This window comes from Hyperoodon ampullatus (assembly GCF_949752795.1).
Source record: "Hyperoodon ampullatus genome assembly, chromosome: 2".
NCBI classification, from domain to species: Eukaryota; Metazoa; Chordata; class Mammalia; order Artiodactyla; family Ziphiidae; genus Hyperoodon; species Hyperoodon ampullatus.
The window spans coordinates 170,843,302-170,987,480 of NC_136915.1; the positions used below are offsets into that span (position 1 = coordinate 170,843,302).

The window sequence follows — 144,179 nt, forward strand, 5'->3', positions numbered from 1 at the left end:
TAGCATCTCTGACTGCTTACTTTATGCCAATCACTAGGCTCTGTGTTATAGGATGATGATTATCACCCTGTCTCCTGAGTCAGAATCTGCCTTTTGTAAAATCATCCCAGGGAATTCTGATGGTTTATCAGCTTTGCGAACCACTGATATAGATACAGAAGGATAAGGCATTCACCGTTCCTGTTCTCGAATAGCTTATAATCTAGTTGGGGACCCAACAGACACCAATACAAAGTGATAGAGAGTAATCAACATCAGTATGTTATTTGAAGAGTGTGGTAGGAATTCATAAAATGGAAAAGTCAATTTGGCCCAGAATCAAGGAGATAGAACTCTGATTGGACTTTAGAGAGTGGACAGTCTGAGTTGATCAAATAATATCAGTCAAGAAGCAAAGACAGAGATCATATGTTGAGGAGACTAAAGACATCATAGAGATCTCACGTGAGGTGCTAAATTACAATTTATTGAATCTGTTGAGACAAATCATAGAAGCTTGGAGGCATGTAGATTCAGGGGACCCGGGATAAGTCATAAGGATGCTTCAGACAAGATAATTTTCAGATTCTCTATAAATAGCAAAATCATATCTTAAGGCCACGTGAAACAGCCAGATCCTCCGAGATACATAAAGGGCCCTGGAGGCAGGAAAAATATAATCACAGTAATCAACACGTGCTGTGTGCTTTCCAACTGCTAGGAATTATATACTTCACAGTGTTCTTTTATCCTCCCAACCACCCTATCAGAAAAAACTATTATTATCATCCCTGTTTTGCAGGTGTCAAACTTGAGATCCAGAGAGGTTGTGTAACTTATTCAAGAGAACACAGCTAGTAAAGTGGGATTGAAATCTGGTCTGATTCTCTCAGTGAAGCTCTTTAAGCCCTCTCCTCTGTCACTGCCTTAGGTGGCCACAGGCCCTTATCAAGACAGAACTGTGCCACAGAGAAAGACAGATATCATATATTGCTTATATGTGGAACCTTAAAAAATGATACAAATGACCTTACTTACAAAACAAAAATAGACTCACAGACATAGAAAACAAACTTGTGGTTACCAAAGAGGAAGGAGGAGCAATAAGTTAGGAGTTTGGGATTAAACTATACACACTACTGTATATAAAATAGGTAAGCAACAAGGACCTATTGTATAGCACAGGGAACTCTACTCAATCTTTTATAATAACCTATAGTGGAAAATAATCTAAAAATTATATGTTTATATATTTTATATATATATATATATATGAATCACTTTGCTGTATACCTGAAACTAACACAACACTGAATCAACTATATTTCAATATACATATATATTTTTTAAAAGACAGAACTGTGCATGGGTAGAAGTCAGTAAAGTGGGCCAGGCCAGCAGGCCCCATTCACGTGACCATCCCCTTGCTTCCTCACCACCTGCAAATACAATATTTCTGTGCCCAGTAACAGGGCATAGGGCCCTCTTCCTCACATCAGAAGGAGAGCAGTGTGGTGAAGGGATTTGGGTCCCACTGCCCTGGGAATTGCAGAGCGCCTGGTAAGTGTGAACTCTGCCCCAGGCAGTGTTTATGGTGGCGGGGTCTGATGAGGGGCTACTGAGCAGATGGAAGCTGGGAGGACAGTGTTGCCCCGTCTCACGAATCCCTGAGCACTGCCCTGCCTGCTAGAGCCGCTGATTGCTGCCCTTTCTCCACCGGTAGTAAAACAGTCACTAACCTGGTTGCTCTCCCTAATACCTGGAGCAGTGACCTAGTCAACCCCAGCCTGGAAAGGCCCCAGGAGGTGGGGACAGCACGGGCTGCAGCTGCCGCGACGCCTGGGGGAGCTGAAGAGGAGGAGGACACTGCCACCCGCAGCCTCGCGGCGCTCACTGCAGTCCCGACAGCGGCCAAGCCCGGCCGAGCCGGGCGCAATCGGCTGAGGCAGAGGCAGGAAAGGAACCATGTTCCCAGCTTGCCCTTGCCTCTGGGTCCTCGTGGTCCTGGGCTCCAGCTGGGCAGGCTGGGGGAGCCCAGGGGCTGAAGCAGCGCGGCTAAGGCAGTTCTACGTGGCTGCTCAGAGCATCAGCTGGAACTATCGCCCCGAGTCCACATACCTTAGGTAAGGCAGGCATGGCGACCGGTGGGCTTCTTTAGGGAGGACAATCTATTTCTTTTAGAAAGCATTCCCTTTGCAATTCCATTACTTTTTAAATTTTTTTTAAACTTCACGTAGGTAAATACAATTAATAGTAGAGTATAATGAATAAAATAAGCTTGGTGGATGCTCATTTTGCCTCCAATAATACAAGTTTATCATTCTGAGGATATAGAAAATATTGTTTGACTGGCTAGATGCTATTTCAAGTTTGCTGTTAATACAGTTTTGTTAGTATGATTGATTGTTGATTTAATATATTGATTGATTCAAAAGCACCAGGTACCTACCTCTTCACTCCTGTTCCAGATTTTTAGTAGTCTAGTATATTATTAAACTTCTAGTTACATATTATTTATTCCATGTCCACATAACTTCATCTTCTAAAACTAAAGGTGTACACTGTGTACTTTATTATAAGCAGGTTATTCGATAAAACTGCCATAATTTTGTTGTTTTCTTATAAATGACTTTCAAAACATCCTCAGTTCATAAAAATGCAACATTATTGTTTTTTACCTTTTTTCTGCTTCGTGTGACTTCATTTTTCTCTCATTCTTAATCACTCCCTGGGATATGGTCTACTCTGGCTATTTTGATAGAGTCACTATTAAAAGGCATATGTGACTTAGAGGGGGGTTAAATAATAAAACTGTATTTGAGTTGCAAACTATTTTCCCTAATTGAAAGGTTAAAAATAAGACTTCACAGAAATTAAACGAGTCATAGGTTCTACTCAATATTTCCAGTTAGTTATGTTTTTATTTCTTTTAATGGTAAACCTCTTAGTGTGACTTGTTTTTTTTTTTTAACTTAACATCACAGTTTAAGCGATTGTGAAAGATGTTCCTCTTTTACAGTTTCGAAACCAAAGCAATCCGCCAAGAAAATATTGTAATGTTTTAAGCCTTTTAGTGTATAACTTTACCCTTTCAAAACCTTTTCTTTGTAATTGGGTTATTTTGGAGGACATTGCATCTTGGTCTTGTAATAATAAGAAGTCCCTCTTTTTTTATATATAAAAAAAGAGGGACTTCTTATTTAAATATTGTACATTTAAATACATTTAAAGTATTGTATTTCAAGGTGATAACCTAGGTCACACCCACACCCTTAGAGAACTGCTGCTATCTAAAACCCCAAAGGAAGTAGCAGTCTTTCCAACATTAATTGTCCTGCTCTTGGGTAGAACACTAACTTTGTTGCTGGCTTTCCTGTGTCACACTGTGCTTATGCTTTGGAGTTTGTTCTTTCTTCTGTAATTAACAACAAGAATAACAAGCAGAATTTTGGAGGCAGAATCACATAGGGCAAAACCCTGATTCATATGGTGAATTCACATAGGAAGCCATGATTGGTCATCTTATCCTCTCTGTGGCTGAATTTCCAGAATTCTGGGAAGAGTTGTTCCTCTGGTATCAATTACTGAGTCAAAACCATACAGTGATAATCCAGACCAACTGTCCATATTTTTGAAGCTCAAATCATGTCATTTCTTTCTAGTACTTTTATGTGAAAAATCTAACCTTGTATGTGGCTACTTAAACTAAGAACTTGTTCTAAATTGTCCTACACCTAGAGCTAATGATACTCACTATAAAGAAATCAACATAGACAACTCCATCCTTTGCTAAAGTGTATTTTAGCACAAAGCAAAGATCTTTCCTTATTTCATGTAATATTGGCAGGACAGTGCCTTTTAGAGGTGAAATATATCTTTTATTCTTGCTCTGGGGCTGAAGTGAATGTTTTTGAAAATTTCCCTAAGGAAACATGTTCAATCACATGTATATAGTAACAGATATTGAAAAAAGTACATATGTATTTTTCCTCAAGTGTTCTAGCTTTATATGATTTTATTATGAATAAATCATCCTTAAATAGTCCTCATAAATGGAAAATTCATCATGAATATTTTTTGAATTCATGTCATCTTTAACTTTCAGACAAATTATTTTCCAATAGCAATTCAATTGTTCAAATTAAAATAAATATACCTCAGTATACACACGTAATATACACAGGGAAACATATTAGGAAACACACCTCTATTAAAATTACTCCACATAAAAGACTAATTTTTCTTAGTGAAAATTTTATACTGTCACCTATACTCCTGTATTTAAAGATCTAGGGTTAGGGACGGGAGCTACGTTTCAATTGTACATAAAACTAAACACACAAAATTACCACCACAGATAAATAAAAATGGACCTCCACATTAGGGACACAAACTAACATATAGAATCCTAGGGTTCTTGGGCTCTAAAAACTCTATGAGGTTGTTTAATTCATTTTCAACTTTCATGTTTTAACTTCTTACTTTTCCCCACACCCAAAGCACAAATACCCCTAGCAAATAGTTGTCTACTTTCTACCTGAATGCTCCCAGTGACTGAGAACCCACCACCTTCAATAGCTAGCCATTCCAAAAATACTTACTCATGCCTCCTTTAATTCTGCTTCCAAATATTAACACAGTTCTTGTATCTTACATTTTAAAATTATGAGAATGACTATAATTACAGATTTTTCTGCTCACCGGGAAAACCTGAAAGCTAAAATCCAATTTTCATTATATTTTTAAAATACTACTAGCTAACATGCATTGAATATTTACAATGTGCCAGCTCTAAACCTTTTGTAGGTATTAACTTACCTAAAACTTGTAACAGTTCTGTGAGGGAGATTTTACTATTAGTCCCAGCTCACAATTACAGAAACAGAGGCACAAATTGATTAAATAAACTTTTCAAGGTTATATAGTTAACAAGGAGTAGACACAGGATTCAAACCCAGACATTCTGAATCTACAACCAGTTCTCTTAGCTTCTGTGCTACATAGACATCATGGCAAATGTGATTAGTATCCCTCTCTGTTACGCCCTAATTATAGTGGGGCCACTCTCTGGATTAGGAAGCATAACAAAGCCAATATGGGCAACTGGTTTAGACATTGGTAAGAAATTTCCCCTAATTATCTTTCCTTGATCTTTGAGTTTAAGACAAGGATAGGGATCATGTGCCCATCTTTAGAGACACTGAAGAAAAAGATGGGAAAGTATCCCAGTACTCTCCCTGCTGCCCTCTCTCTGAATTTTTAACCATGAAAACAGTCATCCCTTGGTATCTGTGGATATGGAACCCTCAGATACAGAGGGATAACTGTACTAGTCTGTTTTGTATAAGGGACTTGAACATCTACAGATTTTGGCATCCAGGGTCATCCTGGAACCAACCTCCCACAGATACCAAGGGATGACTGTACAATGGTTTTTGAATCCTGGCTTTGCCATTATCACCTGATTCTCCTTGGGCAAGTTACTTAAACTTTCCAAGACTTAGTTTTTTCATTTGTTTGTTTCCTATATGAATCTCAGGGCCTTGACTCCATTAGCTATCTTCAGCTTCTCAGTGAGAAATAGAGTCCACCAAATCAATAGTTCTTTACAATGTTCCCCAGTCACATAAGACTGTATTTGATTGATGAGTTGAAAAACAGCTCACATATTTATTCATAAGGGATTTGGTCATGTCTTTAATCATTTAAAATCTAAGCCTAAAGTTTGGGTTCACACTATCATCTTGGGTTCTATTTTAGAAAATTGATTCTGAGTAACAGGATTGGTTAGGGCAGACTAAATTTGTGAAAGAATGGTTATCACAACAGAATATTCTTGAAGACACCAATAATTATTTTATTAACTTCGCTTATTGTTCATATTTATAAGACCTTGGGCTTCTGAACTGCAGTTAAAAATACTGTTATTTCTAGTAAAAGTCTGAGGACATGAGAGATATATTTTGTTGTAATGTGCGAAGTAGATGTCATGTAAGCCTTTCAAATTTATTTTATTTCCAGCTCGAATACTTTTGCAACCTCCTTTAAGAAAATTGTCTACAGAGAGTATGAAGCATATTTTCAGAAAGAAAAACCACAATCCAGAACTTCAGGTAAGCCTGAAATATATTTTTCAATTTTAAAGATAAAGCTCTATGGATAATTTGATATTGATATATATCTAAAGTATTCATTTAGCAATATTTTATAGAAATGTGTGTTTTTGTTATTTTGACTAGATAATTGGTAGAGCTCTTATTCATAGTATTGAGAATTGAGAAAAGCAAAGCATTAAGCCAAACTAGGGGCCCTTCTGAGCGTGGGGCCCTGTGCAATTTCTTGGGTCTCATGCCCATGAAGCCAGCTGTTTTTAACTGTGATTAAAAAAAAAGCTAAACAAAACTTCTAAGTGTTTGAATTTTTATTCACTCATCTAACAAACTATTATTGAACACCTGCTGTGAGTGCTCAATTGAACTAGGCACTATGGATGCCACAGTGGACAAGAGAGACACATCTCCTGCCTTCCTGGAGCTTATGGTCTAGTTTAATGAGCACAGATGAGCCTTAGCAAGTGATCATTTGCTGGGTCCCTAGACTCATTTAAAGGAACTGTATATGGCTGATTCTTTTGCATCTATCTTTCCCATCTCTTCTGTTTTATTTAGTGTGGTGTATATAACAGCTATAATTTTTAGAGAAAAATCTCCTCTTTTTTTCCTCATCTCTTTTTAATTAAGGAAAGTAGGCTGAATGGGTTTCTGGGATTGTAAATATGGTAACATAGTTCACAGAACTGATAAAAGCCATTAAGAGAGAGCTTCCTGCAGTTAGGTCCCCTAGTCAGTAATTCACTCATCCTTCCCCCCAACCAGGTGAAGACCTGTCATCTTCCCCAGACTCGTCCTTCTATCTCTTTTATTCATTCCATCTTGTTCTGCTTCCTCCTCGGATCTCCCTTTATCTTCAATCTTTCCTTAACTGGAGACTTCCCTTCCGTCAAAAATCCTCAACAATAAAACAGAACACAACTTATGTTCAAATTAACATCCCATCTCAAAAAAAAATCTCCCCTTGACTCTGTCTGCCTTTTCTCCCCGTTCCTTCACTACCAATTTCCTGTGTGATTGGTGCATTTCATTCTCTATCATATCAAATTACTCTCCAAAAAGGGGCCCCATGACCTCTTAGATGCCAGACCAATGGTTTCTTTCCAGTTACTTTCCCACTTGACATTACTAGGACATGTAATGCTCCCCCTTCTTGAAACTCTCTCTTTACCTGGTTTCCCTGGTGCCACTTCCCCTGCTAACGGAGATGGAATGGAAGTGAATGGAAGGTGAGGAAATGTAAGTAGGAGGAACTTACATAGATAACGCTTTCCTGAAACTTGGCTCCAAATGGGAGGAGAAATAGGGTAGTTCTGGGAGGGAATGAGGGGTTTAAGGATATTTTAAGAGTTTTATTTAAAAAAGAATGACAGTGACTTAAAATATCTAAGTGCTCAAGGGAAGAATCCAATAGAAAAGGAGAGGATAAAAACATCTGAGGGAGAATAACTGATGGAGCCAGACTCAGAAGAAACAGGAAGTGATGTGATTCAAAGCTGGGTTGGATCAGCCTGAGGTGGAAGAGATACTAACCTTCATGGGGGGCTGGGTGGGGAGCCTGGCAAGGGACCAGGTGAGTAACCTTTTATTAAGAAGGTTACTAATAAAATTAAGTTTGTCATTTTGGTCAGGAAATTAAAGGATCTCCTGTCCTCTACAGACTCTGTAGTCTATTCATTTTTATAGATCCAGCTTCAAGCTTAGTATGTACGGTAGATATTTAAGAACTATTTAATTAAATTAAGTTGTAAGTGGGTAAAGGGAAGACGAGCTGGGAAACATATTCATTAGGCCTGGGAAAAGAGGGATTGGGCAGAGATTCAGAGCTCTCCTTTTTGTGACTTTTGCCAAGTTCACTGAATTTGAATGTGCTGTGTCAGCCGTTGTGCTGAGTGCAGTAAGGGATAGAAGGACCAGTGCCAGGCTGCAGACTGCCTTTTAGGTCAGGCGTCCCCAACCCCCGGGCTACAGACTGGTACCAGTCTGTGGCCTGTTAGGAACCGGGCTGCACAGCAAGAGGTGAGCAGGGAGCCAGAGAAGCTTCATCTGTATTTACAGCCGCTCCCCATTGCTCACATTACCGCCTGAGCTCCGCCTCCTGTCAGATCATTAGATTCTCGTAGGACCCTACTGTGAACTGTGCATGCGAGGGATATAGGTTGCGCGCTCCTTATGAGAGTCTAATGCCTGATGATCTGAGGTGGAGCTGAGGCAGTGATGCTAGCGCTGGGGAGCGGCTGCAAATACAGATTATCATTAGCAGAGAGGTTTGACTGCACAGAGACCATAATAAATCAATTGCTTGCAGACTCATATCAAAACCCTATCAGTGAGTGGCAAGTGACAATTAAGCTGCATCTTACAGAGTAGACCGGACATAAGCAACACACTTCGGGTGTCACTGTCTCCCAACACCCCCAGATGGGACCATCTAGTTGCAGGAAAACAAGTGCAGGGCTCCCACTGACTCTGCATTATGGTGAGTTGTATAATTATTTCATTATATATTACAGTGTAATAATAATAGAAATAAAGTGCACAATAAATGTAATGTGCTTGAATCATCCCAAAACCATCCCCTGCCCTGGTCCGTGGAAAAACTGTCTTCGGACCCTGGTACCAAAATGGTTGGGGACTGCTGTTCAGGTGATACAGAGGCATCAAGCATTTTTTAAAATTAATTTTTATTGGAGTATGGTTGCTTTACAATGTTGTGTTAGCCTCCACTGCACAACTAGATGAATCAGACATATACATACAGATAGCCCCTCCCTTTTGGACTTCCCTCCCATTTAGGTTACCACAGTTTATTAGGTAGAGTTCCCTGTGCTCATTTTTGAAGAGGAGAAGACTGTGACCAAAATCCTTGGAGATGATTAATTTTGTAGGGATTTCCTGATTCAACCTCATAAGTTAGAAGTAGACCTTGATAGTTGATTTATGTTTAAGCCTGGTACACTTAACATATTACCTTTCTGTCAACCCCAGCGTATCTCATAACATATTTGTTTTATGTGAACTCTGAGGCATTTTAACATTCATTTTTGTGCAACCTCTTCCTGAACTCCCAAAGTTGCTTAATTATGAACCCTTGGAGCACAGGGGTGGTGTCTTATTCATCTCTGTAACCCTATAATAATTGATACTAGGAGGCAAACCTGATGTAAAGGAAAAGTCTCAGATTTTTAATAAGATCTGGTGTGAACACTGCCACTGACTATGTGGCCTTCCTCATTCCATTGCCTAGTTCTGTGTTCTCTGTACCTTATGCTTATTTCCTGCTCCACCCATCTGGTAGGTATGATTCTAGCCATGTGCCCCATTTCTGCAGCATGAGCCCAGAAGTTATTGTAATTACAGGTGGGGCTAAGGCTACAGGACTGGAGGTCTGATGAGACACCTGTCCAGTGAGGTTTGTGGACATGTGGACAGGTGGAGGGGCCAGGCTCATTTTCAGAAATCCTGTCTTGGGCTCTAAAATGGCTAGTTTTGAGTCTCTGTGTATTTTCCAGGAAGATTGTGAAATGTTTGTCCCCAAAGGAGTTTTATATTAACAGCAACAATGGGCTGCCCTGTATTCTGCAACACATTATTCACCTGAGAGCAGGGGATTGCATTAGCTGACCTCCTGCAGTCCTTTCCAACTCCAAAACTGCAAGAAATTGGGTACATGCTGTGCTAACTTACTGGGATCTCAAGATACGCCACTCCTTTCCCCAATTTGGCTTTGGGCACTGAGGAGAGGGTGGAAAAGGTCTTAGGCCATCTGGCTAATGGAGGAACTAAACAGCAGCTCAAACAACATTCAGCCATGTGTTTGCCTACATGCATGAAGGTATTTGGTTTGTATTTATAAAAACATCCCTTTGTTTTGCATTAATTCTGAAGAAGCAGATAGGGAGGCTAAATAAATATTCCAAAGAACTCATTGCAGTAAGAGGTTAAATAACTTAGAAGACTTATTCTGGGCATCTGGCATTTGCAGCCATGTGATGCCAACAAACAAATCAACTGAGCAAGGCAACCACGGCATCAAAATGCAGTGGACAATGTGACAGCAGTCAGCACCTGATTGGGCTCAGGGGCATTCTGGGAGGTGGGAGTAGCCAGTGGGTACTTCTGCTGGGAGCTAGGACTGAGGGTAGCAGCCAGAAGAGAGGGGTCAGCCAGTGAAGTCATACGTGGCCAGGAGTAAAAAATGGTGTGGACGTTGGGACTGTTCCAGGAAGGTGGGGGATCTGACCTGCCCTGCAGAAGGTACTAAAGAAAGCTTTGGTTCAAGAGTCCAGAGAACTGAGTTCTACACCCAGCAATGCCACCCAGTCACTCTCTGCACCAACTTCCCAGGCTTTGTAACCATCTCTATAATGAGGATTAAACTATGTGGCCTCCATGGTCCTGTGCAGAACTAACATAAACACACACAAACAAAAAGCTTCAGGCACAAAGTCAATATAAACTCTAGGACTGGAGTTCAGTGAAAGGAATAAGTGGGGGGAAAGATAGGAGTTGGGGAAAGATAGGACCTCTATCTCAGAGATCACATTTTATCAATGCTAATAGGAAATTAGTTTTCTATTCCTGCAACACATTACCACAAACTTAGGGGCATAAAACAACACAAATTTATTATCTTAGAGCTCTTGAGGCCAGAAGTCCAAAATGAGTTTCACTGGGTTAAAATCAAGGTGTTCATAGAGCTCTACTTCTTCTGGAGGCTCTAGGGGAGAATCGTTTCCTTGCCTCTTCCAGTTACTAGAAGCCACCTGCACTCATGGGCTCATGGCCCCTTCTGCCATCTTCAAAGCCAGCAGGTAGCATCTTCCAATTGCTAACTCAGATACTCCTGCATTCCTTTTATGAGAGATTTTATGATTACATTGGGCCCACCTGGATAATCCAGGAAACTGTTCCCATCTCAATGATCTTTAACTTAATCACATCCACAGAATCCATTTTGCCACATAAGGTAGCATATTCATGGGTCCCAGGGATTAGGACAGGGACATCTCTGGGAGGCCATTATCCTGCCTACCACACCCACCAAACAAAACCCTCCCTCAACATCCTCCATTTCAGAGAATGGCACCCTCATCCACCCAGCCCTCCAAGCCAGAACCTCATCAGCCATCCATGAAAACTTGATCTCCCTCATCCTCCACTCCATGTTGAACCCATCAAGTCCTGACAATTTGATTTCCTAAATAGCTCTCTAATACGTTCTCTCCTTATTATCTCCATTGCCCTAACTTTAAACTAAGTCAAGTCACCAACATCTCTCTCCTGGAGCATTCCATCTATTCTCTCAACATTCACTCTGGTTTCTCCCCAGATCACACTCCACAAATGCAGCCAGAGGTTTAAAAACCAATATGTGGTTCATGTCACATCCCTGCTTCCAGATACTCTTAGGTTAAAAAGCAAAAGTCTAAGAGGCCTACAAGGCCCTATGTGACTGGACCTCTGATCATGCCTTTGGCTTCACTTTCTGCCTATCTCTCTTACCTACTAAGCTCTACCTTCCCACGGCTGTCAGTTCTCTGAATAGGCCAAGTTTTCTGGCACCTCAGGGCCTTTGCACGTGCTAATCCCACTCCCTGGAATGCCCTTGTCTATCCCTTTGCCTCTTTGCCTTTGGACTTCAGCTAATGCTTCCTCAGGGAAGCATTTCCCAACCCCGATTCCCTCCCTGCCTCTAAGATTAGACTAGATGCCTCTGTCAAATGCTCTTAAAAGAATCCTATACTTTTCTTTCATAATATGAACCACAGTTTGTAGTTCAATATTTGTGTGATCATTTGTTAAAATCTGTCTTTCCTTCTATTTTCTAAGCTCTGTGAAGGCAGGGGGTACATCTATTTTACTCACCATTGCAATTCTAACACCTAGGATAATGTGAGCACTCAATATTTGTTGAATGAATAAATAACTACAAAGTGGGGGGCTGCAATACAAAGAGGTGGTTAAAAGCTCAGTATCTAGAATCACACAGATTTAAGTTTAAATCATGGCTCTGCCTCTAATTAGCTGTATAATATTGGGCAAGATATTTAAATTCTCTGAGGCTCAGTTTCCTCATCTATAAAATAAAGATCTTAATATCTACCTTAAAGATGTATTGGGAGGTTTAATGTAAGGACTTAGAGTGCTCAAATATATCAAGAGGGATGTTGATAATTATCGCCACTGCAAACAAATGCCAGCTGAACTCCATGACTACTGTAACTTCCCTTTCCTGCTCCTGTGATTCCTAATGGGCAGAAGCCAACCCCATGAGAGCTTATGGATGGCTTGGAAGTCAGAACAGTCAATTGTCTGAAAGAGGGCTTTTGGTGACAGGTTCTCAAGCCTTAGAGGACATCAGAATCACTCAGGAACACATACCTAAAATGCAGGTTCCCAAACCCCACCTCCAGAGACTCAGGTTCATTGAGGCTGAGATAGTATTTACTTGGGAGTCTGCCTTTTAGTTAGACCCTCACTGATTCTGATGCAGAGCATCCAAGAACTACACTTTGGGAAATTCTAATATACGATTCTTCAAAAATCTGACTCAAATATCAACTCTTCCCTTAACTCCGCAGACAGAATTGGTCCTTCATCCTCTCTGCTCCCGTAGCACTTGGCCCGTATCTCAGCAGTAGCTCCTACCGAATGTCTATCTCTAAACGAGCTTGTGATCTCCTTAAGGACAGGGACGGCGCCTTATTTATCCATGTGGCCCCAGAGCCTAGCACAGTGCCTGGGACGTAGTAAGTGAAACCTCACTCTTGATTTCTGCACCCTAACCTGCTCTCCCCGCTATGTCCCCATCAAAGTAACTGATAACATTATTTATCCAGTTGCTCAGATCAAAAACCTTGGTGTCATCCTTGACTTCTCTCTCTCAAGTGCCACATCCAACTCCTCAGCAAATTTGCTGGCTCTACTGTTGAAATGTCCAGAATCCAACCTCTTCTCCCCACTTCATTGCTACACATGCTGGCCCAATACACTCTTGTCTCTCATTTACACCACCTGTTCTGCTTCCACTCTTGTCACTACACAGAATGTTTTCTACACAGCAGCTAGGATGAACTTTTTAAAAATATTTATTTATTTATTTATTTGTTTATACAGCGGGTTCTTATTAGTTATCTATTTTATACATATTAGTGTATATATGTCAATCTCAATCTCCCAATTCATCACACACACACACACACACACCCCGCTTTCCCCCCTTGGTGTCCATACGTTTGTTCTCTACATCTGTGTCTCTATTTCTGCCCTGCAAACGGGTTCATCGGTACCGTTTTTCTAGATTCCACATATATGCGTTAATATATGATGTTTGTTTTTCTCTTTCTGACTTACTCTGTATGACAGTCTCTAGGTCCATCCATGTCTCTACAAATGACCCAATTTCATTCCTTTTTACGGCTGAGTAATATTCCACTGTATATATGTACCACATCTTCTTTATCCATTCATCTGTCGATGGACATTTAGGTTGTTTCCATGTCCTGGCTATTGTAAATAGTGCTGAACATTGGGGTGCATGTGTCTTTTTGAATTATGTTTTTCCCTGGGCATATGCCCAGTAGGTTGAACTTTTAAAACATATCAGACCATGTCTCTCTGTTGCACAAAGCTCCAGTGATTTCCCATTTCACTTAGAAGAAAATCCAGAGCCTTTACCATGGCCCATAGGGGGTGATCTGCCCCCTCCACCCCCAACTTTTCTCACTCTGGCCACACTGTTTGTCTGACTGTTCTTTGGATACATCAAGCTCCTGCCTCAGGGACTTTGAATTTGCCTCAGGACCAGAGAACAGTCTGATTTGCTCCCTGACTTCATTTAGGTCTCTGAGGTCTCCCCTTCAGAGAGATCTAAAGTAGCCAGTCACCCTTCCTACATTATAAGTGAAAATGAACATCTTTCTTGACCCAAGATTGTAGTCTCCCCTGGAATGACAATGGATCAGAATGGGGTGGACATGGTCAGAACGATTTCTTCTACTCTCTTAACTAGCTTTGGGCCCAAGCCAAGTGTTTCTACCTTCCCATCCTTATCTGCCTGCATGTAATATAGAGTTAATGAGCTGGCAAAGCCTTCTAGGTTGAAGATAAGCAGGTCAGCCTCAGGACTGAGAGGAATGACGGCAATCACCCGTGGGGTTTTCTGCATGTTGTTCTTGCTTAGCAGCTCTGTCTTGGTAATCCTGAACACAAACATATTTTAAATCCTTGTTTTCATAGGACTTCTTGGGCCTACTTTATATGCTGAAGTTGGAGACATCATGAAAGTTCACTTTAAGAATAAGGCAGACAAGCCCTTAAGCATCCATCCTCAAGGAATTAAGTACAGTAAATTCTCAGAAGGTAAGAGGAATTTAACATCCCTCTGACAAGGGAAATCTTACAACTCTTTACTACCTGTGTCAAACATTTTAAGCCATATTGTTGACCAAGTTAGAGAAATCTCCTTTCCTGCAACTGGTAATTATAAAAGTTGTTGCCTTTGTAGATTTCAAAGAGGAAAATGAAAAAGTTCTGGGGTCATCTGGACCTCAGTTTTTTGGTAGGTTCTTGTTTTTTAATAGTTGGATGGGCAAGTTACCTAATCTTTATGAACTCCAATATGTTCCTCTGCAAAATGAGAATAATAATACATATATTGCAAGATGGGTTAAGGCAGGGGTCTGCATACTTTTCTGTGAAGAGCCAGTAAATATTTTGGGCTATGTGAGCTGTGGAATCTCTGTTGCAACTACTCAACTCTACTCTTTAGTACAAAAGCAGCCATAGACGATATGTAAATGGATGCACATGGCTGTGTCCCAGTAAAACTTTATTTACAAAAACAGGCAGTTGACTGGATTTGGCTCATGAGACATAGTTAGAAATAGCAACATAGGACTAGCCTGGCACATAGATGGCACTTAATAAGTGATATTTGGTGGTGACAGTGGTAGTAGATGTAGTATTAAAATTTTGGACATAGTGAAGTACTTAAGAACATAAGCTTTGAAGGCAGACTTAAATTCAAATTCCAACTTTACAATTTCTGGTTCTATGACCTTAGCATCTCTGAGCCTCAGTTTTCTCGTCTATAAAATGAAAACGATTATACCCATTCCATAAGATTACTTTGAGGATCAAATGAGATCACTTAGGTAACAAACTAAACATGGTTCCTGGAACCTGGTAAGCCCTCAATAAATAATGACAATGATGATGATGATAACAGTGATGGTGAAGATCATGAAGATGGTGGTGATAAAAGTGACTACATCAGCCACAGGATGGTAAATACCCATGTTGATATTGTTCTGATTATTTCCATTATGTTGATGTTCAGACCACATTAAGCAGAGCAGAGTTTTGTTAAGAACTGATATAAGAAAATTATCCATATTGTAATAGATATTGGTATAATAACATTTAAAAATAAATTTTAACCCTTCATGATTCACAAATCTTCTTTTTCCCATGTGTTCCAGCCAATATACCTTTGAAGAGAAGAACTGAGTAGGAGAGTGGTTTACAATGTAGGTTCTGGAACTAGATGCCTGGTGCAAATCCTGGCTGAGACACTTATTAGCTAGGTGACTTTTGAAAAGTTACTTAACCTCTCTGTGCCTCATCTTTCTCATCTATAAAATGGGGATAGTAATTACACTTACTTCATATAGGTTTGTTGTCATGAAATATTAGAACAATGCGTGGCATATAATAAGCACTTGATAAATATTAGCTATGATGGTAAAGGTAATTCTTCAATCAAAATGTGTTCAAATTATAATGTTATATGTCAATTATATCTCAATTAAAAATTTTAAAATATGCTCAAATAATTTAATATTTATTTGACAATATAGGGATTAGAAACTGACTTTTATATTTATTGTTTCCTATGTAAATTGTTATCAAACTCATTCTGACAACATATAAATGACTGATTATAAGTCAATGAACTAACCTCCCCAGGACTATTAGTATTATCACTCAATATTTGGCTTGAGGAAAAACAATGAAGCATTAACTGTAATTTCAGGCATCTTAAAAAGGCACTTTGGCAAGACTCTGGGTGAGGTAGCATGCAATGGCATAGTGACATAGTGAAGAATCACCTACTTATAAGGATTCCAGATGACTGCATCAGGAATTCAGCAACACAATGCATGAGGGGAGAACCCTCAGAATGTCCCATGCAGGTTCTGTTTCAGGTGTGGGAGGAGGTAAGTGTTGTGGACTTTGTATTCCAGCTAAGCTGTCTGCACAGGGAATGAACCTTGCAACAGTATCCCCCTTCCTTTACTGTTTATTTGTCCCTACACTCCCCTATGGCCAGAATCACTTAGGAGCAATCGTTTAAAATGGTCCCACCACTTCCATTGGTCACTTGGTTATTGCCCCTGGTTTCATGAGTCTGAGAAAGGTAAGCACAGATTGATGGGGAAAGTCAAATGTTGTCTTAGAAATGAGATGCAAATCTAGTAAACAGCTAAAAAGTGTCCTTTGTGGTGAAAAATAAAAATAAAAAATAAGACAAGGCTTCTATTCATTTTATCACGCCCTCTCTGAGGATAAAACAAACATCTCCTCCTCGTTCATGTCTGACACTCACCCTCACCCATAGCCTCCTTCTATGGTTTGAACTATTTTTTCAGGAGTGGAAATAAATTAACTACATGCTGAGTCAGCTACAAGAGAATCCAGATTCCTTTATGTCAGAGGTAGATATTTGAGAGATGAATGGTGAGAGGTTGAAACAATATAAGTGGCTTGAGAGAGGACTCAATTCTTGCCTGTGTGGCTGCTTGATCTAATCAGTGAATGATCCAACCTAGACAGCAATCTTCCTTATCTGTGAATTAATCCTTGAGCCCCACTAAAGATTTGGAGACCTACTGTCATCAGCTAGAAGAAAAAGGTAGCCATGGAAGGAATGCTGGCTTTAGAGCCAGAATGACCTGGGTTTGAACCCTAAGTTTACCTAGAAAATTTCCTTTACCTCTAACTCTCAGTTTTATATCTATAAAATGGGGATAGCAATTCCTCCCATCTAAAGTTATTGCAAGGGTTGGTCATAATGTATGTTGAGGTTTTTGGCACATAGTTGCACACAATAAGCAGAGTGTTATTGCTGTGGTTCTTTCATGGCTGTTTATATTGCAGACATTAAATTTGGTTTCCAGAAGCTTAGATTGAATGAAGACCTTGGCTTTATATAGTGCTCGTCATTTTATTTCCACTCAAATGAAATAAAACTCCACGATGGAATTTAGAAGACAAAATGAACTAAAATTGCATAGAAAACTTCAGTTGTCCAGGAGGACATAATGAATGAGTTGTTCTGGATAAGAATGTTTTCCAGATAGTTTGAGGTTTCCTTCTTTAAGTGTAAGATACTTTCCTTTAATCACTTTGGATGCAAATCTCTCTAAATGTTATACTTTCCCAGACTTTTTTTTAAAACAGAAGAGTAAGGAGGAAAATTCAAATCCCTTTCTAAACCATTACTTCCACTCTACTTTGAGATTTTACAAAGATCCACAAATGTTAGAACTGTGTGCAGTCTAAGAGTAAAAACAAACTACATTACTGTCTCTGGTATTGTCTACAGGTAAAGACCCTGAGCTTTCATTCATGGATTGTGTAACATTTATTTTGGTTGTCCAGGAACCTTGTTGCTTTTTAAATACTTGGCTATGCTTTAGCTAGGAGATAATTGGAAATCTGAGTCCTGGCAAGGAAAGATGTTACTGTATTTAGTGTGGAAGTCTCATGATGGCCTTTCATCCATAAATTGGAAGCAACTGACATAAATGCCAAGTTGTAGTATGGTGTTTCCAAATTACTCCCAGTTACACCCCATCCCCAGGTGTACAGTGTTACGTAGGACAATGATGGGTAACCCTTTTGGCAGGATAGACAAATGTTCTGTTACAGAACATTCCTTTTAGAAATGTATTTAATAGGAATATGTTTTTAAACCAGTAAATAAAATATCTGCAGCTGTACTTAATCATTTTAAAACTTTTTATCACTAAAAGAATTTCAATTTGAGGCTAAAATTTCAGAAACTCTATAGCCAGTACATGCTGAACTGTTTGATTTGAGCAAATTCTATTGTCCAGTAAGATTTCTGAAGCTGTTTTGGTCCATTACCTTTAAAAGTTTGTTTCAGAGGTAATCTTAATATTATTCTTTGATTTATATTCTCACAATTTAAATGTGTGAGTTGCATTATGAGTACTATACAACAAAATGAGTTCTATAATATCCAGCTGTCTGCTGGTAAGCCAACTCTCCAAGTAATAAATAAATAAACAAGCAAGTAAATGAATAACTTTTCCACCAGAGATTGTTCTTTGCATCTAAGTGTTGCCAAATTCTCTATATGAAAAAATATTTTTTCAAAACATTCCAGTGCTTGACATCATGTAGTCAATTACATTTTTCACTTTGCATCTGGATATTTTGGGCTTATATAGATACTTCTTTGAGTATATGATAAATACCTGAAACAAATTGTAAGGGCTAATATAATAATTCTTGTAAATCTAAAAACTATGAACTCTCCTATGAAAGAGACTTGCACTCCCTATGCAATGAAACCAGGCTCTTTACAAAACATCAGCACTCTAATTTGCCCACCGCCTAAATTATAGCTTCTAAAAGAATGTTCTGAATCTTTAAATGCACACTGAACTGTTCACTAAATTTATTAAATGGAGAGGAAAGGAGCTGTCCAAAAAAATAAATAACAAGGGAGGATTTCATGAACAAGCACCCTAATGGATGACCAAAGTGGCTCTTTATGTAATTTTTCCAAAGCTTGTACGCACCATTTTACATTTGGAAAAAAAACACTCAGAGGCTCTTGGCAAATAATTAGTTCATCATGACAAGGGTAAACAAATCACAAAGCTGACTATGGACTAAGCAGGAAATGAACAGAATTGAAAAAATATGAAATAAAGGGCTGCCCTTGTATAAAGAATTTATTCTAGTGAGAAGCTAAACAAGGACTTTTTGTGCTCTAGCATAATAGTCTTTCCTGTCTATTTCTCATCTTTTTGGTTAAGAGTTTTAAACTTTTTGTTTTGATTACAAAGTCAAAATCAGATTTGCCAAAAATGTATTTCATAAATGCTTCCTCTAAATAGCTATTTATATTTCATACCTCATGTTATATAGGTTGCAAAATCAAATATACAACATGCCTGTTTTATTGTAGATGAAAGGTAAAAGAAAATACTTTGGAATGAAAAGAATTAAAGCATTGAAAAATTATCCCCAAATTGTCTCATTAGTAATCCTCACTCAGTATAATTACAGAATCTATCTCCATATGCAAATTTATTTGTTTCAATATGTTCACAATTAATCTTTTAGTAGTATAGTAAGAATTAAAATCATTCAATTATTTGAAATTTATCTTATGTGTTTTTATATATATTCCACTTATAATTCTCTTTTAAAATTTTTGAATTATATTTTATGTATTTTGTTATACAGCAGGTTCTTATTAGTCATCCATTTTATACACATCAGTGTGTACATGTCAATCCCAATCTCCCAATTCATCACACCACCACCACAACCCCCCTGCCGCTTTCCCTCCTTGGTGTTCATACGTATGTTCTCTACATCTGGTCTGAATTTCTGCACTGCTAACCGGTTCATCTGTACCATTTTTCTAGGTTCCACATATATGCATTAATATACGATATTTGTTTTTCTCTTTCTGACTTGCTTCACTCTGTAAGACAGTCTCTAGATCCATCCACGTCTCAACAAATGACCCAATTTCGTTTCTTTTTATGGCTGAGTAATATTCCATTATATGTATTTACCACATCTTCTTTATCCATTTGTCTGTTGATGGGCATTTAGGTTGCTTCCATGACATGGTTATTGTAAACAGTGCTGCAATGAACATTGGGGTGCGTGTGTCTTTTTTTTTTTTTAACTTTATTCTGTAAATTTATTTATTTATTTATTTATTTATGGGTCTTCGTTGGGTCTTCGTTGTTGTGCACAGGCTTTCTTAGTTGTGGTGAATGGGGGCTACTCTTCGCTGCAGTGCACGGGCTCCTCATTGCAGTGGCTTCTCTTGCTGTGGAGCACAGGCTCTAGGCACACGGGCTTCAGTAGTTGTGGCACGCAGGCTCAGTAGTTGTGGCACACAGGCTTAGTTGCTCCATGACATGTGGGATCTTCCCTGACCAGGGCTCAAACCCGTGTCCCCTGCATTGGCAGGCGGATTCTTAACCACTGCGCCACCAGGGAAGTCCTGCATGTCTCTGTTTTAACTATGGTTTTCTCTGGGTATATGCCCTGTAGTGGGATTGCTGGATCATATGGTAATTCTACTTTTAGTTTTTTAAGGAATCTCCATACTGTTCTCCACAGTGGCTGTATCAATTTACATTCCCACCAATAGTGTAAGAGGGTCCCCTTTTCTCCACACCCTCTCCAGCATTTGCTGTTTGTAGATTTTCTGATGATGCCCATTCTAACTGGTGTGAGATGATACCTCACTGGAGTTTTGATTTGCATTTCTCTAATAATTAGTGATATTGAGCAGCTTTTCATGTGCCTCTTGGCCATCTGTATGTCTTCTTTGGAGAAACATCTATTTAGGTCTTCTGCCCATTTTTGGATTGGGTTGTTTGTTTTTTTAATATTGAGCTGCATGAGCTGTTTATATATTTTGGAGATTAATTCTTTGTCTGTTGATTCGTTTGCAAATATTTTCTCACATTCTAAGGATTGTCTTTTCATATTGTTTATGGTTTCCTTTGCTGTGCAAAAGCTTTGAAGTTTCATTAGATACCATTTGTTAATTTATATTTCCATTACTCTAGGAGGTGGATCAAAAAAGATCTTGCTGTAATTTATGTCAAAGAGTGTTCTTCCTATGTTTTCCTCTAAGAGTTTTAGCATGTCCGATCTTACATTTAGGTCTCTAATACATTTTGAATTTATTTTTGTGTATGGTGCTAGGGAATGTTCTAATTTCATTCTTTTACATGTAGCTGTCCAGTTGTCCCAGCACCGCTTATTGAACAGACTGTCTTTTCTCCATTGTATATCCTTGCCTCCTTTGTCACAGATTAGTTGACCACAGGTGTGTGGGTTTATCTCTGGGCTTTCTATCTTGTTCCATTGATCTATGTTTCTGTTTTAGTGCCAGTAACATATTGTCTTGATTACTGTAGCTTTATAGTATAGTCTGATGTCAGGGAGTCTAATTCCTCTAGCTCCGTTTTTTCCCCTCAAGACTGCTTTGGCTATTCGGGGTCTTTTGTGTCTCCATACAAATTTTAAGATTTTTTTGTTGTAGTTCCATAAAAAATGCCATTGGTAATTTTATAGGGATTGCATTGAATCTGCAGATTGCTTTGGGTAATACAGTCATTTTCACAATATTGATTCTTCCAATCCAAGAACATGGTATATCGCTCCATCTGTTGGTATCATCTTTAATTTCTTTCATCAGTATATTATAGTTTTCTGCATACAGGTCTTTTGTCTCCCTAGGTAGGTATATTCCTAGGTATTTTATTCTTTTTGTTGCAATGGTAAATGGGAGTGTATCCTTAATTTCTCTTTCAGATTTTTCATCATTAGTGTACAGGAATGCAAGAGATTTCTGTGCATTAATTTTGTATCCTGCAACTTTACCAAATGCATTGATTAGCTCTAGTAGTTTTCTGGTGGCATCTTTAGGATCCTCTGTATATAGTATCATGTCATCTGCAAACAGTGACAGTTTTACTTCTTCTTTTCCAATGTGTAGTCCTTTTATTTCTTTTTCTTCTCTGATTTTCATAGCTAGGACTTCCAAAACTATGTTGAATAATAGTGGTGAGAGTGGACATTCTGGTCTTGTTCTTGATCTTAGAGTAAATACTTTCAGTTTTTCACCATTGAGTATGATGTTTGCTGTGGGTTTGTCGTACGTGTCATATTATGTTGATGTAGGTTTCCTCTATGCCCACTTTCCGGAGAGTTTTTATCATAAATGGGTGTTGAATTTTGTCAAAAGCCTTTTCTGCATCTATTGAGATGTTCCTATGATTTTTCTTCTTCAATTTGTCAATATGGTGTGTCACATTGATTGATTTGCATATATTGAAGAATCCTTGCATCCCTGGGATAAATCCCACTTGATCATGGTGTATGATCCTTTTAATGTGTTGTTGGATTCTGTTTGCTAGTATTTTGTTGAGGACTTTTGCATCTATATTCATCAGTGATATTGGTCTGTAATTTTCTTTTTTTGTAGTATCTTTGTCTGGTTTTGGTATCAGGGTGATGGTGGCCTCACAGAATGAGTTTTGGAGTGTTCCTTCCTCTGCAATTTTGTGGAAGAGTTTGAGAAGGATGGGTGTTAGCTCTCCTCTAAATGTTTGATTGAATTCACCTGTGAAGCCATCCAGTCCTGGACTTTTGTTTGTTGGAAGATTTTTAGTCACAGTTTCAAGTTCATTACTTGTGATTGGTCTGTTCATATTTTCTGTTTCCTCCTTGTTCAGTCTTGGAAGGTTACACCTTTCTAAGAATTTGTCCATTTCTTCCAGGTTGACCATTTTATTGGCATAGAGCTGCTTGTAGTAGTCTCTTAGGATGCTTTGTATTTCTGCAGTGTCTGTTGTAACTTCTCCTTTTTCATTTCTAATTTTATTGATTTGAATCCTCTCCCTCTTTTTCTTGATGAGTATGGCTAACGGTTTATCAATTTTGTTTATCTTCTCAAGGAACCAGCTTTTAGTTTTATTTATCTTTGCTATTGTTTTCTTTGTTTCTATTTCATCTATTTCTGCTCTGATCTTTATGATTTCTTTCCTTCTGCTAACTTTGGATTTTGTTTGTTCTTCTTTCTCTAGTTCCTTTAGGTGTAAGGTTAGATTGTTTATTTGAGATTTTTCTTGTTTCTTGAGGTAGGCTTGTATAGCTATAAACTTCCCTCTTAGAACTGCTTTGCTGCATCCCATAGGTTTTGGATCATCGTGTTTTCATTGTCATTTGTCTCTAGGTAGTTTTTGATTTCCTCTTTGATTTCCTCAGTGATCTCTTGGTTATTTAGTAATGTATTCTTTAGCCTCCATGTGTTTGCGTTTTTTATTTTTTTTCCCTGTAATTCATTTCTAATCTCATAGCGTTGTGGTCAAAAAAGATTCTTGATATGACTTCAACTTTCTTAAATTTACGGAGGCTTGATTTGTGACCCAAGATGTGATCTATCCTAGAGAATGTTTCATGTGCACTTGAGAAGAAAGTGTAATCTGCTGTTTTTGGATGGAATGTCCTATAAATATCAATTAAATCTATCTGGTCTATCGTGTCATTTAAAGCTTCTGTTCCCTTATTTATTTTCATTTTGGTTGATCTGTCCATTGGTTTAAGTGAGGTGTTAAAGTCCCCCACTATTATTGTGTTATTGTTGATTTCCTCTTTTATAGCTCTTAGCAGTTGCCTTATTTACTGAGGTGCTCCTATTTTGGGTACATATATATTTATAATTGTTATATCTTCTTCTTGGTTTGATCCCTTGATCATTGTGTAGTGTCTTTCCTTGTTTCTTTTTAACATTCTTTATTTTAAAGTCTATTTTATCTGATATGAGTATTGCTATGCCAGCTTTCTTTTGATTTCCATTTGCATGGAATATCTTCTTCCATCCCCTGACTTTCTGTCTGTATGTGTCCTTAGGACTGAAGTGGGTCTCTTGTAGACAGCATATATATGGGTCTTGTTTTTGTATCCATTCAGCAAGCCTGTGTCTTTTGGTTGGAGCATTTAATCCATTCATGTTAAGGTAATTATTGATATGTATATTCCTATTGCCATTTTCTTAATTGTTTTGGGTTTGTAGTTGTAGGTCCTTTTCTTCTCTTGTGTTTCCCACTTAGAGAAGTTCCTTTAGCATTTGTTGTAGAGCTGATTTGGTGGTGCTGAATTCTCTTTGCTTTTCCTTGTCTGTAAAGCTTTTGATTTTTCCATTGAATCTGAATGAGATCCTTGCCAGGTAGAGTAATATTGGTTGTAGGTTCTACCGTTTCATCACTTTAAGTATATCATGCCACTCCCTTCTGGCTTATAGAGTTTCTGCTGAGAAATCAGCTGTTAACCTTATGGGAGTTCCCTTGTATTTTTTTTTTTTTTTTTTTTTGCGGTACATGGGCCTCTCACTGTTGTGGCCTCTCCCGTTGTGGAGCACAGGCTCCGGACACGCAGCCCCAGTGGCCATGGCTCACGGGCCCAGCCACTCTGCGGCATGTGGGATCTTCCCGGACTGGGACATGAACCCGCCTCCCCTGCATCGGCAGGCAGACTCTCAACCACTGCACTGCCAGGGAAGCCCTCCCTTGTATTTTATTTGTCATTTTTCCCTTGCTGCTTTCAATAATTTTTCTTTGTCTTTAATTTTTGTCAATTTGATTACTATGTGTCTCGGCATGTTCCTCCTTGGGTTTATCCTGTATGGGACTTTCTGTGCTTCCTGGACTTGGGTGGCTATTTCCTTTCCCATGTTAGGGAAGTTTTCGACTATAATCTCTTCAAATATTTTATTGGGTCCTTTCTCTCTCTCTTATCCTTCTGGGACCACTATAATGTGAATGTTGTTGCATTTAATGTTGTCCCTGAAGTCTCTTAGGCTGTCTTCATTTCTTTTCATTCTTTTTTCTTTATTCTGGTCCACAGCAGTGAATTCCACCATTCTGTCTTCCAGGTCACTTATCTGTTCTTCTGCCTCAGTTATTCTGCTAATGATTCCTTCTAGTGTAGTTTTCATTTCAATTATTGTATTGTTCATCTCTGTTTGTTTGTTCTTTAATTCTTCTAGGTATTTGTTAAACATTTCTAGCATCTTCTCGGTCTTTGCCTCCATTCTTTTTCCAAGGTCCTGGATCATCTTCACTATCATTATTCTGAATTCTTTTTCTGGAAGGTTGCCTATCTCCACTTCAGTTGGTTGTTTTTCTGGGGTTTTATCTTGTTCCTTCATCTGGTACATAGCCCTCTGCCTTTTCATCTTGTCTATCTTTCTGTGAATGTGGTTTTTGGCTGCAGGATTGTAGTTCTTCTTGCTTCTGCTGTCTCTTTATCTTATGTTTAACTAACATGTGAATGTGAAATTCTCAGTAATTTACTCTGGTCAATGAGGTAGATATTAAAGACCACTATATGTTCAAATAAACCTGGATATGTAACATCATTTAAAATTAAATTTGATATTGTTGGATAATTGGTTACACTGCTGTATCTAGCATGTGTTAGAGCCTCTTACGTGATTCTTAGAAAATTATATTGGTTGCTGTCATTACAGTTGAACAATGTGTTCTGATTATGGCTTCTCCATTGAAGTGGCCCTAGAAGAAATCTAGAAGTGAAATCCATCACAACCAGTGCATCAGCATGTAATCTACTATTAACTGGTCTGTGAGCCCCTCAAGGTCTCAGGCTGTCTTCCTTACATTTGTGCCCTGGCACCTAGCCCAGAGCCTGGAACATAGATGATGATGATGACAATCATTACTGAACTAAACTGAGGGACTGAGGACCAGATTGGAAAGTAGAGACCATGTGTTATTTTCCACCTGCTCTGAAACGTATTAATTTTGCCAGTGATTGTGAGCAGTTACCTGATCTTACTACTAGTTCTTACCCCCTTTAGAATAGATTCAGTCTTTCTCACATGTATTAAGAGAAATTAAGAACACAAGATAAATCATATCAAAGTATGAAGTTCATTTCTTCATAAATGAAAGAGGTTATATTAATTTAAAAATGGCTTGGAAAGGAAATAGCCAAAATACTAAAGTATATTAGCACAGGTTGCCATAGCATTGGTTAGGTGCCAGACATTTTACCTATATTTTTCAGTCCTCAGAACCCATCAAAATGATAATATTGTTGCTAGAAAATGATTATATTATCTTAAGTTATGAATGAGAAAATTGAGGCTGAAAGGGAGGTTAAGAAATTTTCGCAAATTCACACAGTTAGCAAGTGGTACAACCAAGAAATTTCAATTCTTGCTCGCAAACTCATGTACTTTCTCCCACAGCCTAGCAGGAGAAAGTATCGTTAATCATATAATTTCACAAATATTTTAATTATAGTATCATCACAATTTTTAATTAAATATTTGTGAAATTATATGATATATATCAGAGGTCAGGGAATGAGTAAACTGACCTATAGGATATGTTTATCCAGAGAAAGAGGAAGAACTTCAAAAGTTCTCTCTCACCCTACAAAGAATATCACATTTTGTCCTTTTGAGAGCTTATGAATTCCATTTGCTACTATAGGAATTTCCTATAGTAGAATCACAGTTGGAACAGTGGAAGTATTATGTCCAGAAACATTGTTTTTTAACTTCATGAGATCACAAAGCATGAAGCATTGATAAGGGTCATCATGCTTGATTCAACATAGCTTTAGTCAACAACTTGCCATGAGAATTCCAGTCAACAAAAAAGGTTTAATCTGAGAGGGCAGATCTCCTTATCAGTCCTGTTTGTGCTTTGCTACCAAAGCTATTTTGCAACTTTCCAGAGATAATTCATTGTGTTTATTAGCAGAGACTCTTCCTCATAAACTCTTTTTTCTTTTTGACTTAGACTGGAATAATATTATTATTCACAGGAAGTTATTTCAGCTTTTAACATTTCTCAGCTCCTGATAATTTTAACACTCAAATCCTTTTTATCAATGGAGTGAAAGTTCAGCCTATTAAATATTGGTTATCAGTGTCAAAAGGATATCTTTTGTGGGGGAAAAAAAGATACAACAGAGTCCCGTGTTAAGCTTAAACTTAGATGCCTACAGAAGCCAGGAGGGTAATTCAATGAAAAATTTAGTCCAGTAGGGACTGGTGATCAGATAGCTAGTGTCCTATCTGAAGGGGGCAGCCAGAACTCAGATCCAGCCAAATTCTATGCAGGAATTTGATCCCGTGTCACCAGATCTCCAGGTTTTTATTTGTTTTTGTTGTTATTCTTTAAGAGAAACCAGCAACCAGATTCTTATATAATATCTCCATATTGTTAATGTTGGCATTTAATATGTTTTTAATACTATGCAATTCTAACAAACATACACATGAGTTTAGACTTTATGACCTTGCTTCTAGACCATAGGACCTTAAATCTTAAGAGTTCAATAAACATTCATTGAGCACCTTCTCCATGCTAGGTACTATGAAAGGCACCAGAGATACTAAGACAAATACAATCCAGCACCTGTCTTTGAGTCGCTCATATTCTAGTGACAGAAATGTGCATGGTACAAATGATTATTATCTAGTAGGAAGAAATAAAATTAATCATATAATCTCACACATATCAATACTTAATTATAAATTGTGGTGAGTGCTATAAAAGAAGAAAAAAATAGCACAGTCATAGATCGGGGAAGAAATAAGCCTACACTTGACATCTGAAGGATGAGCACACATTTATCCAAAGGAAGAAAAGGAGGAAGAACACTCTAGGCAGAGGGAATAATGTCTACAAAGACCCTGAGCTAGGATGTAACTTGGCATTTCTGGGAAACTAAAAGGAGACCCAAGTGTGAATGATACATAGTAAGCAAGGGGAAAAGTCACACATGTTGAGAATGGAGAGAGAGAAGTAGGGGTAGATCATAAATGGACCTGTGGTCAATGTTAAGGATTTTAAGAAATAAGAGGCCATTGTCAGGATTTTAAGCAGGAAAATGGCAAAGTAAGATATGGGGTTTTACGGGATCATTCTGTCTACAGGCTGGGAAATAGATTATGAAGGTCCTCTTATGCCAGAATCCCAGTGACCAGTTAACAGGCTAATTCTGGAGTCTAGGCTTGTCCTAGAGTGATGCCTATAGAGATACAGAGAGGAGTGCAAACTTGGAATATATTTTAGACATAGTAAATTGCTGTGCAGTACAAAATATGCATGACATAGAGATACAAATGGAGATGATAATGGTTAGATAGACTGGGCAAACTCATGAATAACTTCAGCTGCCATAGTAACAAACTTAGTCTTTATCCTGTGGGTAAGACAAAAGTTTGATGGAATGAGTTGACACAGTTGGATTTGTGTTGACCTAATAGTAACCTGATTCAGTCTCCTGTCTTCAGTAAAGACTTTATGGTCCATCCATAACTAGTCTTTTTTTTCCCCTATGCTCTAAGCTTAATCATCTACAATAAATTGGCAGCTTCTGAGGGTATTAAAGTCCATCTTTGTTTCCTATCTCTAAAGCAAATGAAATCATGACTACAATTTTACTTCAAGTTTGGTTGTATTCTCTTCCATACATAGAATGGTGTCCTATGGAGAACATGTCAGTGAATCTAGAGGTACCTATTCAAATCTTCTATCCTATGACTTCCATACTCAGAACCTCATGTGGTACAGCAATGCATGTTGCTGCAGTGCCTAAATGCCCCATTGCTGATGGATGCATATTCCTTGTTTCCCACTCCCATCTGGAGAGCCCAAATGTATGCTGATGCCATGCAAATTCACATGAGTGTTTCTGAGTGGAATAGATTTTCCTGATGATGTGCAATTAGACAAGGGTAGCTGACACTGCTACAGCATAAACTATTTCTTATAGAAATTCAGCATCTCAGAGTCTGGCTTTTGGACATGAGGGACCATATTTACCCTTTTGCTTAACAATTAGACAGGCAGACAAAATAACATTAAACAGTTTTCAGACATTGAAAAATAGACAATGCAAGAGAATGATCCATGAGGGAATAACAACAAATGAGGTGAGCCCTCTGCCTGGATAGAGTTTCCAGGGCACAGCACAATGAGGGTGAACCCAAACAGAGCCCAGCAATCTCCTTGAGTTGAAGAAATAGAGTTTAGACTCTGGGTAGGCCATAGTATCTGGAACCTGTGATTTGTAGGGCAGAGTCCTAGAGAGAATTGTACAGCCACAGAGAAAGAGCTCTTGCAAATCCAGTGAGAGGCCCTGTCAAGTCTTCAACTAAGTACTAATATGCACATGTATGTGAGGAAAGTATTAATGGTAAGGTAAATACCACCAAAAAGAAACAGACAGAACAATCCCTAGACCACACACAGGGTCAGGAATAGTATATGTTCCCACCATCAAAAGTGGAAAGACCTCCTAATAAATGGGTACTGGGTAGAATCACCAGAAGGAACAGAAGTTGGACAAAATTAGTCTAGACTATAGGCTGCTCAGGAGATAACAAAGCTTTAAAAATAAAACTTGAAAGTATAAAATTGATTCCAAGCATCTGAACTATGTGTCAGCATAAAATCCAATACTTATTACAAGAATGCAATAAAATCCCAAAACCAACATGTAAAACTCACAATGTTAATAAAAATTAATGTGTTCAAAAAATCAGGAGAATCATTACCCGTAATCAAGAAAAAAATCAATCCATAAAAACAGATCCAGAAAAAGAACATACACACACTACTATATATAAGATAGATTACCAACAAGGACCTACTGTATAGCACAGGGAATTCTACTCAATATTCTGGGATAACCTGTATGAGAAAAGAATCTAAAAAAGAATGAATATATGTATATGTATAACTGAATCACTCTGCTGCACACCTGAAACTAACACAACATTGTGAATCAACTATATTAAAATAAAATTTAAATTAAAAATAGAAATGATAGTACTAGCAAGCAAAGACATTAAGATAGTCCTTATACATATTCTCCATATGTTCTAGAAGGTAGAGAAGAGTGTGAGCATGATGAGGAGAGAGATGGAATGTTAAAAAAAAAACATAAATGGAACTTCTATAGATAAATACAATAGCTGAAATGGTAAGTACACTGGATGAGATTAACAGCACATTAGACACTGGAGAAGAAATATTGGAGAACATTAATACATAGCGATAGAAACTATCCAAAATAAAACATGCAAATACAATGACTGAACAAAATGAACAGAGCTTCAGTGAACTATGGGACAATATCAAGTGATCTGACATATGTGTATAGTTAACCCTTAAACAACGTGGGGACTGGGGCACCAACCCTCCACACAGTTGAAAATCCATGTGTAACTTTAGTCTGTCCTCTATATCTGTGGTTCTGCATCTGCAGATTCAAACGACCATGGATGGTGTAGTACATATTTGTTGAAAAAAACCACATATAAGTGTACCTGCACAGTTTAAACCATGTTGTTCAAGGGTAAACTGTAATTAGAATCCTAGAAAAGTAAGGGACAGAAAAAAATATTCAAAGAAATAGTGGCTAAAAACTTTCAAACTGTGATGAAAACTATAAACCTACAAAGTCAGGAGGCTTGACAAAACCAAGAAGAAGAAACGTGAATAAAAGCACACCAAGGCACATCATAATCAAATTGCTGAAAACAGTGATGAAGAGAAAATGTTAAAAACAGTCAGAGGAAATAAGTCACAGAGAGGGGGCTTCCCTGGTGGCACAGTGGTTAAGAATCCGCCTGCCAATGCAGGGGACACGGGTTCAAGCCCTGGTCCGGGAAGATCCCACATGCCGTGGAGCAGCCAAGCCCATGTGCCACAACAAGAGGTGCCACTGCAATGAGAAGCCCGTGCACCACAACGAAGAGTAGCCTCTGCTCATCGAAACTAGAGAAAGCCTGCGTGCAGCAATGAAGACCCAATGCAGCCAAAAAATAAATTTAATTAATTAATTAATTTAAAAATAAAGTCACAGAGGAAAAAAAATAGAATGATAGCAGATATCATTAGAAACAATGTGAGCCAGAAGATAGTTAGGGACATGTTTAAAGTACTGGGTGTGGGGGGATGGGAACAATCTGTCCACTTGACATTCTACACCAAGGAAAAATATCCTTTTAAAATGAAGGCAAAATAAAGACTGTTTTAGACATACAAAGCAGGAACAATTTCTCATTAGCAGGCCAGGAAAAATAAATGTTAAAAGAAGTACTTTAGGCAGAAAAAGACTATATCAGAGAGATATTTGGGGCCACAAGAAGGGATAAAAATTCCAGAAATGGTTAAGTATGGAGTAATTTTTTTCATTTTTAATCTCTGAAAAAGATAACTGATTATCTAAACTGGAAAGCAAAAAATAATGACAGTTTATTATGGGGTATATTATATATGTAGAAGTGAAATGGATGACAACCATAGCACAAAGGCTAGGAGAGGGAAGATGGAAATATACTATTGCAAGTTTCTTATAATATAAGTAAAATGGTATAAGATTCTTTGAAGGTAGACCATGATAAGCTAAAGTTGTATTTTGTAAGCTGAAGGTCATCACCAATAAAACAAAGCAAAGCTAATAAACCAATAGTGGAGATAAAAAGGAAACATAAAAAATACTCAATTAATCCAAAAGAAAGTAGGAAAGAAAAGAAAATAATGAATAAAAGCCAGATGGACAAATAGAAAACAATAGCAGAATGGTATAGATTTAAACCCAACCATATCAATAATTATATTAAAAGCAAATGGGAAGAACACGACAACTAAGAGATTTTAAGATTGAATAAAAAGCAACACCCAACTTTAAGCTGAACTCAAGGAATCCACTTTAAAGACAAAGATAAAAAGTAAAGGATTGAAGGTATACCATACTAACTATAATCAAACACAATCGATGTGTCATTCCATTTATATGACAATATAGGAAAGTAAAACATAGTGACAGAAAGTAAATCAGCGGTTGCATGTGTCCAGTAAATCAGTGGTTGCATGTGTAGGCAAAGGTATGGCTACAAATGGCACATGGAAACTTTTTGGAGTGATGGAAATCTTCTGTATCTCAATAGTGATGGTAGCTATAGAACTGTACTTATCTGTCAAAATTCAGCAAATATTGTACTTAAAATTGGTGAATTGTGTTGTTTGTAATTTATACCTTAATAAAGATGATGAAAGGAAGGGGGACCGAGTGAGAGAGAGAAAGAAGTGGGGAGGAATAAAGAGGAGAAGAAAAGGAACAGGGAGGAGGGAAGGGAAGAAAAGAAACTAACCATTTGTTTTCAAAAACGACAGTCACTTTAGTAAGAGTAGTTTCCACTGGCCCTTTACTCCATTATGTAAGACATTGTAGCTCTTTTCTCTGATCCTTATTTTCTACCCACATCTACAGTCTGATGGTGTTACCTTCCACCTCAAGAAATTTATTGACTGTTGTACTAAACAAAGATAACTGTATCCTAAAGAGAAATTCTGGCACCGGCGAGTGATGTGAAACTTTCACCTAATTAAATGAGGAATGCCTCAGAAGTAACTGTCCTTCCCACGTGCTATCTATGACAACGAACTCTGCCCTTCCTGACCTCACTTGCTCCATCTCTAGCCACATCTTCTCTTTGTTGTTGAAAGCCCCACCCAACCCTCTGCACTGCTTTTACTCTTCAGCATCACAGTTCCCTTCTTTCAATAAGGAAGACCATTTCTATATCCTCCCCCGTCTCTCACCAGTAGGGAAAGTTGAATGCACATGAAAGTGTTACTAGTGGGCCTTTGGCTACACAAAGGACCAAAGTAAGGCATGTAAACTTCAGACGGTAGATATATTTTATACAAGGACAATTAGATATTGCATATAGGATAGACTCTAAGACTCTGGGGAAAGAGTTGGGATAATCAGATGGTGGAGATGTGATGAACTGATAAAACAGGGCTAAGGGTGGCATCAGTTGGAAAGAAGACATGAAACACAGAGCAAAACCATATATAAACAGATTTGAGTGTACTTACAACCACTTAAACCCATGCTAACAGGCGATTAAGTATAAGATATCTTACCTACAGACTGGGAGAAAATATTTGCAAACGATGTGGCCAACAAGGACTTAATCTCCAAAATGGGCAAACAGCTCATACAACTCAATAACAGCAACAACAAGAACAAAAAAAACTAAACAACCCAATCAAAAAATGGACAGAAGACCTGAATAGACACTTCTATTCCAAAGAAGACATACAAGATGGTCAACAGGCACATGAAAAGATGCTCAACATTGCTAATTATTAGAGAAATGCAAATCAAAACTACAATGAGATATCACCTCACACCAGTCAGAATGGCATCATTTAAAAGCCTACAAATAACAAATGCTGGACAGGGTGTGGAGGAAAGGGAACCCTCCTACACTGTTGGTGGGAACATAAATTGGTGCAACCACTATGGAAACAGAATGGAGGTTCCTCAAAAAACTAAAAATAGAGTTGCCATATGATCCAGCAATCCCACTCCTGGGCATATATCTGGACAAAACTCTAATCTGGAAAGATACATATACCCCAATGTTCATACCAGCATTATTTACAATAGCCAAGACATGGAAGCAACCTAAATGTCCATTGACAGATGAATGGATAAAGAAGACGTGGTATATATATACAATGGAATACTACTCAGCCATAAAAAGAATGAAATAATGCCATTTGCAGCAACATGGATGGACCTAGAGATTATCATACTAAGTGAAGTAAGTCAGACAGAGAAAGACAAATATCGTATGATATAACTTATATGTGGAATATGAAATATGATACAAATGAACTTATTTACAAAACAGAAACAGAACACAGACATAGAAAGCAAACTTATGGTTACCAAAGGGGAAAGGGGAGGGGAGAGGGATAAATTAGGTCTTTGGGATTAGCAGATACAAACTGCTATATATAAAATAGATAAGCAACAAGCTCCTACTGTATAGCACAGGGAACTATATTCAATATCCTGTAATAAATGATAATGGAAAATAATATATAAAAGAAGATATCGATATAGCTATATAATTGAGTCACTTTGCTGTATATCAGAAACTAACACAACACTGTAAATCAACTGTACTTCAATAAAAAATTTAAAAATTTAAAAAAAATGTCTTGTCATACATCACAGAGAAGATATAACCCATCTTCATATTCTGAGATGATTTTCTGGTCAAAGGTGATTCATTTATCTGATTATATTTAAATAATAATTATTTAGATACTCTGGAAAATTAACTTGCTAAACTTTAAATAATGTACTAGTAACATTTCTTGTTCACTTTAGATCACCATGGATCAAAGCCTTTATAATTACATAGACATAGAAGTCGATATATGTGAATCTTTCCAAATAATGAAGGCTTTCTATAGAAAGGCATATATATCTTCATAGAGAACTTATGTTCCCCCAGACTTGAGAGTGATGAAAAAGTTGTTCTCAGAAACTATCCAGATGTTTTCACGGCTTTTACATCTCCAGGTGCTTCTTACCCTGACCACACATTCCCTGTGGAGAGGATGGATGATTCTGTAGCTCCGGGCCAAGAATATACCTATGAGTGGAATATCAGTGAGGACAGTGGGCCCACCCACGATGACCCTCCATGCCTCACATATATCTATTACTCCTATGAAAATCTGGTATACGACTTCAACTCTGGACTGATTGGACCTCTGCTTATTTGTAAGAAAGGTAAAAAAAAAAAATCAAAACAGCAAAGATGTTGGATTGGTAAAGATACTATAATGGAATGAGGCTTGGAAGTGTCTTCGTGTCTTTTCGTAAATCAAGCAGAGAAGGGTGCAGAAACCAGATCATCGTTTGACACTGATATTTGAGGATTTGCAGTCTTCCTGCAATCTTCAACCCCTCCTTCATCTCGGTCCTGGGAGTCTCTCCCAAGTAAATCTCTGTCTGAGAGTATGTTCTGCTGCCATGCCCATATGATCCGTAACATTTACCTCAAGGCCAAGTCTTTTTGAAAGTATACAGCAGTCCGTACTCTGCTGAGAGTACTTGGAAAGAACTTTGAGTAATATATCTGAGGTTTGGGTCGGTAATTTGGTCTATAAACACACAAAACTCCAGGTTCCTTTCTTGTAAACAAGCTGAACACTTTGAGTGGTAGGTTTCAAACACACTCAACTGACATTATAAGAAATTTCAATGGCTGGGCTTCTTAGGAGCAAGCTTGGACTTTTATTTTACCCCAAACAAATTCATCCCATCTTTCATTAAAACAAACAACCACAACAAACTGCACTGTGGGAGATAATGTGATGGATTCACCATCTGTCTATACATACACGCATACCATACCTACATACATTCCTAATTCATTTATTCACTATACAAATACATATTTTCATTGTCTGGTATAGAAGATACTGTGATGACACTGAAAAAATTTTAAAATTATAAAAGTCTCTTCTTTCATTTTATTATCAGGTGCATTTTTTACTCATGAGAGTGGATTAATCTTGACCCTCTCAACCAATTCTCTAGTGTCCCATTACATGTACTAGCAAGATAGCTATATTAAACTTGGAGTGTGATGCGTTTACCAAATGAGCTACGGTACCTATGCATTAACTTATTTTCTTTAATATAAATTTATTTATTTATTTATTTATTTATGGCTGTGTTGGGTCTTTGTTGCTATGCACAGGCTTTTTCTAGTTGGTGGCGAGTGGGGGCTACTCTTCATTGCGGTGTGCAGGCTCTAGAGTGCAGGCTCAGTAGTTGTGGTGCATGGGCTTAGTTGCTCCATGACATGTGGGATCTTCCCGGACCAGGGCTTGAACCCGTGTCCCCTGCATCAGCAGGTGGATTCTTAATCACTGCACCACCAGGGAAGTCCCTGCATTGACTTACTGACACTGGAAGAAATGGATACTTTTACTAAAGCCTTGACAGTCACCAAATGTTTTCTCTCTGTGCCAGATCAAAGTTACTTTTAAAGCTCCATTCCTCAAGGCTATCAGGTGCCAGAAAAAACAAGGTGGCACCAGGATTTTAATAAGCCTTCAATCATTATTACTTGATAGATGCTATTTTTATAAGAACACTTTACAGTTGACATCATTATGATTGGCTGCTTATCTTAAACTCTGTTATCTAGGAATAGCTAATGAGAGCCTTCTATCTGGGATGCTATTAAAAGTATGTCTTTTTTCACAGGCACCCTAACTGAGGATGGGATACAGAAGATGTTTGACAAGCAACATGTACTGATGTTTGCTGTGTTTGATGAAAGTAAAAGCTGGAACCAGACATCATCCCTAATGTACACAGTCAATGGCTATGTGAATGGGACAATGCCAGGTAACACGTGGGCTGTGTACTATTCAAAAATAGTTGAAGCATTGATCCCATTGTTTTCCTAAAGGCACTAGGGTAGTTGACCATACTCACTATTTTTTAACTCCTAATCTGAAAGGTAACGTAATCTAGTTCAGTGGTTCTCAAGATTTAATCTTTTTTTTTTTTCTTTTTTTTAACTAGCAAGCACAACAGACAAATTAGAAGCTACCTAAGAGAAGGAGTGTGCAGTCTTATTACATGTAGTGCTCTGAGCAGGTTTCACTTTGGCCTACATCTTCACTTTGGCCTACATCTCCAGGATATCAGCTTAGTCTCCTTCAGTGAGTTGTGTGGTCCCTGCTCCATGGTGACCATGTTTTCTTCCAGAGAGGAAGCCCTACAAAACAGAGTTCAAGGCCAGTCCTCAGCAGGAAGGGTCAGCAGGAAGAATGAAATGAAGACACTTATAGTGAAGATGAACAGGAGATTAGGAGAAATATCCAACATACAAAAATACTACTAGCATTTCAAAAGATGATGGATGAGTAATATTCAATGGCATATGATATGTTTTTCTCTTTTCATTTACATGTAGACTCTTGTGAAAAAGCAAAATCATAACAATTGTTAAGAGAAAAAAAAAATGATCCCCACCTAAACTACTTCTACTTCTCTCTGATAGAAATGACCTAGAACCAAAGATCCTGTGGGGGAAAAATGGGAAAAATGAAAATACTACTTTATTAAATAAACTACGCTTCAAAACACTAAGTTTCTCAGAGGCTGTTTTCTATATCTGAAAATCACAAATGGCTTCTCTTACTAAAAATAAAACTTGTCAAGAGTTGAGGTCTGGACATTGCTTTTAAATTGTATTCCATTTCATTTGATTCTATCTTCCCACCTGGGTCATTACAAATATACTAAGATGACCCTGGGTTTTGATTCAGAGTTTAAAAACTTAGTTAAATGAGTTAGCACATCTGAGTTCACACCTTGCTCACTTCTCTACCTTAGTGTGGCTTTTAGCAGTTAGTTGTCTCAACGTGCTTTCGTAAAAAAATGGGTTAATCATCTATCCTGGTGCAGAGGGTGTTTAAGAAGTTTTTTTACAGATAACATAGCATGTCTAGTACTACAGGCCTTAGAGGGAAGTGGTCAAAAGAGAAATTGTATCTGTGTCCTGGCAAAGTAAACCATCTGTCTAAATATAAGAAGGAGAAGCCAAAATAACCCATATGAAAAAATAAAACTTAATAACTCTATCAGGGCATAGAATTTATGAATTTATAGTTGAAAAAGACAGAGTAGCTGGGGTAGAAAGTAGCTGGTAGTAGAAACTGAGAAAAGTTAATGCTTGTAAAACGGCCTTATGGGGCAGTATAAATTGAATAAATAGGATAAATGCTAATACAGATGTATGAAATGCTCAACCCAATATAAGCATTGATTGGAGGCAGACAAATTCTTCCACCAAAGCCTCCTACCTTCCAGCTTCTTGTTCTCACCTGTGATATTAGGAATTGGTCTTGTTACAATGGTCTAAACAAGACAAGCCCTTAGCCCCTCTTTGGGTAAGGGACTGATTCATGGCCCCACGATCTAGTATCGAGTGATTATAGATCTGAAATTTAAAACCCAAGCCAAGGATAGAAGCCAGAGGTTGGAATCTCCCATAGAGCAAATCAGCATTTTCTGAGTCACTGTGGGAGCAAGAAGGAGCCAAACAGCTTTTGTACTCAGTTCTCATTACTCCATCCATGAAACGCTCCCAGTGACCCAGTATACTGAGGATTTATCCACTGCATTTTAAGGAGATCCTATAACCCACACATGACTCACTGCCTTGTCATTAAAACAATCAACCAGTGGGCAAAGAAACAGTATAAAATCCTTAAAGCATCTTCACATCTTCTTCCTGTTAGGATCAAGCCCTTTTAGGATTAGAGGCTTAGGCCCTTAAACTCAGCCCTGTTGGAGGTTCTGGCAACTCACTCGCTAAGTCCAGATTGGTACTAGAGTGACCAACTACTCAGGCCTGCCCAGGACTTTCTCAGTTCTAACACTGAAAATCCTGCCTCCTGGGAAACCCCTCAGTCCTCAGTAAACCTGGATGGTTGGTCACCTACTTTCTTCTCTCCTTGGCCTTAGCAATCCCTGTGTTTCTAAACTAATGTCCACCCTCTCTGGGCTCTATAGTACCACTTATTGCAATGAGTTGTGACTGCTTGTTTGCCCACCACTCGGATGTCTGCTTTTCTAGGGCAGGAATGAAAATGGGACTGTCTATACCCCCAGAACCTTGCACAATGCCTGATGCAAAGCAGGTGCTCAATACGTATCTGGTGAGTGAATTTCTTATCACAGGCTGCTGACTGCCTGTTTTGGCCCCCATCTCTCTCTCTCTCTCTCTCTCAGATATAACAGTTTGTGCCCATGACCACATCAGTTGGCATCTGATTGGAATGAGCTCTGGGCCAGAACTGTTCTCCATTCATTTCAACGGCCACGTCCTGGAGCACAACCATCATAAGATCTCAGCCATCACTCTCGTCAGTGCTACATCCACAACTGCAAACATGACCGTGAGCCTAGAGGGAAAGTGGATCATATCTTCGCTCATCCCAAAACATTTTCAAGGCAAGAAATTCTTTCAACAGTCTTGCTTACAAATGTAGGATCCTTTCGTCCTAGGCACTAAATCCATCATTTTCCTTTGCTCTTGCAAGCCAACCACACTCCAGACATACATTCCTTTGTCCTTGAGAACAGAATTTAGATACTTTGCTCTTAGACTTATAGCTCGTTAGTTGGGGATGGAGGAAGTAGAGAAATTGACAAAGATTTTTTAAAGTGATGCAAAAGCTGAAGAGGTCTCTACTTCCTTAAAAGGAGAAAGGAGGAAGGAAACAAAAACATACATAGAGATATTCTTTCTTGGGCTATTTAATATGCAGCTAAAGGAGAAGAACTAGGTGTTGGAACCCGTCAAACTTCTGTAAATTTATAGAAGCACCCAGTTACAGAAAGTGTAAAAGTTTTAACATGAAAATATTGTCTTTCATAACAAGATGAGCACAGAGCCTGGCCCAAAGAGGAACTCAGTGGATGTGTGTTGAATAGAAAAAACACTGTATCTAACAAGCTGAGGAGTGAGCTTTAAAGAACATCAGTGAATTCTAGTGGGGGAAAAAAATCAGCCTAGGTTGTTATATGGTATCAGGTAAACAAAATAACTGATGGTCTATTACACATTGTTGCTTTAAAACAGTTAGGAGGAGGGTTCCTGTAAATATAAGTAAATATCACTACAGGAAATCATTGTGTTACCAAAATAATGTGTATAAAAGCAAGAAATATAAAAAGGAGACACTTTATGGGATCATTTCATTTTTTGTTCACACTAAGCGGTCAAAATTATATTTGAAGTAATGAAATTGTCACAATATCCCTGGAAGATAGAGCCCCAAATACTAATGAAACAACAGCAAAACTAACATTATTGAGGTTAAGTGCTTTCTGTATTATCTTATTTAATTTTAAGAACAATTTCATATAGTACATACTAGTAATATCTTCATTTTACAAACAAAAGGAAGAGGTTATAGGAAATATGAGAAATCAACATGACCTAAGTCATAGGGTTTTAAGGATCTGGAAATTTCAAGAAATTTTCCTCCCCAGTAAGAAACAAAGGATAGCTTTCCAAGTTTTTCCCCTAACCCATCCTCTCTTTCCCTCGCTTTTTATTCTTGCTCCTTCTGCTGTGTATTAAAAGAACTTCAAGCCAAAATGTTCAAAAGTTGCCTGAGCATTACTTGCATTGTTATTATTGAAAACTTCCACAAATTTATTTAAAAGATGTATATTTTATCAGCCTTTATTTCTTCTCTCAAATTCTTTCATTGTCTTTATGTCCTAACTCAGCTGGGATGCAGGCTTACATAGATATTAAAAACTGTGCAAAGAAAACCAGGAATCCTAAGAAACTAACTCGAGACCAGAGGCGGCATGTTAAGAGATGGGAATACTTCATTGCTGCAGAGGAAGTCATTTGGGACTATGCACCTATAATACCAGCAAACATGGACAAGTGAGTTTGAGGGGTTCTTACTACTGTGCAGATTCAAGACATTTTCCATAGGGTCCTAGATGCATGGGGTGAAATGTCATGAGTTGACAGCTTTCAAGGTAATGCAATGTATTGGATTTCATTCAGGTTTTCTTTTCCAAAACAATCTGAAATTACTCCAAATTCATCAAGGGAACTCAGAAAAATAATAATAATAGTAGTAGTAACAACAGCAATAATAATAGCAGCTACCACTTCTTGAATGCTTCCTATTGCCAAGCACTGTGTTAAACCTTTCTAAGAGCTTTGCTTTAATGCCACAAGTTAGAAACAGCTTTTACTTATTTTGTAAATTAGGAAATGGGAGAGTGGGATTAAGAAAACTGGAAATTCAAATAGCTCTTAAACACTTGAAAAATACTCAAGCTCACTCACAGTAAGAGAAATATGTAAATTAAACTTCTCTCAAATACTATTTTTCACCTATCAGACTCACAAGTTTAGATGACATAATGTATTGGCAAGGCTGCGGGAAACAAGCTCTATCATGTATTGCTGGTGGAAAAGCAAATTGGAAAGTCCATTCTAGAGGATAATTTGGCAATGTGCATTAAAATTATAAATGCATATATTTTTTGATCCAGCAATCTCACTCTGGGAATTTACTATATAGATATACTTGTTTACAGGTGAAATGGTATGTGTACAGGATGTTCACTGTTGCACTGTTGTAGCAAAAGATTGGAAACAACCCATAATATCTATCAATAGGAAATTAATAAGTTATGGTACATCCATACAATGGAACACTATGCATCTGTTTTAAAGAGGATGCAAAAACTCTCTATATACTAATATAAAAAGTTCTCCAAGAGATATTTTTAAATTAAAAAGTCAAGGGAGCAAGAAGGTAGAATAGCAGATTCCCCCACTTGTATTCCCCCACAGCAACGATAATTTGGCAGCCATCCACAAACAGAAGTGCCGTTGTGAGAGCTTTGGGATCAAAGTAGGAACTTGCAAAATTCCAGTGGAAGTCAAGACCAAGGAGGACTGTTTTGAGAAGGCAAGTCCATGCTCAAATGGTTGGTTCACTAACTGTAATTCAGTTACAAACCTGGAAATAGCCTCCTCCCCTTATGGACTCAGCTACATCCCCACTTAACCTTGGTCCTGCCACCAGCACCATTTGATAAGGAACCCAGGAGGAGTCACGCCTGTCCATGACCCTGGAGGCTGACCTGCAGACCTCAGTTTGACAGTGGATCTTGAAGCAGCCCTGTAACTAATTCCATCCTTCTCCCAGCCATGATCCAGGAGTAGTCTTGCCTGCCCAGGAACCTGCTGGGAGTCACATCTACTCATGCCCCTGGTGGCTGGCCGGCAGACCTTGGTCCCACTACAGATCTCGAAATGGCCCTGTTACCTAGTTCCATACCTCAAAACTGTAGTTCAGGAGCAGTTCTGCCCACTCAGGTATCCACCCAGTGACCCACTGGGAGCCCTCCAAAGGGCCTGATGGGAGCCACACCCATCTACACACTTGATAACAGGCCTACCATTTGCAAACCCAATTGTGGACCTTGAAGTAGACTGTTATCCCAGTGCCAGCTCTACTGACCAAGAGCCTGAAGGCAGTTCCATTTTCCCAGGGACCAGACAGGGTCTATGCCCACCTGAGCCCCTGGTAAAAGGTCTTCCAACACAGATGCTGCTGCAGGCCCAGCAACAACCAAATGACCTGGTTCCAACCTCACTCAACGGTGATCCCAGAGGCAATTCCATCAGCCTGCAGACCTGACAAGAGGTTTTTACCTGCCAAAACCTGTCTGTAAAGATTGGAAGGGAGTGTTTGCACCTTCAAATGCACAAACACCAACACAAAGCTACACAAATCACAAAGAATCAGGCAATATGACACCACCAAAAGAAACTAATAAAGCTCCAGTAACCAGTGTGAAAGAAATAGAGATCTATAAATTGCCTGACAAAGAATTTAAAATAATCATCTTAAAGAAGCTCAGTGAGGTACAAGATAACACAGATAGGTAATCAAATGAAATCAGGAAAACAATAAATGAACAAAATAAGAAATTTAATAAAGAAAGAGAAACCATAAAAAAATAACCAAACAGAAATCCTAGAGCTGAAGAATGCAATAACAGAACTGCAAATATTCAATAGAGAGCTTCAATAGCAGACTTATCACTTTAGCTTTAAGGATACCTATAGATTAATGGATACATGTATATGTATGGCTGAGTCTATTTGCTGTGCACCTGAAGCTATTGCAATATTGTTAATCAGCTATACTCCAACATAAAATAAAAAGTTATAATAAAAAGTGAAGGGATAAAAAAGACAAGGTCACTATATAATGATAGAGGGGTCAATTAATCAAGATACTATAACAATTATAAATATATATGCACCCAAGAGTAGAGAACCTAAATATATGAAGCAAATATTAACAGACCTACAGGGAAACATAGACAGCAATACAATAATAGTAGGGGACTTTAATACCACACTTTAATCAATGGATAAATGATCCAGACATAAAATCAATATGGAAGCAGTGGAATTGAATAACACTGTAGAACAAGTGTACCTAACAGACATATAAAGAACATTACATACAAATAAAGAACATTCCATTGAACAACAGCAGAATACATATTCTTCTCAAGTGCACATGGAATGTTCTCTAGGATTCTTCATAACATATTAGTCCACAAAACAAGTTTTAACAATTTCAGAATATTAAAATAATATCAAGTATCTTTTCTCATCATAATGGTATGAAACTACAAATCAGTAACAGAAGAAAACTGAAAAAAATCACAAATATGTGGATTAAATAATAGTCTCCTGAACAACCAATGAATCAAAGAAGAAATCAAATAGGAAATCAAAATATATCTTGAGACAAATGAAAACAGAAATACAACATACTAAAATTTATAAAATATAGCAAAAGCAGTTGTAAGAGGGAAGTCTATAGTAATAAATGCCTACATTTAAAACAGAAGAAAGAGAGCCTCATGCACCAGAGAGCATACAGCAGAAGCAAAAAGAACTACAATCCTGCAGCCTGTGGAACAAAAACCACATTCACAGAAAGATAGACAAAATGAAAAGGCAGAGGACTATGTACCAGATGAAGGAACAAGATAAAAGCCTAGAAAAACAACCAAATGAAGTGGAGATAGGCAACCTTCCAGAAAAAGAGTTCAGAATAATGATAGTGAAGATGATCCAGGACCTCAGAAAAAGAATGGAGGCAAAGATCGAGAAGGTGCAAGAAATGTTTAACAAAGACCTAGAAGAATTAAAGAACATACACCTAGAAGAATTAAAGAACAAAGAAACAGAGATGAACAATACAATAACTGAAATGAAAAATACACCAGAGGAATCATTAGTAGAATAACTGAGGGAGAAGAACGGATAAGTGACCTGGAAGACAGAATGGTGGAATTCACTGCTGTGGAACAGAATAAAGAAAAAAGAATGAAAAGAAATGAAGATAGCCTAAGAGACCTCTGGGTCAACATTAAACATAACAACATTCGCATTATAGGGGTCCCAGAAGGAGAAGAGAGAGAGAAAGGACCCAAGAAAATATTTGAAGAGATTATAGTCGAAAACTTCCCTAACATGGGAAAGGAAATAGACACCTAAGTCCAGGAAGCGCAGAGAGTCCCATCAGGATAAACCCAAGGAGAAACATGCCGAGACACATAGTAATCAAATTGACAAATATTAAAGACAAAGAAAAATTATTGAAAGCAACAAGGGAAAAATGACAAATAAAATACAAGGGAACTCCCATAAGGTTAACAGCTGATTTCTCAGCAGAAACTCTACAAGCCAGAAGGAAGTGGCATAATATATTTAAAGTGATGAAAGGAAAGAACCTACAACCAAGATTACTCTACCCAGCAAGGATCTCATTCAGATTTGACGGAGAAATCAAAAGCTTTACAGACAAGGAAAAGCTAATAGAATTCAGCACCACCAAACCAGCTCTACAACAAATGCTAAAGGAACTTCTCTAAGTGGGAAACACAAGAAAACAAAAAGACTTACAAAAAAAAACCCAAAACAATTAAGAAAATGGTCATAGGAACATACATATCGATAATTACCTTAAATGTGAATGGATTAAATGCCGTAACCAAAAGACACAGGCTCACTGAATGAATACAAAAACAAGACCCATATATATGCTGTCTAAAAGAGACCCACTTCAGACCTAGGGACACATACAGACTGAACGTGAAGGGATGGAAAAAGATATTCCATGCAAATGGAAATCAAAAGAAACCTGGAGTAGCAATACTCACATCAGATAAAATAGACTTTAAAATAAAGAATGTTACAAGAGACAAGGAAGGATACTACATAATGATCATGGGATCAATCCAAGAAGAAGATATAACAATTATAAATACGTATTCAACCAACACAGGAATACTTCAATACATAAGGCAAATGCTAATAGCTATAAAAGAGGAAATTGACAGTAACACAATAATATTGGGGGACTTTAACACCTCACTTACACCAATGGACAGATCATCCAGACAGAAAATTAATAAGGAAACACGACCTTTAAATGGCACAACAGACCAGATAGATTTAATTGATATTTATAGGACATTCTATCCAAAAACAGCAAATTACACTTTCTTCTCAAGTGCACATGGAACATTGTCTAGGATAGATAGATCTTGGGTCACATCTTGGGTCACAAATCAAGCCCTGGTAAATTTAAGAAAACTGAAATCATATCAAGCATCTTTGCCGACCACAATGCTATGAGATTAGAAATAAATTACAGGGGAAAAAAAACATAAAAAACACAAACACATGGAGGCTAATCAAACGTTACTAAATAACCAAGAGATCACTGAAGAAATCAAAAAATACCTAGAGACAAATGACAATGAAAACATGATGATCCAAAACCTGTGGGATGCAGCAAAAGCAGTTCTAAGAGGGAAGTTTTTAGCAATACAGTCCTACCTCAAGAAACAAGTAAAATCTCAAATAAACAATCTAACCTTACACCGAAAGGAACTAGAGAAAAGAGGACAAACTAAACCCAAAGTTAGTAGAAGGAAAGAAATCATAAATATCTGAGCAGAAATAAATGAAACAGAAACAAAGAGAACAACAGCAAAGGTCAATAAAACTAGAAGCTGGTTCTTTGAGAAGATAAACAAAATTGATAAAGGTTTAGCCAGACCAATCAAGAAAAAGAAGGAGAGGACTCAAATCAATAAAATTAGAAGTAAAAAAGGAGAAGTTAAAAGGACACCACAGAAATAGAAAGCATCATATGAGACTACTACAAGCAGCTCTATGCCAATAAAATGGACAACCTGGAAGAAATGGACAAATTCTTAGAAAGGTATAACCTTCCAAGACTGAACCAGGAAAAAATAGAAAATATGAACAGACCAATCACAAATAATGAACTTGAAACTGTCATTAAAACTCTTCATCCAGAACCAGATGGCTTCACAGGTGAATCCTATGAAACATTTCGAGAGGAGCTAACACCCATCCTTCTCAAACTCTTCCAAAAAATGGCAGAGGAAGGAACACTCCCAAACTCATTCTGTGAGGCCGCCATCACCTTGATACCAAAACCAGACAAAGATTCTACAAAAAAAGAAAATTACAGACCAATATCACTGAAGAATATAGATGCAGAAATCCTCAACAAAATACCACCAAACAGAATCCAAGAACACATTAAAAGGATCATACACAATGATCAAGTGGGATTTATCCCAGGGATGCAAGGTTCTTCAATATATGCAAATCAATCAATATGATACACATATTAACAAATTGAAGAATAAAAACCATATGATCATCTCAATAGATGCAGAAAAAGCTTTTGACAAAATTCAACACCCATTTCTGATAAAAACTCTCCAGAAAGTGGGCATAAAGGGAACCTACCTCAACATAATAAAGGCCATATATGACAAACTCACAGCAAACATCATTCTCAATGGTGAAAAACTGAAAGCATTTCCTCTAAGATTAGGAAAAAGACAAGGATGTCCACTCTTGCCACTATTATTCAACATAGTTTTGGAAGTCCTAGACATGGCAATCAGAGAAGAAAAAGAAATAAAAGGAATACAAATTGGAAAAGAAGACGTAAAACTGTCACTGTTTGCAGATGACATCGTACTATACATAGATAATCCTAAAAAGGCCACCAGAAAACTACTAGAGCTAATCAATGAATTTAGTAAAGTTGCACAATACCAAAAAAATGCACAGAAATCTCTTGCATTCCTATACACTAACAATGAAAGATCAGAAAGAGAAATTGAGGAAATAATCCCATTCACCATTGAAACAAAAAGAATAAAATACCTAGGCATCTACCTACCTAAGGATGTAAAAGACCTGATGAAAGAAATCAAAGATGACACAAACTGATCGAGAGATATACCACGTTCATGGATTGGAAGAATCAGTATTGTAAAACTGACTATGCTACCCAAAGCAATCTACAGATTCAATGCAATCCCTATCAAATTACCAATGGCATTTTTTTTTTTTTTTACAGAACTAGAACAAAAAATCTTAAAATTTGTATGGAGACACAAAAGAGCCCGAATAGCCAAAGCAGTCTTGAGGGAAAAAAACAGAGCTGGAGGAATCACACTCCCTGACTTCAGACTATACTACAAAGCTACAGTAATCAAGACAATATGGTATTGGCCCAAAAACAGAAATATAGATCAATGGAACAGGATAGAAAGGCCAGAGATAAACCCGTGCACCTATAGTCAACCAATCTATGTCAAATGAGGCAAGGATACAGAACGGAGAAAAGACAGTCTCTTCAATAAGTGGTATTGGGAAAAATGCACAGCCCTTGTAAAAGAACGAAATTAGAACACTCCCTGACACCGTATACAAAAATACACTCAAAATGGATTAGAGACCTAAATGTAAGACCGGACACTATAAAACTCTTAGAAGAAAACATAAGAAGAACACTCTTTGACATAAATCACAGTAAGATCTTTTTTGACCCACCTCCTGGAGTAATGGAAATAAAAACAAAAATAAACAAATAGGGCCTAATGAAACTTAAAAGTTTTTGCACAGCAAAGGAAACTACAAACAAGACGAAAAGACAACACTCAGAATGGGAGAAAATATTTGCAAATTTTTCAAATATTTGAATCAATGGACAAAGCATTAATCTCCAAAATATATAAACACCTCATGCAGCTCAATATCAAAAAAACAAACAACCCAATCCAAAAATGGGCAGAAGACCTAAATAGACATTTCTTCAAAGAAGACATACAGATGGCAAAGAAGCACATGAAAAGCTGCTCAATATCACTAATTATGAGAGAAATGCAAATCAAAACTACAATGAGGTATCACTTCACACCAGTTAGAATGGGCATCATCAGAAAATCTACAAACAACAAATGCTGGAGAGGGTGTGGAGAAAAGGGAACCCTCTTGCACTGTTGGTGGGAATGTAAATTGATACAGCCACTATGGAGAATGGCATGGAGGTTCCTTAAAAAACTAAAAATAGAATTACCATAAGACCCAGCAATCCTACTATTGGGCATATACCCTGAGAAAACCATAATTCAACCAGACACCTGCACCCCAATGTTCATTGCAGCACTATTTACAATAACCAGGCCATGGAAGCAACCTAAATGCCCATCGACAGATGAATGGATAAAGATGTGGTACATATATACAATGGAGTATACTCAAGCCATAAAAAGGAATGAAATTGGGTAATTTGTAGAGACATGGATGGACCTAGACACTGTCATACAGAGTGAAGTAAGTCAGAAGGAGAAAAGCAAATATCGTATATTAATGCATATATGTGGAATCTAGAAAAATGGTACAGATGAACCGGTTTGCAAGGCAGAAATAGAGACACAGATGTAGAGAACAAACATATGGACACCACGGCAGGGAAGCAGTGGTGGGGTGGGGGGGGAGACTGGGATTTACATGTATACACTAATACATATAAAATAGATAAATAATAAGAACCTGCTCTATAAAAAATAAATAAAATAAAATTCAAAATAAAGAAATAAATGTAAAAAAGCACCTTGTATTTAGTTCACATTCAATAATTAATAAATTTTATTTTATAATCTGAAAAGACAAAAATAAAAACACTTAAAAAACAAGAAAGAAAGAAAGAAAGAGGGAGAAAGGGAGGGAGGGAGGGTGGGAGAGGGAGAAAGAAAGAGAAAGAAAGAAAGAAAGAAAGAAAGAGAGAGAAAGAAAGAAAGAGAGAGAGAAAGAAAGAACAGGAAGGGAGGGAGGGAGGGAGGAAGGAAGGAAGGAAGGAAGGGAGAAGGAAAGAAAGAAGAAAGGAAGAAAGAGAGAGAGAAAGAGAGAAAGAAAAAAAGGAAGGAAGAAAGAAAGAATCTTAACTTTATACCTCAAGTAACTAGCAAACTAAGCCCAAAGGTAGCCGAAAGAAGTAAATAAAAATTAGAGAAAAAATAAATGGTGTATAGAAAGACAATGGAAAAGATAAACATAACCAAGAGTTAGTCTTTTGAAATGATAAACAAAACTGACAAACCTTTAGTTAAGCAACGAAGAGAGAGGACTCAAATAAATAAGATTATAACTAAAAGAGGAGACATTACATCTGATACCACAGAAGTACAAAGGATCATAAGACACTACTATGAACAATTATATGCCAACAAATTGGATAAGTAGAAGAAAGGAAAAAGTTCCTAGAAACATATATCCTACCACGACTGAATCAAAAAGAAATAGAGGGCCTCCCTGGTGGCGCAGTGGTTGGGAGTCCGCCTGCCGATGCAGGGGATACGGGTTCGTGCCCCGGTCTGGGAGGATCCCATGTGCCGCGGAGCGGCTGGGCCCGTGAGCCATGGCTGCTGGGCCTGCGCATCCGGAGCCTGTGCTCCGCAGCGGGAGAGGCCGCGACAGTGAGAGGCCCGCGTACCACAAAAAAAAAAAAAAAAAAAAAAAAAAAAGAAATAGAAAATCTGAACAGATGAATAACAAGTAAGAAGATTGAATCAGTAATCCAAAACCTCCAAACATAGAAGCCCAGGACCAGATGACTTCACAGGTATATTGCACACTAATCCTCAAACTCTTCCCAAATATTAAAGAGTAGGGAACACTTCCAAACTTATTTTACAAGCCTAGCATTATTCTCATACCAAAGCTGGATAAGAACAATACAAGAAAAAAATTACAGGCCAATATCCCTAATGAACATAGATGTCAAAAACATTATCAAAAGATTAGTAAACTGAATTCAACAGCACATTAAAATTATCATAAATGATGATCGAGTGAGATTTATTCCTGTGATTCAAGGATGGTTCAACATATGCAAATCAATAAATAAGAAGTACCACATTAAAAATGAATAATAAAAATATCGTTATCTCAGTAGATGCAAAAAACAGGCATTTAACAAAATTCAACATCCTTTCATTATAAAAAACTCTCAACAAGTTAGGTATAGAATGAATGTGCTTCAACACAATAAAGGTCATATATGACAAACCCAAAGCTAACATAATACTCAGTGGTGAAAATCTGAGAGCTTTTCCTCTAAGATCAGGAACAAGACAAGGATGCCCATTCTTGTCACTTTTATTCAGCATAATACTGGAAATTCTAGCCAGAGCAATCAGGCAAGGAAAAAAAATAGGCATCCTAATCAGAAAGGAAGAAGTAAAATCGTCTCTATTTGCAGATAATGTGATATTATATATAGAAAAACACTTGAGACTCTACCAAAAATCTATTAGAATAAAGAAATTCAGTAGTTGCAGGATAGAAAATGAACATTATAAAAATCAGTTGAATTTATATACACTAACAATGAACAATCCAAACAGAAATTAAGAAAATACTTCCATTTACAATAGAATTTTTTTTTAAAGAATAAAATACTTAGGAAATTTAACCAAGGTGGTGAAAGATCTACACACTGAAAACTATAAGACAGCAATGAAAGAAACTGAAGAAGATACAATCAAATACAAAGATGTCCTGTGTTTATGGATTAGAAGAATTAACTTTGTTAAAATGCCCACATTACCCAAAGTGATCTACAGATTCAATGCAACCCCTATTAAATTCCAATGGCATTTTTCAAAGAAATAGAAAAAAAAGAAACAATTCTAAAATTCAGATGAAACCACAGAAGACCTTAAATATCCAAAGCAATCTTGAGCAAGAAGAGCAAAGCTTGAGGCATCACACTTCCTGATTTCAAACTATACTACAAAGCTATAGTAATCAAACAGTATAATAATGGCATAAAAACAGACACATATACCAAATAAACAGAAGTAAGCACCCAGAAATAAACCCACGCATATATGGTCAACTAATCTTTGACAAAGGCACTAAGAATACACAATGAGGAAAGGACAGTCTCTTCAATAAATGATGGTGGAAAAACTGGATATCCATATGCAAAAAAGTAAAATTAGACCCTTAACTTACAGCATAGACAAAAATTAACTCAAAATAAATTAAAAACTTAAATGTAATACCTGAAACCATAAAACATTGGTCTTGGCAATGATTTTTTTGGGTATGACACCAAAAGCATAAGTAACAAAAGGAAAAATAAACAAGTGGGGCTACATCAAGCTGAAAAACTTCTGCACAGCAAAAGAAACAATCAACAAAATAAAAATATAACCTACAGAATGGGAGAAAATATTTGCAAACCATATATCTGATAAGAGGTTAATATCCAAAATATAAAAGGAACTCATGTAACTCAATGGCAAAACAAACAAACAAACAAAAATAGCCTAATTAAAAAAATGGGCAAAGTATCTAAATTGACATCTTTGTAAAGAAAACGTACAGGGACTTCCCTGGTGGTGTAGTGGTTAAGAATCTGCCTGCCAATGAAGGAGACATGGGTTCGATCCCTGGTCCGGGAAGATCCCACATGCCATGGAGCAACTGAGCCCGTGCACCACAACTACTGAGCCTGCACATCTAGAGCCCGTGCTCTGCAACAAGAGAAGCCACTGAAATGAGAAGCCTGTGCACCGCAACGAAAGAGTAGCCCCCGCTTGCCACAACTAGGGAAAGCCCGCACACAGCAATGAAGACCCAATACAGCCAATAAATAAATAAATAAATTTAAAAAATTAAAATTGTCAACTGTGGTAAAATAAAAGAAAACATACAAATGGCCAATAGGCATATGAAAAGGTGTTCAGCATCACTAATCATGAGGGAAATGCAAATCATATCCATGATGAGATATCACCTCATACCTATGAGGATAACTAGGATGAAAAAGAGGTAACAACTGTTGATGAGGGTGTGGAGAAAATGGAATCCTTGTACACTGTTGGTGAGAATGTAAATTGGTGCAGCCTTTATGGAAAACAGTAAGGAGCTTCCTCAAAAAATTAAAAATAGAACTACCACTTCTGGGTATATATCTAAAGGAAATGAAGTCAGTATATCAAGGAGATATTTGCACTCCCATGTTCATTGCAGTTTATTCATGATAGCCTACATATGGAAACAACCTGAATGTCTATCAATGGATAAATGAATTTTTAGAAATATGGTTTATATATACAATGGAATATCATTCAGCCTTAAAAAAGAAGGAAACCCTGCCATTTGTAACAACATGGATAAACCTGCAGGACATTAGGCTAAGTGAACTATTCCAGACACAGAATTACAAATATTGCATGATCTCACTTATATGTGGAATCTGAAAAAGTCAAACTCATAGACGCAGGGAGTATAATGGTGGTTGCCAGGGGTTGGGAGGTGAGGGGAATGCAGAGACGTTGATCAAAGTATACAAACCTTCTGTTTCAAAATAAATAAGTTCTGGAGACCTGTTATAGTTAGTAACACTATAGTTAATAACACTGTATTGTACACTTGAAATTTGTTAAGACAGTATATCTTAAGTGTTCTCAAAATTTTTAAAAATTAGTAACTAGGTGAGGTGATGGAAGTGGTAATTAGCTTGACTGTGGTAGTCGCATATATTCATATATAAATTATTATGTTGTACACCTTAAATACATACATTTGTCAATTATACCTCAGTAAAGCTGGAAAAATGCAAAAAAACTTCAAGGTATAGTATGGAATATATAAATAGCTGCCTTTTTTTCAAGGAGTGAAAGGATAAGAATATTTATATTTGCAAGTCATATTTGCATAAAGATGCTATGGAATTATACACATGAAATTAATATAAGTGAATATTTAGAAAATGCAGGAAGGGTTAGGGAAGTGGGGTTGAGATAAGAATCCAGAACTCTCTAGCAGTAGTCAGTGATTTTTATTGTGTAAAATAAACACATAAAATGGATAAACTCTACCATGGAACTCTGCTTTTGCAAACTAAGGCTATAAAAAGGACCAAGGGGGAAAGTGGTTCATGTTGCTTCCCCCAAATCATTTATTGCAGTAGTTACAGAAGATGGGTGAAGGCAGTTGGTTTTCAGATGGCACCAGGATTGGGTAGATGGTAGAAGAGATAGCCCAACAGCACAGAACTTATGTTTAATAAAGACAGCAGAAGCTTCCTAGAGTGGGAATGTGCTTTTAGAGATTGAGAAATACCTGGAAAGCCAATAAGGATATCATAAGTTAAGTGATAAGAAATACTTAAGAAAAATTCATAGTGTATCTTATCCTTTCATCCAAGTAGACCTTTCAGAGATAGTGAAGGTCTACTCTAGAAACCATAGTGACAGGAAGATATAAGTAGCTGGTTCTAACCATGATTAAGACTTTATCAATGGTGGAGGAGACAGATCAGAGGTTTCACGTTTTCCAACTAGAGAGAAGGTATCAGGACTTTGCAAGCCACATTAAGGTTTGTTTGTTTTCCTTAAGGAAACTAGCATTTTAGCTAATTCAACAGCAGAACTTCTAAGCATAAGGGTTTCCCTATCATACTGGGGTCTCTACTTGAGAAAATGATTTAATCTTTTAAATTTTATTTCACTTTAAGAAAGTACAGATCTCTGCATTTGGATAATTTCTCAAACCAAATTGGAAAACATTATAAGAAGGTTGTCTACAAACAGTATCAAGATGCATCCTTCACCAAACGCCTGGAGAATCCCGATATCAAAGAAGATGGGATCTTGGGCCCTATTATCAGAGCCCAGGTCAGAGACACACTTAAAGTAAGTAACAGAAATATAGAACCATGGAAGAAATTAAATAGTGAAAACAAGATTATAAGTACTGGTTATTTTTTTAATGTGTCCATATAATTTTAAATTAAAATGCAGCTTTAATTTTTATTTAGTATTTGCACTTATTGTAGCCTATCTCATAATACAAACAATCTGAGACAGTTTATCAAATTATAAAGGAATAAAACAAGGAGCCAATGTAATTGGGGTGAAGGATAATATGGAGACAAACAAAATAAAGCCAAGGATAAGATAAGTATAATGAGACACATACCATATGCTCCTGTAATGTTGTCAACAAATTTTGTCCCAAGCTTTCTAGCAGCCAAAGTGAAAAGGGAACTAGGTCAGGGCAGGAGTCACAATAGTCATAAAAGAAGCACAGTTTCCCCTACTACTGAGACTTAAGAGGAATTTCTCCCATGGATCCTTAAAAAAGAGCACGCTGTGTGATGTAGTAGATGGAATCCTTGATAAATTCCTACTGGTACCTAAATTTATAAATTTATAAAATAAATTTATAAATTTAAAAATTACAAAGCTTTTTAAAATAATGTTTCTCATTATAGCTGAGAACATAACCCAACTGAATGAAAACAATTCATCAATGTGGTCTAGGTATGTAGTTCTCTGATGATTGGTCTCTGATGAAGGTAAATTTTGATATGTTTCAAGAACACTGAGTGTTCTTCAGACAGTTTTCCTTAAATGCTGTGTCACATCATCACCTTATCTTCTGATAAGAACTAGACAGCAGAGAATTGAAAGCTGCAATCTTTGGCAAGATTCTAGAATGCAGATAATCTGCAGATTAAGGATGATCCAGATGCTTTGGCAAGCAAGTAGAAGATAAGATTAAAATTCTCTTCTGAAGATTAAGCAGGCTAACTAGGACTCCTGTGTGCATAAAACTCCTCCCTTCACCTCTTCATGGGAATGAACCAAGAGGATATCAACAGACAAGGCCAATTCTGTTCATTTAAAAAATAACAAAAGGGCAGAAAGCAGCCTTTCTCTGTTCTCTTTCCCTTCCCTCATTTCTGATCCCTTTTAGGTACTCTTAGAAAGTGGAAATATGCCTCATTGGCAATTCAGGATCTGGCCATTTTCTGTGCCCCATCAAGAAGATGACTTGATGACAGGGTTCTGGGGGATGTGGCAGGCTCGAGAAGGTGATCATGGTTTAAGAGAAGAGAAGGAGCAGGTTCAAAGGCAGATGTGGTCCAAGCTGAAAGGAGAGGGGACAGGGGATGGCGACCAACTTGGAGAGAGTGATATACTGTGAGGAAAATGTCACTTCTAAGGTTAGACTTCTTTTCCATTTTCCACCTTACTATGTGAGTGGAACTCTCTCAGATGCGTCTGTCAGGTGATGGGGAGAGGTTGCCACTCAGATAAACAGCATTAGTTTGCATTGACATAAACACACACACACACACACACACACACACACACACACACACGCTATCCCACAAGTAAATATGCAAAGCTAGCATCCTCTGTTCTCATGATGGACCTTAAATCCTGAAATAATGAATTTGAGTTAATTTTGTAGATCATGTTCAAAAATATGGCCAGCCGCAGCTACAGCATTTACCCTCATGGTGTGACCTTCTCTCCTTATGAAGATGAAGTCAACTCTTCCTCCACCTCAGGTTTGAACCTTTCACTTCTACTGAATGAAACTATTGACTTCTGAGATGTTGCCATGTTCCTCCTTGCCCAGCAGTATAACTTATACAGTCAGGTAGTATACGTATAGGGGTATCCTCAAAGTCACAACCAAACACTGCTCACTTCAGGGATTTTTTTACCCTAATGATTACAAACTATGGTGTCCTTGGTTAGTGCCATAAGTGGCCTCTAGTGGACGAATATGTAATAGCTACATGCTATCCAGAGTTCTATCAAGTGGAACTTAATATAAAAATAATATTCCTGGGAGCCGGAGGAAGATGGCGGAAGAGTAAGACGCGGAGATCACCTTCCTCCCCACAGATACATCAGAAATTCATCTACACGTGGAACAACTCCAACAGAACACCTACTGAACGCTGACAGAAGACCTCAGACCCCCCAAAAGGCAAGAAACTCCCCACATACCTGGGTAGGTCAAAAGAAAAAAAGAATAAACAGAGACAATAGGATATGGACGGGACCTGCACCAGTGGGAGGGAGCCGTGAAGGAGGGAAGGTTTCTACACACTACAAGCCCCTTCGCGGGCGGAGACTGCAGGTGGCGGAGGGGGAAAGCTTCGGAGTAGCGGAGGAGAGCACAGCAACAGGGGTGAGGAGGGCAAAGCAGAGAGATTTTGGCACAGAGGATCGGTGCCCTCAGGCACACACCAGCCCGAGAGACTTGTCTGCTCGGCCGCCAGGGCGGGCGGGGCTGGGAGCTGAGGCTCGGGTATCGGCTTTCAGTCGGAGCGCAGGGAGAGGTCTGGGGCTGGCGGCAGGAAGAGAGCCTGAAGGGGTTAGTGCTAGCCCGGAGGGAGTCCGGGGAAAGGGTCTGGAGCTACCGGAGAGGCAAGAGACTTTTTTCCCTTTTGTTGCCTGGTGCGCGAGGAGAGGGCATTCCCCTCCCTCCCCTCTGCCTGAGTGAGCCAGAGCCCCCGAATCAGCGGCTCCTTTAAACCCGTCCTGTCTGAGCGAAGAACGGACGCCCTCCGGCGACCTACGCGCAGAGGCGGGGCCAGGTCCAAGGCTGAGACCCGGGAGCTGTGAGAGCAGAGACGGAAATCTCTCTGTGCAGCCTCCGAGGCAGCGGATTAAAGCTCCACGGTCCATTTGATGTGCCCTGCGTCTGTGGAGTGCATGAATGGACAGCGAATCATCCCAAATTGAGGAAGTGGACCTTGAGGACAAGATTTAAGACTTTCCCCCCTTTTTTTTCCCTCTTTTTACAACGAATTATCTCAAATTAAGGAGGTGGACTTAGCAAGATTTCAGACTTTTCGCCCTTTTCCTCTTTTTACAACGAATTATCCCAAATCGAGGAGGTGGACTTGGAGAGCAAGATTTTTGATTTTTCCCCCTGCTCTCTTTTTGTGAATGTGTAAGTGTAATCTTCTGTGTAAGATTCTCTCTGTATAGCTTTGCTTCCACCATATGTCCCAGGGTTCTTTCGGTCCGTGTTTTTTTTCAATAATTACTTTTTAATTTTAATAACGCTACTATATTTCATACTTTATTCTATTTTACTTTACCTGCTCTTTCTTTTTTTCCTCCCTTCCCTTCCTCCCTCCGCTCCTCCTTTCCTTCTTTCTTTTTCTTTCCTCCATCCCTCCCTCCCTCCCACCCTTCTTCTTTCCACTTTCTTTTTCTTTCCTTCCTCCCTCCCTCCCTCCCTCCTGTCTTTCTTTCTTTCTTTCCTTCCTCCCTCCCTCCCTCTCTTCTTCCATTCACTCTTCCTTTTGCTTTCATTCCTCCCTCCCTCCCTCCTTTCTTTCCTTTCTTTCCATCCTTCCTCCCTCCCTCCTTTCTTTCTTTCTTCCTTCCTTCCTTCCTTACTTCCCTTCTTCCTTTCTTTCAATCTCTCTTTCTTTCTTCTACTAATTATTTCTTTCTACTTTTTCTCACTGTTATTCTGAGCCGGGTGGATGAAAGGCTCTTGGTGCTGCAGCCAGGAGTTAGTGCTGTGCCTCTGAAGTGGGAGAGCCAACTTCAGGACACGGGTCCACAAGAGACCTCCCAGCTCCACATAATATCAAGCAGCGAAAATCTCCCAGGGATCTCCATCTCAACACCAGCACCCAGCTTCAGTCGACGACCAGCAAGCTACAGTGCTGGTCACCCTATGCCAAGCAACTAGCAAGGCAGGAACACAACCCCACCCATTAGCAGAGAGGATACCTAAAAACATAATAAGGCCACAGGCACCCCAAAACACACCACCAGACGTGGACCTGTCCACCAGAAAGACAAGATCGAGCTTCAACCACCAGAACACAGGCATTAGTCCCCCCCACCAGGAAGCCTACACAACCTACTGAAACAACCTTAGCCACAGGGGACAGACACCAAAAACAACGGGAACTACGAATCTGCAGCCTGCAAAAAGGAGACCCCAAACACAGTAACATAAGCAAAATGAGAAAGCAGAAAAACACACAGCAGGTGAAGGAGCAAGATAAAAACGTACCAGACCTAACAAATGAAGAGGTAATAGGCAGTCTACCTGAAAAAGAATTCAGAATAATGATAGTAAAGCTGATCCAAGATTCTATTTCCCAGATCCAAAATCTTGGAAATAGAATAGACAATATGCAAGAAACAGTTAACAAGGACCTAGAAGAACTAAAGATGAATCAAGCATCGATTAAAAACACAATAAATGAAATGAAAAATACTCTAGATGGGATCAATAGCAGAATAACTGAGGCAGAAGAACGGATAAGTGAGGTGGAAGATAAAATAGTGGAAATAACTGATGCAGAGAAAAATAAAGAAAAAAGAATGAAAAGAACAGAGGACAGTCTCAGAGACCTCTGGGACAACATTAAACGCACCAACATTCGAATTATAGGGGTTCCAGAAGAAGAAGAGAAAAAGAAAGGGACTGAGAAAATATTTGAAGAGATTATAGTTGAAAACTTCCCTAATATGGGAAAGGAAATAGTTAATCAAGTCCAGGAGGCACAGAGAGTCCCATACAGAATAAATCCAAGAAGAAATACGCCAAGACACATATTAATCAAACTGTCAAAAATTAAACACAAAGAAATCATATTAAAAGCAGCAAGGGAAAAACAACAAATAACACACAAGGGAATCCCCATCAGGTTAACAGCTGATCTCTCAGCAGAAACTCTACAAGCCAGAAGGGAGTGGCAGGACATAATTAAAGTGATGAAGGAGAGAAACCTGCAACCAAGATTACTCTACCCAGCAAGGATCTCATTCAGATTTGATGGAGAAATTAAAACCTTTACAGACAAGCAAAAGCTGAGAGAGTTCAGCACCACCAAACCAGCTTTACAACAAATGCTAAAGGAACTTCTCTAGGCAAGAAACACAACAGAAGGACTATACCTACAATAACGAACCCAAAGCCATTAAAGAAATGGGAATAGGAACATACATATCAATAATTACCTTAAATGTAAATGGACTAAATGCTCCCACCAAAAGACACAGAGTGGCTGAATGGATACAAAACCAAGACCCATATATATGCTGTCTACAAGAGACCCACTTCAGACCTAGAGACACATACAGATTGAAAGTAAGGGGATGGAAAAAGATATTCCATGCAAATGGAAATCAAAAGAAAGCTGGAGTAGCAATTCTTATATCAGACAAAATAGACTTTAAAATAAAGACTATTAGAAGAGACAAAGAAGGACACTACATAACGATAAAGGGATCGATCCAAGAAGAAGATATAACAATTGTAAATATTTATGCACCCAACATAGGAGCACCTCAATACATAAGGCAAATACTAACAGCCATAAAAGGGGAAATCGACAGTAACACAATCATAGTAGGGGACTTTAACACCCCACTTTCACCAATGGACAGATCATCCAAAATGAAAATAAATAAGGAAACACAAGCTTTAAATGATACATTAAACAAGATGGACTTAATTGATATTTATAGGACATTCCACCCAAAAACAACAGAATACACATTTTTCTCAAGTGCTCATGGAACATTCTCCAGGATAGATCATATCTTGGGTCACAAATCAAGCCTTGGTAAATTTAAGAAAATTGAAATTGTATCAAGTATCTTTTCCGACCACAATGCTATGAGACTAGACATCAATTACAGGAAAAGATCTGTAAAAAATACAAACACATGGAGGCTAAACAATACACTACTCAATAACGAAGTGATCACTGAAGAAATCAAAGAGGAAATTAAGAAATACTTAGAAACAAATGACAATGGAGACACGACGACCCAAAACCTATGGGACGCAGCAAAAGCAGTTCTAAGGGGGAAGTTTATAGCAATACAATCCCACCTTAAGAAACAGGAAACATTTCGAGTAAACAACCTGACCCTGCACCTAAAGCAATTAGAGAAAGAAGAACAAAAAACCCCCAAAGTTAGCAGAAGGAAAGAAATCATAAAGATCAGATCAGAAATAAATGAAAAAGAAATGAAGGAAACGATAGCAAAGATCAACCAAACTAAAAGCTGGTTCTTTGAGAAGATAAACAAAATTGACAAACCATTAGCCAGACTCATCAAGAAAAGAAGGGAGAAGACTCAAATCAGTAGAATTAGAAATGAAAAAGGAGAAGTAACAACTGACACTGCAGAAATACAAAAGATCATGAGAGATTACTATAAGCAACTCTATTCCAATAAAATGGACAACCTGGAAGAAATGGACAAATTCTTAGAAATGCACAACCTACCAAGACTGACTCAGGAAGAAATAGAAAATATGAATAGACCAATCACAAGCACTGAAATTGAAACTGTGATTAAAAATCTTCCATCAAACAAAAGCCCAGGACCAGATGGCTTCACAGGCGAATTCTATCAAACATTTAGAGAAGAGCTAACACCCATCCTTCTCAAACTCTTCCAAACAATTTCAGAGGAAGGAACACTCCCAAACTCATTCTACGAGGCCACCATCACCTTGATACCAAAACCAGGCAAGGATGGCACAAAGAAAGAAAACTACAGGCCAATATCACTGATGAACATAGATGCAAAAATCCTCAACAAAATACTAGCAAACAGAATCCAACAGCACATTAAAAGGATCATACACCATGATCAAGTGGGGTTTATTCCAGGAATGCAAGGATTCTTCAATATACGCAAATCAATCAATGTGATACACCATATTAACAAGTTGAAGGAGAAAAACCATATGATCATCTCAATAGATGCAGAGAAAGCTTTTGACAAAATTCAACACCCATTTATGATAAAAACCCTGCAGAAAGTAGGCATAGAGGGAACTTTCCTCAACATAATAAAGGCCATATATGACAAACCCACAGCCAACATTGTCCTCAATGGTGAAAAACTGAAACCATTTCCACTAAGATCAGGAACAAGACAAGGCTGCCCACTCTCACCACTCTTATTCAACATAGTTTTGGAAGTTTTAGCCACAGCAATCAGAGAAGAAAAGGAAATAAAAGGAATCCAAATTGGAAAAGAAGAAGTAAAGCTGTCACTGTTTGCAGATGACATGATACTATACATAGAGAATCCTAAAGATGCTACCAAAAAACTACTAGAGCTAATCAATGAATTTGGTAAAGTAGCAGGATACAAAATTAATGCACAGAAATCTCTGGCATTCCTGTACACTAATGATGAAAAATCTGAAAATGAAATCAAGAAAACACTCCCATTTACCATTGCAACAAAAAGAATAAAATATCTAGGCATAAACCTACCTAAGGAGACAAAAGACCTGTATGCAGAAAATTATAAGACACTGATGAAAGAAATTAAAGATGATATAAATAGATGGAGAGATATACCATGCTCCTGGATTGGAAGAATCAATATTGTGAAAATGACTCTACTACCCAAAGCAATCTACAGATTCAATGCAATCCCTATCAAACTACCACTGGCATTTTTCACAGAAGTAGAACAAAAAATTTCAAAATTTGTTTGGAAAAACAAAAGACCCCGAATAGCCAAAGCAATCTTGAGAACGAAAAACGGAGCTGGAGGAATCAGGCTGCCTGACTTCAGACTATACTACAAAGCTACAGTAATTAAGACAGTGTGGTACTGGCATAAAAACAGAAAGATAGATCAGTGGATCAGGATAGAAAGCCCAGAGATAAACCCACGCACATATGGCCAACTTATCTTTGATAAAGGAGGCAGGAATGTACAGTGGAGAAAGGACAGCCTCTTCAATAAGTGGTGCTGGGAAAACTGGACAGGGACATGTAAAAGTATGAGATTAGATCATTCCCTAACACCATACACAAAAATAAGCTCAAAATGGATTAAAGACCTAAATGTAAGGCCAGAAACTATCAAACTCTTAGAGGAAAACATAGGTAGAACACTCTATGACATAAATCACAGCAAGATCCTTTTGGACCCACCTCCTAGAGAAATGGAAATAAAAACAAAGATAAACAAATGGGACCTAATGAAACTTCAAAGCTTTTGCACAGCAAAGGAAACCATAAACAAGACCAAAAGACAACCCTCAGAATGGGAGAAAATATTTGCAAATGAAGCAACTGACAAAGGATTAATCTCCAAAATTTATAAACAGCTCATGCAGCTCAATAGCAAAAAAACAAACAACCCAATCCAAAAATGGGCAGAAGACTTAAATAGGCATTTCTGCAAAGAAGATATACAGACTGCCAACAAACACATGAAAGAATGCTCAACATCATTAATCATTAGAGAAATGCAAATCAAAACTACAATGAGATATCATCTCACACCAGTCAGAATGGCCATCATCAAGAAATCTAGAAACAATAAATGCTGGAGAGGGTGTGGAGAAAAGGGAACACTCTTGCACTGCTGGTGGGAATGTGAATTGGTACAGCCACTATGGAGAACAGTATGGAGGTTCCTTAAAAAACTAAAAATAGAACTACCATATGACCCAGCAATCCCACTACTAGGCATATACCCTGAGAAAACCATAATTCAAAAAGAGACATGTACCAAAATGTTCATTGCAGCTCTATTCACAATAGCCCGGAGCTGGAAACAACCTAAGTGTCCATCATCGGATGAATGGATAAAGAAGATGTGGCACATATATACAATGGAATATTACTCAGCCATAAAAAGAAACGAAACTGAGCTATTTGTAATGAGGTGGATAGACCTAGAGTCTGTCATACAGAGTGAAGTAAGTCAGAAAGAGAAAGACAAATACCGTATGCTAACACATATATATGGAATTTAAAAAAAAAAAATGTCATGAAGAACCTAGGGGTAAAACGGGAATAAAGACACAGACCTACTTGAGAATGGACTTGAGGATATGGGGAAGGGGAAGGGGAAGCTGTGACAAAGGGAAAGAGAGGCATGGACATATATACACTACCAAACGTAAGGTAGATAGATAGTGGGAAGCAGCCGCAGAGCACAGGGAGATCAGCTCGGTGCTTTGTGACCGCCTGGAGGGGTGGGATGGGGAGGGTGGGAGGGAGGGAGATGCATGAGGGAGGGGATGTGGGAATAGATGTATATGTATGACTGATTCACTTTGTTATAAAGCAGAAACTAATAAAAAAAAAAATAAAAATAAAAAAAAAAATAAAAAAAAATAATATTCCTTTCCCAACACTGATTCTAACAAGAGCTCAATTATTTTAAATTATTCATTCATTTATTATTTACTTATTTGTTTATTTAATTTATTTCCATGAAATAATTTTGAAAATCGAAAACAATTTTGACTATATTTTCTTTCAGGCAGTAACACCATGATCAAAGCAGTTGAACCAGGGGAAACCTATACTTATAAGTGGAACATCCTAGAGTCTGATGAACCCATGGAAAATGATGCTCAGTGCTTAACAAGACCATACTACAGTAATGTGGACATCACAAGGGACATTGCCTCTGGGCTGATAGGGCTACTTCTAATTTGTAAGAGCAGATCCTTGGATAAGCGAGGCATACAGGTATTTTGTCCTTGAAGTAACCTTTCAAAAATTCCAGGAATTTCTTCTGACTGGAACAGATTAGTTCTCCTTGTTAAATAATGGGGCTTTTGCTTCTAGAGAACCAGAAAATATTAAGTAGTCCTCTTTAGTGTGTATGTAACAATGCTTATTCCTTTAGTTACTTTTTTGTCTTGTCTATTTCCATATGGACTTTCACTGGAAAAGGCAAGTCTACAGTGTGATACTGTATTTTGTTTGCTTGTTTCAAATTCCAGATCTGTCCCGTGCTATGTGATGAGCAAGTCACTTAGTTTCTCTTAATTTCTTCCTTTCATCAAAAGGGTATTACCCCTCCTAAAAATTTTATAGGGTTGTTTCATGGCTCAATGAGATACCATCTGGTAAAAGTGTAAAGCTCTGTACCAGTCCTCGTTATTTTTAGAGACCTGCAATAGGGAGAGAAAGGAGAGATACAGGCAGACATAGTTTGCAGACATAGTTTCTCATGAAGTTGAACCCAGACAATGGTCTATCTCTAGCAAGACCAATTTATACAGAAGAATGTGAACAAAGATATGGATCTTCTGACTTTATCTTCATCGAAGAATAAAAGCCTCATATCATTAACTTAAAATTCCCAATTAGGCTAAGCTATAATCAAAGAAGTCTCATCCCAAGGCATATAAAATAAATATATGCCTAGAAAATGCCGAAAGAGACATTTGGAAGACCCTAATTTATTGAGCTAGGAAAGGAAACAGGTAGGGAGAGATATAAAACTTTCCTACTGCCCCCTTCTTTTTTATCCTTTGCAACTATTTGGAGCACATCCAATCAATCATTCGAGTTGAAAGGTGATAACAGAGATAAACAGAATTACAGTTGCTACGTTGAAATGGGATTTTTCTATTAGGATATTTTAGTCTCTGAATTTTCTGATCTGCTCTGTTTGCCTTGACATGCTACCTTTGGCTCTAACAAGGGCTTTGTACACAATGGGCTCTCACAGATGTCTGAATTTATGGCTTCATTGGACCCAAGACCTGTACCCCTTTGGTTTCTGAGAACTCAGGGTTGTAGTTAATCAATCTGCTAGGACGTTAATCACTGAACACAGCCCTTTTACCCTCCAGAGGGCAGCAGACATCGAGCAGCAGGCTGTGTTTGTTGTGTTTGATGAGAACAAGAGCTGGTACATTGAGGACAACATCTACAAGTTTTGTGAAAATCCTGAGAAGGTGAAACGTGATGACCCCAGGTTTTATGAGTCAAACATCATGAGCAGTAAGTCGGAGCACTCTTTTTGTCCATCAGTTTTTCACTCCTGTGGTTGAAGTGTGATTTTCCTAGAGGAAGACACATGGATTAGAATCCACTCACTCCTTACCCTCACTTCCAGTATAGGGATTTGGTGATGAAATTACTGGGTGATATTATAGAAATCTTTTTACAGCATGAGGTAAAAAGCTTGTTATTCTTAGAAGTCTTCTTGGTCTCCTGCTCCAAATGTGTGTGTGTGTGTGTGTGTGCATGCATGCACACGTGTGCATGTGCACTTGCTCTGAGCAGGTAAGAACAGGGTGTGGGATGGATGGTGAGGGAAGAGGCCTTGGTCAGAGGTATCTGGGGATTTTAGAATGGGTGCAAGGTGAATACTCTTTATGTCCAGGGCAGAAATATTAAGTAGTCCTCTTTAGCATGAATGTAACAATGCTTATTCCTTTAGTTACTTTTTTGTCTTGTCTGTTTCTTATTTCTGCCAGGGCAGAAACAGGGTAAATAATCCAAAACTGGATTGTCAAATCAAACTAAGGCAAAATGCATATGGGGAGACATGAGTCTTGGAAAGTCAATCCATAAAGAAGTTTTAAGTACACAGTAAGAAGTTCAGAACAGAAAGAATTCCCTGAGCCAAGGTTCAGGCTTTTGCTACAGTTTTAAAGTCAGTGCCCAAAGCCACTGGCATGGGAAGTCTGGGAGAGATTTCACTGAGCCAGCTGGAAGCAAACTTCTCCACAATGGTCATCCTCCCCTTCCTCAGAGTTGAGAGTCACTATTATCACTTTCTCTGATAAGTAACCACAGGTACGAGGATGGTTTCTCCATGGTCTGTTCATATAACTTCAGGCAACAACAATTGGGGATTCTCAGAACTGGCAGGTGCCAGGAAAATAATTTGAAATAGGGAGTTAGCCTCAGCTTTCTGTACTTAATTTCATTTTGGCAATGAATCTGTCATAGTTCTAGACTAGTGCTGTCCGTTAGAAATTATATATGAGCCACAATATAATTTAAAATTTTCTAATAGGCATATTAAAAATTAAAGAGAAATATATGAAATTTATTTAATAATGTTTAATTTAATATATCATAAACATTATCATTTCAACATATAATCAATATTAAAATTAACGAAATTTACTTTCTTACTAAATCATTGAAATCCAGTGTGTATTTTATACTCACAGCACATCTCAATCCAGATTACCCATATTTTGAGTGCCCAATAGTCACTGGTGGCTAGTGGCTACCAAATTAGTGCAGCTATAGACCATTTAGAAAAGCTTCCTGAATGAGGTACAAACTAAAAACACATTGTGTCAGCTATTCGATAAATATTTAAGTTCTCACTAGTTCTAGGCATTGTACTAAGATTAGGACTATAGTGGTAACCTAGGCAGACATGGATCCTGCCCTTATAGAAATCATATCTGTGATTTTATTACCATGCTTAGTATATAAGTAGACAATGATACTGACTAAAACTGTATCCCTTGGGAAGAGAATGAAAATGTCTGAACTTGATAGTTGAGTGCAAACTAGAGATTATATAAATGCTAAGACAGAGCAATTAAAATTGCAAAATGTGCTAAATATGCTTGATTTTTAGGGACATTACTTTGCATTCGATAACTAATGTGTTGAGGATATGGGGAGGGGGAAGGGTAAGCTGGGACAAAGTGAGAGAGTGGCATGGACATATATACACTACCAAACATAAAATAGATAGCTAGTGGGAAGCAGCCGCATAGCACAGGGAGATCAGCTCTGTGCTTTGTGACCGCCTGGAGGGGTGGGAGGGAGGGAGACGCAAGAGGGAAGAGATATGGGAACATATGTATATGTATAACTGATTCACTTTGTTATAAAGCAGAAACTAACACACCATTGTAAAGCAATTATACTCCAATAAAGATGTTAAAAGAAAAAGAAAAAAATAACTAATGCGTCAAGAATCTGTATTTCTTATATTATGCTTTTTCTCCGGGTAAAATTACTCTAGACAAAATTCTAAGTTACCTTCGGAATATCTTTAAAAGCAGAACCTAGAGTACAAACTATTTAATATACACTTAACAAATGGTTAAATAGATCAATGTGAATGAAAAGGCTTTGTCTTTATCCTGACATTTCTCCCTTGGCTAACTTAGGAGAATAAGCTCTCATTTGAAAAGTCTGAGTTTGATCTTCCAGTTACACGTTAGATTTGGTAAAGCTTATCTCAGATAATCACTGCTTAGATGCAACCAAATTACCATTGGGATATTTACCATAAGTATAGTTAGACACATTCCCTTTTGTTAGCATAGGCCTGATGTTTCAACAAATTTCACTCTTTCAGCTATCAATGGCTATGTGCCTGAGAGCATACCCATACTAGGATTCTGCTTTGATGACACCGTCCAGTGGCACTTCTGCAGTATGGGAACCCAGAATGACATTTTGACCATTCACTTCACTGGGCACTCATTCATCTATGGAAAGAAACATGAGGACACCTTGACCCTCTTCCCTATGCGTGGGGAATCTGTGACTGTCACAATGGATAATGTTGGTAAGAGCTTGGACACTTAAAGGGAACTCTCTGATCTACCCGGTCTGCTGCAGCTCTCCGGACTACCATGGTTCCTGGGCTTCTCTCTCTGATCCCTTGCAGGCTTTCTTTTCAGGACTACTCATGATTTCTATTTGGGGAATTAATTACTTAAATGGGTCCAGTCCTTTATGTGCGTTCCATTTATCCTTCTCTGGGCTAAGTGAGAAGTAAAGATACAACAGTAAAAAGATAAGGCATGACTTTGAGAAGAAAGCGTGAGCATTTAGCCACAAAAGAGCATTTCTTTTATCAAAATGCCTTTTTCAGCTTTATAAGACAGCCATCCCACCCAAGGGTTAGTGATCATCCAATATAGTGCCTTAGAGGCTGGCTTCAGAGACAGCAGTGTCATGGAAAGCACATGGGCTTTGGAATTCATCAGACCTGGGTTCAAATCCTGCTTTGCCACTTGATATCTGTGTAGCCTTGGACAAATTACTCCACCTCACTAGGCCTCAGTTTATTCATCTGAAAAACAGAATAATAATACCTTACAGAGTTGCTTTGACCATTAATTGTTATATGTGCCAAGTGCCTAGGACTCAGTAGACAATCAACATGTGGTAACTATTGAAGACTTTCCAGGAAATCTTCAGTGTGCCAGCAAATCATACCATTTCAAAGAAACTCAAAACTGCCCTAGGCCCACCTGAATTATTTATTACTTAGAAACATCTATATGTCTCTTATTTGTGGGGGTAAACATCATCATCTTCCCCCTAACTCCAGCTCTCTAACAAAATGTGCAACTCACAAGATGCTTATGATATTCAAAGTCCATTTCATTCTTGATTCATCCCTTTAAAAATATATTCTAAAATAGTGACTCTCAAACTATCTGTGCTGAAAGTTTTTTTCTCCCTAATTTTCACTGACCAATACTTTGGGTCTATATTCTGTTAAATGAGATAAGTATGCTGATCACATGATTGGATGCCATAGAAATGTCAAATTACTAAAAGGTTTCCTATACACTTTACTCTTGATTTCTTTCCTTATGTCACTGTGGAACAGTAACCAACAGTTCACAGATCAGTTGTGGTCCATAGACCACAGTATCCCTGATGAAAGTTCACTGGAAATTATCTGCCACAATGGACCATAGGGTTTTTATACCTTTTTCTGTACTCAGAGCTCTCTGTTCTCTCTGTCTCTATTTTGTAGGAACTTGGATGTTAACTACCATGAATTCCAATCCAAGAAGCAAAAAACTGTGGCTGAGATTCAGGGATGTTAAGTGTATCCGGGATTATGATGATGACTTACATGAGATTATATACGAACTTTCAGGATCTACATCCCTAACTACAAGGAAAATGCGTGATTCTTCAGAAATCAAAGATAAAAATAATGATGCTGACTATGATTACCAGAACAAACTGGCTTTATCATTAGGAATCAGGTCATTCAGAAATTCATCATCAAATCAGGAGGAAGATGAGTTCAATCTTACCGCCCTGGCTCTGGAGAACAACTCTGAATTCATTCCTCCAAGTACCAACAGAACTGTTGGTTCAAATTCTTCTTCCCCAGGTAACATTAGCAGGCTTATTGCCAATAACTTTGCACAACTTCTGAAAATTTTTCCTCACCCAGAAGCCACCACAGCTGGTCCCCCGCTAGGACACACCAGCTTAGATAAGAACTCAGTTCTCAACCCACCCACAGCAGAGCATTCCAGCCCTTATTCTGAAGACCCTATAGAAGATCCTCTGTACTCAGATGTCACAGGGATAAGCCTGCTTCCATTTGGTACAGAAGAATTCAGAAATCAAGAACGTGCTAAACGTAAAAGATTCAAGGCAGGAAGAGGCCGAGCAGCAAAGCATAGGTTCTCCCAGATGGAATTCCCAGCACATAAAACTGGTAGACATTTAAGCCATGGCAACTCTTCTTCTTCCAGAATACGGCCCTGGGAGAACCTTCCCAGTGATCTGTCACTCTTACAACAAAAGGATCCATCTAAGATTCTGAATGGGGAATGGCATTTGGTTTCTGAGAAAGGCAGTTATGAAATAATCCAAGATACTGATACTGATGAAGATAAGCTGCCAAACAGCCCCCAGAATGACTCAAGGACTTGGGGAGAAAACATCCCTTTTAAAAACAAGCATGGAAAGCAGAGTGGCCACCCAACGTTTTTTGTAACTAGACATAAACCTCTACAAGGAAGACAAGATGGAGGAAATAGTAGATTGAAGAAAGGCCTTTTTTTAATTAGGACACGAAGAAAGAAAAAGGAAGAGAAGCCTGCACACCGTGTTCCTCTATCTCCGAGGAGTTTTCACCCTCTGAGAGTAGAGGCCAACACCCTATTTTCAGACAGGAGACATAATCATTCATTGTTACTCCACACATCCAATGAAACATCTCTTCCCGCAGACCTCAATCAGACATTCCCCTCTATGAAACTTAGCCTCATAGCCTCACTTCCTGATGGTGATCAAAACCCCCCAAATGACACCAGTCAGACAAGCTCCCCTCCAGATCTTTATCAGACAGTGAGCCCAGAGGAACACTATCAAACATTCCCTATTCAAGACTCTGATCCAATGCACTCCACTACAGTCCCCAGTCACAGATCTCCTCCTCCAGAGCCCAGCCAGATACCCGACTATGACCTAAGAAACAAGGCCTTCCCTACTGATGTTAGTCAAACGTTCCCTTCCTTGGAACTTGAAGTCTGGCAGACAACCACCTCTCTAGACCTCAGTCAGCCATCCCTCTATCCAGATCTCAGCCAGACCACTCTTTCTCCAGACCCTGGACAGGAGACTCTCTCTCCAGACCTCAGCCAGACAACACTTTCCCCATATCTTAGCCAGAAGACTCTCTCTCCAGACCTCAGTCCAATGGCCCTTTCCCCAGACCTTGGCCAGGAGACTCTCTCTCCAGACCTCAGCCAGACAACGCTTTCCCCAGACCTCAGCCAGGAGACTCTCTCTACAGACCCTGACCAGATGGCTCTTTCCCCAGACCTTGGCCAGGAGACTGTCTCTCCAGACCTCAGCCAGACAACACTTTCCCCAGACCTCAGCCAGGAGACTCTCTCTATAGACCTTGACCAGATGGCTCTTTCCCCAGACCTTAGCCAGGAGATTCTCTCTCCAGACCTCAGCCAGACAACGCTTTCCCCAGACCTTAGCCAGGAGACTCTCTCTCCAGACCTCAGCCAGACAACACTTTCCCCAGATCTTAGCCAGGAGACTCTCTCTCCAGACCTCAGCCTGATGGCCCTCTCCCCAGATCTTGGCCAGGAGACTCTCTGTCCAGACCTCAGCCAGACAACGCTTTCCCCAGACCTCAGCCAGGCTCTCTCTCCAGACATCAGCCAGACAGTTCTTTCCCCAGACCTCAGCCAGGAGATTCTCTCTCCAGACCTCAGCCAGACAACCCTTTCTCCAGACCCTGGCCAGACAACACTTTCCCCAGACCTTGGCCAGATGACTCTTCCCCCAAACCTCAGTCAGATGCCACTTTCCCCAGACCTCAACCAGGCAACTCTCTCTCCAGACATCAGTCAGACATCCCTTCCTCTTGATCTCAGGCAGACATCACCTCCTCTAGATCTCGATCAGACATCCCACACTTCTGAATCTAGTCAGTCATTGCCTCTCCCAGAATTTGGTCAGACTTTCCCTTATGCAGATCTTGGTCAGATGCCATCTCCTCCACCACACTCTCCACTAAATAACACTTTTATACCAAGAGAATTTAATCCACTGGTCATAGTAGGCCTCAGTAGAGATGATGGAGATTACGTTGAAATTATTCCAAGGCAGAAGGAAGAGAGCAGTGAAGAAGACTATGGTGAATTTGATTTTGTGGCCTATGATGACCCTTACCAAACTGATCTTAGGACAGACATCAACTCCTCCAGAAATCCTGACAACATTGCAGCATGGTACCTTCGCAGCAACAATGGAAACAGAAAAAATTATTACATTGCTGCTGAAGAACTATCCTGGGATTATTCAAAATTTGCACAAAGGTTTGGCCAGTTCTCTCCTTTTATATTCTCACTTTTCCACTACTGCTAAAAAAAGTAATTACAGCAGTCTAAGGAGATGATTCTGGGCAAATTATACGAAGTGTAACTTATACTAAGTATCATTTAGTTTCCCTATTGCAACTTGGCCTATACTGTTTCCTTTAATTCCAAGATTAGCTTCTCTACTTTAGGTGACATCTGGACAATATAAGAGCGATCACTCTAAGAAGTCTATGATATTTTGTAGTTAAATTAGCCCCCTCCTCTCTCTTCTTTTCTCATCACACATGTTCCTACCTCCCCTACTTGCTCCAATGCAGAGCCCAACCTATCCATAGCTATAGGCTAATCAATATGATTTCATTGAAGTTGGCTTCAAATCCAAATTTGTGATGTAGAAATCTCCTTTTGCAATTACTTATTTAACAAAGACATTTTAAATTGTTTACTGATCGATATAAAGTATATAGCATCTTGGTGAAGATTAATTCAAATTCCATAAGATTCCAGTAGCAGAGGCCAAGGGTATAAAGTAGCTTAGAAACAAAAAGCAAGTTTATACCCTCAACTGAGCCATTCATTACATAATGATTTATCTTGATTTAAACTTTTATTTTAACTTGGTTTATAGACTCACTCAGTCAATAACTCTTTAATGAGTACTTATTCTCTCCTAGGCATTGTGCTAAGTGCTGAGACTATAAAAGAGAATATAAACACAGGACTCCTGCCCTGATGGAACTTATGTCTAGTTGGGCAGGAAGATATGAACCAAGTGCTCACATAAATAAGTGTAAAAATTAACCATGATAAAGACCAATAAGGAAAGGTGATATATGGAGATATGAGAACTGGGGAGTCTGACTCTGGAGAAGCGGCATTTGAGCTGAGATCTGAAGATGAACAGGAGGTAGAGAGGGCAGAGCATTCTAGACAGAGAGAACAGCATGATGAAGGCCCTGAGGAAGGAGGAAGTCCTGAAGCTGAAGACCTGTAGCTGGAACTCAAGAAGAGGGTGGGTGCTAGGAAAGTGTTTGGCTAGCTCTGCAGAGATCAGATGCCACTAGGCTTTGTGAGCCCTGGGAAGAATTTTGATGTTTTTCAAAGAGCAATGAGAAACCCTTCAAAAGCTTTAAGCCATTCCTAGTTTACTGGAATATGTCAGTTCCTTTCCCGAACCTTGTTACTTGCAGTCTTTTTAATGAAGGAGTTACACGAAGTGGCCCCCAAGATCTGCTGCAGCTCTAATATTTTAGGGTTCCAGCCACTCTTCAACCATAGAGTTGAATGAGTTGATGCAATTTTGTAAGTGGCCTGACTTACAACAGAGAGTTTTTAAGGGAGCCACATGCATTTTTAAAAGGTAATTTTTAATTTAATTTTGCTCAAGTGTGGAAAGCCATATTGGTCTGGGTTCTATATTCTGGGATGACAATATAGAGAAAGGGGGACAAGAAGCAACTACAGATCCTCAGGGATATCATGGGGACCATGTGTAAAGTGTCCAAATATAGCCCACAGCTTTTACAAAAGCTAACTGTTACACTACTAAAGTTAAAACCAAAGTGCTACTAGAGTAAACAAACACAATGCATGGCGTGACTTACAGAAGTTATTTCATTAATCTGATGCCTGACATTTCCATATTAGAATTCTGTTAGTTTAAGAGACTTTCTCCCTTGACTTCCTATTTAGATGTAGCACCCATTACTATATGAGAATAAATAGTTTATCTAGGGATTTCTAAGCAAGTTACTGAGGGAATAAGGTTTTCCAGAGTGTAAAGGGATGGAACTAGTTCCTTCAAAATCCTATGTCCCATTCCAGATATGCAACCCATTTTTATGGCAAAGTTGTTTTGCTCCTCCCCATGTGTTCTGTGAGACTGTATGTTATGTTTAGAGTCTGGAAGAATGGGGTTAATCCGGTAGACAGGCTAGAAGGAAGGCAGAATGGGATTCTCTGTGGATGGCTCATGTTGTGTAGCAAATACTGTGAGACTGAGGGATGAGCTTTTGGCCTGTTTCCCAGACTCCTGGGAAATTTAAGAGTCAGTAGGAAAATATGATGTGCTCTAGCTCCAGACTGAGCTGGTGAACTACATGAGGAATACTATGATTTAGCAAAAGCAAATGTGGGAAGAGTGGCTACTTTCAGAGTATAAAACACTCATCCATCCAGTGACCTTTACAGGGGTGGCCATCTAAATCAACCGACTCTTATCATCTGTCTGTCCTGGCACTGTCCCATCACATGGCTTTGTCTGCTTTTGATATTAAAATCTGCTATGTTAATATATGATTATATTTATCATTCATTAATACATTAAATAAATATCTGCTTACTATGTGCCAGATAACTTGCTAGGCACTAGAAATAAAAATTATAAGCAAACTAGGCACAATGCCTAACCTCACGGGGCTTTCACTCTAGTGGTAGAGTCAGATATTAATAGATAATCTCATGAATAAATGATATATAATTTACTATATATACTATAGAAATATTATAAGAATACTACAGGGATTTACTATATATACTATAGTAATAGTATAGAAATGTAAGGAATGCTAGAGATTTGACCCAGTCTGAAGGATCATAGGAGGAGATACCAAGAAATGATATATGAGCTGGGAGTTGAAGGATATTTACTGGCTTGTGGTTTTAGTTATTTATATTTTAATTCATTTGTTCGTCAAATATTTATCAAATATCTTCTCTATATACTATATTCAGAAACAAAGATAATTTCCTAAATTCTTGAATGGTCTTTAACTTGTTCTTTTAAACAAATGCTATTGGTATCATTTCAGTGAAGACACTGATGATGTTTCAAAGGACACCATATACAAGAAAGTAGTTTTTCGAAAGTACCTTGATAGCACTTTTAACAAGCTTGATCCTCGGGGAGAGTATGAAGAGCATCTTGGCATACTTGGTCCTATCATTAGAGCTGAAGTGGATGATGTTATCCAAGTAAGTCATCTTTTGATCATTGTTAAGATCATCAGAGGAATTTCCACAAGCACCAGAGGGTTGTAGAGATGAAAGTGGCAAGAGAGCTATGGTGGCTTATTTACTTTTCAAAATTAACAAATAACTACATTTCTTTTCAAAGACTGCTTACCAAGTAACTTGCCACTCTTCAAGGAAAAAAAAAAGATCTCATAATTTTATTTCTCCTTCTGCTAAGCTCCTGTTCATTCTATACGGGCCAATTCCATTTCTCCTAAGAAACTTTCTTTAATTCCCCCAACCTCTCCTAAACATTCAACTGAATTGCTTCTCCCAGGCATTCCCACATAATCCCATTCATACTTTGTTTACAGCACCTTTTGTCTCCAGATTTTTAACTTGCATTCACATGTGCAGTCTCTCTATACGCCAGTAGGTTGAAACCTTATTGTGAGTAAAACCCAAGCCTCATTCATTTTCAAATCTGTATCATTTCATTTGTAGATAATGTCAACACTTTTGCTTTGAGCCTAAAAACAAACCTGTTTTGGTGTTTCTGGAGTAAACTATTTAGGTCCTATCTCATAGGATGGTTGTGAAGTTAGATGAAGTAATATACGAAAGTTACTTTGCAATTCTAAGCATTCAATATATCTTAGGTTCAATTTAATAGCCATCCACTTTGACCCATAATGCTGACATTTTTGGGGCTTTATTAAACTTAAATACATTTGTGAATCATTCTTTTTTTTAGGTTCGTTTTAAAAACTTAGCATCCAGACCATATTCTCTTCATGCCCATGGGCTTTCCTATGAAAAATCATCAGAGGGAAAGACTTATGAAGATGACTCTCCTGAATGGTTTAAGGAAGACAATGCTGTTCAGCCCAACAGCACTTATACATATGTATGGCACGCCACTGAGCGATCAGGGCCAGAAAATCCTGGCTCTGCCTGTCGGACTTGGGCCTACTACTCGGCAGTGAACCCGGTAAGCATAGCCATCGAAAGTTTTTGTCATTTCCCCAAACTTATAAACTGCGTCCATCAAATGGAAGTGTCACAATTATTTCTCAGTAAATATCTGTCTTTCCATGAGGAATGTGTAAGGATCATGGTCAACAGTCGACAGCTACCGTAATCAGGGACTCTCCATGCAGAGCTTCAGATGACAGTGAGAAGCATTTGTTCAGTGGAAAGTATTCAGAGGAATACTTAAAAGGTTGGCCCTAGTTAGAGTGACTACCTTTACAGAAGAAGATGTTTATCTGCAATTTCCTTGAACAAGTATTAGCTTTCTTTTGCCTTTTGTTTCTTTCTTTTTTTTTTTTTAATAAAAGAACTACAAAATCAAGACTCCCTCATTTTGAGCATGGTAGAGAGCATAGACTTAGATTTCAATTCCTATCCTGTCACTGACTGTGTAGCCCGAGGAAAGTTACTTGAGCTCTCTCAGCCTCAGTTTCCAAAGTTAAAAATGAGATAACAGTATATAGCATATATAGTAGGCACTTGGTAATAATTGTTCAATAAATGAATTTATTTTTTACCATATAGGATTGTTGTCAGAATTAAATAAGATACTATAGGCAAAATATTTAACATAGTAGATGCTCAATAAATAGTATTTATAATAGTATCACTATTATTATCATCATTATTATCATTACTACCATGTCGAAACAAAGGATTAATCAGAGGAAGGGACTATGAGCATCACAGAATTAGATGATCAATATCCAGGCTTATTAAGCTATTCATTTATAATCTTCAAATTCAGAGCCTCTGAGAAGATCTCCTTTTCAATATGATCAGTGATTGTCAGAAGGGCAAAGAAAATCTTGAGAAAGAGATAATACATGCAATTTGCTCTTACTGTCTTCCAGGAAAAAGATATTCATTCAGGCTTGATAGGACCCCTTCTGATCTGCCGAAAAGGAACACTTCATAAGGAGACCAACATGCCTGTGGACATGAGAGAATTTGTCCTACTTTTTATGGTCTTTGATGAAAAGAAGAGCTGGTACTATGAAAAGAAGCCCACGAGGTCTTGGAGACGCACATCCTCAGAAGTAAAAAACTCCCATGAGTTTCATGGTATTTTCCTCTGACTTTGATCTAGTCTCTGAACCTAATCACTGGGTGATAGTGATTCCTGCCCATAGGTCTTCCCAAAATTAGACATGAGATGCTTCTGTGGAACCAGGAGCTCTAACTGACACCAGGTCCTTAAATGTCTAAGAGGGCTGATGTAACCTGGCAGGTGACACTGCAGGTGAAATAGAGTATACAAAATCTGAAATCTAAAAGATAGCGCACAAGGCTGCTGCAAAATCAACCCAAGCAAACCAACAAAAAAGCCAGTGTGCTTCAGTTGGTAACAAAAATTGGAAAGGAATTAGCGTTATTCTGTAACTTAAACAGTTAATAAAACTGTTTCTTGATCTCTAAAAGATCAATTATTTATGTAGAAGTGATCGCCCACATGTACTTTCAAAATAAGAATGACTGTAATATTTGTAGCTCTCAGCAGTTCCCAGGTGGCACCCAAAGCATATGTGGAGAAAATGATACAGGAAACTGTGTAGCCAGCTAATGGAAGAAGAGTGCCAAGAAAGCATTTGGGTGGGAAAAGAGGGGAAAGCATATCACCTCTGAAGTCCATTCAGGAACTTTGTCTGTAAATTGGCAACGGAACTACAGTTTTAGAGAAAGGCAGAATTTAGGATTTGGTGAACAACAAATAGAATGACTTAGGGATCAGAAGACAAATGAAGACCCTGTTTTCAGAGTTTGATAAATGGAGGTGATTTCTATGAGACTTCTGATCAGGAAGGTCCTGTGCTTTGGGTGATGGGTCAGTCATTCAGTGTAATAGGAAAGCAGAAAGTTGCTATGGCTTCAGGAATAAAAAAAATAAAAAAAAAAGAAAAGAAAAGACATTATAAGCAATATCCAGTTCACTGCCACCTCCTCTCCCCAGCCAGTCCATCAAGGCTAAGTCGGTCTATGCTCCCTCTCCCACCCCACTTATATACTCAGGCTACCCCTTTTTAGCTTATTTTCCTTATTAAACTTCTGTAAGTGTGGAATACAATCTGATCTCACCTGTAAAAACACTTTGGCCTAGAGGAAAGGAAACAATATGATTTACAGTCTGCTCCAAAACCCCACCCTCTGGACTCTGCTTATCACACAAGGTTAAGAAATTCTATTAAGCAGTCTGGAATAGAGTCAATTGAGAGCTGCCCCACAGACTCCAAGCAGAGCTTTTTTTTCTCTTCTCCTATAATCTCTAGGCCTTTCAGCCCAGGGTGTTTGGTCTCAGGGGTAGGAAGCACATCCTCTGAAAATCTCTCAACCTAGTGGGAAGTACAGACTGCATAAACACACAGGCTCATTTCTTAGCTATGCCCTTTATTTGCTGAGTACCCTCGAGGCCCTGCTTCCTGATTCTTCAAAGAAAGCGTAAAATGCATCCAGTATAGTTTTAGTTTTAAATGTACTGTCGTCTAAATCTCTGTAATTTGGTAATCTTCCACTGTAGAACTTATCAGGGTATTTGATAAGCAGACCACCTATGCCTGGCCTCTGCAGTATGCACTGAGTAAATATGTGTTGGATTAGTAAACAAATGAATGAATTTTATTCACTCAGCTCAATTTATCTAATGTTTACTGAGTGCCTACTCTGTTGAGCGTCTTCACTTTTGTATCCTGATGTAATGGTTTAGCAATGCTGACCTAATAACCACTGGAGATACCTTTTACTTTTAGGAGATCTATTTCTTACACAGAAACTAAGATGAGGAGGTGAGGCTGGTGTTATGAGTACGTAGACAGGTGCTTTCATATCTGATATAATTTTAAGAGAGCCAAAATGATCTCAACTCTTCTCCCTCCAAAAATTCACTTGCCTGGTTCCTGAAAATCCACAGTAGTCCCTTTAACTTTAGAAGAATAAACAACAGCCACCACCACCACCAAAACTTCCCTCACTTCAGTCCCAATTAAGTGGGTGGTAGCATTAAGCTTTATCATTAAAATTTTGAATGTATTCATTTGTTAAGGTGATCAAGTTTATCAGATGCTTAAAACACACATATTTCAGTAAGGAGAGAGTTGATAAAGTCTGAGAACCCTAGACATCCAAGCTGGGAAGGGGTCAGAGGAGCAATCAGACAAACGAGAGAATAAACATGAATGTCTAAGGCTGGTGGGTATAACAAAGATAAAGACCAACTTCCTGGGCTTCCCTGGTGGTGCAGTGGTTAAGAATCCACCTGCCAATGCAGGGGACACGGATTCGAGCCCTGGTCCAGGAAGATCCCCCATGCCGCGGAGCAACTAAGCCCATGCGCCACAACTACTGAGCCTGCGCGCCACAACTACTGAAGCCTGCGCGCCTAGAGCCCGAGCTCTGCAACAAGAGAAGCCACTGCAATGAGAAGCCCACGCACCACAACGAAGAGTAGCCCCTGCTCGCCACAATAGAGAAAGCCCGCGTGCAGCAATGAAGACCCAACAATGAAGACCCAATGCAGCCAAGAATAAATAAATAAATAAACTTATTATTTTTTAAAAAAAAGACCGACTTCCTAATTTTGCCTGGAACTATCTCTGAATTTAGGAGGCCTTAGGGTGATACACTGCATATCCCCTCACTTACCCTCTTTCCTCTAAAGACTAGAGTTCATTTATCTTCCCACATTAGTCCTTACCCTTTTTGTAGCCTAGGAAAATTCATCCTATAAATATAAAGAATAAATGGATAAAGCACAGAACAGGAAAAGTGTATATCTGGGGAAAAGAGTGATAAACTGCTTGGAAAGGGTACTCACCTACACTTCTGCAGTAGGCTGGTGTGAGAAGGAAAAGGTGGCTCTGTTTCAGCCTCTTACTGATATTATGACATATAGGGGGGCCCCTTACTATGTCTGGGTGGGATTGGGCATGCAGAGTAATAAAGAAGATGGGTGGTGAGTGGGAGGCCTCATATTTCCTCTTTCCTGATGTACACAGATTTTTGATTGATTGCAACTCTCTGTCCTTTCAGCCATTAATGGGATGATCTACAACTTGCCTGGCCTGAGAATGTACGAGCAAGAGTGGGTGAGGTTGCACCTGCTGAATGTAGGCGGCTCCCGGGACATTCATGTGGTTCACTTTCATGGCCAGACCTTGCTGGAAAATGGCACTCAACAGCACCAGTTAGGGGTCTGGCCTCTTCTGCCTGGTAAAGATCTCAGCAATGAAAAGAGGTCCCTGAGAGCAGGGACCTCTTTTGTCTGGCGAGAGCAGACAATCTTAGCATCTGTAACTCTTCCTCATTCCCTCCTTGTGTATCTCCTTCCAAAGGGGTTAAAGCATGGGCTCTGGCATGGATCCTGGGCAAAGCCATATTCTAAACCTGCATGCAGAATACAGAAGAGTCAGCTAAATGTCTGCATGGTTTGTAGCACCACACAGACTAAATGTGCAGCCCAGCTTTCTTCTACAGAGATGCTCTGTCGAGTGCAGATTCTTCCAAGCCATGATGTGTCACGCAGGCCAGGTCTAAAGCAGATTACAAAATGAATCCCATGAGGTTCAGGCAGCTAAAGCTTTCTGTTGGGTGGAGATCAGAAACTTACCAGGATTTCGGGGTTCTTGAATTCTACTCCTCACTCTATCACCCTGATATCTTTGGGCAAGTGACTGTAGGAATCTGAATCTTAAACTGACTCATGAGGGGAAAAATATATTTTTTAATGATTATAAAAGCTAAAGAATAATAAAGGTATTTAAAGCTTTTCATATGCAAAATAATGATAAGGTTTAAACAAACTACAATCATCAAAAAGGATTTTTATGTGCCAGTGAATTGTTTGTAGGTGTGTATTGTAGGTGTGTGAGTGGAGGTGTAAGTGCTAGATGGCATTGATCCTCAAACTGCAGTGGGCATGATACAAATTTACAAAGCTGGTTAAAACGCAGATGCTAAGGGGAGATTTTGCTCTCAGAGACTTTGATCTGATAGAACTTGGGCAGGGGCCCAGGATTTTTAACATATTTTTGCATTTTTAACAAGCAGCCTACCTTCCATAAATGCTATCTGAGAAGCTAGTCAGGGCAGTCCTTTGACAGGACTTTGGGTGGGGAGGTTGCTGTGTGAATCAGCCTCAGATGTAGGCACCCAAGTACAAACAGGCCCGATTTAGTTAAGGATGGGGTAAAGAGGGTCCGTTTGTTTGAAACATACCAGTTTCTCATTAACAAAGCTATAAAGACACGCTCTGTTAAAATCAGGGGCAGAAAGGATTAGGTCAAACTCACTCCTAACTTTTCACCAAGTGTTACCAGATCAGTCATCCTTTCCATGAGCCTGCGTGCAAGAAGCTGGGGTTCAATGACCCACCTAAATCTTTATACCTAATATCTGCATTAGAGAGTAGAAGGCTGGAGGTCTTTTTTAGAGTGTTTGAGGAGGATGACCATCAGCTATTACTTTTTACTCACAATCTAGGAAATGGTCACGTATTATAGTCAGCAGAATTTAAGTATTAACTGGTGGTAGGTAATGTTAAATACCAGAATGGATAATCAGATGTTTCAGAAATCTCATTCTTTCAGTGATTTTCTGAAACAATTTTTGTACATCTCTCTCTAAAATGTAAACTTTATAGAAAAATTGAAACATGGGGGAAGGATGTTTTATTTTAATTTTCTCAGATAAAAAAGAAAAACTAGAGAAATGAAGAAAGAGAAAGGAAACATGTACAGTATTTTTGAGGCCCAACGACATCATTCAAGGTTGCTTTGATAAGCTGTATTATATATGGGTTAACTTGTAACATTATATTTAGATAAATGAAAGTTTCTTTCTAGTCAGGGGTGTTGGAGATTTTTTAAAGTCCCAGGGCAATTTATTTTTAGTAAGTTTGTGTGTGTGTTGTCATTGTTGTTTTGTTTTGATCTCTTTGTTACACCTGTAGTCCTGCCTAAAGAGAAATGGGTAACTCTTAAGTTATATTCTAAACCACTTGCAATTCAGGGATTTTAGGATTCTTTGGTAGTGGTCAACCAATGTTAACCTGTTAATCTTTGTGTATGCAATGTTGTCCTTTACTCCCTCTTTTAGGTTCATTTAAAACTCTTGAAATGAAGGCATCAAGACCTGGCTGGTGGCTCCTAGATACAGAAGTTGGAGAAAACCAGAGAGCAGGGATGCAAACACCATTTCTCATCACAGACAGAGGTATCATCCAAGAGCCACATTATTGTTTTAGCAGGAGAGTGCCTGTCCCTAGAGTATTACCAACTTTTAGATTGGAAATATTCAACTCTGAGAACTCTGACATAACAGAGGCATAATCTGTAGCAGTAATTTCTTTTATTCTGACCTATAGTCTGACTATACTGCAAACATCAGTTTTAAGCCAAATGGTTCAAACCAAAGGCATTCCTCTCATTTGAGGAACCAATATAAAGCATCCTCCTTCATGATTTGTGATCCATGGGGAAGTGAACGTAAGAAATTCTCCAGACTCCCAGAGTAGAGGAGGGGAGAGAAACCAGGAATTCAACTGTGACCGAGATAGTCACTGAACTTGGCATTTCAGTATTCGAGAAACACAGTTCCCATCTGTCCATCCGTCTGTCCATCCAACCAGCCAGCCAGCCAGCAAGCCAGCATTTATTAAGCATCTGTTGAGTACCAAGCACTGTGTCAACATCCAGATAGTTCAGTGGCTAGTATTCCCTTCTTTGATCAGTATATAAATAACATTGTAACTTTCAGGTCAACTTTTGAGAACATAGTCTTATGAGGGATATTACTTAATATTGTAAAATGGCTTATTTTAAGATACAAACAGATGGAAATCAATTTAAAAAGTATTTGCACTTCAGGATAAGTTGTTTTCCACTAGGGCGTCACTAATTTTAATTTCTATTAAAGAACCAGTTCTTGCTAGTACATTTACGATTTTATGTTCAGACATATTTAAGTCAGTGCCACACAGGTAGGTGAAAACATCTAATTACTGACCCACTAGATGTATAATCTATAGCCATAGAGATTTTACTTTATTATATGTACTTTCTAAGCAAAAATTATTCATTGTTTTATTTTTTTGTAGACTGTAAAATGCCAATGGGACTAAGCACTGGTCTCATAGCTGACTCACAGATCAAGGCTTCTGAGTTTTGGGGTAAGTAGTAGCATCATAGCCTGTAAAAGGCACCTCCCACAATTGTGCTGTATACGGCCTGCAAAACTGTACATGACAACGCTGCCTATTGAATCCATGGGCCATTGCTCCTCTCTAGGCTTTTCTCTACCACAACATAGTAAAACAGCAGTAAAATATCTAATTACTGACCCACTAGAGGTATAATCTCTAACCGTGGAAATTTTACTTTGTTATATGTATTTTCTAAGCAGAAATTACTCATTACTCTGTTTTTTGTAGAATGTAAGATGTCAGTGGAACTAACCTGTGAAATATTCTAGCCAGATTCACAGGGTCTTATAGGCCAGGTATTACAGTCCCCATTAATAGAGCCCTTTGCTGCACCAACCATGCATCTGTTCAAGAAACTTTTTGTTCACCCACTGTGCGTCAGGAACTCCTCCTAAGTTTCCTCTCTCTGCCTCAAACTCTTCCCAACATCAAAAGATCAATTGTAAGGGATCATGAGGCTCCCATAAATTCCTCCCATGTTTTTCTGTTAGGCAGGCACACTAGGCAGAAACCACATCAACATAACTGAGAAAAAATAAATATGACCTATATGCAGTTAAGGGGGTGGGTGGTAGTTGACAGCTGTCCAAGCACAGGCCTGAAACCAAGATTTCATAATCAGGGACTGATTTAGTAGCTGAGGCCCATGTCAACTACCTGGTCCCCTAATTGCAACAGAAGTTCCTTTAGGAATCTGGTTTTCCACTGGGACTAAACTCACTTGAGAAATTGCTAGCTGTATGGTGTTTTTTTTTTTTTTAATTCAGAATAAATTTTTTTCTTCCTTTGGATTTAGGTTATTGGGAACCCAAATTAGCAAGACTAAACAATGGTGGATCATATAATGCTTGGATCGCAGAAAAACTTTCAACAGAATTTAACCCTAAACCTTGGATCCAGGTATATCTTATTAACCTGATATATTAACCTGATAATATTTACTGCTACTGTAATAGTAAAAATGTGCGGGGTTTTGTTTTTGTTTTTGTTTTTTGGCAGCGCTGCACGGCTTGTGGGATATTAGTTCCCTGACCAGGGATTGAACCCAGGCCCTCAGTAGTGCAAGTGCAGAGTCTTAACCATTGGCCTGCCAGGGGATTCCCTGTAATAATAAAAATGACAGTGATTTAATAATTTCTTCTTGTTGTTCTTGCAATGTTGTTAGGGGAAATGAAAATTACTAGGTGCTAGACACCATTCTAAGTACTTTCCATACTCAAAATGAACCCTATGAGGTTATTTCTAGTAATATCCCATTTTACAGATTAAAAAAACCTAATGCACAGAGGGATTAACTAACTTCCCAATGTCACATACACTAGTTAGTGGTTGAGTTTGGATTCAAGTTCAGGTACCCTGTGCTCAAATACGGATTGCCCCTAGCCATTTTATTAGTTTGTTAGGTGTTGGTTCTTTTTTCTAAAGAAGGTTAGTTGTACAATGAATTAAGGCAGTGTGTGACTTGTTGACAAGGATGGTTCTGCTTAATGGCTTTTCTATATTGCAGGTAGACATGCGAAGGGAAGTCCTGTTCACAGGGATCCAGACCCAAGGTGCCAAACACTACCTGAAGCCTTACTACACCACCGAGTTCTTCGTGGCTTACAGCTCTGACCGGACAAACTGGCGGATCTTCAAAGGGAACAGCACTAGGAACGTGATGGTCTGTGTGCATTGTTGTTTCTTCCAGAGCCTAGGGTTACTATATCTTTTTAAAAAATACCTTTCTGGGTGTTATAAATACAAATGGCTTTCTTAGTGTCTTATGGAGGAAAGTGGTAAAATGACGTGTCTATATATTACAAATTAAAGGGATAAGCTTGACTTCTGAAATTTCAAAACTTCATAAAACTTGAAAAAAAAATCTCTTTATAATCAAACTAAATACCCAGACTTCTCAGATTGGCAGATGATATGCAGTAGGGTAGAATATCTGGTCTTGTGCCTTAAAGAACTCATGCTAAAAACTGTCCACCAAGAGTTTTGATTTTACTAACTCTTACATTTTATTTTGTTCTTTATTTCAGTGTAACTGAAGGAGATAGTAGTGTTAATACCAGTAATGCTCTGAGGCAGTGTGATTCTCACATTTTTTTTTTGCTGCCATGCCTGAGGAGTGACTTTCCCCTGTTGGATTGTCCAGGGGCTCAGCCTGTTTATTCCCAATGACCCAATTATACCAGCCCTAATTCTTCCCCTTCTCCCTCACCCCCCTCTTCAAAGAAAGCTATTTGAATGCAAGGAGTCAGCCCACCATTATTACACTGATAACCTTGAATCAGTTTCACTTTTTCTGTAAATCATTTACTATGTTACTATCTTCAATATTATCATTTAGCTATTTCTAATAATAAATTATTTGCACTATACCTTAGAATAGACCATGAAAATCTTAAATTATGGTTCTTACCAATCAGTATTGGAGACAGTACACAAATTGCAGTTCAAGTCCATAGCTTAAAGATTTTTGCATCTATGTTCATGAGGGATATTTGTGTGTAGTTTTATTTGTTTATACTGTCTTTTTTGTTTTAATATCAGAGTAATACTAGCTTCATAAAATAAATTAGGTAGTGTGCTCTTCTATTCTGTTTTCTGGAAGAGATAATCTAGTATTGGTGTTAATTCTTTAAACATTTGGTATAATTCACCAGCAAAACCAGGTGGACCTGGAGATTTGTTTTCTGGGAATTTTAAAATTACAAATTCAATTTCTTTAATAGTAACAGGCTCTTCAAATTACCTATTTCATATGGGGTGAATTTGGATAGTTTGTGTTTTTTCAGTCAATTGGTCCATTTCCTCTAAGTTGTTAAATTTATGTGTAAGGGTTGTTTGTAGTATTCTCTTATTATCCATTTGATGTCTGCAGGGTCTGTAGTGATATTGCCTATTTCATTTATGATATTGGTATTTTGCATCTCTTCTCTTTTTGCTTTGTCAGTCTTGCTAGAGATTTGCCAATTTTTAAAGATCTTTTCGAATAACTGGCCCTTTGTTTCACTGCTGTTATCTATTGCTTTTCTGTTTTCAATATTTGTGATGTCCGCTCTTTTGTTTTAGTTGGCTCTTCCTGACACTGTTCTGGCAGGGAAATGGGATGGGGCACAGCCTCTTTACTGCCAGGTAGAGGTCAAATTCCATTCCCTACTTGGCCTCCTCTGTTGACACCTGAGCTGGGACCCCTCCTCTTTGCTGCTGGCGGGGGGGCATGGGGTGGTATCCACTGACACTGCAGGAGTGGGAGCCTTATTAGAAGCTGGAAGAGATGAAGATCCTGGGTCTCTATTTGGCTTTCTCTGACACAACCCCAGTCAGGGTGTTGGGGTGCCTCCTTACAGTCTCAGGAGCATGGAAGTCTAGGCTTCCCAGTTGGCCTTTGCTGCTCTGGGTAGGGAAGGGGCCACAGTGTTTTCTATTCTATGATGTTTGGCTTGAAGTAGAAAAATTGTTATCTAAAAGTTTTCTGTCTTGTTAGACTGCTCTTTTCTGGTCCTGAGGCTAGAGAAAGAAGGCTTTTGCTGGCTTTTTTTTTTTTTTTTTTTTTTTGTCTGCACCTATTCGTGTTTCCTGGTTCCTGGCTTCTTTACTTATAAGTCTGTATATGCAGTAAAAAGAAAATCCAGGGGACTCACCACTGTGTTGTTCCTTGGGTCCTGAGAACCCTAGCCAGTCTGCCTTTTCTCCACCTTTCAGAGTCTATTTATGTTTTCAGTTGTACTTATACCATCTTCCTGAAGTGGAAGTACTCCCAGTTATCTTTTAAGACCAAATTAATTTGATTCAGGCTACATGAAAACTTAATATTACAATATTAAATTGGATGAAAATTTTATTATAAAATCACTTTATAGAGAATTGTTATATAACTAAATTTTCCTCTCTTCCTCCAGTATTTTAATGGCAATTCAGATGCCTCTACAATAAAAGAGAATCAGTTTGACCCACCTGTTGTGGCTAGATATATTAGAATCTCTCCAACTAAATCCTATAACAAACCTGCCCTTCGATTGGAGCTGCAAGGTTGCGAGGTTAACGGTAAGGAACACAGATGCATTGTTTTCTAGCTGCCACTCAGAAAATCAAGATTTGGGGAGTATGGGAGAATGGGTAGAATTTTTAGTTCTCTTCACTTAGGCTCCTAGAAAAACCTTTGTGAAACAGAGGTTCCACTCAGGTAAACTCTCATTGTGATCTAGACTGAGACTGGTTCTACCAGCCAGAGGGCAGGCTCTCTGAAGAACTCCTGGATCATATGGATACCGCCTTGACCCTCTAAGGAAGGGCCCTAGCGAAGAATGACCTCCATCAGCCCATTTTCAATAAGAACTGAGAGTCAAACTAGGTCTGACTCTTCCAAAGTCTTCCAGCCAGGTCACTCAGACTTTAATGTAATAAAAGTATCTAGCAACATTACTGGCATATATTAGGTGTTCAGTGAATGTTTTTGAAATATAAATCTGCCTCCCAACTTCCTGAAACCTTGCTTGAACTCTGTATTCTGTTTCACACTCTATGTATCAAGCCTTTTCTATGTAAGCTTCTATTTTTCAGGGGATGTAAGGTGACCTGTGGTATAAATAAATCTAGATAATCATAAATGGCCATAATAAAATTCTACTATATACAACAAGATGCTTAAGGATTTTATCAACTATTCTTCTTCTCTGACTCTTAAAGTGGTGCTTTACAAATTTTTTCACTTCAAAGCACATATAATATAAAATATAATATCTGTCTCACAGTCTGCGGTAAAAGAATGAAGCAATCCACCCTGGGCTTGGCTGATCTAGGCACCACCTAGCTGCTCAAGGGCTGAGGGGGGAGGGAGATCAATATACAGGCACACCTGTCCAGCAAAAATATTCTTCAACAAGGAAGGCAAAATAAAGACATATTTAAACAATATATATGTATGTACGTGTGTGTATATATATACACACACACACACATACAGGCACACCTAAAACTTGCTGTGGCACGTCTGTTGGGGAGCTACAGTGCCTTCTCTCAGGGTAGAAGTAAGAAACCACGGCTTACAGTGGAGAAAGCTGAACCTTAGAATAAGTTTCTTATCAGCTGATAAGAAACTTGTAAGCAGATAACAGTACAATAAACTCTGGATATTCATGAGGGATATGGAAATAGGCATTTTGCCAATGTTCAGATAGCAATGCTATATAACATCTTCCACATAAAATGCAAATTTGGGGGATTTCTCTGGCAGTCCAGTGGTTAAGACTTTGCCTTCCAATGCAGGGGGTGCATGTTCGATCCCTGGTGGGAAGTTAAGATGCCACATGCCTCGTGGCCAAAAAACCAAAACATAAAACAGAAGCAGTATTGTAACAAATTCAATAAAGACTTTAAAAATGGTCCACATTGAAAAATAATTGCAAATTTTGATCAGGCAGGAAAACTTGAAACAGCTCTATAAGTCATTATCGTTTTTCTTTCCATATGGTATACGATGTAACTGGTAGTTTGTTCAGGTCATAGAGTCAAGCTACCCTAAAATGTGACATTCAATAATGTTAGTCTATTTAAAACCTCTATTTTCCATACAAGAAGTATTACTTTTTAAGATCTCTTCACTTTCTTGATGTTTATATAATTAGTATTAGCAGTAAGCTTTCTTCTTTGAAGACTTTTTTTTCATGAAGAAAGTAAGGTATCACTTCAAGAAAATGTCTGCATGATTTGCTAGCAAGAACAAAGTGTCACAAAGATGATGATGATGGGCAGTCAGCTGGGCTCACTCACTAGATATGTTTCTTACACTCACAGATCAGCTTTGTTGCCTGTGACATTCAAATTCATGCCTTGGCAAAATTCTAAAGGGTGTATCACATGAATCACCCTCAAAGGGCTGGAAATAAAATATTAAATGTGACTACCAAGGTCCCCTATAACTTCTTCTTTGTAGCTTTTGTTAGAAGAAATAGAGTATGTTTTTATATACATAGATACTTTAGGAGTATTGTCTACCTCAAAGCAAAGAACAAAGGTTCCATGACTCACTGAAGGAGGGAAATGAGTTTAGATGTTTAGAACATGGTATTTGATGTCAGACTGCCTGGGCTCAAAGCCAGTTTCTGATTCTTCTAGCAGTGTTATTTTAGTCAAGTTACTTTTTCTTGCTGTGCTTTTGTTTTCTCGTTTGTAAAATGGAGATATTTAAGAGCATTAAGTAAGACATGTGAAGCCTGAAAACAGGGTTTAGCACTTGGACAATAAATGTTCATTGCTGTGATGGTTGTTTTTGTCATTACTTAGCAGTAATATTATTTCTTGTCTCCTCTGAAGTACAAAATGCCATGCAAGGAATATCAGTGGTATATAATTAATCACATTACTTTTTTCTTGACAGGATGCTCCACACCGCTGGGTATGGAAAGTGGAAAGATAGAAAACAAGCAAATCATAGCTTCCTCACTTAAAAACTCTTGGTGGGGAGATTACTGGGAACCCTTCCGTGCCCGTCTTAATGCCCAGGGCCGTGTGAATGCCTGGCAAGCCAAGGTGAAATGTCCCCTGCAAATGGAATTCTCTCAGCCTTTCAGAAGAAAGCATAGGCCCTCACTACAGGGAACATGGGGGCCCTGGGAAGCCAGAGTATCATCTCCTGCTTCTGCAGATTATGATCCTAGGTCTGAGAACTAGGATGTGTGTTGTCTTGATAGCTTTAGCTTGAACTTTGGCTCAGAGAGAAGTTATCATCTCTTTGGTCTTGATTTAGACTAGGAGTGGGCAAAATTTTTCTGCAAAGGGCCAGATAATATTTTAGCCTTTGTGAGCCATACATTCTCTGTCATAACTACTCAACTCTGCCATTGTTGCAGGGAAGCAGCCGTCAACAATACGTAAATGCATGAACATGTCTGTGTTCCAATAAAACCTTATTTACAAAAACAGGCAGTAGGCCAGGTTTGGCCTTGGGCTGTAGTTTGCCAACTCCTGATCGAGACAACTTCCATTAGGGATAAATGACTTAGATTTGCAACATCTTGTCTTCTTTTTGTTCTCTCCAGAATTTAGCAATATTTTTCATTTTCTTAAGAGTGTCATTTAAAGTTTTTTGTTCTCATTTTTTCAGAACTTTGTAATATTCCTTTGGATAATTGGCAGCCTGATAAGATGCTGCAAAACCAGGTTTATAAATCTGTGATCTAAGTTTTGTAAACATCTCGCAGAGAGTTATATTGCCCTTGATATTAGCCCATTGAGTAATTAAGGTAACTAAGTTCTAGGGTAACTGTTAATAATTGACTCATATTTATTTCATTATTTGACTGACCTGAAAAATCTGAACGGCATCAGAAATCAGAACAGTCCAGTCAATCAACTTAATCCAGGTTCCCTATTTTCTGTCCTCCTAACTCCCTCCCTTAAGGAAGCTATACTCCAATTCCCTGGACTCTGTATAGAATCCCACGTCCTAATCTTAAATCAGGCCACCAGATAAAGGAGGAGGGAATGGTGTGATGCAAGGGGAGCAAATAGAAGAGACTATCTGGGCCCAATACAGAGAGTCTTGGGCAACTATGTCTGTGCCTTGAGACTCATTTCTGGACCATCACAGAAACACAGAATCACAGAATGTTAGAAAGGCAAAGCGTTTTACAAAGCATCTGGTCCAGATTTTCCTTTTAAGTCCAAACGCAAAAGAGCTTAAATAATTTTAGTTAGCCTGGTGACGGAATCAGGGATCCCACTCTCCCGATAGACAGATCTATGCTCCTTGCACCATTTGAAGCAACCCAAGCACCTCATTTTGCAATTTTGCAAAGGGGGGAACTGAGACCCACAGAAGTTAAAGTAATAAAAGTAATAATGTTGTGTAACATTATATTGATTTAATTTCTATAATATAAATACAATAAAATAAATATAACTAAAATAAAGGGACTTCCCTGGCATTCCAGTGGTTAGGACTCCGCTTCCACTGCCAGTTTCCTGGGTTTGATCCCTGGTGGGGGAACTAAGATCTTCAAGCCATGCAGCACGGCCAAAAATAAAAAGTTAGAGGGTATCAACCAGTTCTTTCCCAGATGCCCCTTTAGACCTGTTCATGGTGTAACCTTGTCATCCAACCCTCCATTTTACAGCCTTTAAAACAATTTTTCTCTCTATATAATTTGCTCTTAGTTTTGTGATATAGTAAAGGCTGCAAAGATAAAAGTCTAATTTTAATTTTTAAAGCTGTCATTTTAAATCTGGAATTTTAGGTCAAAACTGTTTGTTTCACTTAACCTTCAATAGTATGAAATGTCATGTACAGGGTTTCTTCAGAGAGGTGGAAGATCTAAGCCAGACATATGCAGGTACGCACATGGACTGAAGTGTCTCTACCTCTTTGATGCCTCCAAAAAAAATTTATACCTACAAAGCTCCCCTAGCTATCTATATGCATTCTGTATCACTCGTACAACCTTGATTTGAAGACACACTAAAACACCACCAGATGTCACTAAAGGGTGTTACAAAATTAACCAAAATTATCTAATACGATCATTTTAATTCACATACATATGTGACTACACATATACATACATATGTGTATACACATACAGACATGCACATATGAGTGATGTTGAGAAAATATATCAATATTCATTATTTCATTTGAATTGAATGAGACTATGGGGCATGATAAACCTCCCAAAGATGAAAATTAATCTCAGATTACTCTAAAACTCAATTAGTCTTTCTGATCCTCTTTCTCCAAGAGCCTATCATCAAATTAGGCATTTTGTTAGGCCAGAGACAGGACAACCACTATGCCATATCCAGCCCTGGGTGTAGCTTTATTAGGTCTCTCAGATATTACATTTATTTGAAATATCAGAAAAGAAGAAATTGGACTACTTCCCCTATTGGACATTAGCAATGGAAAGAAAAGTGGGGTTTTTCTAAAATAAGTTAAATTGAGAGAGGATACTATCTAATTCTTTCTCAGATAACTCTTCAGTAATATCACCATAGCATTTAAATAAACTTGCTTAAGAGAAAAATATTTAAAATTTAGCAATTTAATACTTTAGTATTAAATTAATTAATTAATTTAGTAATTTAGCAATTTAATACTTTTTCTCAAATAAAATGTATTTATTTGTTGAGCACCTTCTGTGTGCCATACATCATGGTGAACACCTGAAAACAAAACTAAGTCCCTGCCCTCAAAGAGTAAGGAACACAGGTAAACAAATAACTGTTGCACAATGTGTGAAATATTCCAAAAGTTTATAAACCTGCTGACAATAAACAAGAAGGAACAGGGAAGGATTCTAGGAGAAAGGGAATCCTCAGGGATGAGACAGAAAAGAAATCCTTCCAGCTCAGTGCATTTCTGAGTATCGTGGTCTAAAAAAGCATTGTTCTAATCATTTTCATAGGCAAACAACAACAATCAGTGGTTACAAATTGATCTGCTCAAAATCAAGAAGATAACAGCGATTGTAACACAGGGTTGCAAGTCTCTGTCCTCTGAAATGTATGTGAAGAGCTACACCATCCAGTACAGTGACCAGGGAATTGAATGGAAACCTTACAGAGAGAAATCCTCATTGGTGGACAAGGTACAGGGGTATCTTGGCAAAAAGAAAACAATTTGAAAACTGCTATGATGAGAACAGAACCTCAAATTTGCAAATAGTTCTTTGTATTTAATAAGCATGCACTGACATGCGTCACTCTTTGAGTCTTCTAAGTCCTGGCTCTGTAAGTGGCTGGTCTTGGGACAGGGACCATGCACACTATCTTTCTGCTTTGACTGAGCCACCTATAAAAGAATGAGGACAAAACAGCAGGGGGTGGTGTGAAGTTTAATTAGCTCTGATTGAGAAAGATGGTAAAAGGGTTGTCTCAGCCTGCTTGGACTGTATTACAAATTACCATAGACTGGGTGACAAACAAAAAACACGTATTTGTCACAGTTCTGGAGGCTAGAATCCTAGATGAGGGTGCCAGCGTGGTTGGGTTTTTGGTGAGGGCAGTCTTCCTGGTTGTGCTTTCATATGGCCTTCCTTGGTGCGTGCACACACAGAGACGCCATGAGGGCCCTACCCCCATCCTAGCCCTAATCATCTCCCAAAGGACCCACCTCCTCATATCATCCCATTGAGGATTAGGGTTTGAACATATGAATTTTGGAAGGATACAAACATACAGTCTGTAACAGGGGTCTAGAAAACCTTCTACCATATTAGCATTAGCTTGGATGTACTTGTTATTCATGGCTGATCACATACCCATGGCCATATACCTTTCTGTGTCATATTGTTATTCAAACAATTGTTATCCTTCCTGATGAGGAGACTAATTTCCTGCAAGATGAACTATTCCATTATACTCCTAAATTCCTAGTTATACGGTTTTAAAATACTACCAGAGGCAAAGCTAAGGAGATGAACCTAATATTCCAGGAATGGGAATTGGGCTGAAACCAGTAGGAGGGGCAACACAGAAGAAGGGGATGGACATTTATGCTCATCATGGGCTCAGCACTTAATCTCAGTTAATGGATTTTAATCTCTTTCTCTCTAAACCCCTGGGTTGTTTATTTGTTAGGTTTGGTTTGGTTTATTTCTCACTGTATCAAGATATCCTCATAGTAGGGCAAAAATAATTTTTATAAACAAATAGTGACTTAGCTTCTGATGTGTGTAAATCTTGGGGAACTTGCTGGGGATGACAGAAACACACCTAAAACACAATTTAGTTGATGATATAGGGCATATGACAAAAAGGATAAATAAAAATACATGATGCATTTTATTTTAAAAGTTAGTAATAGCTAAGCATTTATTGGTGCCTATTATCTGGCACTTAATAAAGACTTGTCATATGTTTACATACTCTTTAAAATCTTTACAACAACTTCTATGAGGTAAAATTTATTATCCCCATTTTGCCAATAAGGAAATGGATAATCAGAGACTATAAGTAATTTGCTCAAAGTCACATAGCTACAAAGGGGCTAAAGGCAGATATGCTTTTGTGGCTGCCCCACAGCACCATATCAGATTTCTTTATTTTTCCCTGTTTCAACTCAGATCACTGATGAGGTGATATCACTAAAGAGGTATGTCTGGAGTGTGAGCTCATAATTGATTGAGGATCATCTTTGTGATAATGTTGTATGTGTTCATTAATGCCCACAGTTTGAACTAAAAGGATAAAAAATTATGTTTTTAAAATAGAAATACAGTTGATATACAATATTATGTTACTTTCAGGTATAAGAATTTTATGCCCATTATGCCATCCTTAAAGATTTTCTCATATTTTGCTTTCAGATTTTTGAAGGAAATAATAATATCAATGGACATGCGAAGAACTTTTTCAACCCACCAATCATTTCCAGGTTTATACGCATCATTCCTAAAACATGGAATCAAAGCATTGCACTTCGCCTGGAACTCTTTGGCTGTGATATTTAACAGAATTGATAATTCTAAAAGATAGGAGGGACTCAAAGATATCAAACCATTTAGAGTGGACAATGTATTTTAGAGCTATTTTAAATATTAAAATTTTTCCACTATTTCTCTTTTTTCTATTAGAGAATAAAATTTTATATGTGAAACCTTTATAACTTCTTATAACCACTAAGTAAGATGATGACTATTATCTCTGCAATAATTTGAGTATAGATGGGAAAATATCAAGAACCAACAAGAAAAGGCTTATCTTTCACTGATTAAAAATGCTATATAAAGTAATATTCATGTAGTTCACATTCTTCATTATAGTTCTCAAACCCTATACACATTAATAAAAGAGATATTACTCTTTTAAACCATTATAAACCCAGATAACTTTCATTCCTATATTTTTTTTTTTTTTTTTTTTTTTTTTTTGCGGTACGCGGGCCTCTCACTGTTGTGGCCTCTCCCGCTGCGGAGCACAGGCTCTGGACGCGCAGGCCCAGCGGCCATGGCTCATGGGCCCAGCCTCTCCGCGGCATGTGGGATCCTCCCAGACCCGGGCACGAACCCGTGTCCCCTGCATCGGCAGGCGGACTCTCAACCACTGCGCCACCAGGGAGGCCCTCATTCCTATATTTTTCTTTAAAAAAACTATGATTTAAGAGTATAGGAAACAAACAGTATTTCTCAATGGTTCGTTTTTCTTGACAGTGGAGAGAAAAAGTCTTACTATGTGAAATGACACGTGCTTAAAATACCCTACCTTACTGACATGATAATGATTTTTCTGACCCTCCACGAGTAAAGATACAAGTAAGCATGTTTTCAGTGGTCCCGCTGGATTTCTGAATCTGGCCTGGTCTCCCTTGGGACTGATTGCATATATTGATGTTCAGGGTTAGGGATCATTAATAGAACAGATCTAAAATAACCATGGGATGGGTGAACATGTAACCTTGGCTTCATTCTAGCTGGTAGTACATGGCACACTGTTTCAAAACACAGGCTCACCTACAGGAAAGTGAATACCTGTAATACAGAGCGTTGGAACCCTTGGCCCAAATGCAGCTGTTCTTGCTAGAACTGGCCCCTGGCCAAAGTGGCAAACAGTTGAAATTCTCTCTCAGTGCCTTTCTCTTTATGGTCCCAGCCCCCACCTCTCCCTTCCCCTTTCAAGCACTCCCTTCCCTGGGAACTTGGCATCTAATAATTTTACAGACATTGTGAGACTGAGAAGCCTTCTGGTATCCTCTAAGTCACAGGGGAGAGTGACGCTAGGGTGACATCAAAATAGATAGGGTGATGCTATCTATTTTAGTGGAACAAACCACTCCAAAACTTAGTGCTTAGAACAACCACTAATTTATTATTTCTCATGATTCTGTAGGTTGACTGGGCACAGCAGGGTGGTTTTACTGCTGGCTTCATTTGGGGTCTCTAGTGAGTTTACAGTTAGACAGTGACTGTAGCCAGAGTCATCAGGAGGCTCAACTGACTGTTGGGAAAGCTGGTCCTCTGTCCCTCTCCAAGTAGTTTCAGATTCTCTCTTCATTGCATGGCTTCTCCACGTGGTCTGTTCATTTGGTGTCTCCAACAAGTGATCTAGACTTCTTATAGGGTAACAGAGGCTCCCAAAAGCAAGTTTGTTCAAGAGGTAGGAAGCAGAAGCTGCCAGTCCTTTTTTTTTTTTAACAGATTTTTATTGGAGTATAATTGCTTCACAATACTGTGTTAGTTTCTGTTGCACAACAAAGCAAATCAGCCATATGCATACACATGTCCCCATATCCCCTCCCTCTTGAGCCTTCCTCCCATCCTCCTTATCCCACCCCTCTAGGTCATCGTAAAGCACCAAGCCGATCTCCCTGTGGTATGCTGCTGCTTCCCACCAGCCAACTATTTTACATTCGGTAGTGCATGTATGTCGATGCTACTCTCACTTTGCCTCAGCTTCACCCTCCCACCCCATGTCCTCAAGTCCATTTTCTACATCTATCTTTTTATTCCTGCCTGGCAACTAGGTTCATCAGTACCATTTTATTTTTTAGATTAGATATATATGTGTTAGCATATGGTATTTATTTTTTTCTTTCTGACTTATTTCACTCTGTATGACAGTTTCTAGGTCCATCCACCTCACTACAAATAACTCAATTTCGTTTCTTTTTATGGCTGAGTAATATTCCATTGTATATATGTGCCACATCTTCTTTATCCATTCATCTGTCGATGGACACTTAGGTTGCTTCCATGTCCTGGCTATTGTAAATAGTGCTGCAATGAACATTGTGGTACATATCTCTTTTTGAATTATGGTTTTCTCAGGGTATATGCCCAGTAGTGGAATTGCTGGGTCATATGGTAGTTCTATTTTTAGTTTTTTAAGGAACCTCCATACTGTTTTTCATAGAGGTTGTATCAATTTACATTCCCACCAACACTGCAAGAGGGTGCCCTTTTCACCATACCCTTTCCAGCATTGTTTCTAGATTTGTTGATAATTGCCATTCTGACCAGTGTGAGGTGATATCTCATTGTAGTTTTGATTTGCATTTCTCTAATAATTAGTGATGTTGAGCATTTTTTCATGTGCCTCTTGGCCATCTGTATATCGTCCTTGGTGAAATGTCTATTTAAGTCTTCAGCCCATTTTTTAACTGGACTGTTTGTTTGTTTTGATATTGAGCTCCATGAGCTGTTTGTATATTTTGGAGATTAATCCTTTGTCCATTGTTTCATTTGCAAATATCTTCTCCCATTCTGAGAGTTGTCTTTTTGTTGTCTTGTTTACAGTTTCCTTTGCTGTGCAAATGCTTTTAAGTCCCATTTGTTTATTTTAGTTTTTATTTCCATTACTCTAGAGGTGGGTCAAAAAAGATCTTGCTGGGGTTTATGTCAAAGAGTGTTTTTCCTATGTTTTCCTCTAAGAGTTTTATAATGTCTGGTCTTACATTTAAGTCTTTAATCCATTTGGAGTTTATTTTTGTGTATGGTGTTAGGTAGTGTTCTAATTTCATTATTTTACATGCAGCTGTCCAGTTTTCTCAGCACCACTTATTGAAGATGCTGTCTTTTCTCCATTGTATGTTCTTGCATCCTTTGTCGTAAATTAGGTGCCCATATGTGCGTGGGTTTATCTCTGGGCATTCTATCCTGTACCATTGATCTATATTTCTGTTTTAGTGCCAGTAACATACTGTCTTGATTACTGTAGCTTTGTGGTATAGTTTGAGGTTGGGGAGTCTGATTCCTCCAACTCCATTTTTCTTTCTCAAGATTGCTTTGGCTATTCGGGGTCTTTCGTGTTTCCATATGAATTGTAATTTTTTTTTCTAATTCTAATTCTAATTCTGTGAAGAATGCCATTGGTAGTTTGAAAGGGATTGCATTGAATCTGTAGATTGCTTTGAGTAGTATAGTCATTTTTACAATATTGATTCTTCCCATCAAAGAACATGGTATATTTCTCCATTGTTTATGTCATCTTTGATTTCTTTCATCAGTGTTTATGGTTTTCTGAGTACAAGTCTTTCGTCTCCTTAGGTTTATTCCTAGGTATTTTATTCTTTTTGTTGCAATGGTAGATGGGAGTGTTTCCTTAATTTCACTTTCAGAAATTTCATCATTAGTGTATAGGAATGCAAGAGATTTCTGTGCATTAATTTTGTATCCTACAACCTTACCAAATTCACTGATTAGTTCTAGTAGATTTCTGGTGGCATCTTTAGGATTTTCTATGTATAGTAACATGTCATTGGCAAACAGTGACAGTTTTACTTCTTTTCCAATTTGTATTCCTTTTATTTCTTTTTCTTCTTGGATTGCTGTGGCTAGGACTTCCAAAACTATGTTGAATAAGAGGGTGAGAGTCTTGTTCCTGATCTTAGCAGAAATGCTTTCAGTTTTTCACCACTGAGTATGATGCTTGCTGTGGGTTTGTCATATATGGCCTTTATTATGTTGAGGTAGGTTCCCTCTATGCCCATTTTCTGGAGAGTTTTTATCATAAATAGGTGTTGAATTTTGTCAGAAGCTTTTTCTGCATCTATTGAGATGATCATATGGGTTTTATTCCTTAATTTGTTAATGTGGTGTATCACATTGATTGATTTGTGTATATTGAAGAATGCTTGCATCCCTGGGATAAATCCCACTTGATCATGGTGTATGATCCTTTTAATGTGCTATTGGATTCTGTTTGCTAGTATTTAGTTCAGGATTTTTGCATCTGTGTTCATCAGTGATATTGACCTATAATTTTCTTTTTTTGTGATATCTTTTGTGGTTTTGGTATCAGGGTGATGGTGGCTTCATAGAATGAATTTGGGAGTGTTTCTTCCCCTGCAATTTATTGGACGAGTTTGAGAAGGATCGGTGTTAGCTCTTCTCTAGATGTTTGATAGAATTTGCCTGTGAAGTCATCTGGTCCTGGACTTTTGTTTGTTGGAAGATTTTTAATTATGGTTTCAATTTCATTACTTGTGATAGGTCTGTTTATATTTTCTAATTCTTCCTGGTTCACTCTTGGAAAATTGTACCTTTCCAAGAATTTGTCCATTTCTTCGTGGTTGTCCATTTTATTGGCATAGAGGTGCTTGTAGTAGTCTCTTAGGATGCTTTGTATTTCTGTGGTGTCTGCTGTAACTTCTTTTTCATTTCTAATTTTATTGATTTGAGTCCTCTCCCTTTTTTTCTTGATGAGTCTGGCTAAGGGTTTATCATTTTTGTTTATTTTCCCAAAGAACCAGCTTTTAGTTTTACTGATCTTTGCCATTGTTTTCTTCGTTTGTATTTCATTTATTTCTGCTCTGATCTTTATGATTTCTTTCCTTCCACTGACTTTAGGTTTTGTTTGTTCTTCTTTCTCTAGTTGTTTTAAGTGTATACCTTGGCTTTTGTAAAAATGCTGTAAGGAACATGGGAGTGCAGATATGTCTTCAAGCTAGTGGTTTTCTTTCCTTTGGATATATACTCAGTAGTGGTATTGCTGGATCATATGGTAGTTTCATTTCTAATTTTTTGAGGAATCTTCATACTGTTTCCCATAGTGGCTGTACCAGTTTACATTCCCACTAACAGTGTACAAGGGCTCCCTTGCTCTACATCCTCACCAACACTTGTTATTTCTTAGCTTTTTGATAATAGTTATTCTAACAGGTTAGGTGATATCTCTTTATAGTGTTGATTTGCGTTGCCATGGTGATTAGTGACATTGAGTATCTTTTCATATACCTGTTGGCCATCTGTATGTCATCTTTAGAAAAATGTCTTTTCAGGTTTTGCCCCTTTTTAAATTGAGTTATTTGGTGTTTTTGCTCTTGAGTTATATGAGTTCCTGAAATATTTAGGATATTAATCTCATGTTGATTATGTAGTTTGCAAATATTTTCTCCCATTTCATAGGTTGCCTTTGCACTTTGCTGATGGTTTCCTTTGCTGTACAGAACTTTTTTAGTTTGGTAAGTTCCATTTGTTTACTTTTGCTTTTGTTGCCTGTGCTTTGGGTGTCATATCCAAAAAAATCATTGCCAAGAAAAATGTCAAGGAACCATCCCATATATTTTATTTTAGAAGTTTTATGATTTCAGATCTTGCATTCAAGTCTTTAATACATTTCAAGTTGATTTTTGTGTATGGTGTAAGATAGAGGTCCAATTTCATTCTTTTGAATGTGGATTTTGAGTTTTCACACAATTTGTTGAAGAGACTATCCTTTCCCCATTGTGTATTTTTGGTACCTCTGTCAAAAATTAATGGACCATATCTTCATGGCTTAATTTCCGGGCTTTGATTCTGTTCCATTTGTCCATGTGTCTGTTTTTATGCCAATACCATAATGTTTTGATTACTATAGCTTTATAATATAGTTGAAATCAGGAAGTGTGATGCCTCCACCTTTACTCTTTGTGTTTATGATTGCTATAGCAATTCAGGGTCTTTTGTGGATCCATAGAAATTTTAGGATTGCTTTTTCTATTTCCATGAAAAAAAGCCATTGAAATTTTTAGAGGGATTGCATTGAATCCGTAGACTGCTTTGGATAGTATGGACATTTTAACATTATACATTCTTGCAATCCATGATAGAAAACATCTTTCCATTCAATTGTGTCTTTGATTTCTTTTCTCAATGTTTTATACTTTTCAGTATACAGATCTTTCACTTATTTGAGAGAATTTATTCCTAAATATTTATTCTTTTTGATTCTGTTATAGATGGGATTGTTTTAATTTCTCTTTTCTAGTTCATTGTTAGTGTATAGAAATGCAACTAGTTTTTGTTTAATGATTTCATATCCTGCAATTTTACTGAATTCATTTACTAATTCCAAAGGTTTTTTGGTTGAGCCTTTAGGATTTTCTACATATAAGATCATATCATCTGCAAATAACAATTTTACATGTTCCTTTCAGATTAGGATATCTTTTATTTTTTTCTTGTGTAATTCCTCCCGCTATAACTTCCATATATTGAATAGAAATGGTGGACGTAGGCATCCTTTTCTTATTCCTGATCTTAAAGGAAAAGTTTTCAGCTTTTCACCATTGAGTATGATATTAGTTGTGGGCTTCTCAGATATGCTCTGTATTATGCTGAGGTGCATTTCAGCTATACCCAACTTGAGAGTTTTTACCATGAAAGGATGTTGAATTTTGTCAAATACTTTTTCTGCATGTATTGAGATGATATGATTTTTATCATTAATTTTTTAATGTGGTATATCACATATTTTGATTTGCATATGTCAAACCAGGAATAAATCCCATGTGATCAGAGTATGATCCTTTTGATGTACTGTTGAATTCAGTTTGCTAAAATTTTTTTTTTTTTTTTTTTTTTTTTTTGTGGTACGCGGGCCTCTCACTGTTGTGGCCTCTCCCGTTGCGGAGCACAGGCTCCGGATGCGCAGGCTCAGCAGCCATGGCTCACGGGCCCAGCCGCTCCGCGGCATATGGGATCCCCCCAGACCGGGGCACGAACCCGTATCCCCTGCATCGGCAGGCGGACTCTCAACCACTGCGCCACCAGGGAGGCCCCAGTTTGCTAAAATTTTGATGAGCATTTTTGTATCTATGTTCATCAAGGATATTGGCCTGTAATCTTCTTCTGTGTCCTTATCTGGCTTTGGTATGAGTATAATGTTGGCCTTGTAATATAAGTTTAGGAATATTCTCAGTTCTTCAATTTTTTGGAAGAGTTTGAGAAGGATTGGTATTAATTCTTCCTTACGTGTTCAGTAAAATTCAACTGTGAAGCCATCTGGTCAGTTTCTGGATATTTACCTTGTTCTTCTGTTTGGAATATATCTTCCTGTTCCTTCCTTTTTCTTGACTCTCTACATTTGTTTCTGTGCATTAGATAAAACAGCCACCTCTCCCAGTCTTGACAGACTGCCTTGTGTAGGAGATGAACCTCATCAGTCAGCCCACCTGAGCTCCTGGTTGCCTCTCAAACCTCTGTGATTGACCAAGCCACCTTCTTTGCTCCTAGTGGCTCCCAGTAGATTAGGTTGTGCCAAGACCTGCCACCGTCCCATAGGCAATGGGAAATGCCCACACGGCTGTTCAGGGTCCCGGAGGACTGTTAACTGCCTGCCCCATCAGCTCTCTGATGAAGGCTAATTGGAAGCTTGACTTTTGAGCAGCAGCTAAGAAAGTCAGGACATTAGATATGCAGTATAGACCTATCAGGGAGAAACTTGGAAATGGGTGTTTTTGCCCACTCACTCTGCTGAGCCAGAAGCAACAGTCTCTGGTAGGACTTGTGCACACATACAGAGCCACCTCTTTGTTTTCTGTGGTCCTGGGAGACTCGTAAATGCCAAGCCTCATCAGTACCCAGAGCTAGGTGATTTGCGAGCCAGTCCCTCATGTGGCAGCTGTGATATTTGATGTGCTACATGGGTGGGTATGTTTCTTCCAGGGAGAAGTTGGAGACTTGGTTTACCACTGTAGCAAGCTAGGGGATACAGCAGGGGATATACCCACCAACTCTTTCAGGCTCCTGGGAGGATCCCAGTCAGCTTCCACATGCAGGCTGATTAGAAGGCAGAACCTCAAATAGCAGCTGGGAAAGTATACAGTCAAATCCCTTCTAGGGAGAAACCGGGAAATGAATGCTGTTCTCTCTGTGCTGAGCCATGGGAGGGAATAGCTATGAGAAGTGCTTGCATGCCTGTTAGAAAATTGCTTTTTTAATTTTAATATGGTCCTGTGGGACTCTGACTGCCAAGCTCTGTTGGATATCAGAGCTAGGTGATTTGAGCTCGCATTCCTCAGGTGGCAGTTTCAAAAGTTGGGGCACAAATTTCAAGGGAGAAGCTGTTAACTTGGTTTTTGTTGTTGTTGTTGTTGTTGTGAGCCAGAAGAAGAATGTAGGGGAAGTGCCCACCAGCTCTTTTAGGCTCTTGGGATCCCAGTCAGCATCCAGACACAGGCTGATTAGAAGCCAGACCCTCAGGCAGCAGCTAGGAAACCGTGCAGTCAAATCCCTTCTAGCAGAAATTGGGAGAAGGGAGTTTTTGACTGCCCCCTTTGGACTGAGCCCTGGGGTATAACTGCAGGGAGTGCTCATGTGCTCCTTTAACCACTCCTCTGTTTGCTATGGTCCTGTGGGACTTGTGAATGCCAAACTCGACTGGCTCTCTCAGCTGGGTGATTTGGGCATTCCCATTCCTCAGGTGGCAGTTGTAAAAGTTGGGGCACTAGATGTGTGATCCAAACCTTTACTCACAGGGAGAAGCTGAGAAGTTTGGGGTTCTCTCCTGAATGAAAGGCACTCTGCTGGGGGTCGGGTTTATGGTCAATATGTATTCTCAGCCCTTCCTACCCGTTTCGATGTGGGCATTTTCTCAGTCACCCAATGTGTAGGAGTCACACAATTTGTTTCTAGATTTCTCTCAAAGGAAATTGACCCATGTGTAGCTGTATATTCAGTGAATCTGTGGGAGGAAGGAAAGTCTGGAGCCCCCTATCTCGCCACTTTGGTCAGTCTAAAACATTGGCTTTCTAATATTGTATTCCCATTATTGCTTCCCTTTAATGATTCATGCCACTGTTCCACCAAAATTTCTCTTATTTGCATTCTGTTAAGAGCAAAAGAGTGTGTCTAAATGGGAAGGAAAAATTCCTTTGGCCTCTCCAGGGTCAGCCTCAAGGGTGTGTGATCTGTTCAGTTACAAAGAGCCTCCATGCCCAGAGGGGCCCTGTGCTTAGTTTAAGGCTCTGTGGTAACCCTCGTGAATTTCTTAATAATTTTTTAACAAGGAGTCTGACAGTTTCATTTTGCAATGGGCCCCACAAATTACGTAGCTAGTCCTGGGTCCCTCTACTGAACAAATGGGCAGGATCTCTTCCAATCTAGAATCTACCAAAGTATAATAGGGCAAGGATATAATAGGAGTGATAGGGGAAGAGATGAGAATGGAGCATGAGGTCCAGCTTCATTGTCCTATGTAAGAAAAAACTAGGGACTTCCCTGGTGGTGCAGTGGTTAAGAATCTGCCTGCCAATGCAGGGGACATGGGTTCAAGCCTTGGTCCTGGAAGATCCCACATGGCGTAGAGCAACTAAGCCCGTGCACCACAGCTACTGAGCCTGTGCTCTAGAGCCCGCGAGCCACAACTGCTGAGCCCACGCACCACAACTACTGAACCCACACACCACAACTACTAAAGCCTGCGTGCCCTAGAGCCCATGCTCCACAACAAGAGAAGCCACCACAATGGGAAGCCTGCGCACCGCAATGAAAAGTAGCCCCTGCTCGCCACAACTAGAGAGAGCCTGCGCGCAGCAATGAAGACCCAGTGCAGCCAAAAATAAAATAAAATAAAATAAGACCACAAAGTTTCAACAACCTGCCTGATGCTATGGTTTGTTTATGTCAGAGCTGAAACCGGAAACCAGATGATCAGATGCCCAGTCTTTCTTTCAGTCTGGTTTCTCTTCCATACAATGGAAATTATAATGTTTATGATCCATGGGTTATATCTGATGCTGTGTAGAAATATTAAAACCCCTTATTTTGACATAAGCATTTCCATAATTTTATTCTTCTCTTTGAAGTCATTTAGATAAAATTAAACCTTTGCTATGTAGTACATCCTCCACTGACATAACATAACAGATAGCAAGCAAACATACTGCTTGCTATATCATAACTAGTTGCTATGGAAAGGAGTTAAATGACTTGCAGTAGAATCATGACTCGGAAGAGGAAACCAACAGATAATATCCTAAACATTATTAATTATTCTAATTGATAACTGGAAAAGAGGGGCTGTGAGTGTATCACAATTATGAAAGGGTCATAGGAAACATGGAATTAGTTCTCCATGCTTTTTTCAGATTGTTAAAAGAAATTACAAACTGCATGTCTCTTTTTAGAATAACTTTGAATAATCACTCTATTTTGAGTTCAGGACATTTTGGCAAACTTGGGGAAAAAGCATTCACCAAATAGCTTGGATCCTCCAAAGAGCCATGAAGATTTCACCATTTATTTCTCTGGATGGACTAAGAAGGAACAAGTCATGGGGCAGTAGATTTTGGTTCTATAATTGGCATGTGCCCTAAGGCAGTGGGCCTAACACACACTTAAAAATATCTGAAGGTTCCATGCTACCATTTTTATTGTGTGGGTGTTTTTTTTTTTTTCTAATAGAGTTATTTTATGGAAAAGTCTGAATGCTTAATTCTTCCAAGTTCTTATGGTTTTATAGACTAGAGATAGGAAAAGTAGTAGGACACAGGCAGATAAAATGACTTTGCCTCGTTCGACTGTACCTAGCCAGAGTCCTGAAAATTGTGAAGGCTGTATTTTCTGTAATGAACCAAATAGGTCTTTAAAAATTTATCAGCTGGTGATGATAGTGTAGTTTGATATCTTCCAGATATTATAAAGAATCTTCTCTGCCTTCCTATCAGCTAATATTCTAAATCAAAGATTCTCATACTTCTTCAGGAGGCAACATAATTGGAAAGCACCAGACTCTTAGCAAAAAATAAAATTCAAATGACTAAACACAACATAATTTTATGTATATATGAATGAATATATTTATGTATCTCTCATCCTGTTCTTCCAAAAGATTTAAGGTCGCTTAAAAGAAAACATAAAATACTACTAGATAACATATGTTAGAAGTAAGAGAGAAAGCAAAAACAGAGGAAGGACCATAAACAGAAAGTATAAAATTGCATACCATAAAGCCCTCCACCTTGCTATGGGTGGGGCTTGGGTTTACCAGGAAGTTTGTAAATACCAATGTAAAAAGAAAAGCCATATCAGCTATACAATTCAGTGTCCCTGAAAAATGCCCCAGGGCTTCCCTGGTGGCGCAGTGGTTGAGAGTCCGCCTGCCGATGCAGGGGACACGAGTTCGTGCCCCGGTCCGGGAGGATCCCACGTACCGCGGAGCGGCTGGGCCGGTGAGCCATGGCCAATGAGCCTGCGCATCCAGAGCCTGTGCTCCGCAGCGGGAGAGGCCACAACAGTGAGAGGCCCGTGTACCGCAAAAAAAAAAAAAAAAAAAAAAAAGCCCCAAAGAGCACTTTTTTTGATACTGAAATTAAATTTCGCCCAAAGATCCATAGAAAGAGGCCACCATATAATGTGCAGAGCATTCTTGTTTTTAACAAGAGCAGATTTTATAAGCTTGTTTCCCGTGTATCCTTCAGGAGGGGCTGAAGGATTCCCACCAAAGCACACTTCAGCGAAAGCAAGTCTACAGAGGCCAGTACTAATGTGATCCAACTGCGTCGCTCTCTCCTGGTCTGGTAGATTTTATAATTCCTCAAGGAAAATTGTTTTCCTTCAGACAACAGCTTATATCATAAATATTGTTTTTCCTAAGTCATGATTTTGATACCAATTCAATGACAATGACCTCAAGATTAAACACTGAACTAAATTTTTTGCAAAGTTGTTATGTTCTTGCACCAGATTCTATTATAAACAAATTATAGTAGATGCCAAATATTTCAGAAAAATTAATGGGAGAAAAAATGTAAATTGAGAAAATTATTTCCATTAATCTAATTTTTTCCTATAATTTTGGACTAGACCACCATTCTATTTTGGTAGTAGAACACCTTAATCTAGCTCACAGAAGAATACCTATGGTAAACCCATCAACATTCAAACGTAAGTATAGACATAATCCGTCTATTTAGTACAGATGAATCATTTCTAATAATCGCCTTTCCTGAAAATGAATATAACATGTTTGGGAGTCTTTCAATTCAGTTAAGCAAATATTTATTTGTTAATCCTTTATAGAACTCAAAGAACTAACAGAGGTATTTACAAATTTCTAGTTATTAAGGCCTGGTTTGAGTAATTACATATTGATCTCTTCTTAAGAGCTAACAATATTTTATGGTGTGTTGTTATATTAACACTCAGTACAATGGACTCTAAACAAACAGTTTCTCCCAGAATTTGAAATCGTTTGGACTATAGCCTAGATTTTGAAACATAAATAATGTTATGAGCTCCCTGGATGAGGTATTTGCTTTAAGAAGGTACCATTTATCAAGATGAAAGCTTTGCAAATAAACCCAGGTTTATATTTAACTACCTTCCCTCATTCCCCTCTCCAACACACAACGCTGTTTCCCTAACACTTTATTCACTCTACTTTTTCAATATTCACAAGATGTAAGCATTTTTCTCTTTTTCACACTAAGAGAACTTCTTTCAAAATAATCAGTTTTATCCTCTATATCCTCTGCTTTACCAAGACACATCTTGTCATCCTATGTTCAGCCCCCTTTAAAGTACTGTTCTACTTAAACCTAATGCCACATTTTAAAAAACACCCTTTCTAATGATGTTCTGCAGTTTCTTACAATCTAAATTTGTATGAATGTGGAGGGATGTTAAATTCGATTGCAGGCTTTTCCTAGAATATATACTTGGAGTGCAAGGGTTCCAGTTGATTTCTTAAATTCTTATCCTATTCTTCTATTTTCTATCTCTGACCTTTGATCTGTCTGACTTTGAACTATTAAGGATCTCCTAGTAAACATTAGTAGCCTTTTAGTTTTTATTTTCTTCTTTCTTTTTTCATTTTCTCCCTTTTTTTTTTGCAGAGAAAATGACCTTTTTATCATGTTTCTTTCTCCTTTGTCTATCAAGGCTTGCATTCAATGAAAATTGAATCTCTCAGGAGCAAATCTGTCCTCAGTCAATTCACTGATTACATATTAAGTGCCAGGCACCCTATGGCTGGCTACCTTACCAAGAAATGAAAATGTCCTTTCTGTTAATAAGGATTCAGCCAAGAACTCTCAGCCTCAGAATAGGGAGGAAATACATGTCTCACCGAAGTGAGCACAGAATAGGGAAGAAATAAAAGGTAAACATCTTAATGGGAGTTCGGGGTTATGAGAACCTGGACAGAAGATCCTGAACTAGCATTTAGATTAAGAATTGGGAAGAGCATTTCCCTACTAATCTCTTCTATCTGGGTAGACTTTACATAAAATGCTTTCAGCCCTTAATTTAAAAATACCTCACCAAACCACATGGAGGCTATATAACTAAGTGAGAGGAGAGAAAGTAAGTGTGTGATTGTGTGTTTGCATGTGTTTATACACTGTTGAGAGGCAGAGAAGAGAGTGACACATCAGAAACATTTTAATAGATATGGACTGACTGTGGCCATGAGAATCTCATAAAGCATTTCACCTATTTCTTGGCCAATTATGTTGCCACAAATGAATATTAGATGAGAGAAATCAACACACCCTTATTTCAGCTCATTCAGGATTTCCTAATTTACAGCTCATTGCCATGTGATTGTGAATGCTGTTTTTTGGAGGCTGCCATAAGAGTCTACATGTTTTTATAAAATGGGACAGAACATTTTTCTTAAAAGTTCTATGCATTCCTTTAGAGATAAAGTATATCAGAAAGTAAATTATTTCACCACATGGCTTGGCTAAATAGGCTAGGCAGCTCCGGCCTCAGGTGAAATCTATTCTGTGTGGTCTGACATGAGGAGGCTCTTCGGCTGAGTCACAGACCAGACTTCCAGGGCTGCCGCCTCACAAGGGACTGTCCACTGCCAGTGTGCCTCTGGTAATCTCTGGAACCCCCTGGGAATTTCCAAAGGGCACACTCTGAGCTGGGCCACATTAATTCTAATTCTCAGAGGAAAACCCAACAGCAGAGCTAAGACAACCACCACAATGCTGATAGGTTTGCAGTCTCCTGATTAAGCCCTTCTCAGCTACACATATTGCTTAAACCCTGCTAGAGGGGCATCCCACCTTTCCCCTCATCTCCACCTCTTCCATCTTGGTGGAAGCCCAGCTGCTGTAAGGCTGAAGAAGGCAGTTATGTAGGAACGGGAGTGCAAATGGGATTTAAGCCCTGTTTCCAGGCTCCGCCAGGGGTCAGACTCTGTCGTTATATCTCCCCATGCAAAGTCACTGGTGTTGAGAGATAATACATTCCTTTCCCAGACTCAGTTTATTCCACTGAGTACAGCCACTTGGGTACAACCTCCTGGCTGAATCAATCAATAGACCTTTACAGCTGGAAAAGGTTTTGGAGCTCATCTAGTCTCAATCCCTCTGTTAGAGGTGCAAGGTGCAGCCACTTATCCAAAATCATGGACCCTGTTTGTAGAAAAACCTGAGCTACAACTTAGGGTTTCCAACTTCTTAAACAATGCTGTTTTCTACTACAGTAAGTTTTATCCTTAGTTTGGCCCCTAGAGTGTGTATGAGGTCCATAGACCCACGCCAATCAGGTGGGTGATAGATTAGTCTCGTTCCTAAGACCATCCATTTTATTTTCTGATTAAATTCTACAGGTGACTGGTATTTGTAACATGACCTTCATGTCAGGACTGTTACACATTAGCTTGTTTTTTAAGGCTTTAGGTGTAATCACCATCCAAGCCATTTTTGGAGGCCCAACGAAGGCCAGAAGTCCTTATGAAGAGAAATTTGGGAAATAATGGTAGACTGGAAGGAGATATTTTTACATTTTTGCCTTGGACATCTATATTAAAATAAATGCCTGCCCTTAGTCCCAGTGTAGCCTCCAGAAGATGGGATCAATAAAGAGCTCATACATTTGAATCCTAGAATCTCCAGTGTAGCTGTCTCATTCTGCTTCTCCCACTTTCATTCATTCCACGTGTTTTCACCAAATTAGTGCTGAATGCCATGAAGTATATGTAGATAAGTAAGACATCTGTCTCTGAGGATTTTATAGACTTGTAAGGCATAAGAGGCAAAAAGTTACAATAAAAATGTGATAGCTGTAATAGAGGTATATACATAGCTCCAATGGAACAGAGAATAAAACCAGTAACCTGGAGGTGTTAGGGAAGTGTGCAGAGAGAAGCTGACATTTTATTCATGCATTCACTCATTCATTCATTCAACAAATATTTATTGAGATCCTATTGCTGCCAGGCACTGTTCTAGAGCAGCAAAGAAAAACAAAGTCACTTCTTTTATGGAACACTCATTCTAGTGCTCTAGGAAATATGCGAGCAAACAAATAATTACATAATATTGCAAGTGGGAGTGAGTACTAAGATGACTATAACAAGGTAGAGGGACAGAGTGGTGCCAGGATGAGGATATATGCTATTTTAAGTAGGATAAGGTGATAATTAGGCAGTAACCTGAAAGTAGTGAGAGAGGACATCAAGCAAGTATCTAGGAAGAGGCTGTTCCAGGCAGAGGGAACAGCAAGTGCAAGGGTTCTGAGGTGGGAGTGTGGTTGGTATCTACAAGGAACAATGAGGAAGCCAGTGTGGCTGGCCCAGAGCAGGAAGGTGAAAAGTCATAGGAGATGAGAACAGAGATATACTGAGGTGGAGTGAGCAGATCAGGCAGGGCTTTACAGGCCGTGGTAAAAACTTAGGATTTAATTCCAAGTGGAATGGGAAGCTACTGGAGGGGTTTGAGCAGAAAAATGGCATGATTTGATCTCGGCTTTAGGAAGATCACTCTGGCTGCTGTGCGAACAGACTCCAATTCGGGGAAGACTAGGTTCAAAAAAAAAAGCTAGGAGGGCTTCCCTGGTGGTGCAGTGGTTGGGAGTCCACCTGCCGATGCAGGGGACGCGGGTTCGTGCCCCGGTCCGGGAAGATCCCACATGCCACAGAGCGGCTGGGCCCATGAGCCATGGCCGCTGAGCCTGCGTGTCCAGAGCCTGTGCTCCGCAACGGGAGAGGCCACAACAGTGAGAGGCCCGCATACCGCAAAAAAAAAAAAAAAAAAAAAAAAAAATCAAGCTAGGAGTCTAGTGTAGTATCCCAGAGAAGAAATGGTGATAGCTTGGACTAGGGTTGTAGTAGTAGAGGAGATAAGATATGTGAACACCATCTTGAGAAACTGGTGAGCCACTTGTAGCTGAACATAGGGAGTGCACGGGCCAGTAGTGAAGAATGAGACTGGAGAGGTTAGCAAAAGTCAGAAATAAGAGGTTTTGGCTTTATTCAGTGAACACCCAAAATTCTTAAACAATCAGAATTAAGGACAAGGGTAATATTTGATTCCAGGAAGATTATTCTGACTGTGGTATGGAAACTGGCCTGCGCTAGGAAGAGACTAGAGGCAAGAAAACTACAATCAAATAAATGCAAGTCAGAGGATAAAGGTAGTGGTTTAATAATATCTGAGTTATGGTTAACGATAGGTTTGTTCTCATAGGGTGCACTAACTTTTCACACAGGACGGAATTTTTTAAGATTAGGGCGGGATGGGGACTTCCCTGGCGGTCCAGTGGTTAAGACGCCGTGCTTCCATTGCAGGGAGTGAGGGTTTGATCCCTTGTCTGGGAACTAAGATCCTGCATGCTGTGCATTGCAGCCAAAAAATAGGAAAAAAAAAAAAAAAGATTAGGGAGTGATGGTGGCATTCCCATTTAGATGTCAAGGATGGCAGAAGACAGGCTGAGGCAGGAGGGAGGCATGTTTCCACAAAATATATACTAGGCAAACCCCAAAGCACTTTCCCAAAGGGCCTTGCTAGTGTGGCACCACATTTCGGGCCCACGCAGGCTGAGCAGGCTGATAAGTAGGCAGGCCTATGGATGGGCTGCTCCATGACATGGTTGAGCTGTAGGGCAATGTTTTGATGACTACATACAAAATTCTGGGTCAAGTATATTTAAGAAACAGGCAGGAGAGTCACTTGTGAGCTGAGCTGGCCTTTTACTGGATAGCACAGCATAGTCATTCAGTCTATGATTATTGTCAGGACACATCATACTTCTGTTTGTGACATAGGTCATCAACTTAGGGGCAATTCAGGGTCACAGGCCAGAGCAGAACTTGGATGACTGATTCACTGTTGGTTCATCATATGAGCGCTTCAAGGTTGAGACTGTCTTATCATTGTTTACTACGGCACCAAGGACAATGCTTGGACAACAGGCTCTTAATAAACTCATGTTGAGGGAATAAATGTGACTTGGAAGGACTGAAATTCCTTGCCCCTCAGTGTTCCCATCTATAAACTGAGGTAAACGTCTATTTGTACATATCATACTTATAAGAATGAATTAAGACTGTAAGTTGGAGTAAATACATTTGAAAGGCATTTCAGTGCTTTCAAGGAGAACTGATTTGTGGTACATTATATTGAAAAGTAAAGAAATATTAAATAAAAGAGAACATAAAAGGCTGCATGGCATGGAGGATTAATATTGGACTGTTAGTCTGCACAACCAAAGACTGTTTTGACTTTGCCTCTAATTCTCTTGGTGATCTTGGTAGATTGATTTACATTTCTTGGCCTCAGCTTTGATATTATTTCCAAAATTAACAGTCTATGATTATAATTATGTTTTTCTGAATTACATCATTATTTCTATTGCAGAACAAAGTTCAAACTGGGCCAACAGGCATGTTTCCAATTTCATCACATCACATCTCTTAACTTCTCTGTAACTTGGAGTCTTCCCCTGGAAAGTAATGCAATAGGCAAACTGATCTGAATTCTTGTTTTTGCTCTAAAGTTCTATATGCCATACCATGGGTATGAATCCATGCTCCTTTCCTGCCTGGGCTACCATACCACAGATTCTAAATGTTTAACTCACTCATGCTTTGTAGATCACTGCTTGCTCGGAAGCTGTCCTTGATGTTTTTGAAATGGGTCACTAAGGGATTAGAATCAACGATGGGCCATTCATTCACCAAGATTCATTAAGCTCCTTCAACTAGTCAGATATTGTGCCAGAAAAACAAAACATTAAGACAAAAAGGTTTCTGTTTTCAGTCCAGAAATCTCCTCAATAAGGTCAAGTTAATAAGTATGATCATTTTATTATTCTCTTTATATTTTTTATATTTTATTTCATATTAGTGCATTTATAGTCTTAGTTAAAGGGTTTCATTGTCTCCTAGAGTATACATGTAGTCTCGTAGATTTGGGGGGAAGATTATTATTATTACTTAAATTTAAATCATTTCTATATCTGGAATTTATTTTTACATATGGTATAAAGTTGCCTCAAATTTAATTTCCTTCATATGGATCAACAGTTTGGCCAGTAACATTTATTAAATTATTTACCCTTTTTTCATTTGATTGAACAAAATAGTTGTCAATTATTAACTTTTCACATATAGTGAGCTCTATTTCTGGATTTCCTAGTCTGTTTCACTTATATATTTCTCTATTCCAATTATATTACCAAATTGATTTGCTTCTAGAAACTTTAAAGTATGTTCTGATACCTGGTTAGGCAAGTACCCCCTTACTAGTCTTTCTTTGCAAAATTTTATTAGCTCTTCTTGTACATTTATCATTTTACCTGAACTTTAAAATGGTTTTGGATTCTTAATTGAATATTGTTTGGATTCCAATTGGAACTGCATTAAAGTTATAAATTAACTTAGGGGAAAGGGACATTTTTAGGATGTTATTTTCCTACCCAAGGTCATAATATGTCTGACCACTGGTTCAGACCTTCTTTTATGTCAGGTCAATAAAAAATATATTTGAAAAATAATATTTTCAATGAAGAGGATAAATAAAGCATTTATAAGACAAAGTGCTCTTATAAATTAATGAGAGGAATAAACAACCAAAAGAAAAATGAGCAAAGGGCACGAACAGGTAATTTACAGAAGAGTAAATCCAAATACCTGACAAACACATGGAAAGATACTCAAATTCATCCATAAAGATTTTCAAACTGAAGACATAATGAGGTATCACTTTACACCAGGGTTTCTCAGCCTCGGCACTATTGGCATTCTAGGCTGGATAATTCTTTGTTGTGGAGGCTGCCTTGAGTATTTCAGGATATTTAGCAGAATCCCTGGCTCTGCCCACTAGAAGCTAGTAGCACCTACTCCCCAACTATGACTGACAGTTATGACAATCAAAAATCTCTCCAGACTATGCCAAGTGTCCTGAGGGTCAGGCTGGGGCAAAATCATTACAGGTCGAGAACCACTGATTTTCACCTATCAGACTAGCAAAAATTTTAAAGCCTTATTACACCTGTTGTTGGCAAGTATGCAGTGCAGAAAGAATACTCATATGTGGCTAGTAAAAATGTAAGTTATTATAGCTTTTATGGAAAGTGAATGAACAATTCCTATTAAAAAATATATAACTCTGACTCAGTTGTCCCACTCCATGGAATAAATCCCATAAAATGAAAACAATACATAGACATATATTGTACGAGGATGTTAACTTCAGGATTGTTGGCAGTGACCAAAAAACTAAAACCAGAGTGGCCATAAAAGGAAATTGTTGAATAAATTTTAGAACACCCACACAATGCAGCCTTAGAAAGAATTAGAGCTTAACCTTATTACATGGAATGTTTTGCATGAATTATTCCTGAGTGAGAAAAAGCAAGATTCGAAAGGGTACATAATATAATTCTACTTTTTGCAAAACACACATTCCCTCATGCTTTCATATATAGATCTTCCTCGACTTACACTGGGGCTATGTCTCAATAAACCCATTGTAAGTTGAAAATATCTTCCGTTGAAAATGCATTTAATACACCTACCAAACATCATAACTTAGTCTAGCCAAACTTAAACATGTTTAGAACACTTTACATTAGCTTACAATTGGGCAAAATCATCTAACACAAGGCCTATTTTATAATAAAAGTGTTGACTATCTCATATAATTTATTAAATGCTGTACTGAAAATGAAAAACATAATGGTTGTCTGGGTACGGAATGGTTATAAGTGTATTGGTCGGTTACCCTCATGATCACCTGGCTGACTTGGAGCTGTGGCCTCAGTAGCTGCCCAGCATGGCAAGAGAGAATCATACCACGCTAGCCCCAGAAAAGCTCAAAATTCAAAATTCCAAGTACAGTTTCTACTGAATGCTTATCGCTTTCACACCATCATAAAGTCGAAAAACCATTAAGTTGGAGACCATCTGTATAGAGAAAAATTTCTCTCAATATTCTATTTACCCTTACAGAATGGGCAAAAGATTTGCATATCATATACCTGACAAAGCTCTACTCTCCAGAATATATGAAGAACTCTTACAACTCAACAAAAAGATAAACAATTCAATTATAAAGTGGACAAAAGACTTGAGTTGACATTTCTCCAAAGAAGACATACAAATGGCTAACAAATACATGAAAAGATGGTCAACATCATTAGTCATTAGGGAAATGCAAATCAAAACCTCGAGACACCATTTCACATCCCTAGGATGGATATTTTAAAAAAGCAAAAAAGAAAACAAGTGTTGCCAAAGATGTGGAGTAATTGGAATCCTCATACATTGCTGGTGGGAATGTTAAATGGTGTACGTTCTGTGGAAAACAGTTTGGCCATTCCTTAAACAGCAGAACATAGAATTAGTAGGCGATCTGGCAATTCCACTCTTATGTACCCAAAAGAATTGAAACCAGGCATTCAAATACTTACACATAAATGTTCATAGCAGCACTATTCACATAGCCAAAAAAGGGAAACACCCAAATGTCCATCAACTGATGAATGGATAAACAAAATGTGTTATGTAAAGTGGAATATTTTTCAGGTATAAAAAGAATGGAGTACTGATACATGTTACAATGTTGGTGAACTTTGAAAATGCTATGTGAAATGAAGGAAGGCAGAAACAGAAACTCACATATTGTATGATTCCCCTTGTAGGAAACATCCAGAATAGGTAAATCCATAGAGACAGAAATCACATGAGTGTTTGCCAGGGGCTGGGGGGAGGGAAGAAAAGGGAGTGATCCCTTAATGGGTACAAGTTTCCTTTGAGGTGGTGAAATATCTTACAACTAGATACAGGTGATGGTTGCACAACATTGTGAATGTACTAATGCCACGGAGTTGTACGCTTAAATATGGTTAATGGGTAATCTCGTATTATGTGACTATTGCCTCAATTCAAAAAATACATTCTATTTACCTCTGTATTAGTTTCCTATTGCTGTATAACAAATTACCACAAACTCAACTGCTTAAAATATTATAACAAGTTAACTCACAGTTCTGTAGATGAGAAGTTCAGGTGGGCTTGGGTGGTTTCTCTAAAGTTGACAGGCAGAAATTAAGGCGTTGGCTGTGCTGTGCTCTTATCTGGAGGTTCTGAAGAAGAATCCACTTCCAAGCTTGTTTAGGTTTTTAGCAGAATTCAGTTCCTTGTGACTGTAGGACTGAAATCCCCAGTTCCTTGCTGGCTGTCAGCCAAGAGTCAGTCTCAACTGCCACAGGGTACCCACATTCTTGGCACACAGCTTCCTCCAGCAACAGCATGGCTACCTTTCTCCTTCAAATATCGCTTCCTGCCTCCTCTGCCACCAGCAGGAGACAATTCTCTGCTTTTAAAGGGCTAGTGTGATTAAATGGGCCCACCTGGATAATCTCACGTTGGCCATACAATGTAACAAGTAGTTGTATTGTCTCATTAAATTCAGGGGTGCCACCCCACACTCAAAGGGGTGGGGATTATAGAAGGGCAGGCTCACTGGGGGTCATTCTTAGAATTCTACCATGACCTCTTAGAGAAAAATAATTTAAAAGTTTCTACCTAATTCAAGAACAATTGTTATTTGTTAATGCCCAACATTGCCTAAATGATTAATACCAAGGAAAAATTTCAGAACCAATGATTTACAGATGAACACAATTCAGGTCTCCAAGACTCAGGGGAGGGATGGACAGCTGTTCTTAATAAGTGGGCTTCTCTTTCAGAGGACTCTTGTTTTTCTCTTTCCTTCTCTTCTACTAAAGCACTGAATGTATCAATAAATGTGAAGGGAAGCAATTGCCAAGAGGACCACTGATGTTCTCTCTGTAGTCATAATGAGAGGTAGATAACATGGCTGAAGTTTAGAGGACTAGATAATTTTATATTGTAGAAGTTCTTACTTTTTTGGCTTCAAGACACCTGTTATTGAGGACCCTAAAGACTTTATTTTTGTGGGTTATCCCTACTCATAGTTGCCATATTAGAAATTAAATCTGAAAAGTTTTTAAATGTAAAAATATACACACACACTTTCTCTTGGTCTTTAGAGTGACAGTGTCATCACATATCATGTAGTCTCTACAGTGCAAAAGGAAATAAAGTCTTAGTAGTATTATGAAAGTAGTTTGACCACGTGGAATTCTGAAAAGATCCCAAGGTTCCTTTGGGCTTCCTGGACCTCACTTTGAGACCCACTGATAGATGTAAATACCAACAACTGCATTTCTTCAGCGATCAATCAACTCACATATTTTGGTTCATTCACTTGTGCAGTCTTAGAAACAAATCTCCTTTCCCTTTACTAGTATGTCATTCCATCTGGTAGAGTTGTGTGGCTGATTGCAAAAAGTATCCTTTTTGCAACAAGTGTCATTTGCTGACCCAGGAAGAAAATTGAGCTAGATAGGTCATAACATACATTAAAGCAAAATAGAGTTCAAAAATGTTTTCTGTGAGCTTCTGGTAGGATCTGTTAGTCTGCAAATACTGCACAGGGGAAATTGCTTTAAATGGTGCAGCTGGTCTGCAGTGGAAGGATTGGGATACAGTCAGGCTGAGTCAGGCAGAAAGAGGTTTATAGACAAAAATTAAAGAAAGCACTGCGGATTCTTGTCATGCTTTGCCCTTGAAAACTATGCCAAGACCTCTGTTTTGGTTTTTTAATAAAGAGATCGATGATATTTCGTGATTGCTTTAATGACTCGGGATTTCCCCCTTACGTTTTAAACACAGCCTGTATCTACAGTTATGTTATGTTTGCTTTCTTTGTATCCCGCTTACAAAAAGTAACGACATAAAGCTAAAACCCTTTCATTAGGACTGCATTACGATCCTTCTGTTAAGCAACTAGCTCGTTCATTCTTTTCACAGCGTTTTATCCACCTTTGCCCGCTCCGGCTCTTGGTAAACGCCTCGGAGCGCTTAGATCCCTGGCTTCTAATGTCTTTTTACTGCAAATGAATACAATTTAAAACCTGAAAGCTGCTGGAAGAAAGATAAAGCATTCCCCCGTCCCAAGGTTAAATCTTTGCCCGGAGCTGGCCACTTGAGAAGGAAAATCTGAATGGACCGTGGTTAAGAATCAGAAAATGACTGTGTGTAACAGCGCGTTTCTCTTGGTGGGGATAAGGCCCACGCGGAGCATTCCCGACAGGTGAGCTGCAGCACGAGGGATGACTTAGCCGACCTCCAGCGTGGGCGAAGGGCTCTCCGCCTGAGCAGCGCACGCCAGAACAGCCGCGTTCTGAGCTGTCCTTCAAGTCCTCTCAGCCCGAGCCAGCGTACGTCAGCGCTCTTGCGTACCGCCGCCACCGCCGCCGCGGGTTCGCATCTTGTGAGCCACCGACCAATGGGAGAGAAGCCAATGCCCGGCGTCCTCTGTGATTGGTTCTCAGCAGGGAGGAGGTGGCGGAGGGTGGGCCTTAGGGCGTGAATGGTTTTCTGCCGCTCAGCGGGCGGGTGGCGACATGTGAGGCTCCAGCAATCAGTAAAGGCTGGGAGTCATTGCGATCAGAGGCGGCTGTCTCAGAACTGCTTGGTCCTGCCGGGAGGAGGCGCCACTCGCAATTGCAGGTGCCCGCGCTGGGGCAGCGATTCAACCTCACTCCGGTTGGCCGAGGAGGAAAAGGAGAAGGAAAGGGCCGGGCCGGGTCCCCGCCCCTCGCTCCCCGGATGGATGTGCCTGGCCCGGTGACACGGCGGGCGGCGGCGGCGGCGGCCACCATGCTCCTGCGCACGGCTCGGGTCCCGCGCGAGTGCTGGTTCGTGCCCACCGCGCTGCTGTGCGCCTACGGTTTCTTCGCCAGCCTCAGGCCGTCCGAGCCCTTCTTGACCCCGTACCTGCTGGGGCCCGACAAGAACCTGACGGAGGGGGAGGTAGGCGCGGGGGGCGGGCGGGAGGTGGCTCGGCCGGCGCGGGGCGCGGACGCCGAGATGTGCGGGAAAAGGTGAGAGCGGGCGGAGGGGATGTAGTTGAGGAAAGGAGGAGTGAGAAAGGCGCTTGAAACGCGGGAGCCATTCTGAGCAGAGATTGCTGAGTTTTCCTAGTTGGAAGGCGGCTCAGTGCTGGGCGCTGCCTTAATTCACGCTGTTTTTCTGTCCTGCGTTGGATTGATAGGCCGTGTCGTAGGTGAAAGGCTCGAAACGCGGTTCGGGAGCCCCAGTGCACGTGTGCTTCAGGCGATGTGCTGATGATGCTGTAATGGAACTTAGCCCCACTCTGCTCCGACTGATCCAGCAGTTCCTGCTTGGGGACGGGGGCGGGGGGGGGGGAGGAGAATATTTGGAGAAAAAAAGGGAAAACAGCAGGTTGTACTTTGGACATGGTAAAGGTTTAAATAAATATTTGCTGCCGGAAAGTAAGGAACCAGATGCTGAGTAACTTATGCTTTCTGAAAGGATCTTCCCTCTACCTGCTGCACCCTCTTCCTTTCCCTATTTTGCATTGTTTACCCTTGAGAGGTGGATGTGCTCAAATAAGGACTGTACAAGACAACAAGAACCCATCATCTTGTCTTGATTTTTGATTGGGCGAGACTGTGTCCAAGAATGCGCTTTCCACACACTCCCCCAACCCCACCTCCCGGGATAAAAGCAGATATTTAGATGGTATCACATAGTTGGCATTTAATTATAGTTTTTCTTGCGTTGTGAATTGTTGCTTCACGGATGTTACTTTTGCTCCTTTCTGTTCTGCTGCGATATTGAGAGTAATTAAGAGTACATAGTCCGTGATCAAGAACTTTTTGCTGATTGACTTCCCCAGGAGGATTTATAAGTAAAGTACTTGAAGTGCATTGTGTACTTTAAAAATGTGTTTAACTCTTTAAAGTGTATGGTCAACTTCAACACCAGTTTTTTGAAAAAGAAAGACATTATATTAACTGAAAAAGGACTTAAACTCAAGCTGCTACCACAAAACCCAAATAAAGCAGATTCAGCATCCTCTTCCTTGAACACTACAAAGCAAGAAAGCTGAGGTCTGGTATTCCTTTCTGGAACAGAAGGGTGAAAGCTGAGTGGGCAGTTGTTAGCTGTTCCTTTTTTCTTATGTCTTCTTCTCCTCCCACCCTGCCTTCCTGCCCCAGCTGCTGTGAAGTACTCCTCCCATTTAAACCTTACTCTCTCCCCTGTGATTAGTAGTCACCTGTTTTGAGTATCCCTGCATAACAGGTCAGAGCAGGATGTAATTACTCATAATCCAGTTTGTTGTTGCATTGCTCCTCCATTTTCAAGGGCACTTAACAGGGAAGGGGTTGAACTCTTGGTTGAGGATTTCATTTGAGTTTCCCACATTATCTCACCCCTAGCAAGTGGCACTGACTTTTACCCAACTTCAGATCTACTTCTCAGTCTTATGGACCACTCCACAAGGAACTGTAAGAGTTACTCATTACCTATTTGAATTATAGTATTGGTTAAAAACAATAATAAAGTGGAAAGGGCCAACTCTTGTGAACAGAATGATTCTCCAAGAAGAAAATTACTTCAGTAAATACAAGAGAGAATGATTCTGCAGACCCACAGCAAACACCAAATCTGTAGTTGTAGCCACTGAAGCAGAAATGATACTGTCTGTGAGCTGCTAACAATTAAAATTTCATGTGAACTGCCACGTGATCTGCATAGTTTGTGCACCTTGCCTGAAAGAGAAGCACACAGGGAGAGAAACATGCTCCCATTGTTGATATTTGAAAGCCGAACTGTTTTGTACAAGTGCCCTGGGCAGAATTGTTGTGTGATGTGCCTCATGTGTCCTGTCTTATCAGAAAGCTACCTAAGCGAGTGAAATATGTTCGAGGCGTATAGCAATAAAGCAGAGATGCCAGGCCCAGGAAACATTTGCTGAATGTGTAACAAAAACATAGCACATTTCTGTTACTGCAAATTAGATGAGGAAGAGGGCAGGGTTTGAAGAAAAATCCAGAAGTCTGGAAAGGGATGTCGTTTGTCTCTGAGGACTCAGAATCATGACCGATTCTGATGGTCGTGCACAGTATGGCTCTGTCCACCCTCTCTGGAACCCTAGGTTTTTTTAAATCTCTAATAACTGAAATAAATAGGACAACTTGTTCTCCTTTCTGACTGCTTGTTTTCACCAAGGTACAGTTATTTATTTATTTAATATTACATGATTTTTAGGCAAAGCAAATGCCAAATCATGGTCAGTCTATTTGTGTTGAATTTTGTAGTTCCCTCAGGAGACTTTAGAAGGTCCAAGAGCAGTCATCTTAGATAGAGCTGTTGTTAACCTAGGCCAAAGACAAAAGGAGGAAAAAAAGGTCAGAATTTCCTCTTTCCACTCTCAAAGGATTTTTTTTCTTAGATTTCAGGAAAACCATTAACCTGTATCACTTTATAAATTTTAAACAGGTTAAAATTTGTATTTCAGTAGTTGAAAGCCAAACTTTTAATAAAATAGAACTCTTTATCACCAAAAATTTTTTATCCTTTCATCTTTTTCAGCATGGGATTTGACATTCACTACCTGTCTTTGATTTTTTTTTTTTTGCGGCACGCGGGCCTCTCACTGTTGTGGCCTCTCCCGTTGCGGAGCACAGGCTCCGGACGCGCAGGCTCAGCGGCCATGGCTCACGGGCCCAGCCACTCCGCGGCATGTGGGATCCTCCCGGACCGGGGCACGAACCCGTGTCCCCTGCATCGGCAGGCGGACTCTCAGCCACCACGCCACCAGGGAAGCCCTATCCTTTCATCTTTTTCAGCATGGGATTTGACATTCACTACCTTTCTTTGATATTTTTAAGGCATTAAATTTAAAACCATTCTGCCTAATATTCAGAGCCTTACAGAATTTGGCTCTTATCTCCTTAACACCCTTATCTCCCACCACATCCTTCTTCCCCTTGCCTTCTACATGCCCAAGCTCCATCCACGTTAATCTTATAGTCGTAAATCCAGTGCATCTAACTTTCTCATCCTTCAAGGTCCATCTCAAGGGAGCAACCCCCCATATTTCCTAACTCCCTTGTCAATAATTTATGTGTATGTGCTCTTCACTAGGTTCAGAACTCCTGGAGAACTGAGGCTTCATTTTATTCTTTTTTTGTTTTTGTCATCTCCATACAGTTTGAAAACAGTGTTGTGCAAATAAGTGCTTACTAACTAGTTGTCTAATTGAAATGTGATTCTAAAATAAAGTGTAAATCTGAATTAGAGCTTAAAACTGAACAGCTGTTTTCCCTTGACTTTTTGTGTCTCAGAAGAAAGCACAAACAAGCTCTGATCCAAGAACTGTGAAAGGCACCTTAGAATAAAATCAGTTCCCTTTGCTCACACGGCAGATTTTTACCTGAGATAAGAAGGTATCATCCAGGTGTGGCCAATAAGAGTCTGTAACCTGTACATTTTTGCATGTAGGAAGTTTCCCTTCGGGATTCAGAGTATCCATCAAAGAAGCATTTCCTGGTGTGACAGCTTCTCCTTGGAGGCATTGAGAGAAAAGGGATCTTCTGGAGACTTTTGGAGACACAGTGGCTAAGCTCTGCATATTGTCTGGTCTTCTCTCTTCATGAAAGCCCCATAAAAGCACCCCTACGCAGGTTGAAAAAGCTGCTTAATGGCATTAGAAGTAAGCCTGGAACATAGTAGATGATCAACAATAGTTTTCTGATTGAAGAAATGGGGGCATTTTAGGGTGGTGGATTCAGAATATCTAGGTGCAGGTACTCCCTCTGCCGGTGACTAGCTGGGATAACTTCGGGCAATGCACGTAAGGCCTAGTTTCCTTGGTTGTAAGATAGAGGTGATAAAAGCATCTACCACTTAGCGTTGTTTGGATTAACTGAGGTCATATAGGTGAGGTGATTAGCATAGTGTGTGGTGTCAGTAGAAATGTACTATTATAATGCTGATAATGCTGTGGGAGGGACAGTCCTCTTGGGTTGATGTCTCTCCTAGGAGTAAATTCAGATTTCTTATTGAGAATAAGTTAAAGAGAACATATCTGGTCTTTTTCCCCTGCTTGCCTTTATTTTAGTTTCTACTTGGCATTGCTTTTCCTTATCTTCATTATGTAAACTGTGGTTTTTGTATTAGGAGTGGAATTAGACTCATAAGCATAAACACTTTAAATTGATCATTGAAAGGATGAGGTTTATATAACGAAAATGTCGCAGTTAATCGTTTGGGGACAACTAGTATTGAAGGGTATATAACATGTCTAAGTGCAGACAGTATTACTGGGGTGAAGACTCAGGGAAAGTCCCAAGGGGTGTGGTGGAGAACAAAGAAGACGTATTTTTAAAGGGAAGGCGTGGTGGCTAACAGCTTTGTAGTATTATGTTGGGGAAAATGTGAAGGTGAAGAAATATGCAGAGTCAAACAGAGGAGGCAGTTTCACACTTAAGAAAACTGTAGGAGACTGAATAAAACTATAGGCAAAAAAGGAGGGGGAAGTTGCTAATGGAGCACACCTGTGAAAAGTCTGTAGGGAAGCCTTCACTCTTCATGGCTTTCATCTCAAGGTTGCCCTTATCCCCTTTGGTTTTCTACTGAGAAGTCTCTGACCCTGTGTTGTCAGCCGAGTGCACTTTGTTCCTCATTTGATAAAACTTACACACTTGTGAATAAGAATCATTTCTACAGTTCTCGATTATTCTTTCACGCACACATTCAGGCACAAGAAAGTTTCCTGGTAAATGGAGGTTGCTAGATGATTTGCAAACACAAATTAGACCAGAATTCATGAAGGCGAGGCTATTAGACAAATCACTTTTGATATTCAGCCAGTAAGAAATCAAGTCTGGAATGTATTTCAGATTATGTTTTCCTTTTACAGTTGTTCTCTGCATTGGCAAATATTTTATAATAATTTACTAAAAATAAAATTTTTACTTTATTGTTCCTCTAAAACCTTAAAACAATTAGTTGGGTGAACTGAGGTATACACGAGAGTTAAAAAGTAAGTCAAACCCGAGGTTTAGATTGCTCCATCACAAAGTATTTGGACTGTTAGTAAGACTACCTTTCAGAATGCACTTAAAAACTGGGGCCACTGATCCAAACTTTGAAATGATCACTTATAAAACTGACTTACTTAAACCCCCAGGAACTTACTAGGCTATGGGGTAGGTGTAAAAAGAGGGAAAATTCTCCTACAATGATTGTTATTCGAAGAATGGGGACGACAGTTCAGTTAATTTAATTTGTATTGTCCCAAGTGGTCTGTGTTTCAGCTTCAGTCCTTAAGTCTTTAAACCTATGAAAAAAGAGTAAGTGATTTACAGTTACTCTCTCATTTAGTCCTTGCAAGAAACAACCCTGTGGCATAGGCTTTACTTCTCTTTTACTGATAATGGAGATTAAGGCTAAAAGGAACTAAAAAAAAACTTGCTTAAAATCATATGGCAAATGATGGAACAGAAATTCCAGCTGGGGTCTTTGTGGTTTAAATATTATTTCTACTATCTTCCAATGAAAAATTAATGGGAAAAAAACCTTCCATTTTTTTTCATATTATAGACATACAAAAAGAAGGACAAGAGTTGCTTATAATGCTACCATCCACAGATAGTTACTCTGTTAAGACTGTAGGACAGATTTACCTTCTTTATCTATTCATGTTACCCCAAAGAAATGAAACTTGAAATCAGAGAAGCCTAATCGAACAGTAGGATCATGGCTCCCTGTTCTGTGGCTAGAAGTAAGAACTGACAATGATTCCAAAACATTTATTTGTTTCCAAAGCATTTATTGAGCCAAGTATCTTCCAAACAGTGTGCGAGCTATTAGGTTGTGCAAATGAAAAGTCAAGTCCACCCTGAAAGAACCTATAAAGCAATGGTTCTCAACTCTGGCTCATAATAAAATCTCCCGGGAGGTTTCTAAAAAATGCCTGCGGCAAGGCATCCACATTTTTAAAAGCTCCTTGGGAGATGTGTAGCCATGGTTAAGAAGCAGTGCCATGAGGTAACTGAGGAGACTGACACATACAAAGCAGTATCAGGAGAGCTTTTTGGGTGTTGGGATACAAACACTATCAGCTGCAGCAAAGTCTTCCAGGATGAGGAAGGCGTTGAACTAGGCTTTGATGAATAGGGAAGATTTTATTAGGAAAAAGACGATGGGGTGGAAACGGAGAAGTATATTCCAAACAATTATCAGAATTGTTGTCGAGATTTCTTTGGTTGATAAAAATGAGATCTTTGAGGTACTGGTAGATTGTTTTATAAGAATAAATTGTTACGAATGTTCCAGGTCCTTTGAGATCACTAACGGGATTTTATCTTTTTTCTACCAGGTCTTCAATGAAATATATCCAGTATGGACTTACTCTTACCTGGTGCTGTTGTTTCCTGTGTTCCTTGCCACAGACTTCCTCCGTTATAAACCTGTTGTTCTGCTGCAGGGACTCAGCCTTATTGTTACGTGGTTCATGCTGCTCTATGCCCAGGGACTGCTGGCCATTCAGTTCTTGGAATTCTTCTATGGCATCGGCACCGCCACTGAAATTGCCTATTACTCCTACATCTACAGTGTGGTAGACCTGAGCATGTACCAGAAAGTCACCAGTTACTGTCGAAGTGCCACCTTGGTGGGCTTCACAGTGGGCTCTGTCCTAGGGCAGATCCTTGTCTCAGTGGCAGGCTGGTCCCTATTCAGCCTGAACGTCATCTCTCTTACCTGTGTTTCTGTGGCTTTCGCTGTAGCCTGGTTTCTGCCTATGCCACAGAAGAGTCTTTTCTTTCACCACGTTCCTCCCTCCTGCCGGGGAGCAAATGACGTCAAGGTACACAATGGTGGCATTGCTACTGATACCTCAGCTTCTAACCACCTTCCGCAGTGGGAAGACATTGAATCAAAAATCCCTCTAAATACAGAGGAGCCACCCATGGAGGGACAGGTAAGCAGAACCTGAAATGCCTGGTGGTTGCTACTCTGGGGCTAGACCAATGGTGAAAAAACAGACAGGAAAGCCCCTCAATTCATTTGGATTCTGGTTTTATCTTGAGTTGCTTCATTGGTTCATTAATTCATTCATTCAGTATAACGTCGATTTATATTAGGGATGACAAATATATTTTCCTCTGGAGTAAATGACCTCCAAGACTGGCACAACATTATATTGCTCATGTTGGAGATGTCTTAGAAGCCACAGCAATGTCTGTCTCTTCTTCGTCTTTCTATCCTCAGAACTTGGTATGTAAAGGAAGCTCTAGAAAAAATTTTCTAAATGAATAGGTGAAATGATTCCAATAAATGATGAATATCTACTTCCAGTTTCTGAATTGAAGTCCAAAGTATGTAAGGATAGGAAGTTATCTTCCTCATCTGTGCTGAAAACTATGTGTGATACAGGCATACCTCAAGGATATTGTGGGTTTAGTTCCAGACCACTGACATAAAGCAAATATTGTAATAAAGTAAGTCACACAATTTTTTTTGTTTCCCAGTGCATATAAAAGTTATGTTTGCACTATACTGTAGTCTATTAAGTGTGCAATAGCATTATGTACAAAATAATATACATACCTAAATTTAAAAATACATAATTGCCAAAAAATGCCAACCATCATCTGGGCCTTCAGCGAGTCGTAATCTTTTTGCTGGTGGAGGGTCTTGCCACGATCTTGTTGGCTGCTGACTGATCAGGGTGGTGGTTGCTGAAGGTGGGGATGCTGTGGCAATGTCTTAAAATAAGACAGCAGTGAAGTTTGCCGCATCGATTGACTCTTCCTTCAGGAGTGATTTCTCTGCAGCATCAATGCTGTTTGATAGCATTTTACCCATAGTAGAATTTCTTTGAAAACTGGAGTCAGTCCTCTTACACCCTGCTTTATGAGCTAAGTTTATGTAATGTGCTAAATTCTTGGTTGTCATTTCAACAGTCTTCACAGCATCTTTACCTGGAGTAGATTCCATCTCAAGAAACCACTTTCTTTGCTCATCTATTGGAAGCAGCTGCTTATCCATTCAAGTTTTATCATAAAATTGCAGCAATTCAGTCACAACTTCAGGTTTCACTTCTAATTCTAGTTTTTTTGCTATTTCCACCACATCTGCAGTTATTTCCTCCACTGAAGTCTTGAACCCCTCAAAGTCATCCATGAAACAAAAGTTTTACAACACAATGGTTTATTCTGACACATTTCGTTTATTTTTTGTAATGTGATCACTGCCCACTAAATTGATTGTATTACCAACTAATGAGTTGAAATCTAAAATTTAAAAAACTCTGTCCTAGACCACCTTGATATTTGTTATTTATAGATATGCAAAATGTCAGTACTTGATATGGTGAAGAATTATAAACTTTTAGAGTTATTAGTGATTCTAACCACAAATCATATAACAATCAGAGCATGTTAAAGGGACTTTAGATCACATCACCCTTTCATTTTAGAGATAAGGATTCAGATCCAACATTAGTGAGTCGTGCAAAATTACACACATGTACTCCTAAACATAACTTTAGAGCAGATGTGAAATCCACTTCAATCTATACCTTGATCCATGAAGTCTTTCACTGGGATAACAACATGGTCAGAACCATCATGTTGGCCATGGTGAGGTAAAATTAGGATTCAAGTCAGTTTCATGATCTCCTTGGCTCAGCTACCGACACCATGACAGGCAAGCAGTGCGGCTTGGCAGCTGTACAGCCCTAAAATACTGCTTGCTTTTCTTTGACAAGCTTGAAGGAAAATTAGAATGTGGATATTGGAGATCACAGTGCCATCTTAAGTTGACAAAGCCCATCAATGAACCATAAATGATAATCGTGGTAATTACGGTAAAGAAGAGTTCTAGGTCAGTGGGTGGTTTTATCTTGACTTAAAAAGAGGGAAAATGAGGTAGAAGTCAAAGTGATAGCCCAGTCCACAAGTTACCTTAGAGTATTTGTAAGTTGATTTTCAGAACGAGTCCTACTGCTTTGGGGCAGAGGGTGCTGACATTGCAGGAGGAGGAGCTGCCAAAGCCAGTGATTTTCTTTCCCAAACAGGCAACTGGACTCATTTTGTGCTTGGCATATAGTTGGACATGATTTTTTTTAAGTTGCTTATCCATTAGAAATGACGTAAATTAAACCAACTCTTTAGCACAGGGCTTGACATGAGACTAATGCTTAATAAATATCTGTTAATATAACTATACTTTTATTTGTAGACTGACACCCCTTACTATTAGGAAGCATTCTTCGTGTGTGTGTGTGTGTGTGTGTGTGTGTGTGTGTGTGTTTGAGTTCCATAAAACACAGACAGCAGCAAAATAAATGTTTTTATCTTGTACTCAATATCATTTATAGAGCAGAGTATAGCGGATTTTGAAGAAGGGAGGCAGTCCCCAGTACTAGTACTTACCAGCAGGGTGATCTTGGGCCAGTTTCTTAATTCTTTGCAACTTTTAGTTCCCTCATTCATATACCTACCTCATAGGGGTATTTCAAGTATTAAATAAAGCCATGTAGAGCTTTCAAATTAGTATACATAAGTAGGTAATCAATACATGGTAATTTCTATTATTATCTTTATCATTAGATATGAATAATCAAGAACAGCTTTGTATCTTCACTGTAGATCTCTATTTGTGAGGCTGTAAATAATTTCTCATTTTTCCTTTGAATTTGTTGAAGGTATTCTGGGCCTTATGAAGAGTTATGAGAGTCTGGTACTAATTCCATCACAAGTTCTTTTTCTTTTTTTTTCTCTTTTTCTTTTCTTTTTTTTTTTTTTTACTTTTTGGTCACACCGCGTGGCATGCAGTATCTTAGTTCCCCCGACCAGGGATGGAACCTGTGCCCACTGCAATGGAAGTGCGGAGTCTTAACTGCTGGACCACCAGGGAAATCCCACAAATTCTTTTTCTTTAACTGAGTTAGGCTACCCCTAAATGTAGAGAGTGTTAAATCAGATGATCACTAAGCTTTACTTGACTCTAGAATCCTGAGTTTTGTGAGCTGATTGATGTGAAGGTACTCTCTTTTTTCTTCTGTTTCCCAGGCATACCATGAACAACTTCTCCTTTCCTCTCCAGTCCCCCATACATGTAGGGATACATAGAAGTAATTTAATTGAAATTATCAGCCCTTGACTTAAATCTTCATAGTCTAGGCATTAAACCCTAATTATCCCCTCCCCCTACATTTTCCTATTGTATGTAGAAGAAAATGCAAAATTCTCATCATGGCCTATAAAACCCCATATAGTTTGGCTGCTTGCCAACCTCTCTGACCTTATCTCTTAATTGGGCTGAAACACATCAAGCTTGTTCCCACCTCAGAACTTCAAATCCGTAGATTGTGTCAGTCAGAACTGCCCTTCATCCTGATCTTCATGGCTGGCTCCTTTATGTCACTCAGGTCACAGCTCGGACATCAGCTTTTCAGAGAGCCATTTAACACTCTTAGCAATCATTACTCCATTCCAAAGTCACTTGCTATCCCATTACCCTTTTTACTTTCTTCATAGTATTATTCCTACTATAAGCTCTCTTGTATGTGTGTGTTTATCATCTGTCTCTCTTACTCCAGTGTTCATTTCATAAGGGCAGGGACTTTCCTGCTGTATCACCTGTGTCTAGAACATTGCCAGACACATTGTATGGGCACTCAGGAACTATTTGTTGATGATGTTAATGAGTCGTGGTAAATAGACTATAAGGGAAACCAACATTTATTGAGCACTTGCTACATACTGAATAACGCTTATCTAGTTCTTGCAATAACCTGTTGAAGTAAGCATTAATTTCCATTTTACTGTAAAAAGCCTAAGATTCAGAAATTTTTCTCATCTGAGTGTAGACAAGTATGCTGCTGATTCATCATCTCAGCTCCCATTTATTTTGACCTGGGTACCAGACACTGTGCCAAAAATCTTATATTCATTATCTCATTCTTATTAAAACTACTATTATTAAAACTCTATGATATAGGTATCACCATCTCCATTTTACAGGTGAGGGAACTGGAGCTCTACTGATTTTTTTAAAAAGATTCATACTTAATTTTTTAAGTAAACAATACAGAAAACTACATAAAAAGAAGTCAATCTGAACTGCTGGGTGCAAAGATTACCACTGTTAATATTTTAGTGCCCTTTCTAAATATCACTGTTTGTACAGATTTTATAGTAAATGAAATTATAATCTACATGTAGGTTTATAACTTTATGGTTTTTTACTCAGTGTTAATTCAAGACTGATCTTTCTTTCTTTTCATGTCAGAATAGCCTTCAGAATCCAAAGAAGTGAAACCATAATGGTGAAAATGACGGGGGGGGAGGTTTGTGTTGGGCAGTATTCTGCCTTTCTCACCAGGCTGGCCCTGAGCACTAAAAGCCAGAATCAGAAAGACTTGTGTGAAGGACAGAGTCTGTCTTTTGACCCTCCCCATTTTTTTCTCATTTGTGGTCACAGCCTTTCCCTCTGGATATCTCCAGTTGGACCCCTGCCAACAGATATGTCTGAGTTGGGATGGAGGGAAGGGAGTGTGTAGCCGTATATGGCTGTACCCCCTACCTTTTGCAGCTTAATGCCCTTGAAGCTCAGATAGGTGTTATCTCCCCTGAAAAAGAGTAGGCAAAGGCAGGTCTCTGTGCCAGCTCTTAAAAGGTTTCCAATGCCCCTGAACTAGGGCTTATGAACTAGGGCTCTACAAGATACCAGGCAAAGGCAAGAATGAGTATGCTTGGAACAAGATAAGTGCACAGCAGGCCAGAGCAGGACAGAGTGTCCCAGAAGCCTTTTATGTTGGAAGAGAACTTTATCATTGCAGATTCTTAAGTACACCTTGAAAGCGCCTTCTTCTGTGCTGTTGTTCTTGTATCCTTTGCTTTGAATGTTGCTCTTAATTGTTTCTCTATTCGAATCTTATCTATCTCCCAAAGCCTGTCTCAAACACCAGTTCTTCCATGATACATGTTTTGGCTCCTTTTCCTTGAAACCAGATGTACTGTATTTGTCCCCATTGGTTAAGGCTCACTGTATATGTTTTTACTATGTTTTGGGTAATGAAATATCAATATCTGAGAAAATAATGATAGTCTTCCTTTCATCATGAAAAAAATGTTCATTGTTTATAGCAAGAATTAGGATCATGTCCTTCAACAGCACAATAAAAGAAGCAAACTTATTCTCAAGTTTCCATCCTAGCTATTGGCTTGATGATAGACAAATCTACCTCTGCATATAACTGAGCTAAGAAAAGAGTAGCATTTAACTTGATATTATAAACACCTAACTATACCTATTAAAAGGTTCTATTTAAAGGAGAAGGGGCTGCACAGAAATTAACATAAAATGGATTAAAGACTTGAATGTAAGACCTGAAATCATAAAACACCTTAGAAGAAAACATACGTGGTAAGCTCCTTGACATCTGTCTTGGCAATGTGTTTTTTAATTTGACACCAAAAGCAAAAATAAGTGGGACAAGGTCAAACTAAAAAGCTTCTATACAACAAAGAAAAACATCAACAAAATGAAAAGGCAACCTACTGAATGGGAGAAAATATCTGCAAATCATGTGTCTGATGAGGGGTTAATATCCAAATTATAAAATGAACTCATACAACTCAATAGCAAAAAAAGAATCCAATTTAAAAATGCGCAGAAGATCTGAATAGACATTTTTCCCAAGAAGACATTCAGACGGCCAACAGGTACATGTAAAGATGCTGTGTCGCTAATCATCAGGGGAATGCAACTCAAAACCAGAATGAGATATCACCTCACACCTGTTAGAATGACTATTATCAAAAAGATAAGAAATAAGTGTTGGTGAGGATGTGGAGTAAAGTGAACCCTCGTGCACTATTGGTGGGAATGTAAATTGTTGCAGTCACTGGAAAACAGTGGTGGAGGTTCCTCAAAAAATTAAAAATCAGGGACTTCCCTGGTGGCGCGGTGGTTAAGAATCGGCCTGCCAGTACAGGGAGCATGGGTTTGATCCCTGGTCCAGGAAGATCCCTCATGCCACGGAGCAACTAAGCCCGTGCACCACAACTACTGAGCCCACATGCCACAACTAACGAAGCCTGTGTGCCTAGAGCCCATGCTCCTCAACAAGAGAAGCCACCACAATGAGAAGCCTGCGCACCAAAATGAAGACTAATCCCCGCTCGCCGCAACTAGGGAAAGCCCTCATGCAGCAACGAAGACCTGACGCAGCCAAAAATAATTAAATAAATAAATTTAAAAAAAATCAGACTACCACATGATTCAAGAATTCTACTTCTAGGTATATATCCAAAGAAAATGGAAACACTAACTCAAAATACAGGCACCCACCAATTCACTGCAGCATTATTTACAATAGCCAAGATATGGAAACAACCTAAGGGTCCATCAGTGGATGAATGGATAAAGAAAATGTGGTATATGGACACATTTATATACACACTGGAACACTATTCAGCCATTAAAAAGCGAATGAAGTCTTGCCATTTGCAACAATGTGGATGGACTTGGAGGGCATTATACTAAGGGAAGTAAGTCAGACAGAGAAAGACAAATACTGCATGATCTCATTTGTATGTGGAAACTAAAAACAAAACAAAAACACCAAGCTCATAGATACAGAGAACAGACTGCTAGTTGCCAGAGGAAGCAGGTAGGGGGTAGCATAATGGGTAAAGGGGAGTCAAAAGGTACAACTCGCAGTTGTAAATAAGTCTTGGGGATGTAATGTACAGCATGGTGACTATAATTAGTAATGCCATATTGCATATTTGAAAGTTGCTAAGAGAGTAGGTCTTAAAACTCATCACAGGAAAAGAAAATTATAACTGTGGTGACAGATATTGACTAGGCTTATTGTGGTGATCATTTCACATTGTGTACAAATATAAAATCATTATGTTATACACCTAAAGCTAATATAAAGTTAAAGGTCAATTATACCTCAGTTTTTAAAAATAAAGGAGAAAGGGCTGACAGCAGGTGGGAGTAGTCATTTTACATCTGGATGTTCTCATGTGCAAGATATGGGTTCCAGCCAGCGAGCAGGTTGAATCATGCTGCTGCCATTGATGTTAATAATCTGTAACATGGCTCCTGTCACACATCCTGGCTCTTATATGCTAATTCACAGTTAGCTTCCTCTTGGTCCCTTTGGATTCTCTCATTTTGCCTTCCCATGTTAGTTGCAAAAGTAAAATTTCCTATGCTCTGAGCGAGGCTCCGGAATTATGGCAACCTTTGATAGCTATTTCACAGGATGTCTGGAATCTCATATTGACTTCTTGGCATAGACTAGGAATGATGGTACACAGTAATATTTAGATTCACTCAGTTACATGCATAGTAGCTTTATTACTTCATTGTAATAGTAATATTTCCCATAAATACTGGGTAACAGAAAAAGCATGAGGAGGAAAATTAAAATCACTGATTACCCCATCAGTCAGAGAGAACTGCTGCTAATATTTTGATTTCTTTCTTTCTAAGATTTCTGTCTTAACCATTATCTTTCAGTGAATCTGATAGGTTCTCATCCATGGATTCTACCTGAACAGTGATATACTAGGGTTGCTAATTATTGTGCTCTTTTTTTTGTTTGTTTGGTTACATTGGGCTTGTGGGCTTTCTCTAGTTGCGGTGAGCGGGAGCTACGCTTCGTTGCGGTGGCTTCTCTTGTTGCGGAGCACGGGCTCTAGGCGCGTGGGCTTCACTAGTTGTGGCTCACGGGCTCTAGAGTGCAAGCTCAGTAGTTGTGGCGCACGGGCTTAGTTGTTCTGCAGCATGTGGGATCTTCCCGGAACAGGGCTTGAACCCGTGTCCCCTGCATTGGAACGTGGATTCTTAACCACTGCGCCACCAGGGAAGCCCAAATTATTGCTTATTCTTAATGTTGCTTGCCACTGCATGGGGAGATATGGAATGTCATCTCCCTTTGGCTAAAGTACGCGATCTCTGACCATCTTTCTACCTTCATTTTATAAACAGCATATCATTTGCTGGATGTACTAATGTTTATAGAGCATTCAAAGCAAAAATTATATAAGAATGTGTTTTTTTCCCCAGAGGGGATAAATGTAATTGCTAAGAAGTTTATACATACACACACACACACACACACACACACACACACACACACACACACACACGTATATGAAATAAGCAATTGGTTTTCACAAGGAACAAGAAAAAAGTCTGTTGAATAGAAAATTGAGTCTATACAATTGCTTTCCGTACAGTTGGCTTCTTCCCTTTTTCTGTGTAGGAATCCAAGCCAGACCGTCTCCTTGTGCTGAAGGTCCTGTGGAATGATTTCCTGGTGTGCTACTCTTCTCGCCCTCTGCTCTGCTGGTCCGTGTGGTGGGCCCTCTCCACCTGCGGCTATTTTCAAGTCGTGAACTATGCACAGGGCCTGTGGGAGCAGGTGATGCCTTCTCGTCATGCTGCCATCTATAACGGTGGCGTGGAGGCCGTTTCAACCTTACTGGGTAAGCAGTGCAGGGTGGTAGGGCAGCTTGGGAGGGGGAGATTCCTCTGGTAGTGAAGTCAACCATAATCAGATTTTCTCTCCCCTCCCAAGTTTGAAGTAACCCCAAAGAATGGATTACTTATTTTGAGCTCTGATTTTATAATTTAGGAGGACAATTTAGAATTGCACATGAGGTGGAGGACTATGACTAACAAACTTAAATTCTTTTAACCTTTGGGAAACCTAATATAATGGTCCTCTAAATTGTCTTCTTATCCAGGTTTCCATTATCTCTGATTTACTGGGTCCTTCTGCCACTTGTTGAAAAACCTGGAGTAACCTATACAATACTTTATAACAACAGTAGCAAATAAATTGTTTATGTGTGCCAAGCGCTGCTCTAAAGACGTTATGTATGTTCACTCAGTCCTCACAAAATTCCTAAGATAGGTGTAATTATTATCCCCAGTTTACAGTTAAGGAAGCTGTGGACAGATAGGTTAATCACTTGGCCAAGATGATATAGATGGTAAGTGGTAAAGTCGAGGTTTGAACTCAGAGCCTGTGTCTTTGGCCATTTTATTCTGTTGTCCCTTTCTAATTTGTTGACCCACCTCAGAAGGTTTTGGAAAACTTTATATGATTTCTGTAAACACTTAAAACTGTGACTGGCACTTAGAAAGCACTCCATACATTTTAGCTTTCGTTATCGTAATCATCATCATTTTACCACATAATAAACTGCCCCTCAGCTGGGGAGAGAGATGAGCCATCCTGCCGTGTTGCCAAGCTACACGCAGTGGTTCTTTTTGATTCTCGCCTGTGTGTCCGCCTCAGTAGTTTTTCCTTAGCAGCATCCCGGGCTCTGTATCCTCCTCTTCCATCTCATTACCAGCTGCCCTAGTTCAGTCTCTCATCATCTCTCCATGGCTCCATACTATTTATTCCATCAAGTCCAAAATTCTCTGCCTGTCTTTCAAGGCCCTCCATAATCTTGAGCTACCCTGTTTACAAGTTAAAAGTTCTTAAAATGTAATAATCTAAGATGAATTTTTAATTTATTGAAATAGTATTTGTGTAGCAAAATGACAGATTTTCTCTTTTTGTTTTGTAGGTGCTGTTGCTGTGTTTGCAGTTGGTTACATAAAAATATCATGGTCCACTTGGGGAGAATTGACATTGTCTCTGTTTTCTCTCCTGATTGCTGCTGCAGTGTACATCATGAACACCGTGGGTAACATTTGGGTGTGCTACGCATCCTACGTTGTCTTCAGAATCATCTACATGTTACTCATCACTATAGCAACGTATGTATTTTGATTCAAAGGACCATTAGGAAGAGATGACAGGATTAGCTTTTTGGTTTCTTTACAAATTAAATTTTCTGGTTAAAAGAGGCAAATGGGAGGAAGCATTATATGTGCATTGCCAGTTTTTCTCCTGAGGAAGCATTTAGGCAAGGTTCTTTATTTCCTTGTTTAAATGTTCCTGCTGTTTTCAGATGTTTGCATGAGGTTTACATCATTTAGCAACAAAATATTCTTCACTTGGTTGGGAAGGGAATTGACAGTAGAAAGTATGGGCTACTCTTCACACTATCCTGGAAGTAATTCTTGTCTATGCATTCTTTTTATTTATTTTTTAAGTTTTCAGATTGCTGCAAACCTCAGCATGGAGCGCTACGCCCTAGTGTTTGGTGTAAATACCTTCATTGCTCTGGCACTGCAGACTCTGCTCACTCTAATTGTGGTAGATGCCAGTGGCCTTGGCTTGGAAATTACCACTCAGGTAAAATCTCTGTTTCGGTACTGAAGATGTTATGAGTTGATCAGGGTAACAGAAGTGGAGCATGCTCCATGGAAACAAATTCAAACACTATAGACAGATACAAAATAAAAAGTAAAAGTGTTCTCTCTTTCCTTCAGTCATCCCCCATCCTTAGTTCTTTTCCACCAGGAGGACGTTGGGACCATCATCTTTTTGATGAGGCCCTAGAACATTTCTGTGTGTCATTAACCAGCCTGGTGGAGCTGAGAGGTAATATTGGTTCCTTCGAGGCCAAGCCCTTCTGCTTCCTCATCCATTATTTCCCTCCACTTTTAATTCTGTGCCTGGAATACTGCATCTCATGTTTGAGATGCCATGCTTCACCTCAAAGCTCTCTAAGTCTCCTCCTTCTTTATTTAAAACACCCCTCACCCAAATACCAAGGTAATGACTTCCTGTTAATGAATAGCATTATGATTCTTAACATATGACCTATTGAGAAAACACCTGCACAAACACTCAGAGACAGTGTGAATAATTTTATTCACTCAGGAATTGTACAGTTGTATATGCCTTCATGCATTGTGAGCTGTAGGTAGGGCTTGTTCTGTACTTCAGCAAAATGGGCACTTGAATAAAAAAGTGCCTACCCTACCTCATCTCAGCCCAAATGATTCCATCTCCATTATTCCTTCCTTCCTTACATATTAGTTTTCTTAGCATACAAAGACCTAACATGTTAGCAGTAATTAACTTTGTTTCTACTGAGGAGATCTAAAAGAGAAATAGGTAATGTGCATTGAGTGCTTTCTATGTGCCGGGTGCTTTATATAGGATTGTGCAGCGTTGTTATCAGGATTAGACATCAAGAAAATGAGCCTGAGAGATGTTGTGTTGTTTAAGGTCATGGATCAATAATAGTATGGCAGAACCAGGATTCAAACCAGCATCCGACTCCAAAGCTTAGGCATCTCCCACTGCATCATGCTGCCTCAGAAAAGGATGGGAGAGGGGTTGGGCAGAGCAGAGGAATGGGAGCTTATTACTCTCTTTTAAGTAAGAATTACTTAAGTGTTTCCCAGTTACTACCTGCAATAAAAACCTTGAGAAGACCTCTCAAGGGTTAGATACTTTCATTTGGGATGGAGGGTAGAAGAGTAACTAGGTGCTTGTCATCTTGCTATAGAAGTGGTAGGTTTAAACGTATGGAATAATAGAATTTTGTGGGCTGTGCTGAAACTTGTAACTGCCATGATTAGTTAACGAGTTGCCTATAGGAAAATGAATCAGAATTTTAAAGGACCTGGCTCAGAGGGTTAGCTTACCAGTAGTTAGTAAGTTATTTTAAGAAGAAAAATGATGATGATGTTGATAAACAACATAGTTACATTAAAAAATTGGCTCGGAGGGACTTCCCTGGTGTCGCAGTAGTTAAGAATCCACCTGCCAATGCAGGGGACACGGGTTCAATTCCTGGTCCAGGAAAATCCCACATGCCACAGAGCAGCTAAGCCCATGCGCCACAACTACTGAGCCTGTGCTCTAGAGCCCGCGAGCTACAACTACTGAGCCCGCGTGCCACATCTACTGAAGCCCATGTGCCTAGAGCCTGTGCTCCGTAACAAGAGAAGCCACCACAATGAGAAGCCCACGCACCGCAATGAAAAGTAGCCCCCGCTTGCCGCAACTAGAGAAAGCCCGCATGCAGCAATGAAGATCCAACACAGCCAAAAAATAAATAAAAATTTTAAAAAAATTGGCTTAGAGAAGATTCTTATACAAAGTAATCTTATAATGGAATATATTGATAATTGACCTTCTACTGCCCTCTTCTGGGCAAGAGTAGAGGTCTTGATATTCAGAATTTGGCCTGTTAATCACATCAGCCTGAGGGTAGAGACCAGGATTCAGTTATAACAGCAACAAAAATAAAAACAATAGTATTAACAGCATTAGCATTGTGCTAGTAAACATTTGCATACATAATCTCATCCTTTCCCAACAACTCTGCCATTAGGAAATATTATGAATTACAAAATGTTTTGCAAATTAAGTTGAGGCTCAGAGACTGAGTCTCTCAATCCAGGTCATACAGCTAGTAAGGGGGAAGTCGGGATTTGCACCCAAGGGTCAGCCTTCAGTATCACCATGCTGTGCTGCCCTTTGTATCCTCAGTGCCAGGCACATTGTTTAAGCACACAGTGTTTTTTTGAAGTTTTATAGAGAAACTGAATATACCTTTATAGAGTCTGTTCACATATATGTAATAAAAGAGCTTACCTTCTTTTTTTTTTTTTTTTTTTTTTTTGCGGTACGCGGGCCTCTCAGTGTTGTGGCCTCTCCCGTTGCGGAGCACAGGCTCCGGACGCGCGGGCTCAGCGGCCACGGCTCACGGGCCCAGCCGCTCCGCGGCATGTGGGATCTTCCCAGACCGGGGCACGAACCCGCGTCCTCTGCAGCGGCAGGCGGACTCCCAACCACTGCACCACCAGGGAAGCCCAAGAGCTTACCTTCTAATTGATAATTCTATAAATTATTCTTTCCCCCTCTTTAGTTCTTCATCTACGCTGGTTATTTTGCACTCATTGCTGTGGTTTTCCTGTCTAATGGTGCAGTCAATATTTTGAAGAAATACAGAAAGCCGGAAGATCCAGAATCAAGTTCTCAAGTGACCACTTCATAACACACTGCTAATGAGCTTCTTATCACAAGAACTCTGCACAGCAGCTGTGCCCGGATGTATTTAATTTTTTAAAGTGTAGACACATATTTATGAGTGTGCATTTCATGGCTTCAAAGCAGCCAATTGACTATACCTTGTCCTCCTAGAGTAATAGAATACTGTTCAGAAGTGAAGTGTACTTCATGGGTTATTTACGAGAGCCAATATAAGGATGACTTTTTTCTGATTTGAAAGTGAGCTTGCTTTTGAAAACCAAGTAATCAAGAGCAATCAAACAGCACATGGTGATGTATACTTGCTAGCAAGTGAGTCTGGTGTTTCATAGGTCAAGTACTTCTGTATCACATTAGCCAGATGCTTGGCCTGGTAGGACCAGGGCTTCACAGGGGCCACAGATGTTACAGGTCAGAACAGAAATATGTTCTAACAGCACCTGCCTCTGTTCAACTTAATTCTTATTTCTGTGTTACTCATGTGCATTTGTGTTTCTACAGATGAAAGTTGTTCCTATCACTGACAATATGTGCTCTGGTTTGGTGTTTTATAAGGAATGTGTGTCGTTTCTAATTTATTTTAAAAAATTCATTGTGTAAATATTCTCAATTCCCATCTTGACAGTTATGTATTTGTGTGGATTTTTCATTTTTACATTATTCATATGCTTCCCAGAGAAGCTAATTTAGTTAAATAATAAGGCAAGTTTTGAGGCCTGCTAAAAATCTAAGTGACCTAATCAGAAAACTTAAGGCAGGTTTGCTTGTCTTTTATTCTTCAGTATGAAGGACTATTAATTCTATGATGAAAAGTTACTAAATGGGCTAAACATACAACTAACCCATTTTGGTTTTTTTTTTTTTTTTTTTTTTTTTACAACTTTATTGGAGTATATAATCCATTTTGTATTTGCATTCCCTTTTATCTCCAAAGTAAAATGGAAAAGTCTTTTTTAAATAACTTCATCTCCATTTATAGCTTTTATATTATTTATTCTTCTTATTCAAGATAAAGATGTCATTAAGAGTTGGATTATTCCAAGGTCTTTTTCACAAACTGAGCCTCTTATTAATTATTTTGGTGGGACAGGAACTAGGATAGACTTAGTTCCTGCATTTTGTACATTAAATCTGCCTTTGTTTCTAAAGGTGGATCATCTTGAATATCTGCTTAAAATAAGAATTGCTATTGATTCCGTTTCCAGGTTACTTGAAAAAAATGTTATTCTGTGCACATTTAATTGGGAAGTTAGTCTACCAAGTGGCTGCTAGCCTATGTGAGATGTAACTATTTTGAAGCCAATTTTGTTGCCTAATCTTAAAAAAAAAAATAGGTTAACTTTTTTAGAACGACATAGGTAAACACTGAATAATAGTGTCAAGATTCCAAAACTGACATATTCATTTATGTAAGCAGGAATTCTAGAAGCAAATGAATAAGGGTAAGAATAAGTCATTTTCCACTCACCTTCCTTTCTGAATAAGGGAAAGGAAAAGAACACTAGTTAAGTAAGGGAAGAGGAAGTGATATCATAAATAGCAGCCTCTAATTTTATATTTTGTCTTTGTTGTGTTTTATTTTGCTACATAGGGAATTGTTTACTCAGAAACAAGTAGAAAAGTGGTATTTGAGGAATTTTATTTTTTAAATAAAATAGACTGTGGTACAATCAATACTAAAGCAGTATTTCCCTGGAATTTAATTCAAAGTTTGTGGTACACAGAGCCTTTACATATTTAAGACAATAATAAGTTTACATCTTGGTGTGTGGCCCTATTTGTAGAATGCTGAACCCAATTTGCAAGTTGTACTGTATGCAGTTTTGTAAAGAAGTGAAAATAATTTGTTGTACTTTTTATTCAATTCTGTATAGATTATAAACTTATTTATTAAATAAATATTTTACAGTATATTTTTCCTTTTTAATCAAAATTGTTTTTATCTTTTGCTGTATTAGGAGCTTTGGATTACTTCTTTAAATCTTTTAGTTGTTTCGACTAAGACAAATTTCAGAGTAAGCCTTTCCCCTCACCTGACCTTACTAACTAACCCAGAGTCATCCTGTTAATTCTTCCATTGCTTTGTGATCTTTACCTTTGACTCTTCCCTTTCATTTCTGTTTTTCCAATTTTCTTCTAACACCACATTGTACTGTTTATTTTTCTTGGTCTTCATCTTGGTACCTCTTACTTTTTTAAAACATTCTCCCATTTAGAAACCAAAAAGACCTACATTCCCTTCAGTGTTAACTGGATTTTTTTAAGTAAATGAAATTGAATCAAAGGCATAAGGTACCATCTTGTTTTGAAAACTCATAGCTTTTTTGTTCCAACCCCAAATATTCTGATACCCAGGGAAGCATCTTCTTGCCATCAGTTGAGAATCACTTGTTCATTATACCCTAGAAACCAAATCAGTCTTCTCTCACAGTATCCAAATGGGTACATTCTCTTTAATTCCCATTCCAAAACCTGCTTCATTAAGGCATTTCATTGATTATCACCAAAGACTTGGAAATTTTTCATGCAAAAACTTTTTTTAAGATAAAGTTTTCTCTCCCTATAGTTATATCCCCTGTATCTTAAGGCCTTTCAGACTGTAAGCCTGCTGAGCAGGGACCATGCCTTATTTTTGTCTTTTGTTACAAAACACATCCTGTGATGTGTTTGTGCACTATGAATATTGAATTATACAAATGATATGGACTCAACATAGCCACCTGCCAATACAACAGCTAAATGCTCACTATTTTTAAAAAGGTACATCAACGTAAAACATTAAGATTTAAATGCCTATCAATGATCTCTAGTCCACTGGACGCTTTATTCAAGGCATTATGCTCAAATGATAGAAACTGGATATCTGTTTTACTTATTATGGCATCCTCATAATTAGTACCTTACTTGTTTAACATGTTTTAGTTTGGAAAAGGTATTTGTGAACATCATCTCGGTTGATTCTGGAAAAAGCATCTTGTAGTAGTACTAATTCCCCTACTTTTTTCATTAAGTAATGCTGATAGGAGAGTTCAAAATACTGGGTTTGCCACTCAAAGCTCTGATACATTAGGGAAGTCACTCTTGAGCTTCAGTTTCCTCGTTGGCAAGTGGGGATGATACTTACCTCACAAGATTGTGTGAAGAAATGAAAGAACATATGTGAAAGCACCTATCACATCAGACACAGGAAGGGACTGAGAAATCAGTTCCCTTCCCCCTCACTCTCCATTTATTGGGTTGGCCAAAAAGTGCCTTTGGTTTTTAAGTAAAAATAAAAGACACATTTTTCATTTTCACCAAGAACTTTATTGAACAACATATTCACCCTTTTGTTCCACTACCTTCAGCCATTTTTCAGGCAACTTCATACTTCCATCTTCCCAAAACTTTTTATCTTTTTGAGCAAAGAACTGTTCCAGGTATCTTTTACAGTCTAACAGGGAATGGAAATTTCCATTAAGAGAATTTTGTGAAGACTGAAATAAATGGAAATCCAAAGATGCAATGTCTAGTGAATATGGTGGATGTATCAGAACTTCCCAGCCAAGCTGGGAAGCCACCACCCTTTTTTTCTAATTTTTCAAACTGCAAGAGTTGACCATCATTCTTTGCAGGATGCCAAAAATCCTGGAGGACCCACCTGCCATATTCTGGGAGTGTTGCCAGAAGTCGACCTTGAACTCCAGATCAGTACTTAAAGATTGAACACTTGGACAGAAAAGGCTATCTGGAAATTCCTGTCTGTGTCTTGTGTTTGACTGATTAAGAGGCAGTAGGCCAGAGAATGTATCCGTAGTGAGAGAGTATCCAAGTTGGCTTAAAGATCTATTTTTATCTCCAACTCTTATAATTAAATCCCATGAATAATTATAGTTTTTTGATTCTCTCCTCCCTACCCTGATTTTTTCTTTGCATTTTGGTCTCCTTTCCTTAGGTATAAACCATTTCATACTTACTCAAAGCCATTCCTCCATATCCATTTTAATAAAAAAAGACCTGCTATGTCTAGTAGAAAGGACTCCAGCATTAAGTCAGGGACCTAGGTGGGAGCTAAAGTGGTCCCAAATGGGTAGAAATCCCTGGCTGATATTAGAATTTTAAAAACAATATTTAAAAATAATCTCTAGAGAATAGCATTCCCTTTTAAGCCCCTGCACTGACAGAGTTATGGAATAGAAAGTCACAGAGAAGAAGATACCTTAATCTTCAATAAATAGCCTCCTAAGAAGTGACCTAGAATCCTACCTCATAATGTATGATAAAATTTTACTAGCTGAGTTTATTTGTGGTTGGCAAGTATTCTGGTTCCATGGTTATTTTAACATTATTTCCTGGTTTTAAGAGTATTATGTATTATGTATTTATGGTAGGAAATTTGGGGAATGTAAAAAAGCTTAAGGAATAATGGTTACTCTTAATATCTGTCAACTCTAATCCCATATGCATGATTTTTATCCTCTCACACCCCCCCAGGAAACCACAATAGAGCATAAGTAGTTAATAAGACACTTAGTGGCAGATCATGCTCAGGTCAAATAAATATATAAAATATTTATTTTAGAAATTAAGTTATTAAAAATTAAATACATTATTTTAAAATTCACCAGAGACATAAGCAACCACAAATAAGAGTCGGCAGAAAAAACAACAGATAAGAGTCCTAATGATTTAGGTTTTGGAATGATCATATACAGAGTATAAAATGAATATCTATAAAATTTTAAATATAAAAGACAAAATCACAAAATTGAACAAGTAATAAGAGACTAACAAAAATGAAAAGAGTGACTTCAGAAAGAACCTAAAGATATATTTTAGAAATTAAAAATAGAAATGCTGAAATTAAAATTCAATGGATAGGGCTCCCCTGGTGGCTCAGTGGTTAAGAATCTGCCTGCCAATGCAGGGGACACAGGTTCGAGCCCTGGTCCAGGAAGATCCCACATGCCGCGGAGCAACTAAGCCCGTGTACAACAATTACTGAGCCTGCATGCCACAACTACTGAAGCCCACACACCTAGAGCCTGTGCTCCGCAACAAGAGAAGCCACTGCAATGAGAAGCCCGTGCACTGCAACGAAGAGTAGCCCCCACTTGCCACAACTAGAGAAAGCCCATGTGCATCAACAAAGACCCAATGCAGCCAAAAATAAATAAATAAATAAATAAAATTCATTAAAAAAATTCAATGGATAATGTCTCATAAATTGCTGGTGGCACGTAGGTTGGTACAACCCCTTTGAATAGCATTCTGGCATGGCCCTTTAAAATCAAAGATTTTGCATCCTCTATGACCCAGCAATTCCATTCCTATAGAAATGTGACTATACAGGAATGAAAATGAATAAAACAGAGCTACAAGAAATAATTTCAATGAATATTTATTTATTTATAGCCACACCACATGGCATGTTGGATCTTAGTTCCTTGACCAGGGATCAAACCCACGCCCCTTGCATTGGAAGCATGGAGTATTAAGCACTGGACCACCAGGGAAGTCCTCTATGAATTTTATAAACATGATTTTGAGCAAAAGAAGTAAGACACAAAAGAATATAGCAATACAATTCCATTTTTCAAAAGCAAACTATACAGATTAAATCTATATACATAAGTGATTTAAAAAAGTATAAAACAAAGAAATGATTGCTACAAAAGTCTAGCAAGTATTTACTGCTGAGGAGTGCAAAGAGGTATGATTAAGGGGCACACAGCCATTTCTTGGCTTGGAAGATGATATATGTGTGCTTGCAATATAATTTTTCATTATATTATACATTTATGTTTTATGTTCTTTTCTGTATGTTCAGTAAATTTCACACTAAAAACACTTTAAAAACTCAATAACTAGGTTAAATAGCAGATTAAACACAGCTGAAGAGGCAGACACATAGGAGTAAAATTGCAGTTAACTTAGGAAAAAGAGAAGATTGTAAAAGCAGCCAGAGAGAAAAGACAGATCATCTATAAAAGAACACAGCTGACAGCTCTTATGAGAGATATTTAGAAATGAAGTATTCTAAATTCCTTATGTTATTCATGAGGAACATCAAGACACAGATGAGATTGTGTTAAATTAGGTATCACAGTAAGGTTTAAAGAATAGCAAAGAATGAAATTAGAGTGTATAATTTACTAAACAGTTGAGAGAATAAAATAAAAGTAAAAGCAAACAAAACAGGAATGATTTTAGCAGCAACAACCATGCAAGCTGGCTTTGTAAAGTTTCCCACCGTGCTGTGGCCATAGGCACCCAGACACCTGCCCTCCCCACCACAAACCACTGCCAAAGTAGCTCAAGGTGAAGATCAATTTAGCTGAAGGGATAGTAAAAGAAGAGCTCTAGAGGAGACTGGCA

General features: G+C 38.8%; 2 protein-coding genes across 4 annotated transcripts; both read left to right on the forward strand.

The window, feature by feature from the left end:
* Positions 1-1,944: 1,944 nt before the first annotated feature.
* Positions 1,945-93,546, forward strand: F5 (coagulation factor V; the record flags this gene model as incomplete). The annotated part of the gene is made up of 25 exons (XM_079697575.1): positions 1,945-2,102; positions 6,001-6,092; positions 14,331-14,453; positions 34,329-34,541; positions 36,030-36,173; positions 38,571-38,792; positions 40,080-40,245; positions 53,282-53,459; positions 55,027-55,126; positions 62,865-63,076; positions 64,192-64,342; positions 66,681-66,893; positions 68,100-70,935; positions 73,740-73,902; positions 74,636-74,872; positions 75,768-75,978; positions 78,937-79,116; positions 81,001-81,117; positions 82,001-82,072; positions 82,902-83,005; positions 83,613-83,768; positions 85,999-86,143; positions 88,476-88,627; positions 91,501-91,683; positions 93,403-93,546. The coding sequence occupies 25 exons, from the start codon at positions 1,945-1,947 to the stop codon at positions 93,544-93,546; spliced, it is 6,672 nt and encodes a 2,223-aa protein (XP_079553701.1).
* A 23,996-nt stretch (positions 93,547-117,542) lies between these two features.
* SLC19A2 (solute carrier family 19 member 2) lies at positions 117,543-137,829 on the forward strand (the record flags this gene model as incomplete). 3 transcript variants are annotated; one of them, XM_079725508.1, is made up of 6 exons in its annotated part: positions 117,543-117,874; positions 124,257-124,859; positions 133,176-133,398; positions 134,494-134,686; positions 135,026-135,167; positions 137,701-137,829. In XM_079725508.1, exons 1-6 carry the CDS (start codon positions 117,671-117,673, stop codon positions 137,827-137,829), a joined length of 1,494 nt encoding a protein of 497 aa, XP_079581634.1. In that variant the 5' UTR covers positions 117,543-117,670. The 3 variants fall into 3 exon arrangements, with proteins under 3 accessions (XP_079581634.1, XP_079581635.1, XP_079581636.1); XM_079725509.1 differs by having other exon boundaries at positions 124,257-124,745; XM_079725510.1 differs by lacking the exon at positions 124,257-124,859.
* Between the last annotated feature and the right edge of the window lie 6,350 nt (positions 137,830-144,179).